At 37.0% G+C, this 144,179-nt stretch overlaps 1 protein-coding gene across 2 annotated transcripts; it reads right to left on the reverse strand.

Annotated features, from left to right (window-relative positions):
* Positions 1-15,291: 15,291 nt before the first annotated feature.
* Positions 15,292-107,951, reverse strand: GLRA3 (glycine receptor alpha 3; the record flags this gene model as incomplete). Of its 2 annotated transcripts, XM_082316424.1 has the most annotated exons (9): positions 15,292-15,561; positions 24,731-24,877; positions 26,494-26,708; positions 40,394-40,531; positions 54,708-54,790; positions 57,727-57,950; positions 79,224-79,291; positions 85,842-85,969; positions 107,833-107,951. In XM_082316424.1, 9 exons carry the CDS (start codon positions 107,949-107,951, stop codon positions 15,292-15,294), a joined length of 1,392 nt encoding a protein of 463 aa, XP_082172550.1. The 2 variants fall into 2 exon arrangements, with proteins under 2 accessions (XP_082172550.1, XP_082172551.1); XM_082316425.1 differs by lacking the exon at positions 107,833-107,951 and having other exon boundaries at positions 24,725-24,877; positions 85,842-85,920.
* Positions 107,952-144,179: the final 36,228 nt, after the last annotated feature.

The following is a 144,179-nucleotide window of genomic DNA, read 5'->3' on the forward strand; positions in this document are numbered from 1 at the left end:
ACTTTTTGCACAGCTATAGGAAAATCAATTATTCAGACAGATCTATTTCACACGGAATATTAACTCTCCACATGGTCTTCAGTTCACCAGGCAACTAGAACAGCTAGTGCCTGTGTGTGTGTGTGTGTGTGTGTGTGTGTGTGTGTGTGTGTAAAAAATGAAGGAGGTCTCAGTTCAGTCTTGTACTGAAGGCTACTCATTGTAAACGTTCTGCAGGACACAGGTCCCAGCCTGACTGAGGAGGTCAGGGAATGGATAGTAACTGTGAGAAAGAAAGATTCCTGCTTTCAACTTCCCAAAATAGCTTTGTCCTTTTGTCCTTTGAAATGAGATTGTAACTACTGATATTGTGATACTTTGGGCAATACGAGTGCTGTGCAGGTTGAGTCTGTACCTACCATCACTAGTATGAAGCTAAAATGCAAGAGTCATGAGGTCATGGAGGGACAGTAAGCAACGGGGACCAAGACTTAAAGGCACTTAATGTATTTGTTTAGTACCTACACTATGGATGTGGCCCTAAGTCTAACTAATAGCAATAAGGTTATTTTTGTGATCAGAATGGGCCCAAGTTATCCTCTCTTACTTTTCTACAATTCCAGTTATTTCATGGGAGTCATTCTGGAGAAGCAGCAAAGATAATTTGGTTCTTCCTCTTTTGTAGCTAACCGACTTTTTTCTGTAAAACACGCTGAAGATTCATATAGCAATTGTCACAGGTGCCATATGAAGAGATTCAATTCATAGGTTTTTGATCAGTCTGTAAATAATGGTAATCTTTGCATCTTAGATTGTTCTTCTCCACAAGTGAGATGTGACTTTCATTACAGGGTTTCAAGAATGGAGTTAATTACATGTTTCTGTTGACTAAACACAAGTGTTTGTTTTGATTCTGGTGCCTTCAGAACTACGTAGATGCAGCCATGGAATGTGGCTAGTTGCGGTAGGTTTCAAATCAACTGCTCAAGAATAATTACCTTCTACGCATTTATTTGTATGGACAAAAGGACTGGAAAGGCATCTATACATTGTTCTACTCTTTTCCCCTTCTGAATCAACAGCACAGCAAGAGTCTGCCTTATTTCCACACCCATCTATTGAGTGATAAATCTGCCAAACTCCTCTTTATTCCAGTCTAGATAATCTTAGGGATAGTGTGGTTAATATGCAGTTATGTGGATAATGCAGTTAAATGGCTAGAGTTCTTATACATATAAAGAAGAAACAAGCTATAGAAGAGCTGATTGAAAAGGTCATCTCCAATGTTTTGCATTTTTTTTTTCCAGAAAAGTGCAACAATAACCAAGAGTGATTCTTTAGCGGGTAAAATCTGTTTAATCACTTCTGCAAGTTTCTCACCTCTTTTTCCATGAGGTCTGGAAAGATCTGATCACAGATAGGTTCTTATCAGCACAGAAACTCCAGGGAGGCAATTTTAGAGCAGTGCTAAAGACAGCTCTGTTCCTTGGTATGTCTGTTTGGAGGAGACATCCAGATTCTGAAGGAGTCCACTTCCTTCCACAAGGGATTTAATAAAATTTATTTTAATGAAAATTACTCTCCAGTCATCCATGAAAAGGCAAGAGCTGTTGTCTGCTGGATTTAAAATGTTGATAGAGAAAATTTCAATTCACACTTTAAAGTGGGAATGGAACAAAAGCATGAACCATTGGGAATAGTCATGGAGCTTCTCTAAACCAGGATAAATAAAAAGAAATGAAGTGATCCTTTTCTAGATCTCAACTCAAATAAGTTGTCTAAAGCTAGGGTATTTAAGTGTTTCTTTCCTTGTTCTGACTTCTATGCTAACTATTTACTGTCTGGATATAAACAGCACAAACAAAAATATATAGTCTGTTTCCATAGGCTTTTATCCTGACAATTAAAAAAAAAAAATAAAAAGAAAAAAGAGATTGGAAGATAAAAGGATCAAAGAGTTGTACAATAAAAATAATTTTCTTTTTAGTGTTTCTGGATGTTGCATGATTACTATTTTACTATCTCTGAGAATATTTTCCATGTTTATTTTACTATTTAAAATATTATCGTGTAATTGAAACTATTGAAATTACACATGTATGAGTTGAATAAGTCTTAAAAAGCCTCTCCCAGCCACTGCTGAGGTCAGTAGAAATACTTCCACTTCAGGCAGATCAAGACTGGATTGCAGCAGAATGAAGAGAGGAAAGATGGCAAGCATATTTTACAGATGTTTGAGTTTGGTTCAGATGTTCAAATTCAGTTTAGATTCTGCTGCACTTTATTTTTATGAACAGAATATTTTTAAATAGCTGATTAACTTGCAGGCACACAACAATAGAACACTGGAAAGGACTCATAATTTGCTTAAGTCCCTGAGTTCAGAACATTTGTTTAAGGTCTGAAGCAAACTGAAATTTTTCAGAATGATTATGTCAAAGATGATGATTCAATTTCCTTTGGAAAAGTAATAATTAAAGTTCCAGCTGCAATGAGATATATATAACCACTGCCTTTTATAAGCAGGTAGACCGGCCTGATCCAATTTCCATAGACATTTTTCCATTGACTTCAGACCCATAGACCTGGGCTATTGGGAACTACCCAAGCAGGCTTGACAGCAAATTCTTGTTCAGACCAGATTCACAGAAACTCCAGCGACTAAAACTGTATCAAGCATATTAAGTTCAGAAAATTGCAACATCAGAATGAACTTTGTCACTTACTGATCTTAAACTATTAACTAGACAATTTGGAAAACTGATTATATCTTTTTCATGGGAGACTTCTATAGGTTAAGATGGATGGGGGTGCATAGTTTGTAACATTTCTAAGGTTTTAATATCCCACATAATATCACCTCTGAGTGGGAGAATCAGGAGGTTTTTCTTCCAGGAAGCCAGCTCAGAGTGATCAGGTAGCCGTGTTAGACACCGTGAAACTGGCAGGGTTCCAAGACATTACTGATATTCTGAGAGTAAGAATAAGACAAATAAAATGCCTGTTATCTTGTTAAAGATTTTTATCTCAAAAACCTGTGACAGGCTTCACACAGTAGTTACATGTTAGCCTTTCTTCCTCTGGTGGGTTAAATATTGGGTAAAAGGTCCGTCTACTTTGTTATGTTACTTTTCTGTACTACTTTAACAGCGGCTAGAAGCAAGCCTAGCATCATCTTCCCCTGGCAGTGCTTGTTTAAAAAAAAAAAAAAAAAAGTCTGTTTGGTGTTTTTGAAAAGTAAAATGGCAAAACCAGGGATTTTTGACATATTTTACCTATAATTCTGTAAAAACGTTATGTGAGTGGACAGTTCTGTTGGAAACTTATCCTTCTGCATTTTAGTGCGCTCACAGGCACCCAAAGTAACACATGAATGCTCTGTTGGGAATATAAAGATAAACAAACCATTTTTTAGCACTTCAGTAAGGCTGGTGTCTTACAGTACACTTCCCACAGTTTGTCTTTATTCCTGCTAAAAGCTCTGTTTGCTCTGGAACATCTGCGTAGGCACATGCAAGGTGCCAACAGAGGTAAGAATGTCTTAATGTTGTCCTCCTTTGAAGGACAACCTCTCAGAATCATTTTCCATTGGATAAGTAAGTAGGCTGTGCCTTGGAATTACCCTATAGCCATCTCATAAATATTAGAGAATGTGATATGGTTGGATGAGAGCTAGTACAGGTTCAGGAGAGATTACGAGCTTGGACAGGAAAAGAGAGTGTATAGGTTTTTCTGTGTGTTTAGAGATTGTCCAGCTGTCCCTTCGGGCATTCCAAAGGAACTGTACCCCTCAGGTGAAACAAGGGAAGGAATAAATAAATTTTGTAAATTCTTATAGGATTTAGACACAGGTTTGATACTTTGAAAATGTGTAGTGAGTAAGGTGCTTATAGAAGACTTTAGGCAACTTGGACTGCTAGTACTGAAAACTGAGCTTGAACTTTTTCCAGGATTAGGTAGTAAAGGAAGGAAAGAGGTGAGGAAGGGATCTAAGTACCTGAATATTCTTGTGACTCTTATCCCAAGTGATTCCCTGGGGTCTCAGGGAAGAGGACAGAATTTCATGTTAAGCTGGGTCCATACTTTCCCTTACAGGGGGAGCTAGAGTGGGAGCACAAGCATGACTATTATAGGTAAAAATGAAGTATTAGAAGTTTGATAATCTGAAAGACAATGTAACTGTTCTACAAGTGGAGCAGCTATGTGAAATGTTGATGATAATCAGAGGGGAGAAATAATTAGAAGGAGAGCAGGGATAACAAACCAGTTCAATACGCTTAGCTCTATGTCAGATAGCAGTGTTGGAATGTACCACCTCTTAAATGAAAGCAGCATTCTAAAGGTGTCATTAAGGAATAAAAGAATTAATGCAGAGGTGAAATCAGCTCAGGTCAGTATGCAAGGAGCTCTCGGAAAGGGGCCTTCTTATACCATCAGGACTTTACCTGGACACTGAACTCCTTCTGGCACAACCAGTAGCCCCGGTGGGACTTGAACCAATGCTATCTTGCACTGCAACTATTGAGCAAAGTCCTCCAGGAACGTCCTAGTCTCCCAGATTTGCTGTGAGACACAAAGCTATTGGGAAGAAAAGACAGAGAAAGAGAGAGAGAGGAAAGGCCTATTACCTTTTCCCTGTTCCCTCACCTGGAAGCTGCTTTGGTACTGCTTCAAAACTCTTCACAAAATTACATGGTCTCATATATTTGCAATAACAAAATTCAAGGTTTTTTTTGGTACTTAGAAACCTTAAGTGAAACTGAGGCTACTGAAAAGGGGATAGGACACTTTTGAAAGTGTTTTTAAATTTATTTTCTCAAAACTGTGTGTTGGTATAAAATTTGTTTCTGTATTACCTCTCATCACACTTATATAAAATGGAAAGGTTTCCTGTTGAACTGATATATTCTCTTCTTGGTGTGTGTGTGTTTTTTTGTTTTTTGTTTTCCTTTTTTTTTTTTTTTTTTTTTTTTAACTGAGCTGCTCTTATTGGCAATGCAGTTAAATATAAAGCAGTTAGTTGTTATGTCAAAGTAATTCAGTTGAGTCACCATTCAGGAGAGCCTGCAAAGCCTGGGGAGAAAAAAGTACAACAACAGACACAATACTCATTGATTTTTAAGTTGTATATACTGCTATGAACCTTAAATATATCATTCTTTAACTTTTGGCAGACAATTTATTAACTAGTATTAGATTAAAAATTAATAGTCTTCATTGTGGTCCCATTTAACTAGCATCTAAATCATGAAAGAGAGTATATGTTGTAGTCCCTTGAGAAATTAAGGACAAACAGTAAATGGATGTTAGTGGTACACTATTCTAGTCTTCAACTATTTTGTAGTATCTATCTATAATAATGTCCTTAGTATCATTTCAGATCAAAGTTCAGGGTGCTCTTACTGCTGTTTTAATATTTGTTCAGTCAATGCATAAAGGGGCGAAGTCTGCTAGAAAAGCGAGAAGGCGGTGACACAACAAGCTATCACAAGGCACACAGAGTTACAGATTTACATTGTTTACATTGCTGAAGTGTATGTGCTCGCCTCATCTTAGATATGAGATAATACAAAGTTATATATTCCTCGGTGAGAACTATATATGCTTCCTTCTTTGCATTTATTACAGCATAACAGCATACATGTTGTTAATAAGTGGAATAGCTGTTGGGCATAACTAATAACTGCTGTATTTGTACCTGTACCTGTGCTCTGAAGGCATCCTTAACATGAGGAATCTACTCCACAGACCTTTTAACTTTAGCAGATTTGGGAGCAGAGTGTAAACTATTGATTTCCTCTTTAATTTTTTAAAAATTGCTTTAAAAATTGGTTAGCCATTCTTTTTCTGTTGGACAAAATCATATCTGTAGCAATAAGTATTTGACAATCAACAGATACTTAAAAAAAGTAAATTTTTGGTTTCTGTTTTAAAATGGTATTTTTATTTAATAAAATATTCAGGTACAAAAACTTTTACATTTTCTTATGTGTATTTAGACATAAACTATTGGGTTTTGTTCCTAATAAATTAACATCTCAGCTGTTTTTGTTTCTAAGACAGCATCACCTCAAAACGTTTGCATCACTTTCAAAATGAAGTGTGATTCGTAGTATGAATAGTGCTTATGCTTTATAAATTTCCTTGTTAATAATGAATGTCAGTGCGTGGAGTTTCTACAGGAAGAATGCATTTTGCTAGTTTACCTCCTTGAACAAAATGCAATCATCAGTGGCATCCCTCAATTCGTATGAGAGGGAGCCATCTTGTGGTGTAATTTATACTTTCCTGAGAAATGACGGTGGTATTGCTACAATGAAACAAGAAGTGGATGGGAGGGAAACCTGTTTTGCACATAATACACTCAAGTATAATTGAAATTTGTAAGCATTTCCAATATCCTCTTACTACAAATAAGTTCAGCCAAATTATAACAATGTCCGGGCTTCTTTTGATCTAACATACCTACATGAGGTTTACTCCTACTTCATGCAATGGCAAACAAGCTGCAGTATCATATGCTTTTAAAAACAACTGTTTGAGTGCCTTCTGTACCTACTGAACATGCCTGATGAGAATAACTAAACATATCCAAAGCAACATGCTGGTTTTCAAGGCAGGTCAGCTGTGTTATTTGGCTTGTCAAGAGAGAAATTAAAACGTGACATAAGTGGTTTTCAGGCTGAGCTCATTATCTCAGAAGAGGTTTTAAATGCAGATTATTTAAATAGAGGCTAACATTACAAGGAAGGTTTTTCAATATTATGAGGGAAAGTGCAAAGTCCTGCACCTGGGGAGCAATGCATTCCCCATGCACCAGTATTTGCTGGGGGACGACCACCTGGGAAGCACATGTGCAGAAAAGGACCTGAGGTTCCTGTGGGCACCAGGGTGAGCATGAGCCAGCAATGTACCTTTGCAGCAAAGACGACTAATGGTATCCTTGGCTGCATTAAGAGTGTTGCCAGCAGGTCGAGTGAGGTGATCCTGCCCCTCTACTCACCACCGGTAGGGCCGCACCTGGAGTACTGTGTCCAGTTCTGGGGGGATCTCACCAATTTGCATAAAAAGTTGGATGGAGGTTGTAAAGAAGATGGAGTCAGGCTCTTTTCAGCGGTGACCAGTGATAGGACAAGAGGCAATGAGCACAAACCAAAACACGGGAGGTTCGCTCTGAATGTTAGGAAACACTTTTTTACTCTGAGGGTGACTGAGCAATGGCACAGGTTGCCCACAGAGGCTGTGGAGTCTCCATCATTGGAGGTACTCATCCTTGGAGATATTCAAAAGAACATGGTCCTGGGCAAGCAGCTGTACATGGCTCTGCTTGAGAAGGGGGTTTGGACAAGATGACCTCCAGAGGTCCCTTCCAACCTTAACCACTCTGTGATTTTGTGAGTCTGTGAAGTAAATGTTGAAATATCTAATTTTTGTCAATGACAAAATATTATATATAAAATATATATTTGTTTATTAAAGGGTTGGAAATACATTATTCAAATGTTTGAAAAGTGTCATTTATTTCCAGAATGAAATTTTCCTTGTAATTCTAGTTTTGTGACTTTAGTGGATTGTTGTCCACGTTTTTAAATTCACTTGCTTGTGTCTTATTCAGAAAAAAATGTTCTCAGATCCTGCTAGTGTGTAGAGGGTAGGATACTAGAAATAAAATCAATTGCATGGACCACATGGAATCAAATCTTTATTTCATTTTTAATATAGTTAGGTCACTATATATGCAAACATGAAAAAGAGGATATTTGATATCTCTTTTTCCAGAATTCTGTGTTGAATCTCTTTAAGATCTGTTACTTGTTTTTTTTCTGTGACTCTCAGGTCACATTACCTGGCTATTACTTTCTTGTTTAATTGCTCATTGCACACCTGGTACAGTATATTTGCAGTTTTCATGCTCTGTGAACTGCGCATCTCAGCATGAAAACATTTGCTACTGCAGTAGTTTCATAACATTGTTGCTTGTGAACAGATCTGAACAAGCCCAGAGGTACCAGTTACACTTTGGTCTTGGGAAGACAAGGTGGTATAGACCTGCTGGAGCAACAGCTGTCAGAAATAGCAGGGGTCTGATCATGCAGTTCTGTGGGCTCTAGGAGGGCACACTCAGGATTTTTGCTCAGACTCCACTGGTGCTCTTCTTACATTTGGCTGTTCTTTTGAGAAATTTCCATTTCATAAAGCTCCAAGCCATATGTTGCTGAACTAAATTATTAGCAGCAGATAATGAAAATACTTCATTTGCAAGTACGGTGAAGTTCTTGTATTTGTATCCCATTGACTTGAAAAGCAAGTTGAAAGGAGTGAACTGATGTTGCGTTTTGTCATATGGGGGCAGGGAGCACAAAGTATTTGCGTCGAATCTACTAAAGATTTCTAGGCAAAATGGCATTGCATTGACATGTGTCTGTTACCAAGATGACCACTCTGTATGCTTTTTATAAGCATATTAACACTGCTGTAATCAGATTAGCAGAACTCAGGCTGTTCTCAAAGGACTAATTATTTGCTAACTTCACTTCAGTTTTCTTAAAATCATTTTTCTATCAAGGACTACTTAGGAGGGCTCACAGATCTCTGAAGTTTCCATAAAGCTATTTTACTGTAAGTGAAATTCTTTGCCTTTTTGATAATAAGATCAGCAGGACTATTTTGGAGTGGCTGTACTTATTTCAATAGGCGTTTATCAAGATAACTTTCCCTGAGTTTTCAGAATGGGCTTTTTTTCAGAACTGGAGCCCATCCCCTGCCTGTCCTCTGGAGAGACCTCTTTCTGTCCAATCACTGTAAATGAAGCCTTGGAAGATCAAACTCCTAATTCGGTGCCTGCTATCCTCCATCATGCTTCCTGAAAACACCTCTTTGTATATTTCATTAATGCACTTAAAGTATTTTGAAGTTTAATCTGAATAATAAAACGATTGAAGGCACTCTATTCCTTCTCTCTCAAGTTTTCACTCCTGAAATATTTAATGGCAATGCACCTTAATGACTGCTGAGGGTTTCATCCTTTTTGCCGATGGTGTTGATAGTCCCTCCTGTGAATTTAAACCCATTGCCTAAAATACCATACAAATAATTGCATGGTTTCTGAAAAAAGTTTATTGTTTTTGAACAAAATATCTACAATAACATGAGTGACACCATAAATTTCACATATTTTAACACTTCTGTCTGCAGAGAATGTCAGTTTAAGTGCAATATGATACTGTAATACAAAAAAAAGGAATTTAATCAAATCCATGCACAACACACTTAGAGTTTTACCAAAAAGGAAGTACTTTGAGATGAAATTGCCATCAGACAGAATTCACAGGAGAATATTTTGAAAACTCACAGACAATTTATTAGTACACTATCATATTTTTTTCTTTTTTCTTGCTGTAGCCTTTAAAAAGCTGGGATCACTAACACACAAAATACTGTATATTATGTTAAACTTTTAGGTCAAAAGCTTATGGCACAATTTCTTTTTATACAGCTCACAATTACACACTCATGGAACATCAGTAGCTTCTTTAGTCCATTTGATCTGTTAACATCACTCTGCCATACATTAAAATACAAACATAAGAAATGTTTCTTGCATATTTCACAAAGATGAAAGTGAAGAAGTGCAGTAATATTCAAAAATGTCAAGAATACAGGATGAGCCAATATTTTTCTGGCATTTAACCCACTGCTTCTAGCAATCTAACCTGCTTCGACAAGCCTTCCAAAATGATAGCATTTTGGTAACTACTGTAGGTGTTGTGTGTTGCCTGAAGGCACCTTTTTCGTAACCACTCCAAAACAGAATACCCATTTCATTATTAACAAGTAGCTTACTTGGTGATTTATATTTTTCTTCTTAGTTGTCTCAAAAAGGAAAAAAGCCATGATGATCTGATATTGTTCTCATCTAAATAACCATATGATTGTACGGTAAGATGTGGCTAAAGTTATTTTACTACCTCACAGGGGTACTGTAAGAATTAATAGCTCATTCAGCAGTTTCACAGTTTAAGGCCAAAGTCTGCTCTGTTGGATTAGATTGATTTCTATGATAGCTCAAATGAGAGCAGAATTTGCACATAAAGTATATCTATCTATCTTTTGTGACCAACCGCCTCAGTTTGGGCTGGGAACTGTATAAATAAATTCATTTCCATCTAATATAAAATTATTGCTAAAAAATAATACTTTTTTTTAAGGTTAAGGAAGACTTTTCATCTTTCCCTACTGTTAAAAATATAAGGTTTTGTACAGTTTATTATATTCTATTTTTATCTACATTATCCACCTACAGTTCTGTAAGGGATTATAGTACAAAGTGGAAACAATACCTTACTCCTTAAATGTAAAGTGCATATCTAAATCACCTAAATATAAGTCTTTCTAGTGAGTAAACAGAATCGTCTCTCACACATCACAAAGGATTCTTTATAAAGCAGCCTATAAAAAGGTTTTGGAACAAACTCTAATAAAGAGAATCCAAATAAAACCAATATATGACTGAGCAGAAAAAATAACTAAATCCCATGTTCTCCCTGAATTCCACTAACCTGCTTAAATAATAGTGCTTGCTGTCAAAACTCATTGAAAGTAGAATGTGCTTTATTTTGGTGTTAAAATAGCTAAATTCTAAATAGTAAAACACTAGTATCCCTTCTTGTCTTTCTCCTTCAAACCTCCTTTAGTTTATCAGCATTATAGAGAAAAAAGCCAGCCCTCTAACCATGCAAGTCTGTTTTGTTGATATTTTAATATAGTTTTAAAAATAAAATGCATTTTGCTCTTCAGAATTTAAGCAGAAGTTTGGTACTGTGGTAGTTGAGTATATCTACTGCACCTCTAAGGGACCTTTCTTACCCTCTCTCAAGGTCTTGAAGTTTTTCACCTGACGAGGGGTGACGTGGATTAGGTCACATCTCTCTCTCCAGTGCAGGAAGAACAAACAGTCATATGAGAGGTTCCAGGCACTGCTTTGGGCTTTCTCTCTCCCTGTGGTCCCTGTTATGCTATGTACAGCCCATGCTTTTCATCCTGTACCTTCCTGCTCTGCTTCTCTTTCCATTAAGAAAGTGCATGGTATGGAAGTCAATTCTCTATCTGCACAGGTAGAAATTGCCGTCCCAAGACAATATATTACTTTGCAGCAGTTGACAAAAATTGTTTCCCCCTGTACCTACTTCTTCCACCTGAAGAAGTGGATGGAGAGGATACTGGGGGATGGGGAAAAGTAGTAAGGATGGCTCATGCTTCCTTCTTTCCCCTTTACGGTGACTGTGTCAGCTCTTTGTTAGCTGCGTTACTAGAGTATTCCTCCAGATCCTACAGTTTCTTCCTCTGTTTTCATTGTGTTGCAATGATCTTCTAGTGCCGGTATTTTATTTTTGAAGTATAGGGCTGGTCTACAGAGACCACAAAAACATGACCTGAGCAGCACAGAGTCTGCACCTATGGTGAATAATGACTTGGGGCAAAGCTGCGTTAGCCTGTCACATAGGGGTTGTGCTTACAGGAAGCCTTCTTGCGTGGCTTTGCTAAGGACCTGTACTCTGCAGAGCCCAGGTTCAGTGATAGTGAGGTGAGGTAGCTATCTACTTCAGCCTATTGAATGGGGTCTTTTTTTAGATGTAGGAGAAGCCCTGCTAGGTAACATCTGCCTCAAGCATTATTTCCTTGATGATTATTTTTCTGCCTTTCCACTGCTTCTTTCATAGGACTGTAATATAAATACTGCAGTCTGATAACTATTGCAGAGTACCTTTCAATTCTTGCATCTCCTTAATGTTATTCCTTGCTGCTTCATTATACAGTTAGAAAAGAATCACCTCCCACACTAATCTTAGCTGATGAGAGTAGCTGTTGATTCTAGCTTTGTACAGAGGGCTGGCATGCCTGCTGGCATTTTTTGACTTTTCTCCTAGACAGTGGTGAATAGCAGGCATTTGTGCCTTGCAGTTTCTTATAATCTCAGATGACATTTCTCTCTTTCTTTACCATGTGACTTTACACTAAGTCATTTAGGAATAATCTAAATGAAATTTAAATTTTAAGTTCTGCTTTCTTTTGAAAAACACATTATTTAGTGGACTGCAGAGGCTTCTGTTACCTTGGCAAATGTATATTTCCAGTAAAAAAACACAAAACCATCAGTTCAGGAGAGATCTTGGTTCCATTACATTAAAATAGAAAATCTTTATTGAGGGCAGCAGAATGACATGCCAAACATTATGTGCGTTTGAAAACATCATCATGGAACCATTTTTTGCTTTTCCCTCCTGTTTGAAATACTTCTGTTATTAATGGATTGCTAAATAAAAAATGTTCCAGCAACACTGTAGAGTTTTCATAATGATGTTTTAAACATATCTAATTGTCTTTATTTTCAATGTGCCCGGTTAGAAGACTGAGCATTATATGTAAATTTTCAGTATAGAAGTAAGGTATGCTCAATTTCCCAATGCAACAGCCTACGAAAGAGAAATATAACTACGCAGAGGAAGGGATATACTTTCTAATGGCCAGGTCTGAGACACTCTTCTCTCTCACCATAGTGCATGGCTGAAGAGATGCATCCTGAGAGTCACCACTAGGCACTAGGTCCAGTCATTAAATTTACAGATCTCATTTCTTTTAAACAGAACATATAGGTGACAATCTATTAGGGAGGTCAGAAAAGAATTATAATGCAGATTTATGCTTTTTATTTTATATATGATAAATACCGTAATTTTTCCTTAGATTAGCATACTCTTGTCAAAGAGAAATGTAGCACAAGGGTTCTTCCCCTCACTGAGGTAACACGTTTATATATTAACGAAGGATCTTGTCATTCTTGCTTAAGAATCTACATTCCTTCTGACTCCCTGTTACATTTTGCCAGTGCTGTAATGCAATCTCTCTTTTATCACTTTCAAGATTACGTGTCTGATTTCTCTATTTGAGAGCAGAGACCTTTTCTGCCTTAAAGAGTGAAAAAAGAAATTAGGGCTAAATTTTTTTAGCTCTGCATCCCTCAAATTTGTTAATGTTTTCAAAATAAGGTAGTACCACATGTGTGAGAGTAACAGACTATTGAATGACTGGGAAAGAGGCAATGTGAACCAGGTACTCAAGTGTTATAAACTAGAATAATTAGGACTTATTCTGATCTGGCCAGCATTTTTTTATGCACTTACCCTTTCAATTAAGAATTCTTTATTGAATGCAAGTCAGCTATTTTAGAAGGAAAGATGAGAGGGGAGCCTGAAAGAGAATATAATTTTTTTTATGATTGCCTCTTGATTATGGATCCAGTACTGCAAACAGTCCTTAAACAAAATACTGTTGACTGTGCTGATAGCAGAAACAAGTTAACACCCCTTTTCATACAATAGAGCTAATGATAACTTTGAGAGAGATGAATATAACCCAACTGAAATGTCAGCCATTAGTTCATGATACCCCCTCACACAAGTGAGAACCTTCATAAGTCAACAGGATTTTTTGGAACATACTCATAAAGAAATCAACAAAAACAAGACACAAGCTCAGCAAATAACAATTGCTTAAAGTTAATTGAATTCTTTTCAGATCATAAATGAAGCAAAACTATAAGAAAATAATACTGTTTTAAAATAAAGGAGGATTATACAGCTTCTTTCTGACACAGCTGAACAAAATCTGAGAGCTACTGTTTTAGAATCTCTCTAGCTAATCCTTGGAGGAAAACAACAAACCCAACCAAACCCAAGGTTGCTATGTTATAATCCTCAGTGCAGAGTTACATTGCTTCTGTTACTTCATACGCACCATGCCTTTGGCAGTGCACCAGATGTTTGCCTCCAGCTATATTTTGCTTTTATATACACATTCTGAGCAACAGCAAACCAAAAATTTAAAATATGTTCAAAATAAAAATATTTTGCAATGAGAAACAGACTCTGATACTGAACTTAAAGTATCTAGTAATTCTAAATGTCAGATTTCCATATCTTAGCATGTTTTTGTTTTTCAATAGACAAGATTGGCAAAAGTAGACACTCTTGCCTAGAAGCTATGCCATAAATGTGATCTATTATGTTACAATTCAAAGAAGAAACTCATATAACTTATTTAATCCTAAACAGGGAAAATCTCTCTAACAGTTTTAATAGCTGTTCTCCTATTTATGAATGTGAAGTACAATAAACGTAAAAGACCATCCAGAGCCTTTTTCATGTTTTAGAAGAACTGCATGTTTTTCCAAAGTTTTTTGTGAAGTGCTTCTTAACTGGTATATAAGTCATATCGATATACTTCAAAGAATGAGACAGAAAACTTGATATATTAATAAATTAAACTTCCTGTATTTATGCAACATGTAGGAGATAAATGTGGATAAACACAGCTGTACTCATCCTCCAAATGTTTCAGTGAAGCAGTTGACTATTTGTTTTTAGTTTTGGTCCAAGATCTCTTTTCACTGAATCAAAATGAAGCATTGCAAAATTTTCATGTAGTTTGACTATATCTCAAAAGCTGTATGAGTTTTATCAATTGAGAGAAAACCCCTTCAAAAATATAAAAAGGATTAAAAATAAGTTTCAATTATCAAAGTATGGGTGATTAAAAGAAAAGAAAATCCTTTTCATGAATCAATACTTTACAAATTTTAATATATTTCCCATGTGATATGCAGACTATTGGGCTGTAGATACCTTGTGCTGTCTGAGATTATTTCAACATACACCTTCCAGGGGAATAGTAATACGAAGTACATTGAATAAATTCTATAACTTAAATGTGTCAAATGTGCTCATTGCAAAACAACAGGTACCATCCTTAAGACAAGAAAAAGTCCTTAAAACTGTAATCTCAAATCAGTAATTTGTCATTATCTTGTAAAATTGAAATAAAGGTTACAAATACTAATCTATTCTGTAATACTGTGGGATTTACCTAGGGTATTCTGGATCCATTTTTTTAATTAAAAATACACCAGAATAAAAAAAAAAAAAAAAAAAAAAGGAACATCAAAGAGTACTGTACAATTATACCACTATGTAACAGTATGTATAAATACTTGGCAGTAAAGCTTCAGTAGAGAGTGATCTACAATGAAAAAGTTAATATTTAGTTTGACGCGGAAAGTTTGCAATAGCACATGTATCTTCTCTAGGTGTCATTCTTCCATTCCACTGTGACTGGGCATTGCAGGCCATGCAGGATCTTTTCCCCCCGCTCAATGCTTTTAACTCTCCCAGTCACTTCTCCGATGTGCATTTCTAACAGAAAGCCTCCTGTTGAACATGGCAGCCGGATCTGTATGTACTGCAAGCCTTAATCTTGTTATTGGTGAATGTCCTCATGCCTGATGATTTTGTAAATTACCCAATAAAAAATATTGAAAATCAGAAAGGCTAACGGGAAACAAGCTCTGGATATTGTGTCTATCTTCTTGGCCCGGTCAATGAACACCTTTCTCATCTCATCAGGGCTTTTTGGTGCAGCTGGAACAGGATTATTTGGCCCTTTTTGTGTCACTCCATCTTTTGCTTGCAGACATGGGCCCATTCCATATGCTGTAAAACTAAATTGACTTTCCCTTACATCATCATCCTGTTGAAAAAAACCAAACAAACAAACAACAAAAAAACAAAACAAAAAAACAGAAAAAAAAAAGAAAGAAAAAGGCAAGAATTTTTTTTATTCACAGAAATCTTACTAGCTGCTAAATAGCAAGTGTTTCACCATTACCTCCATGACTTCTTGAATCCAGTTTATCTTAACTGGTTGAAATTTCAGCCCTATCAGTGTCTGTCAAAAATATTGCAGCACCTTCAACAAGCACAGAATTTTCCTATTTGTTTACAGATTCTGTCATCTATTTAGAGAAAGAAGAAAGCTTAGTACACTAGTGGTAATCAGGCACACAACTTCTGATTTGGTTTGATTTTTGCCATTTACAGTGAATATCCTCAGTCTTCAACTGGGCTAACTTCACACTGGTCTTTTAGACAACAGCCATTAACTGTACATTGCTTAACAAAATGGGATCCTCGCCTCTAGGGATACTCGTCATACAAGCACTAATGATGTTCACGTTAATTATATTTGTGAGAATTCTGCCTATTTAGTCATTGTATATTTAGTTAATATCTTATCTGTATGCCTTATTTCTGTTGTTCGCTGTGAATACATCAGATAAAGACAATAGTATGTAAACTGTCTTAGTTTAGAATAAAGTGAATGAAAGCTAAAGGCCCGATTTTTCTTCTGACATTCTTCTGTCAATTCAGGGGAACTGGCAAAGATATTCTGAATTCAGGGAGCTATAAGCAAAAGTGGTTTTTAATCACATGGCAAAGTAGATGGTCTGAAGATATACGTATTTTCATAGCATGCGTTTCAAGAATGTAGCTTCTGTCTGGAGGCACATTTTGTACTTCTCTTTACCTGGTTATAGGTATTCTGAAGTAATAAAGGAGGTACAGATGCAAGCAAATAAATGATACATAGACTGTAAAGCCAGGGCCAAATTTGCTTCTGAAATATATTCCAGTGCATTCCTTCACTATGCATGCTACTCAAGGATAGTCATGTAATTTTGATGGAATTCATAATTTAATACTGATTTTAAATTCAGGATTTCCTATTTTTCATGTCTAATTTAGTCTAGTCACTTTAGGATGCTAGACTTTTATGAAGTATGAAAAAGTATTATGTAGGTGTTATTTCTTAAATAAGTATTTTGGAAAATAATTTCCATAAGTATTAAAAAAAGAATTGAGCAGCAGTCAGTTTTCCTTTTGTAAGAGAATTGTTGATATTTTGAAGCTCTTCTTAGCTTAAAATAAAAGGGTAAAAAAATTTATCTACCAAAACAAGTCAAATAATCAATGTTTCAGTTCAGTAATTCTGAAGCATTTTTGTTTTATTTAAACCTCTTACTTTATACAGATGTAATCTCTCAATGAACACAGTTTAAATCCAAACCTCCAAATTTTTCATTTTGAAAATGCCTGTGACATTTGGAAAATCTGAACATGTTTTGGAATAGAAAATTAATTCTAAATATATATAAAGTTTCAATTAAGTAGTACTTGCTAGAAGAACCAGTGTTAATTACTTTGTTTAAAAAATTCCAATGATTTTTATCATCAATATTATTTATCTACAAAAGAATGCAGATCAGTTACTAAGTTTGAAGTGAACTAGTTGGCAATCAGCACAAGCATCCAGCAGAGCTGTAGTTATCACCCAACTGCTGTAGTTATTACCTAACTGCAATGCTTTTTCATGTATGTAAACTGAATAAACTTATAGATTAATATAGTTCACTGAAACTACTATACTTCAAATCTGTATTAGAATTCTCCTATAAATAACAAAAAATAAAGAAAAATTAACATGAAAGAAAAGGGGGAGGAAAAATCACTGACCGACTTCAATATGGAAATGAATAACAGAAATACAAAATGATAGGATCATTATTTGATGACGTGATAAAACAAAGATCTAATTACTACAATAGGGTTCCTCTCCTGTCAGAAAAGAATGGGCAATAACATCTTTATATTAATTGTATTCCAGAAGAGTTATAATGTTGTATTCCAGTTAACAGAGCTTACAAATACATAGACCGTGAGAATTTACACTAAACTTGCCATTTAAACAACTTCATAGGTACAATTCAGGGTTTAAATCTTTTAATGCTTCTCCAGAAAATAATGCTTACGATTGCACAGATTCAAAAAGGTAATAAAATAATTCTTCTGAGTAGGAGATTTCAGCTGGCTTTGTTTTCAGGATGAGGCACTATATACTAGGATGTACTGTCTCTGTTCTGTGCTTACCTCAATTGAGCAGTCCCCTAGAATGGTTTTAAATGCCAGGTCTCTGCTTATTTTTTGCTTGCAGACATCCTGAATTTAGTCCGCGAGCAGGCTGCTTGGAAATGCTCTCTGTTGTTGAGGAAGTGATGTGAAGGTCCTTCTAGGAGTCTAACATTTCTGCCCAGTGTCTGTTGGATGCTATCTCCATGAGGGTAGGCAGGATGGTTGGAGCCTGCCAAGTCAGACCAAAGTGCTAGGGCTAATGGATATGCAGGAAAGGGCACCTTCCGGAGCATTGTAACATGCCAGTACCATCATACTTTTTTTTCTGGGATACTAGTTGGAATATCCAAAATGTGGTTCTGCAAGTTTTCCAGCAGGATCATAATGCAGAAAACCCCTTAATTTGGCATCAGGTTCATATCTGAGGGTGCTTGTGCACAGCAGGAAAGATGCAGTTACTGTTATTATTGATACTACTTATTATTGATACACTACTACTGAGTGCTTTATCGAAGGAAGTTTTATAAAATGCTAGTGACACCCCATTTGTTTATATCAATTGACTTGGCTACAGTCCTTCTTTTTAACAAGAAATATTTCTCATAATGCGCGTGTCCGAATCTACAGCTATTGAAGTCATGTAACAGAAGTACCCTGGATGTCCCAGTTGAGAATCTGGATAGTGAATCTTCCTGGAAAAGAGTCCTGCATTTTGGTTGGAATTTATTTCTTAAATGTAATAAGGAGGCCTTTTTTTTATTTATTTATTTTTTTGTGTGTATTTGTTTAGTGTAGCATCACTAAAGAAAAGAAAATGAATGATTTCTTGTTGATTTTTGATAAAGCTTTTAAAATCTTATTATGAATGAACTTTAATAAAGGTTCGATATGAACGTGCTTTTCACACATATGGCTTTGGAATTAACGATATTCTGCATACAGCTACATATAAATATTTTATCATCTCTATTAAAATTACTGTAATTAAAAAATGGAAATAGATTTAGATAACAATTTTTTAGTTAGAAAGAATACTTTGGAAGCCTGAAGGAAATAATTTCAATTAGTTTATTTTCATATCAGCATTGTTCTACAAAGTACTTAGCTCCAAAATATTAGAAAGCTGTCAGTTTCTGTGGCCCTGTGACTACGCTGTTTTCTGTCCGTTTAATTAATAATACATTTCTTTTGAGGAGTAGTATGCATAAAGGCTGCAAATATCTCTATAGCCTTTTGACTGTAGGTTGTCCTAACAGCTTGAAGACTTATTTGAAGCCTTGGCTTTGGTTATTTGGACACTATATTTTTTACTGTTCATTTTTGAGAAGAAAAGTATTATTGAATTGTTTTGCACTACAAACAGCTTGGTTTTAAATGGTGATCTGGTAGCAACTGATTCCTACTTGAAATCTCAGTTTCTTTGAAGTTGCAGAAAGTAAAATTTTAATACTGTGTTTTAATCCAGATTTAAACAGATCAAAATGGATTACGAAATTAACAAGACAGGTACCTTTATCAACATTTCACGTCATCACATACAGGTAGCAATGAAGGTATATGGAGTTCACATGGGAAGACATTATTTCAGACAAAAGGACAGGGCCTCTGTTAATGATTGGATATCACATTATGACAAATGGGACATCTTCTTCATAGTTTACCCTTAAATTTGTACTGTAGATTTGAGGCAAAGTCCCGTCTATAGGTCCTGTGCATCTCAAGCCATTGCTATGCTGCAATGATTCACTGATTTCATTTCCATCAAGAACTCCCTCAAAATACTTTCATCAAAACGCATGGGTTGACCAAAAAGAAAACAAAAGAAAAGAGGTGTGATTACCATTAAAGACAATCTAGTTTGCATGTCTATTTTCCTCACTAAAGATACAGTGATCTTTAGATTTTTGAAAATAGAATTAAGAGATTGACTATTCCTGAAAATTAAATATATTAATAGCTAATCTAAAATCAGAGTTTTATTCAGTATATGTACACAGTTAATGTTTTTCCCCGTACAGTGTAAATGCAACTGAGAAAAAGCACTGATCATAGGTATGTTTCAGTATCCTTGTATGACTTCTAATTCTGCTGTTTTTTTACATTAGTCTTTCAAGACTGAAAGGACTGTAATTGTAAAGGAAAAATTAATATTAATTCATTCTGAAGGAATGTTTTCATCACATTAGTAATATAATATTTGTGAAATAGTTATGCTCATTGGTCAGATTTCTTTCTCTGACAGAGACAAAGCACTATGGATCATATACTGACTACCAAATGAAGTCTCAAATTAGGAACCAAAATTCCCCTGTTCTCAGGATTTATTATGCCATTTGCGTAACCATAAAGAAATGAGACCCTTTTTGAAAAATCTCCTATGCCTATTGTGATGCCTGTTGGAAAATGACGAGCATGTTGCGTATCATGCTGCAATAACAGTTTTTGTTTATAAATGTATTTACAAAATAATCCCAGACACTTCAAAATTTTTGTTCATTCTATGCAAATTGGATTGGGCCTCTGAAAAGAAATTTGCCTTTTAGTTATTTGGAATCATTAAGTGAGGTCCATATTTACAACCATAAAAACGGTAGCCAGAGGGTGCAGTTATACCTAAGAATCGCCTTTGATACTGCTGTTTCTGTTGTCTGGGAAGGGAGGCTGCAAATGTATTATGTGGTGTAAGAAAGAGGCAATGACTGTAGGTGGAAAAAGCATAAGGAAAATGGCAAGGATAGATGAGCTTTGGATGCCAAAATGTCTTGATACAGCTCTGTACATAATTACATTTTGTATGACTGTATAATTTTCCATAAATCTCAGCAGCTCTTATTTTTTTGCTATACCTGTTTACTGCAGGGGTTTTGTCTGAGTTCAATCATATGCTTTTTAAGAGAGAGATTTCTGTTCTCCTGTGTTTTTAATCAGCATTGAGAAGGAATAACCCATAGTTTCGATTAAATTTACAAAAGACTCCAACCTGGCAAAACCTGCAAATTTGTTTGAGGATATGTTGAGGTAAAATTGAATTCAATGATTTGGACAGAGTCTGCAAAATACAGGAGGAGAGTCAGTAGGTGCAAATACAAGGTACTACATTTAGCCAGGAAAAATCAACTTCACAAACATAAGATGGAAAGTGAATGGCTCTGCAGTAGTTCTGGAAAAAGACGTGGGAGTTATGGAAGGTCACAATCTTGATATGGGTCAATACCATGCTGTTGTTAAAAAAGCAAGTGTCAAACTGGTTTGGATAAACAAGTGTATAACTTGCATGATGTAGTCCTTTGGCTGCTCTCAACTGTTACTGGCTAGGCTTCATGTCGCAAACACAGTTTGGAGGAATTATATGGATGACTTCGGAGAATTTCCAGGGAAGGAGAATGAGCAAAAAAGAGACTGTACCAACTGGGAATATTTAAAGAAAAGAAGACTGAATGGAAATGTGCAAATGGCTACATAAAGGACTAAAGTAGTCTGTTCTCTGTGCCCCTTCTAGACAAGCCATGAGAGGCCAAAAAAGGCATGAGTAAAAACTTTCTAAACCATTGGAATAGATTGCAGGGGAGGTTGTGGAATTTTTATGACTGGGATGAACTAGGTATAACTGATCCTGACTTAGGTCAGGAAAATGGATTCACTGACCTCCCAAGGGCATTCCAGCACTGAAATTCAATCGTCTGACTGTTGCTAGGGTTACTTGGTAAAAGTAAATATTTCTTTCAACGAGCATGTCTTTTTAATTACAAAGAAAATAGACTTTGGAATTTCTTCAGCTGCCCTATTGCAATTAGATAGTATTCATACATGTTCTCTTCCATCAACATATACCTGAAATGAAACATTTCCAAAACCATCTATTTTTGGACTTTTGCAACACAGCCGAATCACTAGGAATTTTGCTGTACCCTTGGAGATAAAATGCCAGTGCCAAAAAATTCTGTTTTCATCAGTTGGAATTCACGTGGTAGAAAAACCTAATCCTAGTAAAATGTCCCAAGGTGGTAAACATATAGGACGAAAAAGTCTAATAAGTTATCCTAACTGCTCTATTTCTCTAATCCATTTGGACATAAATACTGAATAGAATACCAGTTTTCACTCTGAAAAGAAAGAGGATTCAGTGTTCAAAGAAGCCCCTGAAGTTTATTTTAAATGCAGCCTTTTAACCTAACTTCTTTTCCTGTCCTTTGACTTTGTGGTCAAATGAACATTTCTTTATCCATGGTAGTTTTAAACGTCAATACAATATAATTCCTGAGAGCCAGTGGCTGTTTGACCTAATCCAAAGGGATAACAAACACATACAAAACTTTATAATCATAAGCTATAGTAACTGCCTTTGAAAAAGACAAAAGAGGAAGGAAACAGAAGTTAATTTGACTTATGATCCTAGGGCCTGCATTTCATGTTAGAAATTGTGGTGAATAAATAATAACATTTGTGGTAAGGAAGGTTAGTTATTAACTGCTTTCTTTAATCCATAAAACATCATTTATTATTTGTATACCACAGGGTTTAGGATGCGATCCAAATTTTTTTAAGAGGTAAAATCTCCATACTGTAACATTTGAAGTTCTAGAATACTTGTTGGGCAAGGAATGGTTTAATAAAACATTGAGAAAAAGAGAAGCAATGAGCTGAGCTGTCTCTAGAGCTTGAGAAGGTGTATTCTCAAAGGTTAACTCTGACCAGGAGCTCTAGCTCTACATAGAATTGGACTCAGTCAAGAAATGTTCAGTTAATCTTTTCAGAAAAATATTTATTTGTCAAAATCATAACCTTGTATGGGAGCAAAGCATTTTTTGGTAAATTTAGGCTGAGAAACCTGTCTCATGATGAAACATACAGATGCAGGGAGGAAGGGAAAGCCATATATGCATGAATATAGTTAATACCCTCACCTGGATATGTTATGAAGAAAAGCATTGAGAAATGCATGCCTTCATCTTTCAATATAAGGGGAGTACTTGATACTTTATTATAGACCCTGCACCTCTAAGTCTAATCCTCAAATTTTATGATAATCTAGTGGACAACTTACCTGAAGCTAGAAGACTAAGTGTAAAATTAGAATAAGGACTTTTAAGTGTGAATTCAAAAATACCATAATGTCAAGCACTGATCCAGCAAAACATTTAAGTCAATGAGACTATTCATGTGCATACTCTTTTGTTAAGTGGTATTCTCTTAGAAGTGCTTTGTATGTTGTGGATCCTTCCTCACATACCTCTAAACTGAAATTTGCTTGATTGTGATTGCTGAAGAAGCGCCTTTGGTGAGCTTGAAGTTTTGCTAAGAGGGGGCTGGAAAGAGATTTGATTTGATTCTGAGGAAGGAAGGTAATGTTACCTGCCAGTTTCTAATCCTGTGGTTATAACTGATCCCTATTCAGGGAAGTGAAAAGACATCACTAAAGTTGTATATGGTGAATTTGCCTGAGATGCAGAAGACACTATAATACATGGTGGAAAAAAAGAAAGGACTGAAAGTATAGTCACATAATATATCACTCACCACAGCTGTTTGTATTTGATAGATGACACATTTGTTGTGGCTCACCTGCCCCCTGTCTGGTAATCCATCTCTGCCCATCCCATTCCCCCCATTCCAAACCTTTAAGCAGCTTTCAGAGACCTGCCATATTTCAAAACCAAACACCCTGTCACAAAAGTGCTGCTTTCCTCCTGTGTGTCTCAGAAAGCGTTTTTTCTGCTACTGTCAGCAAAAAGAAAAAAGCACATTTTTCACAGGGACAGATATTGAAAGCAGGTACATGCAGTCTGAATCATCCTCTATGCTACAGTACATGAGTTCCTCTCTGCACCTGAAAATGTCTAGGACTTGACACACAGGAACGGCAAATGTACAAAAATGTCATTTTCATTTGACTGTCCAGCCTGCCTTTTAACATGGAGTCTTGCTAGCAGAGACTGCTTAGGTAGGCCTTACAGCATTACAGATTTTCAGTATCTTCTAAGTAAAAGGGAAGCAACCTGTTAAATGTCTTCTCCTTGAGATGTAAGCATTAAATTGAGGTAAGTCTTCAAGGACAAAAGATAGCTGAACTGAGTCATGTTGTTATGGGCATGCTTTCATCCACAGTGGTATTCTAGATAGTGACTGAAAGCCAGTGGAAAGGCTCTGCATCACATCAGTGGTGGGTACTCACTTAATGAGTAGGCTGGGGAAATATTTACTCTTTGAAAAATCAGAAGTAGGAGTTACATATTTTTGTAAGAAATTTTGCTTATTGTTTGATTTAACTGCGGACTTCAGAATTCAAACCTGTAGCTTTAGCTGTTTGACTTTGCACATTGGTAGTGACTTATTTTACTGGTAGTCTAGATAGCTTCAGCTATAAAATAAATATTAATAACCATTGCTGTATTAAAGTTTCTTATTGGTTGTATCAACAATTTACAGTAAATTAACATGACAGAAGGAAAAAAAATCACCTTTTCAGCCTTTTAAAGTAAAATGTTTGTTCTTCCACCAATAGTATTATTTTAATAAGTATTTTTTGTATTAAAAAATATTTACATGAAACACAGCTCTTGAGGTTTTGATCCGAATACTAGAATGAAGTTAAGAAACATTATCTGTTGAATCTCAATGTAGTACAAACTGCTGCATGAGCCAGTAACATTCATCCACTGAAGTATAATCTGACTCTTCTAACAGAGTGAAATTCATCCTTGTGCAGATGGCTCCCACGTGGTCCATGCCTCATTTAAATCCCTCTTAATCCCTCTTTCGAGAATTCAAGTTGGATTTATGCAGCACATAGTCCTTGTAGTGACCCTCTGCATATAGTGAATTTCATTCTGTGCTGCCATTTTATTTATATTGCCACTTTAAGCTGCAGTATGTTTACCAAATTAACCCTCTATCCTGGCATAAATCAATCTCAGACTCTCTTTCAAAGTTGTGAATACTGTTACTTTTACCTTGTTCTTCTTCCTCTTGCGGCGGAATCGCAGAAGTTCTTTATGCTGCCTTGACACAAAGTTTACAGCTGCATATTCCAAAAGTGCAGAAAATACAAAGAGCAGACACACAGCCATCCAGATGTCAATTGCTTTGACATATGACACCTATGGAGAGAATAGAGCAGAAGACTGAATATGTTAAAACCACAGATGTGAAGTTTAGTATTTCATGTCAGGAGGAAGTGCATTAATATCTTCACATCCCAACGCTACTTTTATCAAACAAAACTTAACATGAAAGCTAGATAACAAAAGGGACAACAATTCAATCTATCAGGGTTAAATATTATTTTTAAAAATGTAGTCTTTCACAAAATGCATTTACTGTTTATGTCATTAACAGTTCCTCACAGTGTACTGTGTATTTTATCACAAACCAAATAATGCACAAGAAGCACATGCTCTTCCTCCATTTGTCCCACTGAGATCTGTAAATGATACTAGGGAACCAGAGGATAGCTTATAGTGGGACCAGTGGGAATTCTTGTATTATAATGGATCTGATTTAAAGTTCCTGGAAGAGAAATTAGGCAGAAGAAGGGAGATAGATGGAGAACTCTGATGTGTTCATTCTCTGCTAATATAGACATGGTAAATCAAAGATATAGGTTAAAATTAGTCCTGTAATTTTAACACAGTGGAAGTACTGAAAATCAACTACAGAGTAGATGAACTCATTGCAGTCCTTTATTGCCAAACTCAGCTGCAGGACATAATCTGAACTAGGAAATTAGGGCCTGTTCCTTCTCTGTGTGCAGATTTACAAGAGCTTTATCATATGAGCCAACACAGCTAGTTTCAGGCCTCAGAAATGTGGCAAAAACATCTGTAGCTCTCTTTGGTAACCTCTTACATTCTTGCTTTTCTAAGTTTTTATAACATTCCATTTTCTTATCTGTTGATGCTACGTTCGGATGCATTTGTATCCATATACTTGAGGCACAAAGCACACTCTCCTCTGTTAAGGGTAACTATTTTACTTAGAAAAAAATTTAATCAGCCAACCTAAAAATACCATTTTAAAACTAATACAAAAGTGGACTTTGTGTATTTTTATTGTATACTTTTTATTTCTATTAACTGCAATGGCACATGAAGATGGTCAAGGAACAACCCTTAAAATGAAAAAGAAAATCTTGAAAACAATGGCAAGTCAGAAAACTTAAACAGTTAATCATAAAAATATACTTTAAGCTGTTTACATTGTGTAGTGTACCACTCTTTATACAATTGTTTGGAGCTATTTAGCTTCACATTTTTCTACATTTTAATGTAAATGTGTTTGTAACTAGTGAGTTAATTCATAATGTAGGCAGGTTTTGGGAAAGGAATATCATTGAGAACAGGTTGGAATCTATGACCTTTAGAAATTCAGTTGTATTTGCTAGCATGTCATCAGATACTGGGATCTGGAAAAGGACGAGCTAGTCAATTGCTAACAAACAGCATTTATGTAGTACGGAATAACATCACTTTCATCACTTGCTGAAGTTTATGGAATTTAGTAGATATGTGGTTGGCCAAATAGTTGAGACAGGAGAGAAACAGAATATATTTGATTGGTGGCTCCAAAAAACCCTAAATATTTCAAAGTTATTTGTCTCCTTTAGAAGATGTTTAAATGCTAATAATTAAAACACGTATTATAAGATTGAGTGAAGGTATTTATTTGCAACATAGTGTATGACTACTGTGGTACAAACAAAGGAAGTTCTGCCTACCTTTGGAAGAGATGCTCGTGAACCTGAGCTTTGTGTTGTCATGGTCAGTACAGTTGTTATGCCTAAAGCCACTCTGGCTGGAGCTGCATCCATATTGATCCAAAATGACACCCAGGAGAGAATGACGATCAAGAGACTTGGTATGTACATCTGGATGAGATAGTAACCCATCTGCCTCTCAAGGTGAAATCGGACTTCAATACATGTAAACTTTCCTTTTTATAACAAAGAAGAAATATTCAATAGAAATAAAATGTTCTTTACTGTTAATATCTAGTGCACCCTCTAAAGAATTTACACGCTGTCAAATATATTTGTTGATGAAGATGAATGGTTTGATTTCTTTTCAGTGATATTTAATATGTACAGTCCCCATTATAATAGGAGTATCTACTGGAAAGGAAGCGTACAGAAAAACTGAGAATTTAAGAATTTGACAAGCTCTGGAACACTTCTTTCCTTATAAAAACAAAGAGATGACTGAAACAGAAATCGTTATGACATAGGAAAGTTCCTCTGTGTGATCACACTTGTTATTCAACTTAGTGTTTGGAAATGCTGCTGTATGCAAAGAAAAGGCTTGCTCTCCCATTGTATAAAATCTCCTTTATCTTTTGGTTCAATTTTAAGCTTAAATTTATTTTTTTTTAATCCAATTAATTTGCAAAAAAAATAGTAAGAAAGATCAGTGTGGGTTATCAACAGGAGATTCTGCTAATTCTCTTCCTTTATCCCCATTCAAACTGTTCCAGCTCAAAAGTACAATGACCAAGATTCAAACAGAAATTGAGGACTTGAGATTAGGCACCTTTAGGAAGCTGATTAAATGATCTATTTTTTCCAAATACTGAACATCAAGCAACTTCCACTAACTTAACCAGAACAAAAAAATCTATTGTTTGCTCATACCATTTTTTCCTCTTATCTAGATTTGGTTTTTTACCCTGTAAACTGTAGATTACTTCACAGATCTTGACCTGGTCTGATTAGGTTTTCTAATTCTGCTCAATGCTCATATTAGTCACATATGAATGGTGCTGAAGGCAATGCTCTTACTACAAATAGTGTATACGTGAAACAGTTTCTCACAGCAAGAAATACACAGATTTCTTCCTTATTTGAATGAAAGCATTGCCTAATTCTAAATTTAACATGGAAAGCTATGTAGTTATTTATTTCTGAAGTGGTATGAAGTTTTTTGGTTATGTTTTCCAGTAGTTTTTGATAGATATTTTGCTAATACATTTTTATTTGCCAAAATGCCATTTTATAGCAAATTGCTGCACATTAATAGTGCTTTAATATTTATCATATTAACAAAATTTGTGTAATGGACTTATTTATGAGCTTATTCTACACTAATTTAATATATTGTGTATTATGCTGTGACAACAGTATTAGGCACACAGAAATGAGTTTCAGATAAAATCAAACTGTAATGTTTTTATCTAGGCATATTAAGTGCTTGGAAATATCTTCTGAACTTCATTATTTTCATAATAGTTCCCTTAACAGGCCATTAGTTCTTTCTATGATGTCATAGTAAATGTGATTATATGAAATTTTTATTCTGCTGAGGAACTAAAAAAAACATATTTAGAAAGATGGTCGTTATGGTGTTAAATTTTAAAATGACATGATATATCTGAAGAGTTTTATATCTGCCAGCTCAGTTATTAGTTCCATTCCTAATTGCCGGTGTTTTCTGAATCCTATTTACACTCCTGAAATCTGTGTCCCAAATCCTGGCTCAACCATCTGCTGCCCCAGCTTCAAAACTGATTTCTGCTTCAATCAAGGAATTGAGTCCTGGTTTAACAAAGTGAATGGGAATTTTAGTGTTTACTTCAGAAAAGGCCAGGATTTTCCCCTACGTTTGTCTTCCAGGATCTTCAAAAGGATATCTACACAATACATTCTTTTACTTAGCAGTTCAGCACACCCCATACAGCTAGAAGTTCTGCTCTGACTGGCCTTTGTCAGAATCATATTCTTACTTCAAGCTGGTCCTTACTCTGAAGATTTCTTTTTTTGTGACATTTGTTCTGTTAATTCAGCAGCCTTGGACAGCAGCAGTCTCTCTCTCAGTAAATCATGGTGGTAAGGAGTGACAGAAATGCATCAACCAAATCTAGGTCTCTTGCAAAGCCATTTTATGTGGCATCACATCAACAAGAATTACAGTTCAACATGCAACATTTTCTTCTTATAAGGTCCTATATTCTTCTTTCAAAACAAATTAGGAAGAAAAATTAAGGAGCATCAGAATGGGTAATATGCATAATTGGAGTGTCAATAAACATTGGCTATATTTCTTGTACATTGTTTTTTTTTTTTTTCTCCAAAGAAAGGTGGGATAAGAGATCTGAGTCTCTTTCCTGAGTACTCAAGTGGGCTTGAATTATTACAGAGATCTCAGCACAAAAATACTGTGGTCTTAAACAAGGAGCAATAAATAATATATTAGCTCTGATGTGGATTATTTTTATGGAGTTATAGTTTGACAGGTTTGTCTGAACTAAGGAGAAAGAGAAGAATAGCTGTGGACAACAGAAACCTAACAAAATTAAAGAGGTTCTGAATGAAAGGAGTGAAAATGGAATATATTGTAACCACAGAAAAGGAGAGAAAAAAAGATGGGATTATGAAGAGGCCAGAAGTAGGACTGAGTGATGTGTCAGAGAAATTACACTGAATGATTTTTTTTGCTTGGTTTTGTATATTTGTAAATGTCATTTGCCAAGGTAAAAAACAAAACAAACCAAACCCAAAAAAGTGAAGTGTGTCTCAAAGTGGAAAAATATCTCTGCTTAACTCCACAGAATGTGTGACACAGACTCCTGCCTTCGTTTTAGGCCCAGTGAGTTTATGGCCGTGCCAGTCATATGTCCACTGCTTCCCAGTCAAGACCTCTGTGTTCCTCATCTGCTCTGTTCCAGTGTAGCACTGAAAAAATAACATGTGGCAACCCCCCAGGGAGACTGGTGGCTACCCAGGTAGGCACCTCTGTTACTCCACTGCTGACTATTGGCTTTCTCACCAGTGGAAGACAGCAGAGGAGAAAGGCAGCAGCTGGAAGTCAGTCTCGGCACTGCAGTTGCAGCAGTTGCTGGTCTAAGTGTGGAAGGGTTGATGTTAGTTTTTGCCCTTCCTGGCTGAGATCAGAACCACCTGCATAAACTTGTCTAATGAAGCAGAATGTAAAAAAAGAACATTTGCACTAGCAGGTGTGAGCTTCAGCTAGGAGGTGGCCAGCAGACGATATGCTGTTGTTTCCCAGCTGAAGCCAGCATCCAGCTGTTGGCCCCCTTTCTATTCCTGTATTCCATTTCGAATTCAAAGCCAAGTTAGCTGTGGTTTAATCTATTTGACTGGATGCTTGAATGGATCAGAAGAGACATGCACATGAAGTCATCTCAGCTGGGGAAGGAGACAGGCAAGCAGCTAAAAACATTGCTCTAATGTTCATTTGCAGTACATAAAAGGTAAGCTCTCATTCATTCCGATATGCACTGTAAATGTCATGGAGAGTGGATAGGAGGAGTATATGAAACCTTTGTGGTATTGTGGTTTTGCTGAGGCTGAGTAACAAATCAAGGCATGATGCTAATTTCAGACCAGGGCTAAACATAGACTTGCGCACAGTCCATACAATGGACAGATTTTTGTAATGCAAAAGGAAGAACAACTATTGAGGTCTTCCTAAAGGATAAGATTTTTTTCCTGAAACAGAGGCTATGTTCTTTGTGTTTGTAAGTCTAGCCTAACCAGGGATTGAAGTGTGAGAAAGGGACAAAAAGTGCTGCCCTGCTGAATGCTGTACCTATGCATATGAAGTGTACTGGTACAAATGCATGTGATGGTGTGTTTTTCTCTCTTACACATGTTCTTTGGTAACAATGTCAGATCTGCCGGGCTGGCATGATTTTGATGCAATGTCCACACTGAAACCAATATTATAGTGGAAAAATATATATTCCAGTCAGTCTACATGATTTTTCTTTCCCTCAGAAAGTGTAAGTGGCTTTCCTTGGGAGTCAGTGTCTAGGTCACATTCTTTTTTTCATTGTTGCTGTTGTGGCCAACTGTGAGTAACCCAAGAAAAGCAATTTTCTATCTTAGCTTACTTTCACACTGTGCAGCCTCCTCGGACCATAGTAGGTGCTGTTTAAGCAGTGGGTTATGCAGGTGGCAGTATGCCTATGTGATTAAAAGGCACTGCCAGCACTGTGGGATGTACAAGGGAAATCAAGCATAAGTAGTACCTTTCAGGCCATAAGGGGTCCTTCTTTTCAGTTTTATCTGCCTCAAACTGCTCCAGAGGCAGTAGGTGGTAGAACTTAAATATATTTGTCCCCTTTTAGCAACCCTTAAGGTATCCCTTGGGGGAAGGTCGTCTTACTGTACCCTTACAATGTCATGGTCATGTTTGCCGTTCCCAGGAAGCCTGAGGAGCTGTTTCTGAAGCTACATAGAAAACTTTCATAATGGAGAATCACCTTAGGAAACTGACCCAAGGAAATAGTGTGCCTGAGAAATAATTAATAAAGATAAGCATAATAATAATTGTTAATTCATAATGAAATTAAAAATTACTTACATAATAAATATCAAATGAAAAAGTATAAACAAAAAAAAGGAAATAAATATGCAGAAATTCAACGGTTAATCCACGCAGAATGGAGAGATATCCGCTGAAGGTGCTACTTCTTGATACTACTTTAGATACTAGTAAGTCATAGTCTGGCTTTCCTTATAAGAAAATACGTTGATAATGCTAATATCTGATCTACTGTGAAATATTTTATGGATGTAGAGAAGACTGTGCCCTAAAGACTATATAGCTTAATGAAATTACATTAAACTATTTACTTAAAATAAGAATTTTATATTTGCTGAATAGAGAATGGTTCAAAGCTTAGCAAAATTGAACTCAAATAAGTTAAGCGAATCTGAATAAATCTTTATGGAGCCCTGCAGAGTATGAGTCTTAGATCTGGGAAGTGGATATTTTATATTCTGATTCCAACACATCTGTCAATATGGATGTAGACTGCACAATTCTGTTTTTACCAGCGACTGATGACCAAAAAACAGCCAGCCCAAGGGCCAGAATATTGCTAGCTATGGAGATTTGCTAACAGAGTCCTGGGGCAATTGAACTGTGATGATGGTCCTGTCTAGCACTGCATTTTCCCCCTTGAAAAACAGCTAGAGACATAGGTTTAACGTGAGATTAAGTAGTGAGAGACAGCAGGAAAGGAGGACAGGAGAGTGAGACTTCTTCAGTGGCTAGGATATGCTCAGCCTAAATGGCTGACTTAAATTAAGATCCCTTAATACACTATAGAGCTTCTCTCATTTGTCTGTCTTCTGGAAATCCCTTTCTTAAGCAGCTCAATTCCTCTACTCGCCATAAAGATCCTAAGCATTCAAGATCAATCTGAGCTTGAAAATTGTGTTAGACAGAATATTTATTTCAAGGTGCTATTCTGAACCATTTGTTTATCATTTTTAGACTGGTAAAAATCACAGTTCCTCATTTTATGTGGAAAAGATAACATATTGCAAAAGCCAGCTGACACACTTTTCTCTATAGAGAGAAAAGTAGACAGTCCTCTCTTTTAAAAGCAAAAGTTAAAGACTCTTCTTCTAAGACAAAACAACAGGTGGACTTAAGGAGCAGGGAGACAGGAGAAAGGAACAGAAAATGCAGTACAGATTACTGTGGTGAATATAGCCACACCAATTGCCTAATTAATGTCTGCTATCTCATAAGTGTCACTGAAGAGATGAATTAAAGTTGATAGACAAAAAGCTAGTTTTATTGAGATATCTAGATAAACTTGGGTTTTATCTAGATTAGTTGGATAAAATCATAGTTACCCAATGCTAGTGTGAGATTCTGGATATACGATTTTGGTACTATAGTCTTTGCACATAAGTTGCTCTGCAGAGTGGTTTTATAGACAGGGAACCTGAAAGCACTTTATGTGGATAAAGTAGAATATCTAAATAATGTTTATTCTTTAAAAAAATAAAATCTTGGGGGGAAAAAACACAACAGCCTGCAAGATCTAGCTGGGACTCTACTTCTAGCTTCAAAGGAGGAACAGTAAAAATTAAATTATATTTCTAATGTACTGTGATGGTAGTCCTAGAGGGAGGATCAGAAAAAATGGTAGCTGAGTAACTGCAATTCTCAAGATGCTGTTTGATTGAATAATTAGAGTTTGTATGGCTTGAGGCATTGTGGCTACTGCACTTTATGACTTTCACTGTTTTCTAATGGTTCTAATTCTAATCCAATACCTTGGATTCCTAGGTTTTCACTAAATAGTTGCCGCTGTAATGCCTTGAATATTCTTGTCTACTCTCTGTACCTTTGCATGGAGGAAAAAGGGACGAATATTTACTCAAAACAAATGTCTATTGCAGGACAACACACACTGACAATAATTTGTGGGAAGCTTTTAGATTGCTGTTCAGCTGCAACCTAATATGATCTAACTGCAGGCCATCATAGTCTTTCCTTTTGCTGTATTTTTGCAGCCCTTTCTTAAGGCTGGTTCTGGCACTCATCTCCTCCTGAGCTGGGACACTTCAGTGCGCTAGGTAGCAGAAAGCTAGTCCTTTATGTATGTGTGTTTTAGAGCCCCAGACAGATGAAGTTTTGATCAGTATTGTCCTGAAACCAAATCATTCATCATGTAATTAATCAAGGCTTTTGTTAAGTGCCCTGCATATGTGAGCCTTAACGTTTTAGGTTATCTAGTACATAGGATGGAATCACCCTGGCAAAGGTTGCTATTGTCCTTAGTGAGAGTGAGCGTATTGGCTCCAAGTGTCCTCAGACAAACTGGATCAATGAAAAAAACCCACAAAACCCCCAAATCCCAAATAGAAAGCTTTTTATTTTTAAAGTTATTAACATTGAAAGAAATTTTCTGAGGACAATTTTATGTTCAAGCTGAAATGACTGTTTGGCTGAAAACAAGACATGGTCTCACAGTGAAATGAAACTGTATTGCCGTAAGAGGGATGATACAGACCACCAGCACTTTCCTTCTGCCTTTTGTTATGTGCTTTCTTTTTGCTCTGCATCTGCTAAAATAATACCGCAATTAACCTCTCTTGGCAACAAAGCACAGTGTGTTATGTATCACGCTGCAATCATAATGGCAGATGATTTTCACAGAAAGCGTGAAGAAGGAGAATGAAGTATACAAACTGACTTTTCTATGAGGCTGTGCTGCTCCTTCTACTTTCCTGTTTGAGTCATTATCGGAATCGCCACTAGGCAAGCAGTCTAGCTGAGTTTGCCTTGTTCAGTAAAAAGACTTCCTTTTTATTCCTCTCAGAATGTTACACTGTCATTTGAGAGGCATTCTGCTTTGCTTATTACTGAAATACAGTTATATACTTTCTGTCCTTTTGCCTTCCCAGGCAAATTAAGAAATTATAAAATTTCTTAAATAAACAAGACACTCCATAAATTATGCGTGTGTGCAAAGCTGGTTATTTCAAGAGACTGTGTCTATAAAATTGATTGCATATAAGTAAAGTTAGCTGAAATTATTTTCATACCTCTCTGAAAAGGAGACAGGGTAATAAAAACCACTCAGTAAGTGCAGTCTCCAAACACTTTTTGCAATTTGCACTGAAATATAAATTGCAATTTGAGTATATTTTGCAGATAAAAACTGCTTATAAAAGTACTTGCCTTTTCCTCACTGTAAAACATTAGACTGTATATGTGATCATGCAGCCTGACTAGAAATGATGATTTTGGACTGTCTGGCAGGTGGAACTAGACTAGTTCTCAGATATATGGCTGGTGTCTGTGTATCTAAAGCCAAGATTCACAAAATGACTGTAGGAATGTACTACCATTCAGTTTTTCATTCAAGTCACAGTCTGCAGATATCGGTGGCATATTGGGGGATATCAGTGCTGGTGCAGTCACCTGCCATTGACTACATAAGTTCATGGTCAGGAAGGAAGTGATTTTGGAAACAAATGGGGCAGGTGGTAAACTTAAGATTTGTGTAAGACTGGTAATGACTGCAGTAAAAGAAAGTTGAAAATAAATGTGGAAAAGATCAACTGATTTTTTTTCAGCTTGATGAATTTGCACTTGCAATTCACATCTCTCTCAGAATGGAGGATCAAGCTGCCATTCAGAGGGACCTCCGTAGTCTGGAGGAACAGACCCACTGCAACATCATGACAGTCAATAAAGACAAATGCAGAGTTCTGCAATGAGGATGGGGCAACCCCATGCTCCGGTACAGGCTGGGGAGGGACTGGGTAGCTAGCAGTTCTGCAGGAAAGGCCTGGGAGCCTGGCAGATATCGAGTTGAACAGAAGTCACCAGAACAGATAGGAGTTGACCATCACAGAGGTCTTGTGATGTCATGTGCTGCACTGTGTTAGTAGGGTCAGAGAGGGGAGAAGTAGAAACTAAGGAGAATCTGATAACAACATAAATAGCAAGGACATCTAGATGTAATGTCTCTACCTCCAGGACAGCTGATGAATTTTTATTTAATGAATCTTTAAGGTAAAATGTTTAAATTTTGATACGTGCAAGGGGTGACAGTTGAGGTCTCTTCTCCTGCAGAGAAAAATGCCCTGTTGGAGTCCAGGCAGTGCTGTTTGCTGTGTCTGGGGATGGTTACATCCTCAGCCTGTCATAGACTCTGTTTTTCAAAGTGCTTATAATTTTTCCTTTTTCAGTGAAGGAATGAGCAGCTTCAGAGATTTCATGCCCATAGAATACCTCCTGGATAGAAAGTACAAACTTCCTTTTCTGAGAAGTGGTCTATGAAAAAACCCTGAGGGTTTAAAAAGCTATGGCTTAAAAATCGCTGCTGTAGTCTCAAAAAGAGTGGTTTAGGTGTTTGTCAAAACAAGTAGGAGTTTGAGTTCTTGTCAGCAGAGTAAGGCATCAAAGCTATGTCTCCTTTAATCACTATCATATTGGCAGCAAAATGGCCCAGTATAATGCATTAAGTCAGTTGAAGGTAGGACCTGGAAGAGGCCCAATCTACAGGTTGTTAAGCAACTTGTTTGACCTTAAGGGGGAACCAAAGGGATCATGAGAAAAGATTGTGTTTGGGATGTATGTGTTAGGAGGTCGAATGGGGAATGTGGAGTTAAGGAAGTGAGTTGTTCATCGAGATTGCAGATTTAAGGATACAGAGTTATCAGAAATGGTCACAGACAGAACCCATCAGTTCTGGTGGTGAGTGTAGCAACCGTAGCACCACTGTTTCCAGGACCACTACATCCAATACTTTGAGCCAAAACCCATCAACAGACATAAGACAGTTCTGAGCAGCATCATTCAAGTGCAGGTGTAGTGTGTTATCCATAGTGCAGGTGTAAAGCCAAGATTCAGAGTATTTCTGTTTGTGCCTGTTAGCCAATGCTATTATGTATAAATTCATGTTATCATGTATTGGGCTTTTTGCAGCTCTGATTGAAATTACCTGTGAATGAAATTAAAATTGAGTGTTGTATAAAAGCCCAGGGGAGCAATGCATGTGACATAGGAAGTGAATGAGGACAAGGTAAAGCAAGACCATCCTTGTAATGTGAATTTTTCACATGTTGTGATTTTTCTGGTTGTTATGGTTCTCCTTTGCTTTCCAAATTTGTCACTGTGGATATGCCAGTGGACACAAAAACACGAAAATGATCAGAAATGTTGTTGCATCACTTCAGAACACAAGACTTGATGAGCCATTATGCTGTACTGTTGCTGAAACTGTCATGTCCCTAGATTTAGAAGCAGCTTGTTTTTCAAGCTGTGGTTACAGTGATCCATTTTCAATTGGGCATGAAACACTGATGGGTGTATGCACTGATGAGTTTCCAAGTACTGTCCTGAAGCTTCATGTTAATTTGTTTCACAGGGAGATTTTTTTTTTTTTTCTGTTTTATGGAATGTCTCAGAAAAGCTTTCTGTCAACTAAACTAAAATTGAAAACTTTTCTTTGGCCACTTATTGCATACCAACTGCAGTTTCTTAGAACTCTTTTAAGAATCCTTTTAATCTAATCTGTCATAAGCCTGAGAAATAGACTTTATTTCTAGTTCTGAAAAATGATTTTCTTTGTTTCTTGTGGAATATCCTAAAGGGGTATCTGTCTACAGTATCCTATTGCAGGAGCCTTAAGATAGCACATCACTGGTCACATATTCCAATGATGAGTGTGGTCCCTCAGGGGTCTGTATTGGGACCAGTATTATTTAACATCTTTGTCAGGGACATGGACAGTGGGATTGAGTGCACCCTCAGCAAGTTTGTGGATGACACCACACTGAGTGGTGTGGTTGATACTCCAGAGGGAAGGGATGCCAATTCAGAGGGACCTTGACAGGCTGGAAAGGTGGGCCCATGCAAACTTCATGAAGTTCAACAAGGCCAAGTGTAAGATCCTGCACTGGGGTCAGGGCAATGCCAAACATGGATACAGGCTGGGCAATGAGTGGATTGAGAGCAGCCCTGAGGAGAAGGACTTGGAGGTATTGGTGGATGAAAAACTGAATATGAGTCAGCAGTGTGTGCTAGCAGCCCAGAAAGCCAGTTGCATCCTGGGCTGCATCAAAAGTAGCGTGGCCAGCAGGTCGAGGAGGTGATTCTGCCCCTCTACTCTGCTCTTGTGAGACCCCATCTGGAGGACTGCATTCAGCCCTGGGGCCTGCAGCATAAGACATGGACCTGCTCAAGCGGGTCCAGAGGAGGGCCGTGGGGATGATCGGGGGCTGGAGCACATCTCCTATGAAGACAGGCTGAGACAATTGGGGTTGTTTAGCTTAGAGAAGAGAAGGCTCTGGGGAGACCTTCCAGTACCTGAAGGGGGCCTACAAGAAAGCTGGAGAGGGACTTTTTACAAGGACATGTAGTGATAGGAGAAGGGGTAATGGCTTTAAACTGAAAGAGGGTAGATTTAGATTAGGTATAAGGAAGAAATCCTTTAGTGTGAGGGTGGTGAGGCACTGGAACAGGTTGCCCAGAGAAGCTGTGGATGCCCCATCCCTGGAAGTGTTCAAGGCCAGGCTGGATGGGGCTTTGAGCAACGTGGTCTAGTGGAAGGTGTCCCTGCCCATGGCAGGGGGGTTGGAACTAGATGAACTTTAAGGTCCCTTCCAATTAAACCATTCTATGATTTTATGATTCTCTTATATGACATAATGGAGGAAAAGAAACTCTTAGTTGTTGTTGTCTTTTAATATAATGTTTAGGGGCTTTTAGCCTACTCATGGTAGTTAATAATAGTAGTTGTAACAAAGAAATGAAAGGCACTCCTGCCCTCCTATAAAGTAAACCAAACTCCTCTAATTTGATTAAATTAACTTCATACTGAAGACTTGAATAAAAAAATAAATACTCTAAAGAAAATAGTGTTATCTAGAAGAGGAGAATGCTGTAATAAATGTAGTCCTGCATGAGTAAGACTATTTTATCTTTCTAGTTTGCTTTCCCAAATTTCTTCCAGATTTGTACCTGTAATTTTGGTGCTGTAACTCAGAGCAGGCCACTCTGCTGCTTCCTCTGGTGAGGACATAACCTTCTGTCTGCAGCCAGTGCCACTCAGCATTGCATTTTTTTCCCCCTGCCAGTCATAGGCAGGTCCCACAGCTGCAATTGTCGTCTTGTTTACTGAGGTCTTTTAAAGTCTCGATCCTGAAGTGTATGGTGGTTGCCTGCATCCAGGCTTCCAAGTTTTCTGTATTAGTAAATGGCTTGACTTTTTATGGACAAATTAAATGGTCCAATTATTTTTTTAAGTAGAGGCACGAACTTCAGCCATCTTTTCAGGGTTGTGGGCTGCACTCACGTTTTAGAGACCTGTTTGGCCACAGAAATGCAGTGTGGCAAAGCAACACAGAAATATAACAGACTGATGATTGGCCACACTGTCCTCTAGAGTTGACAGTAAATCCCTTCTCCCACCTAAATGTGACAGCAGTTCACCGGGATAAGTGCACTTGTCTTGCAGGCACATTTTGAGAGTCATCAGACCTCACATGCAGTTAATAACATCTGTTGCTCCTGCTTCTTAGCTCAGTTTAGGGCCACAGTGAAAAAGACAGTTGTTGACCCCATGCAACCTAGTGTGTTATGCCTAGGCCTAGCACGTTTTCCTATTTCTTCTTGGAAGAGAATTAATACCAACTTAAATAGGCTTGAAACACAGGTTATGAAGAAAAAGGTAGTGGCTCAAAAATATTGAAAAAACAGTTTCAGTCAAAATCAAAAGGTTTAAACTATGATGATTGTAATGGAAGGTCTCAGACAAATGAGTAAGAGTTCAATTCAGCTTTGGATGATGTGTTTGGAGATATGTTTGGAAATCACTGGAAATTCTGACTTTTTAAAACAAGTTTCTGTTTAATATCAGGTGAAGTACCACAGTAATGTTTTAATTCCTCAGTTAGAGATTTTTGATGCATCATATTGTCCAAATGAACTTTGGAAAAATGAGGAGAATATTTTCTACCATTAATTCTCATTTGTTAATATCGCTATACAAGCTATAGAAGTACAATTACAGGCACATGTTAAAATGGCACAAAAGCAGAGGAGTCCTAAAAAGGAAGAAGAGGTTGCATATGTATCTCAAAGGAGACAGAGAAAAATAATGAAAATAAAATTTTCTTCTTTGTCATAAGGATTATGGTAAAAAGCAAAAAGGAATAATATCAATTTAATTATTATCATTAACAAAGGGATATCTGAGTGAAAAAATTACCCTACTATGGGATATGCATCTCCATTTTTGGAAGGTTTTTAAGGATTAGCCAGATATTAGTATTTGTACAGTAAAAGTGCATGTTATGTATTTCCAATTTATTTTAGGGAACACTTCAAAATGTTTCTATCAATATCTCCCCACTCTAAATGGAAATTATTAGAGAACCTTTCCCTCTCTTAGGGCACCACGGCAGCTGTGATAAAACTCAGTGTTGAAAAGCACCCTTCCTTAATTTTGATTGCAACAGGAATTCATTCATAAGGAATGCCACCTATTGAATTTTCTCCCCCCTGCCATTTCAGTACAATTCAAATAAATAATTCTAAACTTAAATTTCAAGATATGTTTAATCTAGAATCATATTGGAGAGCAGAAATTAAGAGATATGGATTAGAATGGAAGAGTTCTAGCTTTTTTTTCCCCTGAGAAGATGGAAGCTATGAATTCTTAGCCTTTGCTACATGTTTTTTGAGGATTATTGTGATTGAGATTATCCAGTTATTGAGATAATTTTTTACAATTAAAAATAAAATAACAATATTATTAATGTTACACACCACCACCCTACCACCCCCCTTTTCAAATAATCCCAGAGGTGATGAGCTAAACATCACATTTCTACAAAGGCTTCAGCTCAGAAAGGCCATGTCTAGTTTGGACACCTGGCCATTGCACGCTAAGGATGCTTTCAGCTTGTTTGCATTGCCCCCTTGCTGTATGAACTAGGGCAGGGATAGCTGGCTTGGCAGCCCTGTGTCCCTTTTTCCTGACTGAGCCGGGCCATGGTTAGTGCACAGCATAGGGACCTCTGGATTTCGGCAGTGCTTCATATCCAACAGTGTAGATGTGGTCATGGCACCTGCTGTAAAAATAAAACTCCTGACTGAATTGCTTCTGAATTATTTCAACTATGTATTTTTTTAAGCTTGCTGAAATAGAATTTTGATCAGCCTTCATGTAGTTTTGTTTCATTGTGTCAGTTATTTAAGGCTGCATTATCCTGCACAATGCATCTGTAGGTTTTAATCTTTTTGTGAGTTCAGTAACAATATTAAAGAAAAACCCCAAACTGTCCAAAATAACAATAAATATTAAATGTCTTTCCCGTTTTAATTACTAATATGCCTTCCTACCTGTGTTGTAATGCTTGGTGCAGTAACATAAATCCTTTTCTTCTTTCAACAGAAACTGTGGCAGAGTGAGACCTTCTGCTACTTGAACTGCTCCCTTTTCTTGCCATTCAAAAATGAGATCATTCATTGTGTATCCAACTAAAAAAAAAAAAAAAAAAGGCACAAATAAACTCTAAGTCAGCTGCAGAATTTGAAAAACAGGGACAAACCAAATAGTAATGACTTAAGTAAATGTCATAAAAAGGAGAAAATAGAAGGGGTCGTCTTGTACCTGTTAACCAAAACGCATTATCTGCCATTCTAAACCATACTGAACTAGAAAAAAAAAAAAAAAAAAAGCCAGTCTTATGCATACTTTGTGAAATCTTAATGTAGTCTATTAATGGAATTAACAAAAGCATCAAAATCAGCTAAACATCCAGGGTGCTTGGAAAAATCTTACCCTTCCCAGCTCATGAAGGATAAAATAGGCCCTTCACCCTCAGATCTTTCTCCTTTTACTTGAGGTAAAATGGTGGATTCTCAAAGCTATGTTTATGGATTTATGTCAATTTGAATTGTTAGGTACAAGTTCTTCAAACAGAACAATGAATGAAAATTTCTGCAGGAGTGAGGTATTAATTGAATTGAAAAAATACTTTTCTCTGAAACTGGTACAAAACAAGGGAAAGCAATTGACCGTAATCTCATATTAGCTGACTGTGACATATTATGATATTAAAAGGCATTCAGTTTTAATATTTACATTCCTGCCCTTATCTGTACCTCATGCATGTATATATAAGATTAAATAAAACAGCAAAAGCCATAGCAAAAGTACTAATCAAGTGCCAGACTTTGTAAAGCACAAGTATTTTTTCCTTCTATTTCCCTCCTCAGCTGAATATTTGCATGGGATACCGTTGGGGAAAATAGCTCTACTTCCTCTGAATATGCGATATATTAACTTTCCAGTATATTCCTGGATATATATTCTAGGTTTTTTTCTGAATAAATTTTACCTGGTTATGACAACTAAAAAAAAAAAAAAGGGCTTCCTATTCTCATTCAGGTTTCATTAAGACTTTCTCAGAATCTAATGGATTTGGACTAAGTGAGATTTTAAGATTGAAATCTAAAATTAGATATCTTCTATTGTTGTAATAGCTTGAATGACAAGGGTACCCTTGAGCCACATATAGCAGCTTGAACCAGAAGGAAAGGGAGTAATTTTTACATCTAAATGATATAGTTTTCATTCATCTATTTTGCTTCTTTGCAATATTTCCTTTCTGCTTTAGTCCAATGCTAATGACCTGTTGAGAATAACCTACTGATAACTGGAAATATCTTTTAACCGTTCAGTAGCAAATTATTGTTCAAAGTATATTGTTCAGAACTCTAAGAGTAACTACCTGCCCACAAATACTGAAATTTTGAGTTCCAGTGAAGAAAATAACCGCTTTGGCATGTGGGCATAAATCTTTCCACTGTTATATTCAGTGACTTCATTACTCTTTGAATACACCTATAAATGCTATTCAGTCATAATGCCCTGATATGTTCACCTCAAATATGAGACACACGTCATTCTTTCTGATCTGTCTATGTTGACTGCACCTATAAGCTAACAATGGGTGTTTATAAATTTAAAACTGTTTTCAATACCTCTCCTTGCTTCTAGATTCTTTATGTTTCTTTTTGGGGAGTACCTTTATACAAGGTATTCACAGGCACTCAGGCTGACTGTTGGTTTACTTTGACATTTTGTTGGGGCTGGATAAATATGCTAAAATGGGACCATATCCTTCTAAATAAGTATTTAATTAAGATCAGGAATTACTCAAGTCATTACAAGCATATATTAACTGTGCAAAGAAACAACTATTTTTCTGTCTTCTTGAATGCACGACTTTCTATAAACACAGTCTTAAAATTCACTATTATGTGCCATAAACTATGGAAAATCAAAAGTACAGCTCTTATCAAACTTTGTGTGAATTCAGACAACAAGCAGTTGTGTGTAAAGCAGATTATAATTTGAAGCATGTAGATTATGGCCAGAAGTCATATCCCCTGCGTAAAACTCATTGAACTGACAAGAAACAACTGCTGTGTCAAAATATGTTTGACAATCAATCATCAGATTCATCTCTAATGTGTGCTTTTAATTTTGATTATCTATCCTGCCCACTAATTCTTCTACAGTGCAATCTATTAAAAATAATACCAGTGTATGCAAAATGCTGATGAAATAATTAATCATGTTTTCATTTTAAATACCCAAATATAGCTTTAGCACTCAATACTGTAACTTCAGTTTTGTAAGTCAAGAGCATATTTATGAAGTAAATGTGTCTTGAAATATAGAGCAGCTTAATGGATATGTGAGTTTTTGTTATACCGAAGAAATTTAAAATATTATATATCATATTTCCACTAGGAATGTTAAGTTAAATCAACTTAGTTTCTATTAAATTTATGGCCCTTTATTAAATGTGAAATACATGGCCCAATCAAATGTGCCCATTGAATGTGCCAATGGGCACAATCAAATGTGCCCATTGAATTAGGGAAATCTAAAATCTTGTAATAGTCCTATAACTGGGGAAGCAAGGAAACATAAATTATTTAAGCATATTGAACTATTTGATAACACAAACTTGTCTCTAAATTTTCTTCAGTGTTAACAAGGACAGGTATTCTTGATTTTCTAACTGAAAATATTTTGTTAGTTCGTACAGTTCCAAATAAACTGACAATCTCTTTCTTTTTTCCAACTATTGCATCATTCTTTCTTCTTGGCCAGGAGAAAAGGAAGAAAGACTACAGTGGAAAGTATCTAGTCACTTACAGAAATAAAGCAGAATCAGAGAATATGCAAGAACAATCTGCAGCTCATGTCCTAGGCCCATCCTAGGATACTCTTTGAACAAAAGGGCTAAACCCCACATTGTTCTGTATTAGAAATTTGTCAGGAGGAACAGCAATACTAAGACAGCTAACTGAGCTTCCTTAATATCTCAAAAAAAGGAAAATATTTTTGGTTTTTAATTAATTTTATGAAGACCTGCTGAATAGCACCATGCTTAACACTCAGAATGCTCGTGGTATTGTATGCACTGTGCATAAGGGGGAAAAGGCATTTCTATAGAAATGGCCCTTTAAAACAGTCCGTGGTTACCATACTGTAGTATATATGCTATTAGAATTTAGGTCTATGGTATTATATATGCAATGAGCCTAAAAATTTGTCCTCCAGCACCCTAATTTTGGGACCTCCGCTGATTAATGTAATTAGCGTCCCTTATTGAAGTGGCTGGGCTCCCAGCAGCATGAGGAGACATCATGGCAGATTTTGAAATTACCTTAAGGTTCAGTCTCAGCAACAAAGTAGAGATTTTTGATCCTGATATGGATAAGGCACCAAATTGCTTAGTGCCATCAGCGGGGGCAGGGGGGTTAAGTGCACAGCAAGTAGCAGAAGTGTAGGGAGGTTTGGTAATGAAAATCTTGATGCCTCAAGGGCAGAGTGTTATTTTTTACATTTAGGATCCTAGAATTGCCAATCATGAAAGTTTACAGTATTAGAATTACGTGGATAACTTTAAAATCCTGATGGCACTGCCCGAGGTCAGTGGGACTGTATACATCATTCATGCATATGTATTTGCAGTACTGAGGCCTACATTCGCAAAATGGAAATCTGATTAGATGCTGCAACAAAGCAGGTCTCTACTAAAATGCATTTACCTTACTCGCTTAGATGAAAAAAGTACACTTGGCTATCCACTGCTGAAAGGAGTTTTACAGGAATAAAAATGAAAACAAGTAAATTATTTCATTATCTGTATAAGATTAGCAACTGATTAGCTGAGAAAAAGCAGATGAGAGAAGCGAGTAATGGCACTCTTTTTGTTCTAGGTTTATACAGCACCAGTCAGTCTAACTGATCAAGCTCATAATTAAAGCTGAGTGTTCTTGAGACACAACTGCAATTAAAAATAATTGATCTGAATGCAGTAGTACCCAGACAGTAAAATTCAATAAGACAGATATCTTTGTGCGGTCTCTCAAATTTTGCTTTGATATTCTTGATTAATGACACCAGTAGCAGAAAGGGCTAATTTGTTGGGGAAATATATGCAGAAACGGTTCAAACAGAATATCTTAGGAATGGATTATTCTTCCAATGACCAATAAATATACTACAGGTTCAATCCAGTGCATTAATTTTTCATGAAGTAATCAGAAGGCATGATAATTAAAATAAGGCAAAACATCTTTAAATTCAAGAAATACTAAACCTGAAGTCCACCTCAGCTTCTGGTTCCTACTTGTCTGCTTGTGTTACTTGATTAATAAATGTGCATTATTTTTGAAGCAATTTAAAGAAAATCATTCAGTAACGTAACTTTGAGTAAAAGTCTAAATGCTTGTTGCTGATATTGGTCAGCCATCAAAGATTAGAGATACACTGTGTATATTTTCCAAATGGCCTGTGTGATAAAATATCTGAGAAGCTGTATTCCATTACATGGTTATCACTGTGCAAATGGAGCAGTAAAGAACGGTTATACAATCGGATCACCTTCTTAGCAAACTGTGGGCCTGAAATGTGAAGACTTTATTCTGAACAGATGTGCGGTTACCAGTACAAACTTGCACTATATGCATTATATTGTTAAATACGTTCTGCATCTTGTAAGAACTGCACTGAAATATGTAGTAGTTATAAAGAACAAGAGGTTTCTCTTTAGGGATTCTAAGGGATAAGGAAGATAATGGTGTCTTTATTGTGCTGTTCTGTCCATAAATACTGAATCCACAGAAACTAGCTGGCAGGAGAGCTGGCACAATCTAGGAACCTGAATTTGAGGAAATAGAGGAACCAACTCACAGCAATGTCACAGAATGAGGAATCATGTCCCTTGCAGTTTTTCAAGTTCAGAGTCATACCTACAGAAGCCCTATCTCCCCAATGATACCTGTTTCTAGATTCTCCTCCTTACGTTTGCTATGCCACAGAAGGCTGTGCCAAACGTTAATGCGGTGATGTGTTTTGCAGTTTATTTATATTTTTTTTGTTTGCAAAAATAGCAAAGACAATACTTAATCACGTTTCCTATGCCTCTAATGTTTCTATCAGGAGGGCACTGTATTTTATTTAGGGAAATAATTTCAGTGGCCTTCTACTCAACTCTAAGAGTATAGAAAGAGATGACCCAAAGCCAAATCAGAAGAGTGCTTTTATCAACTACACAGAAATTTAAATATTTATTAACTCTGTTTATAGATGTATGGAGCTTATTCTGTAGTAGGCATAAGTGCGTAACTCTTGAATTCTGACTTCTTCCTGGGATAAGCCTTGAGTGTAAGATGTTTTCTCTCTGTGCCCTGCTTTCATTGTTTTCTGCTTTCCGTAGGAAATGAGGTGTGCGTGTCTGAAGGGAGTCCCAGTCTATGTGTCTGGAAGGAAAAACTGTGAATCTATTTCTGAGAACACCTGTCTTTCAAGAGTAAACTTTTACTACATAATGGTTATTCCTATTCTTTGTAAATTCTTGCTGTTCAGTATTAATATATTATCTCTGCTTTGTGAGCAGAACATAAATATCCCGTACTTATTTGCATTTGCTGCAGCCCAACATGATATTCAGTCTCTTACTAAAAAGGAATTTTTCTTTTTTTGACTGTGAGGTGGTTTTGGTGACTATTATAGATTGCTGCCAGATATTTTTATTACCGGTGATTGGGAAATACAGTGTTATGGAGGTCCTAGTGTTATGGAAGTCCTAGTGGCTACATTTAGTGTTGAAAAAAGGACGGTCAGTCACTGACCTGGTTAGTGTATGAGGGTGCAGCTCACTTTTTCACTGATAGTGGAAAAAGTGACCCATTTATGCTACAGAAATAGCTGAAAGCAATGGATGCTGTCATCCAGTGTAGTGCTCTGCAGGACCAGGCCAACCTAAACTAAATCAGGTGGATTAGTATGGACTTCTGTCACTGAAATGCAGTGTGCTAGGGTTTGGGTTTGCAGGGTGTAAATGCATGAAGGTTGAGAAAGGAAGTAGAGATGTCAAATTTTGTGTGTTATGGGACACGAACCACACTACTGTGGCTGAAGTAGAGTGCAGTTTCCAATGTATTTGTTATTGTCTGGCTACTGTCCAGGTGTTTGCTCTTAATTCCATAAAGGTATTACTAGTCACACAAAATCTAAGCTGTGTCATCACAGAACTGGAAAGAAAGGACAGAAAAACCACATTGTTATGTAGAACAGCAGTGTTCAGAAGTTACAGGGCTGGTTAGGTTACATTAATACTGTCTATATAAACCCAAAGTCTGAGGTCTTGCGCATGTGTAATGCAAAAGCAGATGATAAATTGCGGGTAATTATGACAAGGCTATCATCACAGGAGGAGAAGGTTGCCAGAGGGAGTATTTCTTGGTAAAACTCAAGAACCATGTGTATGCATTGCACTGTAGTCTCTCAGCAAACAGCTTTCTTTAAAGAGACAACTCATTTTTAGGAGCTTAAAGTCATTCCAGGTAATTAGCTAGTGAAGCATGTACTAGCAGACTGAGACCTCTGCCTGAGATGAATATGAAGTACTGGCAAACTAAGTAGAATTTAGAATTAACTGGCAGAGTAGAGGGCCTGAAACAATTGAGAAAGTTGGATTTGGCCTGCAGAAGTTTTTCTTTAGAAAATAGTCTGTCACAGAGCTGGTGATAACTGTGAAAAAATGAAAGTAAAACTGTGTGGTCACACTCATGGAGGGAGGAGGTGGAAAAGATAAGGCACTGGATGAGGAGTGGTTGTCAGGACTTGTTCCTGGAATAGTTGATGCAGGGTTTTGAATATCTGAACATCAAATAAAATGAAACTATAGTGATAGTCTATTCAATTGATCTAATCTATACAAAACTCTTTGGCAGAAGGTGGACAAGACAGACACATTAACTCCAGCCTTTGGACAGCATTGAAAATTGTCTAGCTAGATTGAAAACTTTCAGCATGTTCAATTATAGGTTTCAGGAGAGATTGCAGGGAAAAAGAATGTGATCTTGCTGAAGTATTTCTAAGAAGCAAGGGCAACTATAGTGTCTGGAAAAGAGAAAGCCAAACTTTTCCCTTGGTCTTGGTCATCTTTCCCAGAAAATCTTATCTTTTCAAAAATGGTGTTGACAAGTTGTTATTAACATCCATATAAGAGGGCCCTGAAAGAAAAAAGTAGATCGTAACTTTTTTTTTAACACTATTATTAATCTTAATAATGAATATAACTTTTTCATTCATCCAATTTTTAAAGTATAGGAACAAAGCCTGCCTTAAACAAATAGGATTCCATTCAACCCACCTCAGTCCACATAACTCTATAGAACTTATTAGAACCAAGCTATATATATATCAGTTATATACATGCATGCTAAGAGTATGAAGACTTTATTTTAGCTAATTCAATATCAGCTGTAGGCATTAAAAGCCCATAATCTCATAGGCAAGATAGCGTACATCCAGCAAGTTTGCCTTGAAGAATTATTCAAGTGTCTTGAAAGTATTAACATCTCTTCTCCAGGCTGTCCAAGGACTACACTATCACAGAAAAACAAGGTTTGTTATTCAGGGCAAGCAATTTCCCTGTACCTTCAGAGACTCCACACCTTTGAATGTTGCAATTGTCTTGGCAATTCCAAGATACCTCCTTTTTTACTTCTGCTGACACAGTCTTATTTGCTAAGTTCTTTCCTTTTAACCACCCTACCATTCCAAGCCATGAAGAATAAAATTTTTGAGCAAACTTGTGACCCAGCTAAATACTAATATATCTTGTAAATTTTCTACTCATTCTGTTTTATTCCAGGAAGGCCATCCTTCCCTTGTGTCATTTTACAATACCTACAGGCATATTAAAACCTAACTGTTTTCCTCTTGTTCAATAAACAAACACATGAATGGCATGAAACAACTGAGCTAAAAATCTAGCATTTTTGTACAAAAGAGGTTGGTTCCACTACAGAACTTATTTTATAGTTCTTTTAATCACAGTAATTTTTCTAAATTCTGTTCTCATTTCTTTACTGTTTAATAAGGTATGGGTCCAAGATTAACATTGGATTTATTCAGTAAACCAAGCAGTTCTTTAGGTAACCAGCTGAGGCAAGGACTACAGTCATGTTGACTAGAGTTATTTCACTACTCTTCTGTTAGGCATCCCAACAGTGTGCCTTGAGGATAGGCTGCCTGCACATTACTGTTCCTAAGAACATGGCAGAGGTTTGAATTGTGCCCTAAATTCCAAGCAACATAGCAGGGGGAAGATCTGACAGAACTAACGAATCTGGTTTTGGCTTGAGGTTAGAATAAATTCTTCTAATATACATTGCACACTAAAAATATTAGCTGCAGAAATCAGCTGTGATGCATTTCGAGGCTAAATTTATGCTGGAGCTCCAAGAAAGCAGGATTTTATTCTAGGTACTTCTGAGCCGCTTTGCAAAGGGTCTGCCTCTTGCACTGCCCTCTAAGTTGTTCTGATGGAATCTCTCCCTTGGGAGTTACAGGTTTATCCTTCTTAGCCTGAATTTCAGAGAATAGCAACATTTCAGGCCCAGCCCTCTATCACATCTCTCAAACCTAATATTCCTTGTTGACACCTATAGATTTTAAGCTGTCACTTTTATATTAGTTTCTGTGGATTCAGCAGCAGTTGTACAAGTTACTACTGCCCTTTCATCCTGCATTGGTTGGGAGCTGAAGACTTGTCATGGTTTAACCCCAGCCAGCAACTAATATCAAATATCTAGCTCTTTGTAGCTGTGTGTCAGGTCTCACTTCAGGTACGCACATTGGGCTGAGTCACCCACCTGCAGAGCAGAAACCACAGGATGAGTTGTTGACAAATTTTGTGCTACTGAAATGGAAAGGAGAGAAGAGGTAAGGTTTCCACACATTCAGGCGCAGGCGGGCATTGACCTAGTGTGTCCATAATTACTGTCGCTCAGGTAGACACCTGAGGTTCCCTGGCAGATAAGAAATATACCCCAGTTCTATTATCTTTCTTATGGTGTCTTTGTGCTGTTGTGGGAAAGGAACAACGTGCACATCATTTTCTGAAATGCAGTAGTCTATACTGCTGTAGCCTGCTTGCAGATCTTTCCATTTGCACAACCTCCAGTTTAGAGACTGGGAGGAAAGAAATTGTACTATTCAGGTAACAGCATCATGTAGTATGGAGTGAATTTTCTCTAAAAATCCAAAAGAGAGGAGGATGATTGCTTAGAAAGACTAAAAAGCCTCCATAAATCAAAAGGGGAAAAAAAGGCCATTGTTTAATTTATTAAGAGACAATAAGCATCAAATTAAATTATGTGGTGAGCAGGTGCTTTCTCCCTTACATATGTTGCTTTTCATAATATATTTCTTCGTTTGTAACTGAGTTAGTCTTTTCACTATTTGAAAATTCAGGAATATTAAATGTCACAAAGTTATAATTGTAATATATGAATAAAGGAATGCTGTGAGATAAAAGTAAAACTTAAAAAAGAGAGAGACAACAGACTCTATCACATGAAAGAAAAACATTTCTTTCCTGGGAGACAGGCCACAGAAATAAATATGTATCTAGCTGACATTTCTTTGTATCTTATTCAAGCAGAATAAAACTAAAATTATCTCACATGCCTATAGGCTGCCCTGGTGTAAAGCATAGAAATGTAGAAGGGATTATTTCATATGTGCATTTTCATTTGCTTCCTTTCTAAGATACAAAAGCAGCTCATTCTAGTTGCTGAGAAATCATTTGGTAAAATAAATCCTTTAAAAATAGAAGGCATTTCCACTTCAATATTTTTCTGACACTTCATGATATAAGTGAAGTACTTTAACCAGGGGCAAATCCAGCTGCTTAGACTGACCTTGGAAAAAGCATTACATGAGATGGCTAAAAATAAAAATATCATTTGGGAAGAAAAGCTATACATGAATTTTCCTCTTAGAGCTTTCTATGCTGGAGCAACAATATCAATATTGAAGGAAAGTATCTAGTACTAAACAAAATTATAATTTTATAGCAGAGCTACAACCTACGATCTGTCCTTTATAAGTAACTGTTAGCTTTTCTTTGCAACCTAGTGGCAAGATGATTAAGAAAAAGATGAGTGACTTGCCAGAAACAGTCTAATTTGCTTAGTGACACAGGCAGGGGCAAGGCTTGCAAGATCGGATACAGTTTAAAGAAACTGTGAGATAAACAGGCCTTGTAAATTTGTAATGGTACAATGTCCTACCCAACTTGGCACTCTGGAAAAAAACAGCAATGAGGATCACGTTAAAAAGAAACATCTGGAAGCATGGCTGCTGCTGTTTTCCTCCTGCAACCACTTTGGTTTTTATAACACAGCTTGATGATCAGATCATTTACTCAGGGCATGAGAGGACTGTGTTCTCAGTTTTGAAACCCCACGTCTTCCACTTCCCTGGACAGTGCACTAACCACCAGGGTTAGTGCTTCGATCCCCCTGTTTAAGTTGTCTCACTGTGCACCAAAAGTAAGCCAGCCAGCCACAGGAGAGTATGGCACTGTGGCCTAAAAATTAGAGATTCTTGGATGGATTCCGGCACTCAGAGTTATGTCAGTTCTTACCTCAGGAGATTTGATATGAAGCCTGGGAAAATGCTAAATGCACCCATCCTCCGTTTTTCTTCTATAATTTTAAAAAGAAATGCATGCCCATTCTTAGCCAAAGACTCTGGAATTTGAATGTTTCTGGACACCTTTTTCTAAGTTTTGGAAATTGGTCAGAGTTCAGACTCATATAAAACATTTATTTTTTACTAGTTACTCTCTTATCCAGCATGCAGATATTTTTTGTAACTCCTCCAAGGTGTCTATTTTCCTTCCTGCATTTCCTGTATAGAGAAACTGGTTTTGGGCAGGTGTATTCCTGCTCTTGAAAGTCTAGGAGCTTGGAAGTTATGTCACTGTGCCACTCTTTGGCACTCTCTCGGTTTCAGGGAACTGCTGTCTTGTTCTTGCAAACCTGACTGGTTATTCTGCTATCAGACACGAAGTATAGCCAGAGCTCCACAGGCTGCAAGACTTTCTGTCTCAGGCCAGCTACTTTGCCCATAGTCTCTATTTTTCAATATTTGGAGTTACAGGTAAAATACAATTAGGCAAGGCAATATGGGGAAAGCTTTATAATTTGTAACTTCCTTATGAAATCAAATTTGATCTTTCTCCGTAACTAGAAGATTCTGAAGCACTCATTTGTATTTTGTTCAGCTGTTCTTTTGTGAACATTGCCTCTCTATACTTTGTGAATGTGCAGTAAGGAATTTAATCCCACTGAACCGAATGATTAACAACAAGATTTAAAAACAAGACAAGTGAAAAACGCTCTGCTGGAAAATACAGTAGAACATCTACAGTGCTGTTCAACTAATAAGTATTGGTTCCCTGTGGTGCAGTTTGTGGGAACTGTGAGCTTCTGCAAGGTTTCTATAAAGCAAAACACGCCTGTTTGTTCAAGAATGCTCAGTTGTTGTATGACCTGGTCTCACAAGGGCTGAAAGAGAGGAAAAATACAGCTGAGTTTTATGAAGTTGTTAAAGCAACAATTTCATAACTTTTTAAACACAGTTTTTTTTTTTTTTAAATTATACCTTTTGCTTGTTCAGTCAAACACTATGATACTTTCTGTTTGAAGCATAATTGTACGTAGTAAATATACCTGCCATCTGTATGTACTGATACAACAGCCTCATATTAACCTTTTATTTAGTCACATTAATTATAACAGTGACGTAGGTTATTAGCGGGATTATCTGCTTGCGTTGACTGTGGAGTTTTGCGTAAATGCTGAATATATAATATTGCCCTAAATTCCTTGACGTTTGCAGCAAATAACTATCTCTCAATTTTAGTAAAGAAAATTTCTGCTGTCAGATTCAGCTATTGCCCTCATATTGAAAGCCTGCTTGATAATATTACCATCTGTCCATTGTAATGAAAGATAGATCTGGCTTTCATACTCACCCTGCAATTTTTTTGTAAAAGCATACTATTATGCATACAACAAACACTTCTGACATACTGACTGATAGATAATTACCTCCCCCTTCTCTTAGATGCTACTTTGTTCCAGTAAAAGAAGAAAAAAAACAAGAAATCAAATTATGTATGTTGTGTTTCTGATCTATAATATATTTCAAATAATCCATATGTTCATTCTATATGCAGAAAATTATTTTCTGAAATATTTTACTTATGGATCCTAAAACTGTAAATCTAGATCTGACATTAAGATGCATATTTATTTATTTATCTGTTTTTCCCTTGTCATCAATTTTCACAAACTTCAGATTGCTAGAATCTTTCAAAGAATGCTTTATTTTATTTTTGTTTTTCACATCATTAGGAGGATTTTTCTGCTAGGAATCTCTTCCAAAGTCCTCTCATTTTAAGGGTAAAAGGCAATTCCCAAATACTTCATATAACAAGGAATATGAGAATTTAATGCATATCTGTGCCTTCCTCCTCACATATCCTGTGTTAGCTCAGATTGTAACATCAGACAGAACTTTTAGTTTTGTCTTTTTGTCTATGGGTGTGTGTGCTTTGAAATGGCACAGCTGCTGTATGCTTTCCATCCTCTTTACGTTCTAAGTGAGATAGCAAAGGAGATGATAAGTACAATATATGATGTGTTAACAAATGCTAATTTTATTTCACATAAAAAATATAGAATCGTAGAATCGTTAAGGTTGGAAAAGACCCTTAAGATCATCGAGTCCAACCATTAACCTATCACTGCCAAGTCCACCACTAAACCATGTCCCCAAGCACCACATCTACCCGTGTTTTAAATACCTCCAGGCAGGGAGACTCAACCACTTCCCTGGGCAGCCTGGTCCAATGCCTGACTACCCTTTCGGTGAAGAAGTTTTTCCTAATATCCAACCTAAACCTCCCCTGGTGCAGCTTGAGGCTGTTTCCTCTCATCCTATCACTTGGTACTAGGGAGAAGAGACTGACCCCCACCTCACTACTACCTCCTTTCAGGTAGTTGTGGAGAGCAATAAGGTCTCCCCTCAGCCTCCTCTTCTCCAGGCTAAACAACACCAGGTCCTTCAGCTGCTCCTCATAAGACTTGTGCTCTAGACCCTTCACCAACTTCATTCCCCTTCTTTGACACACTCCAGCACCTCAATGTCCTTCTTGTAGTGAGGGGCCCAAAACTGAACACAGTACTCGAGGTGCGGCCTCATCAGTCCCGAGTACAGGGGCACCATCACCTCCCTGGTCCTGTTGGCCACACTATTCCTGATACAAGCCAGGATGCCATTGGCCCTTTTGGCCACCTGAGCACACTGCTGGCTCATGTTCAGGCGGCTGTCAACCAACACCCCCAGGTCCTTTTCTTCCAGGCAGCTCTCCAGCCACTCCTCCCCAAGACTGCAGCATTGCATGGGGTTGTTGTGACCGAAGTGTAGGACCCGGCTGTTAACTGAAAGATAATTCTGCAAAGCCTCACATTTTATCCCTAGCTAGATGATACCTTGTATGGACTTCTTCCTCCTCATAATGCAAGGGCTCTACAGCCCTTCCAAAGATTTTCTGGGGGGTGTTCCACTGATCCAAGGTGCTGCCCCTGTTGAGGGGGTGAGGGCTGTGTAAGTGACATACCCTATGTAGGTACATGGGCATATACTTATATACTATATACGCTGTGCAATCTTCTACAGTTCTCCCTTTGTAGTAAACCCTTTCCCTAATCCCTTCTAGGATGATTAGGTAAAAGCTACAGATACGTAGCTATAACATGTAGGACTGCTGAAGAGCTAGGGTAGGAATCCGAAGAGCAGGTACTCAGTATATATCATCTTGTTTCCAGCTTTTAAGGACACTGAGTTGTTATCGATTTCAGGATATTCACATAAATCACATAAATCACTTCCTTAAGTTATTCTCATGTTTCCTTTATGCTTTCCCATATTACTGTCCCCCTGTATGTGTGAACACAGGGAAGACTTAAGGGTGAATCCCCATATGCATAAATTTTGCATAAAGGTAAACTGGCACTGGGTACTTAAGTTTAGTAGTAACTTTACATTTACACAAAACTGTTGATTTTCAGTACAAGTAAGGATGAAAGAATCTCTTCCTTTGAAAATCATGTATGTTTGACAGATTCTTTTGGTAAAATAGAGGATTCTTTTTCAAAAATTTGTTCTTGTACCACTACACGGGGTCTTTCTACCTCCTACGTAGCCGTTGTAATCCCTACAAAAGTATTTACAGGATAATACATTACTCAAACTTACAGCTTTCCAGCTGCATTATACATGTTTGCACATCCATTGGAAAATTTTTGAGATCCATCGGACAGGACAGTATTAAAGTCAATCTGAAAGAACACAAAAAAAATATTGAAAAATATAGCACAAAAATGCCATAAAACTGCACAGGAAGAATGCATGAAAACACTGGAAGTCATTAGAAATAGAAGAAAATATATTTTTTCATTAGAAAGCTCTTAAAAGGGATGTATATTAGCTGAACCCATTTCACTCGCTCAGCCTAGTATGACAATGTGGAAAAAAATTATTACAGACTTTCAGAAAAACAGATTTTTCAGTAGGGTTGCCTAACTTTGTGGGAAGTCTAGAGGAATGCAACAACAGCATGCTTTTTTGTGCTACAGCAGAATTATTGTACTGTTACAGTATTTCAAATCCCTGACATAAAATTTACCCAGATTTGCAAGAATTTCATAACAGATGTCAGCTGCAAATCATGGTGGCAAAGTAATTTACGTGTTATTGTCCTAAAATAAGGTGCTTAAATTGTCAACACAAAGGTTTAAGATAACATTTTATGATATTGATGGTAGACTGAAATATGCCTGTAATTTTGAACTGCAGCTGTGTTTCACATTAGTCCTGATACTTCCTGTGAAATACTTTACAACCTACAGGCAAAAGAAGTATTTTTACATTTTATATCAGCACAATAAATTATCTTTAGAGTGATACTTCTCAGAGGAGTGAGAAAGAAGAATATAAGAGGTAAAGGCACATGTTTTTCCTCATTGGCCATGTTTAAGTATCCATTCACCATTCAGGGTCATGACTGCACCTTTCTTTTGCTAGAAAATATCTTGCATGAAAATATTCATTTATCAGTTCAGTTGATAGAATTTCTCGAAAAACACAAGGGGTTTGAGTTCAATTCCTTACACGTGAGGCTTTTGCAGAATGGTAGTGCTCTAATCCCTCTCTTAAACCCGTTCTCCTGTTTTTGGCATTGGGGCTAAAGGGAAGTGGGCAGTAGGCAGCAAGCATGGCTGTATATTTCTTTTACCCTACTTTTTCCCTCTCCAAAGCTTCTTGATTCTTTGTTACTATAACTTCTGTTTAGCCTGCCAGTGTCAGAGCTGCAGGGGGAGACTCCACAGAGGGAACTCAGACCCTGGCCCTATTCCCAAGCTATTAAAAATGGTTCCAAATGCAAAATCTGACTAGTAGGCTAGTAACATGGCAAGTCATTTCAGAGAAGAGACACCTGGACTTTATTTTGTGCTTCAGTAAATATTTTAGTATTTTATATTAAGTATTCATTGAATCAGGAACTGGAACCTTCTCATTATTTTCTTGTCTGAATTGTTCCAATGCAATTAGGGGAGGAGGAGACATTAGGGAATGAAAGGAAAAATCAAATTTAGAAATCTTTTTTTTTTTTCTTTTAATATCAGCACGTTAGCAATTAGCATGTCTCCCCTCATCAACTGACTCAAATTCACACAATAACTCAACTAGATGTCAATTGTATAATTTTAAGTCTGTTTCAGAAATTGTAATAGTTCTTAATTAAATCATGGCAACATAAACTTTCTGGCTCCATAAGAAACACAGGAGCTATCGGGCATCTGCTTTCATCACAGTCAATGTTTGCTTTTATAATTTAACATTATAATATTTCTCATGTTTGGTTTTTTTCCCCATTGCATGTGACCATGAACTTGGTCTGAATTCTGCTGAAGTTGCAATCAAAACTTGCTTCAGTTGAGTGGTGGTGTCTATACTCTGTGTTGTACGTATCTGGAGGGAGTAGGGCAAGGAGGAGATGTTATTTAATTAGAGTGGAACAACTGCCAGTGCCTGTCAGAGTGACTCAGATAGATAGTCTGGAGAGAATTGATTTAGCTTTACTTTCTACTTGGGTCCGGAGAAGGAATCCTTTTTACTTGCTTTCCATCCGTTTCTAGGGACAGAATACATGTTGTGACACTGAAGAATGATTATGTTCCCAGACTGGCAGACTAACCTCCTTTTGGATATGAAATGCTTGTAGGAATTTTAACCCAAACCTTTCTCCCTGTGTAAGCTTGACAAGACACTGCCCACTTGCACTGGAAGGAGGGAGGAAGGAGACTTCCTTGCCTGATACATCCACGCAAGTCACAAACATTTTCTTTTTCTCTTATTATACAAACTGTTTTACAGATTCCTGATGTTTCTTCAAAAAGCCCAATTACCTGTTAATGCAGTATCATAAAAGCATGCAAAGCAAAACACTAAGTGGACAAGGAGTATATTTATTTTGAAAAGTATAACATTTTGCACAAGTAGATCACTATTAATACCAAATCTATATCATGTCTAATGGGGCATTAGTATAATTATATCCAATGTGTCTCTCATTAGATCAGGTTTTTGAAGATAGTGGTAAAATGCCTACTAATGTCTATATTAATAAAAGGAAAGTGAGGAGAAGAGAAAAGAAGTAGAATAGCTAGATTTTGTCAATACTTATATGTGATTGCTGCTTACAGCTTCTTAAACCTTTCAAAAGTTTACTTTCCACTTTTCTCTCCATCTCCAGCAGTAAGTGAACTACTCCTTAAATCTCATGCTTCCTGAAACAGTACATGTTTCCATGTTGAAGTGCAACTGCAATATCCAGAAAGGAGAAAAAGAAATAACATTGGATTGTGATGACATTGGAGGCTACAGTGTGTGAAACTCGTACATAGGCCAGCTCAGATTGTAATACCCCAGGATTATTTGTTCTGTGCAAGTGTCCTAGCTCTTCTAGGCTCAGTAACTGTACTTTAAAATGAGATACTTTTCTTATTGTTTTTACTATGCATATTTCTAATGAGAGATAATTTTCTATTTTAGTATTAACAATGAACAGTAATGATGATAAAGCTCTGTATTCAAAACTCACATTTACTTTAGTGATAGCTCTGCATGTCTAGCAACTGAAGATATCCACTAGCAATTCTTAGGTACACTTTTCAGCTTCTATCTGAAAACAATCAGTTGATTAGAGACTCACCTGATGGAATAAAGTACATTTCCATTTTTGAAAATTCGCAACAACTTATTATCTGTTGTAACTTCATGAAAGTTGGCACCTTTTTCATTAGCAAAGAACAAATCAGGTTTCCAAATTGAATCCAGCATGGATGGATCTAAGTCTAAAGAGTCATCTGGATATTCACTGTATGCGAGACGTGGATCATTCCAATTCTGACGGAGAAAGATGTTCACTCGGTAATCCTGAATGAAAGAGAAAACAAGCAAAGCTTTACCAAGCATAGGGTTTTAGCTTTTATTTAATTTCTTAGCCATGTAATCCCCTGTCCATCTGTGGATAACAAAAGAATTACTTAGCTTAATGCCAGCATGATACCTATTTATATTAGCAGGGACACAATGGATAAAAACAAATATGCATTTCAGGGCAATTGAAAAAAATCCCAAGCTAAGGAAATCCAACCTCTGTGTACAGTTCATATAACTCCATATAACTCTACCCCTACAGTAGCTTTGTCTTGAAATCAAAATGAGAGAAGCATAAAAAGAGTTTTATGGAGTTACCTTTTTCTGCTCAATTCCTGGTGGGGAGGCATTCCCACTTCCCTCTCTTAGGCAGTGGGAATCTGTCCCACTGGAAGGAAACCTCAATTAATTTCTTTTCTCTCTCTCTAATTCTTACATATTTTAGACACACCACTTAGACTTACTATGCCTCAGTTCCCTAACGAAAATTGTGTGAGTAGTACCTTGCCGTAGACCTGTATGAGAAAGACACATATATTCCTTCTCTATTCAAATATGGTGAAGATCATATAACTCCTTATGATAAATTAGCTTAGGTACAAGTGGAGTCACCTTAATTCCTACAGATAGTCCTGTATTAATGAAAGGTGTTTTTATAGGAAAGATGAGTGGAGTGCTTCAAACTTCTGGAAGTCATTTTGGAGTTGTATATACTCTCTGTCAGAGACAATGTTGTATTTATGGCAGCACACTTTCTTAGAACTTTACCGCTCTGAAAGATGAGAATATTTGTTTTTTTAAAAAAGTGCATATTAGCATCTCATTAAATTATATCAAGAACTGAGAGAATTGAGACACTGAGCATAAGGACATATGGACTATACTTTTATTGGTCATGGATGATTTTCCTCATTATTTGCACTACTGCATTAACGAAAGAAGATAAAAATAAAATAGAAACAAAGACATGTTAGGTGTAGAGGGGAAACGGGAGCTGGTTGTCAGACCTTACGTGACACTTCTAAATGTAATAGAAGTAAATAACATCACTTGTTTATTGTTAAAAAAGACAATGAAAACTAATTTTAAAAAGAAAACTTTTTGAGTCAGAATGGGAAATGAAGTGTTCAAGGCTGAGCAGTAGAATTTGGCCAGTAACTATGGGTAGTAGTTATTAGTGGTTAGAATAACTAGTTAAAACCCCACTGGTATAGAAATAGTGGGTACTGTTGAAATTCCAATGTCGTATCAATATTTGGTCTAATGAAACTTGGAACATGTAGCCATACAGTTGTGAGAATCATGCCAACAGACATAATAATGGACGACAGGAACCTCAATATGCAACATATACTCATGAGAAGTAGTTTTTTATATCTTCAGCATCCTGCTGTTTTCGTCAATTTAATTACTCAGCATGAATAAGGGTAGCCAAATATGCTAAAAACATGCTCACCAAGCATTTATTTATTGATAATCAGAAAATACTGCATATCATACAGAGAAAGTCCCAGCAGAGGATTTTATATTCATATAACCTTATAAATTTTCAAGACAAAACCAGTAAGTGGAAAACTACACTTGGAGAATGAAATTAATTCAGATTATTGTTTTCAGCAGACATGAAAAAGTCTCTCTGACCAAATGGAACGATATAACATTAAATGCCAGGTGGAAAAAGCATAGGATTTGTTAATCAATTGCTTTTTAAAAAAAATTGTTCATTAATTTGTTAACCCCCCTTTCAGAAAAGGACTGAAAGAAATTTCCCTTCTTTTTCATCATGGCTAGTGACAGCCTCAAGAGCCATAAAAAGTTCTTAAGAGAAGCTGTTGGTATTTTTCATAATTAGCACCATGGTGTGACGAAACCCGAGCCAGGGATTTGTACTTTACAGATGTAGAAACAAGCCTTCTCTTTTTTTTTTTCTAAAGTAAGCCAAAACCCTTAGACAAGCTTGTGCCTCAGTGTTCATAGAACTGAGCTTTTGGTGTCTTCCATGCAGTAAGAGGACATAATACCCCCTGAGATACCCTTATTTTTTTGCATGATATCCCAGATATGACGTAGTACCAGTTCTCCAAACTCGTGTATAAAATCAAAAGGCCCGGAAGAAGCAGGATGTGGGAGTAGTGACGGCTCTTTCTGCCTGTCCCAACATGTGGATTTGTTGCACTGAAGGGAACATTAGCTCTAAACCTGGGGCACTGGGTGTGAGCACTGCAGCTCTCAGGACTTCATCTGCACTTCAGCCAAACCCAAGCTTTAGCTTTTAATTTGTGTAACCTGAAGTATGTCTATTTATTTTACTTTTCTCTGTAGAATATGATGAGTTTATGAATGGGCTTACTTATAAAGTAAGGGACTTCTCATATGTATAAGACAGAACAGGTGAAAAATGCCTAGCAGAAAGTTGAAATGAAAACAGAAAATGGAGAAAGACAAATGGAGGAATCTGTTCTTGGTTATATTAATCTATTCTGTATGTCAGTTTGCCTAAAGTGTATTTGTTTAAATTGTTTCCAGCTTTTAAGATGAAAAAAATCCTAGTTAAATTTTTCATTGAAGCAACTGCAGCTATTTTTCATTGTTCTCTTCCCTGGAAAGTCTGATTTAAATTGGCTCTCATTATTCACTAAAAAATCTCATAATCTATCAAAAGGAAAAAGATACATTTGACTGCTATTGTATGAAGGACAAGTATTAATCATCTCAGTTTATAATTACACATTGTGAGCATAAGGCTATAACTGCTTTAAACAAGTAGGGCTGTTGGATGCAAACACAGACACCAGAATTAAACTACTAGAATTGATTTGTTTTCTTACATGAGGATTACTATTCTCATGTGCTACTTGTCTGGAGGGGTGACTCCTAACTCAAATAACTCTGTGCTGGGCAGGTTCCTTGAGGGGAGAGAGAAATCATCAGTTAAGTTGTGGTGACTTCCACAGCCACTTGTGTAACCTCAAGGCTGCCATCGTCTGAACAGCTGCTGTGCCCTGGTTCTACAGAATGAGACTGATTTATGGGTCTTCCCTTGCTCCACTGTCTTTTGAAACACTTAGCCACAGGGTGAACTTTCTTAGAGGGTCAGTATACTGTTCATCTGCTTCATAGGGCTCAATAAAATAAAAATTGGGAGATCAGGTAATTGCTTTTTGCTGTCCATGCTGAGGCCAAGGCCATTACGGACTCCAGTACTAGCATTTTGATAAGCAATGTTGAGCACACAGTGAAATGCAAAATACTCACAGAATATGTTGATTTCTTCTTCATTATACTGATACAGATAGAGCTATATTCCTATAGCATACCGAATATAGCTAGAATGCCTTATGGAAACTTTTGCACAAATCCTCAAGATATTAATTGCCTGACTCTCCCTGGTTCTTTTAATGCATTTTTTAATAGGCACTGTATTCCTTTAATGCATTTTTTAATAAGCACTGTATGTGGAAGCCTTCTAGATATGAGAGAGAGATATATCATAGAATCATAGAATGTCCTGAGTTGGAAGGGACCCACAAGGATCATCGAGTCCAACTCCTGTCCCTGCACAGGACAACCCCAACGTTCACACCATATGTCTGAGGGCATTGCCCAAATGCTTCTTGAATATTGTCAGGCTTGGCACCATGACTACCTCCCAGGGGAGCCTGTTCCAGTGCTCCACCACCCTCTGGGTGAAGAACCTTTTCCTAATATCCAACCTAAACCTCCTGTGGCATATGTCCCTGCTGTTCCCTCGGGTTGTATCGTTGGTCGCCAGGGAGAAGAGATCAGCGCCTGCCCCTCCCCTTCCCCTTGTGAGGAAGCTGTAGACCATGCTGAGGTCTCCCCTCAGTCTCCTCCAGGCTGAACAGACCAAGTGACTTCAGCCGCTCCTCGTACGGCTTCCCCTCTAAAGCCTTCACCATCTTCATCGCTCTCCTCTGGACACTCTCTAGTAGCTTTGTATCCTTTTTGTACTGTGGCACCCAAAACTGCACACAGTACTCAAGATTATATAGATATATACATACACTCGAGATAATATATATATATATAAAAGCAAATATCCAAATAGCCCTTCATTTGAACATTGCCTATCACCTGCTCTCATAATTTTTGAATTTGCACTAAATCATCAAATTTTCATGCATAAATGAATAATCTTCCAGACCTCTACTTATTGCAGTTCCAAATACTATTATAATTTTGACTAATATACCCATCTAAGTGAAATCTAGATTTGTCTTCTGTGTAATATAGTCAAATGATTCTTGCTTTATTTGTTCTAGCTCACTGTAAGATTTTAACAAGAAAATCTTACGGACTTTCCAAGAATACTGCTAAGACTAAATTTGAAGGCACTGTGAGAAATATTGTTCTTGTGAAGAATTTTGTTTTATACTGATAACTATGGCAATTTTTTGTTCATGTCCATTAAAGATCTGTATTGAAAAATACTTGAGTTTCTGGTGAAGTTGTAAAAAATAGCATAGAAAGCAGATGCATTTACTAAAGTATAAAAGACAAAGATTTGTTCATTAAGTTTCCACCAAATTATAGGAAAAATACAAAGACTTGTTTGAATATATTTTTACTAATTTTATTAACTGTATGTATTGCAAGTGCTTGAAAATCAACAAAGAGCAAGGCCCCATATTTGTAGATTATACACATGCACAGACTAATAGCCCCCCAATGGTTAGATTTCTCCCTTTCCAGGTTTCTATGGCTGTTGCTAACAGCTGCATTGGACATAATGCTGGAAAAGCATTTTGCAGACAATGGCACAGACTGGAATTTACTTTGTTGTAATGAAAGCTGAATATGATCCTCTGTACCTGAGAAGTTCTCACAGATGTATTGGGCAGACCTGCTCATGTGAAGGCTGAAGTGAGGTATGAAAATTAGCAGGGTGACTTGGAGTAAAAGGCAGGCAGAACTAGAGGGAGCTAGTAGTGGCATAGGGGAACAGGGAATAATTTAAATTATTTCAGTAGATGTTACAAGGGAGAGGAATACCTATCAGGAAGAATAAGACCCAAGGGAATCCTGGCCTAAAAAAGTAACTAATGTCTTGAAAAGCCACTTCAAAATAAGTTTAATTTTGTAACTATAGTGGGCTATTTGTTTTATTGAATTTGTTTATCACCTCATAGGGAATGAGAGTATTTGGTCATACAGTTATGTGTATGTTATCATTCCTCTCCCTCTATCCATCCCCGCTGACCCCCCTCCCCCCCAAAAAAAAGTCATCAGGTGCTGAGTTATGAGGTGTTCAGGCACTAGTGGAATAGTAGTAGTAGTTTCAGCATAGCATCCTTGGCACACCAGCCTAACAAGGAATGCTGTAGAGCGTATGTCACTTCATTTTCTGTTTTGTTTTTTGGGTAAATGAAAAACATCTTTGGCCTTTATTCTACAAAATATTACAATTGCCTTACACATTTTATCTTCAAAATACTTTTACTTCTTAACCTTGATGTAATTTGTTGAACAGGTTGCTTGCAACAGGTTAATTAAAAGCCCTTAGCAATTTTACCTTTTATTAATTTAATTTTTATGTAATACTGTGGAAAATAAGAGTTAGACTTAAGACTAACTCTACAACTGGAAGATAAAATGGAAAACTAAGCAGAAAATGGTTATTTTCTGAACCAGATGAGTTCTGCACAATCCAGTATAGTACTAAACTTGTTAGTGCTATGGATCAGCAGTAAAAACATAATACTAACATTTTTATTTTGCGGTTTCTACAATGAGTTTTCCCCTTGCAACATATGCTTTCCTGGTTTATCATAGCTAGAATTTTTTTTTTTTTTTATTTAGAAAATTTCACAAAAAGTGAAGGATGATTTTAGGTTTTGTTATACTGATACAAAGGTAGTAAAATGTGGGGACTTGATGGATACAGATGGTTTGTCATAGTTGTCTTCTCTCGCAAGTTGGCTTTCTTGTTCTCATTGCTGTACATGAAAAGCTACTATGTTACAGAACACATTAATAGTTTTAATTTTTGCTAGTGAGATTTTCTAAAGTTGCTATCTCAGTCTCTGAAAAACATGCAACTTGACATGCTTTTTATTGCTGCCTTGATTAGTATAATTAGACAGGATGCCCTGTGGCATATTAGTACTTCATAGTAATAACATCTTTCCATTTTAAATTCGTTCACTGCCCCTAAGCACTATGCCTGCACTTTAGGTAACCTAATTACTTTGGGTAAATTTATAGAGTTTCCTTAGTTTTCCTTTGCATATCTGAAAATTTCGGACTGGACCCAAAGCTATTCAGGTAATTATTTCAATATGCCTTTGATGAAAATTCCCTAGTAGAGAAACTCAAATATTTAAACTTAAGTAAGATTCTCAAATTGGTAAGTCATTTTTCATGCAGGTTACCAATGTCATTGCAAAATCAAAGTAGGAGAAGACCCTTGAAATTCACACTGACATTTGAGAAATGTAAATATAGTTTGTGCGATCTGAAGGATTCCCCTGTATTTCCTCATGCTTAATAGGTGGAATTCCGTGATTACGGAGATTATTTATGGTGAGGCCTCATCTGTAGTCATGCATGTTCAGAAAAACAATATGTAGAAGATGCAGAAAAGGATGATATAGGACTGGACAGGATAGCCAGTTCTGAGAGAACAGACAGGAAAATTTTGATTTCTTTAAACTGGTAATACAAAGGACTTGTATTATGACTTGATTGCCATCCGTAAATATACTGAAGAGTAAATACTCGAGGGAGAAAACATTTTAAATCTAAGGACAAGAACATCCTTAATTATCAATAAATTTCGGTTGGACTGAAATGGCTCATCCTTCTGCTTATCATGCTAATAAACATCAGTGATCTTTTCACTGGCATGATTTATTATTGCAAATAAGGGGACACTTCTTTATTTTTTTTTATATTTTTGCATTATTACAGGTCTGAACTGCAGCAAGGATAGTGCATGTATCTATGCTGTATGGCAGTTCAATTAATGAGTGAAAAAAAATTGCAACAGACTCCATGCTCCACCATTAACAGTAACTCATTAATTTGTCAGAGATTTACCATAGCAGCTAAAAGAAATTAACTGTGATTTAAATTGATCACTGAGTACTTAACTTTAATTGACACGTCAAATCTGTGTCAGAGTAACAAGATTTGACTAATGCCAAACATTCCTAAGAACATGCTTTTCTGTACTGAATAGCTGTAGGGCATTCATTACAAGAAGCAATGTAGATATGCTGTTGATTATGATAAAGAGTTTTTCTGACTCACAGAATCCTTTCTGATGATCTGTCCCTGGATGATTCCATATGTGGAAGCTCTCTTTCCAGAACTGATTTTGGCAGTGGGTAAAATTAAGGGTGACCTTATTGCTCTCACTCTGGAATTGCAGAACCCATAGAGATGCTGGGAGCAACTGCAGTACTGCACCACTCCCTCAGTAAGAAGCAATTTTGTGAATTTTCCGTAACCACAGGATTCCTCCATCAGAAAGGAATATCTTCATCGATGGGCCTTAGGAGAAAGCCTTCCTCTTGCAATTTTTCTTTCTAATCCCATGACTCTTGCAATTTTGTTGTATAAGGGCAAGTACACAGTTCCATACATGAAGACATGGAAAACTTTCCTGTCTAATCCTGCCTCAAGTTAGTTGGCTAAGCACTTCAATGGTGATTAGGATCTCTAGATTTGAGCCCTTGCAGGCTGAGAATGAGCAGTAAGGCCTGTTCGGTTCCTGGATAAAAGCTCTAATCCTAGACTAGTTTGAAAATGGTGGGTGCTCTTACCCCCTCCATTAAGTAGGACAGGCCAGATGGTTTAGGGATTTGGGTGACGGCTAACTTGCCTCTGATCTCAGGAAGCTTTAGGAAATTATTTGAGCTATACAGAAAAGATTGTTGATGGATTTTGGATGAAGAGCTCTCTCTTTCTTGGTCCATGCATGTATAAAAGCAGATTTTAAGGTGTTCATTAACATTTTTAATCTTTCTGGGTTTTTTGTTTGGTTGGGTGGTTTGGTTTTTTGTTTGTTTTTCTTATGCTTCTGAATGACTAAGTATCCAGGTGGGTGTCCTGTGAATAGTTTTGTTAAAGTTTTATTTAAATTTTGCCTAATTAATTTGCAGAGTCTGACTCGAATAACTGCGCAGCAATACTCATATTGAAGTCAATAGAACTAGAACTTGGCAAAGAACTAGTTAAAACTAGGACTTCAAAATTGCTACCTGTAATATCAGATGTCTCAGATTCCCTTACAAAATAAAAAATCAGAGTTCAGCAAATAAGTGTATACACTACTTGTGCACCAAGTGCTCCTCCTGGGTGTCTCACCTGCTTTCATAACCTTGAAGTGATATGGCCTCTGTTAATGTTCTACCTGGGACAGACAAATGTCACTTGCTTTCTTTTATTCTGGGTTGAGTAATATCTCACTCACCATCACTGCTAACGGTTTGGAGGATGAGAACTGTCCTGTCACTACTCCAGTTCAGTCTTTCCCTTACTGAAAGTATGGAGTGACTTACAGGATGCTTATTAGCAGAGAGCTTCATTGCAAAATGGACAGGTTTAGTTAATTTTAGTAGAGTTTTTTTTTCCTGGTTTATTATCAGTAGCAATGACTACTTTAGTTTCTGTGCTCACAAATAATTATCATATCAAAAGTCAAAGCTAGTTAATATCTAGGATATTTACTCTTAAAAAATTAATTAAACACAGTACTGAAATACTGTGTAATAACATTTGTCACAGCTCTTACTGCATGTCCTAGAATATTTATTAATTGCAGATTGAATATATTACTTCCATTCTTAATGGAAGTTGTGTGCTCTGAACTCCTAATGCATCACAGTAAAATCACACTTTGCAACTTGTTCAATATAATTGCTTTTTTAAGCTTTAGCTCAGGGGTTCTTAAAATGTTTGCACTTTCAGGCAGTAGTATAAGGGATTCGATGAAAATGGACATGACAATTACATGAACAAACATCATGCACTAAGCCTTTGTCTTTGCTGATCTTTGCCGATCTTTGCCATGTTCTCAGTTGACAAAAGATTCTGTTTTATTTTTTTTTTCCTGCAGATAAATGATGTGTCCCTGAAGATGCTTTTGCTCTAACAGCAGAAGGTATTTCTTGCTATGTGAAAAGTTGAGTTTTTCTGAGATTATTCATTTGTTCAGATGAATTTTTGGTGCTATATATTTAGTGTTGTTATTAATACATTTTATATCTTAGCACTTAGTATATGACTAGTTTCAATGAGTGACTGAATGGGCTAATAGTAGAAGTCTTTATTGAAAACACGTATTTGAAATCATCCCATTTCATCTCCTCAGGGAAATATAACCTAATTAGATCAAACAGGAATTTAGGAATTCCATACTAACTTTCCCTGCAGCCTTTCTTCTGTTGGTAGGTAAATATGACATTGTCTAGAATAGGGTAAATAGGGTAAAATAAAAGGTAAAGCTGAACTAGTCCGGAAGCAGGGCCTGCTAACTCCAGAAGCTTAAACACCTGATAAAATGGGCTGTGGGAAGGGATGTAACTCTAACTTTAAACGAACTTGATTAGATATGAGTTGTCTTTAAATCTATTGGTAGTCATGAAGCGCACCAAGTAGTCTGTCAGGAAAATCATGTTGTTTTAGAGGTTCTACGCTGATGCTATGGCAACACATAAAAGTTAACATGGATTTGAACTGTACCAGTACTGAGGAGAAAGAGAACAATTTGTTTGTCTACACAAAGATATCTAGTGGCATTTGAAAAGCCCTAAGATATTCTGCCTTTTGGCTGCTGGTTCAAAAATATGCATGTCTCCTGCAATCCTATGATGTGTCTACTAGCCTAGATAACCCAGGGACTCTTAGGGATTATTAAGGCCACCTCTAAAAACACTAAATGCACTTAGGCAACTAAATAAAAATTGAACAGGCATAAACTCTATTCAGGACCCATTTTCTAACCTGCTCCTTTCATGAAGAAATTAACTTTGTGAACCAGTGCGTGTGGGTCTAGACGAGTAGCAAGGGAGAAAGAAGACATATCAAGTTCATGGGCTTCCACTAGGTCCATGATGAAGGGGGTGGAAGTAGAGGTTACTCATTGAAAAGCCAATCCTAACCTTATTTTGGTAGATCTCAGATACTGTGGTTTGTAATACTACCGTCATACCAGAACAGTAGTCACAGGCACAAATCTGAAACATTTTCCCTACATTTTGCTAAGCTGGGAAACAGTCTTGTTACACTGGTCTAGTATAAATATTTAAAGTCTAGTATAAATATTTAAAAATTGCAATAAAATTATCCAAAATTAATAAAAGACAACCAATGTAAAATATAAACAAATACTTTTAAAAGTGTTGTGTTATATATATGTATTATAAATTATATATAATATACGTTATATCAAGGCATGCAAATTATGTATTTTATATATTCAGTTTTCTGAAACTGTAGAGTAGCCAGTTTCATAACGTTCACAAAAATAAGGAAAAATATGTTGCAAAACAGGGAACTAATAAAGACTGACTAGAAACATAAAATTTTCAGTATTCTGTCCCTTCAGTCCTACTAGGAGTCAAGTAGCTAAACCCTCATTCAATTTAAATCTATAAAAGAAGACAGAGCAACTAAAAAGATTGTGAGAGATCCCACATATTGTAGCACACAATGTTTGTAGATGGAAAGCAGACTAGAAATCTTTAACTAATCCTGTTATGCCAATAAATTACCTTTCATATGTTCCTATACATTTACATTTTGGAAATCTATTAACTGAAAAAGAAATCTACTGACTGAAAGATCAGGCAATGCAAAGACTGCTTGTTTTTTCAAGCAAGTGAATAAATTCGGATTCTCCAGAAATGGTTTTGAAGATTATTGTTTTCATAATTAAAAACAGGTAAAGAAGAAATAGTGAATACATACTTTTTCTCAGTTGCGTGTATTCAAGGTATTTGTTTTTAATTCACCTTCAATATCTTCATGATTGTGTTAAAGTGTTTGATCAATATCTGTTCATACTGGCACACAGTCTCCAACAAGAAATGCCTTGATGAGGTAGCTGGCTGTTTTTTTCTGGGAGAGAAGGATATGGGATTAAATTTGCTCCTAGGGCTTGTAATGTTTTGTAGAGGCTTGCAAGTTGGCACCTTTCTGAACTGTGGAGAAGGCTGCAGCTAGAGGGAGCTGATTTTTGTTGTCTTCCCTGTGTCGAAAGCCCTGGGTGAAGCTATTGAGAAAGTAAAAGCCTCTGCAAGCTGGAGCACTAGAGGCAGAGGAGCAGAAAAGCCTGTGAGCTGGGATTACCTGCAATTTGGAGAGAGGGAGGAAGGCAACAATCTGTAGATCACTGTCTAGAGACACCTGTCTGGTGAATCTGGATGGCAGGGTAGCGCTTCCTGGGTAAGATCGTTAATGAGCTGAAGGGACAAAGGAAAGTGCTTTGGGATTGAGAGAACATACAGAACCCAGTTTCTGTGCTATAGGAGATGACTAGGCCTGCTGAAGTCTACGTGATAAGTGAGACAGATTTTGAAGTCATAAGGGTTATTTTGTGCTGTTGAAGAAACCAAACTGTCTGAGAGATGCTGAGTTTTACTATTGTGTAAATTGGCATGAGAATCTAGAAGGATTTACGGTGAAAAAAAAATGATCTGGCACGATCATTGTAATGACAGTAATGACACAGGGAGGGGCAAGTCAATAAAAAATGCATATCAACACACACTTTGCTGTGATCGTTTTGGCTTTTAAAGAACATTACAGCCTGAATCACAATCTCATAACACCTCTTGTTCTACCAGCTGTTAATGACCATATTTGATAGCATGCTGTGTATTCTCTTTGGAGAAAGAAAAAGGGTCTGAAGAAAAGATTCTTACAAACTCTTTCAATAAATTGTATAATTTAACTGTTTAATTTTAAAGTATTATAAAATGGTTTCAACTTTTTTGGATATGATTTAGGATATGTCTTTGCAGTGTGGGTACGATCTATAAAAGATCTGAGTGCACAGCTCTTTCATGCTGAGTGATTACTTTGGCTATTGTAATTAAAAATGCACACCCAGAGTGCATGAAGTACCAAGTATTCAGAATAGAATGAAGACATGAGAGCAGAACTGAATTTTTAAATGATGCCAAAATAACTCAAATTTATTGAAGGAAAGAACTTCAAAGTTAATGTTTTATGTAAAGTGTTTGTAGTGGAGAGCTTTTCCAGCACATATTTACTACACTTGAGAACAGAAATTAGGAACAAAGGTGACAATCTGAAAATCCTTTATTTTCTTAAATAAAGGTTCATTTAACCTAATAATAAATAAACGTTCATTTAACAGTTATTCTAAAGTTGACTGTAGCTTTTGTTTCTGTAAATGAAGTGTTAGTAAATTGCAGGTTCGTGCAAAAATGAGGGAGAAAGGCTATATTCTTACAGTGATAGATGGGGATTCATGGACTTAACTCCTGTTAGCGTTAATGGGAGTTAAGGACAAAATCACCATATATCATGATGAGATTTATTTCCATTGCTTAAATACACATCATGAGGCAGCTACACTAAAGATATTTGAAAAATTATTTCTTTTGGCCTAGTATTTTGATTTTTTTTTACAATGTCTTTACATTGGTATGTGTCCTTTTAAATTAAAGAAATATGAGTGTTACATAATCATAACTTCAATGTAATTAATCTTGTATGATTGCAACAAAATATGAAACTTTATAAACAGCATACCTCATACAATGTGAACAGAGCTATGTAGTGATGCCACAATCACCTCATACAATGTGAACAGAGCTATGTAGTGATGCCACAATCTTATTTTCACAGATCCTCAGATTTTCTACAATAGTGACTGAATAGATCTCAGCTTGCAAATTAGTTATATCTTCACAGCTTTTTCTGGGTAATGCTGTAATTGCTATAGCAGGATATAGACTTTTAGCAACAGGTAACCTGGTAGCTGCTATTCAAACAGATTGAAAAGACTAATATAAAAATGTAAAAGTAAGTAAGAAAATACTGGAGGGGATGGGAGTAATGCCATGGGCTTTCATAGTGCAGTGCTGTATAAGTCATAGCTTTTCCTTTAAGTGAAAAAGAGCAGTCAGAGAAAGAAGAATCAATGGAAGCAAGCATAAGTAAGAGGTAATAAGAGGTGTGAACTTTCCTCCAGCTTTTTTAGATCAAGATCAGATGGGTGTAGGTAAACTCAGGATGTAAAAATTTGGCTAAAGGCTAAGTCTCCCTTGGAATGAGGAGATAAAGATTCTGGAAGAATCTTTCATAAGGAGTGGCATGTAAAGAAACCATTTGGGTTTTAGACAGCATTAGAACAGGTGATGGATTATAAAACAAAATTGTCTGCTGTAGAAAGTGATGTAGGAGGTCCCTTCCAGTCTTCTGTTCCTAATAATTGAAATATGTGGCTATGAGGAAATGGAAAATTTGGTATCTTTAAATTGAGCTGTTCAGCTTTCCATATTGTACAAAGTGTTTTGTAAAGTCTTTAAGAATGTTTGTTAAAACAGACCAGAGAGAATGAGAAAATTATTTCCTATAGTATGTCTGGAAGAGCTGATCGTAACACCTATCCTAGTAAATATTTATCTATTTTAGATAAAACAGAACAATTACTCCTAGGCTTAGAGTACTAAGGCAACTGTAGGCCTGGATTCAGTCGTTTCTTCAAATGAGGCAAAAAATATTCAAAGCTAGGTTTCCCTTATTGTAAGTAAGAATTTAAGAAAACATTGCCCAGCATATAAGTGTAAAACTACCACTGATGCCTGTTCCCTAGACCTATGAAACAATCTCTGACTGACATGTTCTAAAATGTTTACAGAATTGGGACCTGAAGTTGGTATAGATTGTTGTGTACCTGATTTGACATTTCTTCCGGGACTATGAAGTCAAAGCAGATGATACAGTATGCGTCTGGTGGTAGCTGAAGAGAGATTTTGTAGGTGCCCAGCTTGAACGAGTAGATACAGCCACTCAGCTTTCAGCACTAGGCCTGAGGTAGTGGAGTATTTCCCATGTTTTGTGTGACAGTCGGAACTGTAAACTACTAGTTGTTATTCATGAAGAATCTTGGAGATTTTATTCAACATTTAACTTTTTGTTGTTGCTGTTGTTCATTAATGAATTTGTTTGTTTGAATTTGTTTGAATATTTGTTTGTGGATTTATCTATTGGCAAAGAGTACTAAAGTGTTTAAGCATCATGTCTTAGTCTTTTGTTAAACTGAATGACAAAAACCTGCTAAAATTTAGGAAGCGAAGACTATTAGTGTTTGCTTTTTAAAAATCTGTATGCAGTTGTCTTCAATTAATTTAATTTGTAGGTATGGAACTGCATCTTCAGGCACCACAAAAATAGGATCAGAAAACAGCAGTCTGATTTGAAATGAGAAAACCTGTTGTCAATCTCCACTGCAGCTTTTCTACATGAGCGTAGAGTACCTGTCTTCTGCATGTGCCACAGTCTAGAAACACTGTTCTTGCATCTTGGGAAACCTGAGAGATTACCTCTTGTCTGTTGGCAAAAAGTAATAAAAGTTATGTCTGGAAACCTTGACAGCACCACACAGGTCTGAAATGAGTCATAAGTTACCCTTATAGATGTGTATTAAGATCCAGATGATCTGTTTATATCAGTAGGGAATGTCAAATGAAACCAGCAGTCTTTATTTCTGACTTAGATAATTTTTCTCCATGTTGCATAAAGATCCCATTGAATTTCAGCTCCAAGTTCCAGAAAACATGACAGAACGTGGCTGTGACTCAGCCATCAAACCTTACTGGGATAAATATAAAACCTATTCCAATTCATCTTCTTCCAAAAAATCTTGAAATAAATTATGGGTCACAACTGCAAAAATGAATGCAGTTTACAAATCAGAACAACTGAAATGGGAATTTTGGTATTTCATTGTGGAAACCCTCTGGTATATTATGGTTCTAGATTCTGCTTTAAAGACATCTGTTTATGCAAATGTACCACACCTTTATTCTGTTTGTGCCCATTACATGGCTGCTATCAGTGAAAACTGTCAGTTTGAACTTCTGCTTTACTGTTATATTACTCTTACTTTACCGGTGTTATATTTTCAGACCTATGACTTGTTCATACACAGAATATAGTCCTTTTCGGTTCTAGCATCACTTTTAAATTTCCATTAATACTGCAAATGCATACTAACAACTGAGTTGGGTCCTCTATGAGAGTACTTTCATCTAAAGCTATTGAAAATGCCCAAAACTTTTCAAGCAGCTTTTCATCATTACACTATCGCTTATTCTAGACTGTAACTTCATAGTCAATCTAGAGATATTGACTGCATGAAATAATTTCCTTTCATAAAGGAAGTTTCAATTCTTCATAAATCATTGAAACGATATCTAGAAATGGCAGGTTTTGAAAACTGAAAACAAGACCTTGTTTTTTTCCAGTATCTTTTCAGACAAATGCACTCTGTTATTAGGTAAGATTGCACTTTATCTCTAGAGCTTTCAGCAGAATTTGGCCTCAGGATGCTATCTAAAACAAACCTGAGACTTGGTCTGGAATTGTTTTGTTGTGGTTTTACAGTGACAAAGAAGAAAGATTAACCTAATATTTAAAAAGACAAGATTATTTGTTCATTTTTTACTGACATCTCTATTCATAGTTTATATTTCTGCTTTTCAGTATATCCCTGTTGAATATATTGGCTTTCAAACATATGAAATATGTGGAAACTATCCCTGTAACTGAGTGTCTTTATCCAATAACATAATCACACTCTGTTAACCAAGAAATGAACACTACTGCTCCCTAATAACTCACTGGAGAGTTGCTTCTGAAAACAGTTTAAAAATCACTGGCTTGAGGAGCCAGGGAAAGAAGCCTGCCACCAGCTTCTGCAAAGGCCATCAACTCCAGCAAAGGCAAAGCTTCTGGCAATTTTCAAAAATCAGTTTAATCAACCATTTTTGCAAGTCCAAACCTAAACCAAACATGATAGGCAAAACTATTTTCTTCAGTGCAAAGCCCATTTGCCGCCCAAATTCCTGGAATTTAATTCTGGAATGATCCAATCCAAACACTGTCTATTATTTTTTTCTGAATCATTTATAACTCATCAAAGGAATCAAAAAGGAAGAACTGACATTTTGTTTACTTTTTCAGAGTCATAAAAGGAGCCCAAACGGCTAGAGTTACTTCCTGAGAAAAAACTTCAGTACAGTTGCCAGGAAAGAATACAGGAATATTCTCATAACACAGAAAGAGAAGGTTAGGAAAAGGTATAGAACAGTACAATCATCCTCATAAACTTCCCAGAGGCCAGGAGATAAATGCAGTGAGATCATTTCTCCTCATTTCCGACTTGTTGTGGGAGGCTGATTTTCAGTGTTAGTAAGGAACAAGATTTCCCCAGATTAGGAAATTCAGCTATTGGTACCTGATAACCATTATGTGCAGGATCATCTGTACTAGCCTCTTCTATGCGTAGCGTCACCCAACCTATCCATCTGCTGCACCATCTATTATGGTTTATCAGCAGATCAGACACTTGACCCTCGTATTTTTATGCACAGCTCCATTGGTCTCATTCTTAAATGGCACCTGAAAACACCGCTTCTCCTCAACACCCATTAGCGATACGCACCCTTGATCAGCTGTTGCAAGCAGCTGGTGCCATTAATCTGGTCATATAACAGACTGGACAGCTGCAGACCCGCTAGAAATTGAAAAACCTCTGTCTACTCCTGACTCTGTGACCCAGGCTCAAGGTGGCAGAGGCAAGTTTATGATAAACTAAAGGACGTTAAATAATCTGCCTTTCAAACTCAAACAAGAACAATCTGTGCTTTGATAGAAGGGATTTAATTGTCAAATAGGGAAAAAAATTGAATGTTTTTTTGTAATTTTGAAACTGTAAAGTGGGCTTTATTGCATGTTCACTCATCTGAGAAAAATTGTGCAATGTAGATATTTCTGCCCATCATTTCAGTATTAACACATTGGTATATCCATTACACAGATTTTTTCAGCATGTTTTCACCAAAGACAGGCATATATTTCCTTGTATTTGAGACAATCAACTAAATGATTCATTTAGGAAAAATATTTGGTGAAACTCTTCAGCATCAAGCTTTGCAATGTATACAAGTGAACACTGCTTTCAAGTAATCTGTTTAAAGACAACCTAGAATAGGTAGAATAGAACATAAACAGAAATGGTCAGTTGAAGAAAGATGAAGCTAATGAAATTAAAGACCTGTGACTCATGAAAGGAGAGTAATTATGATGGCTTACAAATGGGCTGATGTAGGTTAAAAGCACATTTTATTTGTAAATGTAAGATAATCTCATTAGTGCTGGGAGCACAGAAAGATCTATCACCTGCTTCCTAACAACATTCAGGATAACACAGTTCTTTTCAGACTGAGTCAAGAAATACCCATCAGCAAGAATGTGGCAGGAACAAATAACAGACATATGCTCTTTAGTGCGTTAATTGTCTGCACTGTTGTCATTTGCCATTAGGTCTCTCAGTGAGTGTCCCTTTCAATGCACTTTTAGCATGTGTTATGCTAAGCATATTAATACTTAGTCAGTAAATATTGCTGTAAATCTGAATTAAGATCAAAGTGTTGTTCCTGACCTTTAAAACTCAGAAAACCTTGAGGAAATTGGTCAGTCATATTTTCTAGAATAAGAGACTTTTTGGTATGACCTATTATCTGCCCCATAGCCTAATTATTCTGTAGTCTTTGCTTCATATATTCAGTATTTTGTCACTGAACATTTGAAGCTGAAAATGTTGGCTTTGATGTTCTTCTCACCTTGTAAGACTGACTAATCTCTTCTTTTTTTTTTTTTTTTTTTGTTGGTAACTGCCAACAATGTATATGACAGTGCTCTTAACAACCAGGAGATCTCTTAGCATTAGGAGATACAGTGCAAATACAAGCTGAGCACAGCTTGAGCTACAAAGAGAAACTCTGTAAGGAACTTTTGAAGATGTTGTGGTAAAACCTGAAATTTAAGTTCCAGTGCACCAATAAGAAAACGATTTGGTTTCCTGTAGGATATGGTTGCCATATTGCCAATATACATTTAACTTTACATAACCCAAGCAACCTGATTGATTTCTGAGATTTTTTAAGGTTAAGTGTGCTTAGGTACGTCACTATTTATCTTAAATAAAAAACTTCAGATGTTAATTTATGTTAATTATGTTATGTTAATTTCATATCACGAAATAGTAATTTTTTTCTGGGCTTCCACCTTTTTTAATCTCCTGCTATTCTTTAAGATTTCTAAATCCTTATGTGAAAAAAAGAGTAGTAGCAACATGTTAAAAACGAAAGATTTGACCTAGGTTTTCCTTTATGTGTGCAAAGCAGTAAGGTTTTACTTGGCTAGAGGACGAGGACGAGATCCTCCCTTTGTGAATATCATCCAGACGCATACAGATCTGGTACTACCATTCGGCTCAATAACATAGAAAGATTGGCAAGGCTGGACCCTAAGTGGTGCTGCTGATGAAAGTTTGTTTAAGGGGGCTTTTAATTATGTGATTTACTTTTTTTCTGCCTCCTCAGAGCAGGGTTTTTTTTTTAACCCATTGTTTTTCCGTAACTTACTGTGTTATACATAACCGAGGCAGCAGAGGGAGCTCAAAGATTTTGGTCATCGGTGAGAGAACTAGAGAACCAGAGAGACAGGGAGAAAAAGAGAGACTGACAGTGCCAAGAACAATTACAACAGTGAAGGACGTGGGTTGATGTACTCGGACTTCTTTAAAGATAATAGATTATATGCATATCCCATTATTCAGCTGGTAGTTTTTAATACCAGCGAGACTTCAAGGTACCACATAGTGGCCAGGTTTTATTTTGCACTCGTTGCGTACTTAAGCTCTTTTGTTTTCAGTTTTGAAAAAAGTATTTATCAAGAATATAAAAGTCCTTTTTGGGTCTAATAAATTGTTCTAATAAGTATTTCTATGTGTAGAGATTCAGAATAAATATTAAGACATAGGTACCTGAATTTTAAGAACAACAGTAAATAAAATTGGTAAAATAGGGACAATTGGTAAAATACTGAACTGCAGTGAATTGACTTTTGTTCAAAAATGCAGAAATTCAGTTTGTAAAATAATGCAAGATTTTTTAGTTGTAATTTTAAGATAGAAAGATTTTCATTGTTGAAAAAGAAGATGTTCATCTTCAATGTTGGGGAGAAGTAAAGCTAATAAAATACACAAATGAAAGTCCTATCTGCACAAAAGCATTTGTTCTTCTGCAAAGGAAGATTTGAGTCTCTGAGAGGTTAACAGCTGCTGACCATAAGCAAAAGTCTGTTTTGAACTGTATCAGTGAATACATTATAAACAGAATACCAGCATCATGAAGGCAGCATTTGTCCTAAGGTCAAGGTTGTGCTTAATTGTCCAGTTTTTGAATGCATATAATTGATAGAATGAAAAACCCTGTGGTTCTGACCAGGTTTGGTATTTTCTATAACATACTACCTGGAACTGTTTGTTACAGATCAGGTTGCAGTCTGTCTCGACTGTTTTAATTGGTTTTCAAGGCAATACAGAACAGAATGCAATTTCATTGTAAGTAACATACTAACTCACTAAGTTGTACTGAAAGGAAATGTTTATAATTGTCATTTTTTTGAGAGAAAATACACTTGAGATGTGAACTCAGGTATCCTCTTCCCAAATTCAGGACAACTTTTTTGAGTGGTAGCAACTTCAGTTTTCTAAATATAATTTTTATAGTGATCTAATTGCTGGATCTTTGCGCTTTACTGACTCTATGGTCCATCTCCTGCTTTGCACCAGATTCACCTATACGGCCATTAAAAAGTAGCTGTGGAGCACTATTCTAGTCATGTGGGCATTGCTTAATCCTCTGATCGAACCTGAATAAATCTCCTTGGATGCCATGTCAATCTGTTTGGGATTTGCAATCTGGCAAGGCACCCAAATACAAATTAAAGTAATTTTGTACCTGGAAAAAATCATCTCCCTCTCTCAGTAACATCTACCACTGTGTTCCAAGGCAGGTAAAGATCAGGCAGCTGTGAATATCACTTTGGAGATAGTGGGCATAAATATTTGACTTTATGAATTTATGCTATTGATCTCCTAACTACAGGTCCTCGGCTACATTCAAAGGTCTCATTTTTACTCTTACTGGTATTTCAGAAGGATGCCTTTTGCTTAGTGTTATTCCTTTATCTTTTTTTTTTGTTGTTGTTGAGTGTACCAATTATTTTTAGCCTGTGTTCTGTCATTCCAAGTACATATCCTGACCCCTGAAATTGTTGGGATTTCAGAGTATTTACTATATTTGGATCTTACAAACTTCCACAATTCTTCCTTCATCTCTCTATATTTTAACCCTCCCTGTCCCCAAATTACTATGTAACTGTTTTCAAAGGTGCTTATTTGCCTTTCTTCAAAATATGTGAGGCACTTGTATGGAGAAAGAATGCTTATGTCTCCTCTCTCACCTAATTCTAATGAGTAAATCTGTGCTCCAAGTTATCAGCATATATGCTTCCCCTGTTAAATAAGATTATCCAAGTTATTTTTGTCAGTTCATAGTTCAATATCTACTTTTACTCTTTAGACTTTGACCTCTTTTTCCCCTTATTTCCTTAAAATCTCCAGTCTTTTTGTACTCTATCTTCTGCCTTTCTTTAATAGACAAATTATAAGTGTATGTACAAAAAGTGTGCAATCCACTCTTAGAATTCGTAATGAAATTTTAAATACCAGATCACTGTTTTAGTTATTCTATTATCCCTGTGCAATAGCTCTATGGAAGACGGACTTTTTAAATAAAGTATAAATCCCCATATGCACTGTATATAATGAAATTATAAAATATTATTAACAAAGCAACTTAATGAATTGACATTCTTGAGGTTAGAAAGGTGGAACTCTATAGAAACAAATAACTATCATCTAATTAAAAACAATGAGTTCATAAAACTGTCAAATAAAACTTATGGAGAAATAAAAAAAAATCCTTGGCTTTATTTTACTTGTGTGTTTGATGGTATAACGATGGATTTTCTGTTAGAAAAAATCAATTGCTGAATTAAATGTTTTCACTTTCCATTCTCAGAAGTGGGTATCCTTCTTCATTTAGCTCCAGGTGAAGAGAAACCTTAGCTAGCTTTTGAGCTCATTGAACATATTTGACTTGAACTTCAAACATTGTTTGAGGTAAAATATCTTACCATGGTTGTCTCTGCAATGGATCCAAAGCTGTTTATAAATATGTTGCATGTGACATTAACTGGAGGGCCTGCGAAAGAAAAGAGAAACACCAGTCCCTGTTCCAGAATCATTGCTTATTGAGTGACTGTAAAATATAAACCGTTATGAAACAACATTTATTGAATTAGGAGGAAATAATGCTACATTCACAACTCATTTAATGCAAAATTAAACTGAGTTGTTTCTAATAATTTTCCTTTTGATTTTTCTCAAAGGTACACTACTTGACTGGCCAGTTCTAGCAATAAAGAAAAGAGAGAAAGTTCATTATAAACTTGCACAGATGATTCTACGCAAAAAAAAAATCAACATCCCATTTGAAATATATAGTAAAAAGTATTTTATGTGCATTTCAGTGAGTAATGTATGACACTTTTCACAACAATTAGGGGAAAAAGTGACCTTTTTCACTCAAGGCAGCTTCTATCTTTAATGTTATCTGTCATCACCAGTAACAGAAATACATTATTGCTGCTCTTATCTCTACTGCTTACAGGAACAAATGTGGATAAGAAAGAATGACTTAGATTCTATTCTCATTTCTCTTAAATCCACAAAATGGTTAAGAATCCATTTAAACTGAATTTTCTGTTACCATGGGTCTTCAGTCAACTGTCGTTCTGTCTTATCTTGCATTTGTGAAGCATCAGTAGCAGCAGAGCAGTCATGATAACTGAACAATGAATTGTCTCTTCATGGAAAAGGTTTTAAATTATTTCTCTGAAAGTCTCTGTAAAAATGGCGTTGTGGAAGAGCATGTTAATTTCTCCATTATTTCTTATCAATTTCAGCCTGTGTACAGTGGAAACAAGGTTTTTCCATCACAAGTTTTTTCTGTCACCCTCCCACACCTTGATATTCTTGTATCAATAATCCAGTTCAGCATCGGAGAACCTGATTTCTTTTTGCAGGTGTAAGCAGTCACTAATAATGAAAAATCTATATCTGGAATTTGAGGACTAGTCTTACAAACCCTTATGTAATATTTCTTTTTTAGGGTCACTGAAGTAAGAAGCTGCTCTGCCACTGCTGGTGGTTTGCAACTAGCAAAATCTAATGTGACCAATGACCTTGATAATAAATACTTGAAGAATCAGAATGTCCATTAAAAATTCTGCCAACAGGACACAACTTGGAACATTCACCTTCCTTTCCTCAAGGCAATAGTTGTTTTGAAGTACTGTATGGCAATTGCAACAAAACATCACTACGTGTACTTCAGTCATTGTAATACACAAGACTACACCTATGGAGAAGAATTCTCAGTTAAGGAGGTATCACTCTGCAGTCACTTTGTCACTATTTTCACTTTGATACTTGGTTAATTATTTAGAGCTTTTGAGCATATCCAGTACTCCTTAGAATCCAGTAAAAGCTTGACATTGACAACTCCTGAAAAGGATCAAGGGGAAAAAAAAAAAAAAAAAAAAGCAGGGGAGATGAACAAAGGCAGAGTCACTAAAAACTGTCAGGGAGAAAATTGTACTTCCTGCCTATGTTAGATAATTTGTTTGCAAGGCAGCTTTCCTTTCAAACACTTTCATGTTGTAGTACTTATCATTTCAAATTTGGTATGATACATTCTTGTTTAAAATAGTACTATGTTTGAAAGTGTAAGTTTGCTGTATCAACAAACATAGTTGCTTTTATAAAGAAAAAACCCTAAATCACTACAACACTAATGCTTAATTTCAAAAGCAGCATTACAAAAATACAGTTAACAGCTAGTTAAAAAGAACATAAAAGGAGTAGCTAAAAGCATCTTTCAGATTGTTTAGAGATTACTTAAAGATACTGTGCTGAGAGTAAAAATGAACTTCCCAAAATACGGTCAAAAAGAAGCATAAATGAAGATGTTAAAACTGGAAGTCATATTCAAACACAAGAACTCGGGCAAGTTAAACATAAATTAAAGATGGGGGAAAAAAATAGAGCTGAAACTCACTAGAGACAGAAAAACTAACAACGATAACTATCTGCAAGGCATTAAAAATAGAATCCTGCCAAGATCTGGAAGGTGAAGTCAAGAGAAGATGATTAAGATATAAAAGTATCCCTGAAAGTGAAGAAGGTCAGAGCAGAAAAACTAAACGAAGTCTTTATAGCAGCATTTGTCTCCAATTGCTAGCTGTGTCAAATACTGAAGCCATTCTGATGGAGGATTTCTATGAAGACTGTAGTAGACATTTCAGACTAAGTGAACAGGAACAAACTGACAGGCTGAGGTGATACCAAGCCAGCCAAAATAAAAATCTTTGCAAAACTGGGGAAATATAAATCACTGTGAGTCAGTTATCACCTGTGCCATTTTTTTATCAGTGGAAATGTGTACCATGTCCAGCAAGTATAACTTGAATTAAAAAAGAAAAACAGACTCCAGGTATGATGGTGAATGATGTTGACAATGAACTTTATCCCTGTAAACCTTACCTCTGTACCAGCCAAACTGGTAGAAGTGACGAAAACCATTATGATTAAGAGATATAAATTAACATTATTTTTACTGAAATAACACCTCTCAGATCTACTGAAGCTCTCTGAAAGAGACGAAGAGCAGGTAGACAAAGGCAATCTAATTAAATAAATATTAATTTTAACTGTAATATATAATTAAATTAATTAAAATAGTTTATTTGGAGTTTCAAAAACTTTTCAACATGATATTCTGGCAAAGGCTTTTTAAGGATATTAGTCTTGATGAAGTGAGCGACAGCCCTCTTATAGGCTTTTTGCTTTAAAGTTATTTAACGTTAGGAATAAATAGCCTTTATTCAAAGTGCGAGGTGATTGCTCGTGAGTTCCCCCATGGATCTACACTGAATCTTTGTAATTCAACATTAATGACCTAGAAAAGAATATATAGCAATATGATTTTGCTTCTGATATAAGATTATTTAGGGTGCTTGTATATAAAGCTGACTGCAAGGAGGTGCAGAAAAATCACAAAATACTGAGCTGTCAAGCAATAAAATGTTTGATGAAATTCAGTGTCAGTCAAATGCCAAATAATCCTTACTATGCATTCCTACTGATGGGCTCCAAATTAATTGTTTCTATGTAGGAAAGAGAGACTAGATTAATTATGGATGGTTCTCTGGAAGTACGCTCTGTAATCAATAAAGACAGGAGAATGCAAAGAAATACATAAAAAAAAAGGACTGCCATACATGTAGATCATGAACTTCTGTCTTGAATGCTTCAAAATTTCTCCTGTGTCCACCTCAAAAGGATATATTAAAGAGAAAAGAGATGTCAGGAAGGCAGACAAGGATCACAAATTCTATGAAATGCTGCCACACAAAAACAGCTTAAGTAGAACAGAACTCTTCACATTGGAAAAGGGATATGGTAGGGAGTGATATATAAGTATACAAATCCGTAAAGATCAAAAGGAAGTAACCCTTTTCCTCCATTTCTCAATAAGTCATCAAGCAATAATATCAGTAAAATAGTCACCAAATTCAAAGCAAACAAAACCTGATACTTTTCACTACTCCAAACCATGAAGATTTTATTGCCATGAAATACTGGAAAGGCCAAAAGTATAAACAGCTTCCAGAAGTGATCAGAACATATTTATCTAAATTAATTTTTCTGTTAAGTCATGGCTTAAGAAGTTCCTAAACTAATGATTGCTGAATACTGTTTGGTAATACCAGGGCAAGGAACACTTTACACTTTCCTATGTAAATCCCAAAATTTCCACCTTAATAGGTTGTTGTCAAAGGGTACAGCCTGGACTGCATACATTTAAAAATATAACACCTCTTCTGTATCAGGTTAATTCTGAGCATCTTGAGGCCATGACAATTTTTAGATATGGATTACATAATTGTGGCCAAATTTGAGAGAGAGTGAAGTATTTTCCATATTTGCAGGAACAGATATAGTCTGGGATGTGGAACAGCTAAGTAAGAGAAGCATCTTGCTGTAGGTTTGATGCACTGGAAACAAAAATATTTTGCAACGGGAACAAAGATTTTACAAGAGTTCTTAATTTTCTGTTTTATTCCATATTTAAACAAATACCAACAGCCATCTTTATTATTTCTGTTGAACAAGAACAAATATGCAGAATTCCTTATCCAAAAGCAGAGCACTCAGGCAAAATAGATAATTATGTGTTATTGACCAAGATTAATTATGACTAAAAGATGGTAGCTAAAAATCTTGTCTACATAGGAATTTTATGGGAAGAACAAATGATTTAAAATGATTGTCTGAGTTCTTTTATTAGTACTCATTCTGTTTCTTTAAAGCTGTTGCCAGATTAAAAACTCAAAAAGGCATTAAGCCCCAGCACTTGTTCTAGGACTAATAAAACTAACCAGAAAGTGGCAAAGTCACTTATGGAGATACTTATTCTTAGTGATAGATCTGAATCATTCTGGACAGTTTTGTTCAAACTGCATAGCTGTCTAGAAGATTTAGAATGTGCACTTTTTGAAAAAGAACAATGTCAAATTAGGTTTTGTCTCTTTAAATTCCAATAGTTACAAAACAAGGCTCTAAGTCTTTTGAATTATACTTTCAAGAAGTACTGTATTGAATTCACTAATCTCTAAACCATCTGCCTGTTCTTCACTATAGCCCCATCAGAAGATTATGATTGCATGGTGTCCATGACAAGCTCCAAAATCAAATCCCCAAATCAACTGCTAAGCTGTAAGCTCCTCATTTTTAAACGCTTGCAGGACTTCAGGAGACTCAAAGAAGAAAGAAGAAAAACTGTTGTGCTTTGACTTTGCCTGAGGTCTTCTTTTGCCCAGAACAGCTTTACCTTAGGTTGAACCTGCAGTTTGCATGCTAAAGAGTATACTGTGGCAACAAGTCAAGATAACTTTAATAAGGAGCAAAAATAATTTAAGAGCTACCATTCATATAAGAAAGTAATTTTAGAAATACAGTGTTTTGCATTACTTTGCAAATATTGTTTGATACATTAACCCTCTAGGAAGCCAGGCACTGGAACATTCCTCAGAGTAGTTCTGTCAAGGAAAGTCCAAGGGACTTATTCTGTATGTCATCAGGGATATTGAGCATTGTGGTCAATCTTTTAGAAATGTGTTTGAATTTCCAATGCATGCTTATCATTTTCTGAGAAATATCAGCACCACTAACTTATTAAAAGCAAAGGCTTTCCAGCTGTAGTAAATCCTGGGTAATAAGTTTATACATACAGCACCAGCTGTTTATGGCTTATTGCTGAGGAAGTAATTTGACAAACTACTTATTTGGTCCTTATGAATCAGTCTGGGAAAATTCTGGCAAGACCAGCAAATAGCAATGGCTTTAGAGTTATAACCACTTAAGCTTCTGGGACTTGGAGATGTCAAAAAATTATAAAATTTAGTGCTGAATAAGAATTAAGATGGAATGGCAGTGACAGATGACTTAGAAGAGGAAGGCCTGTCTGGTTGAAGGAAAAGTTTTGTAGTAAACATGGAGTAAAACACACCTTATAGTGAAATGTTAGAGCTAAGAGAATCTCTTGGACCCAAGAAGATAGGCATGGAGGAGGCTAAGACAAAGTAAGGTAAAGTAAGAATAATATAATTTTTAATCACAATAGATTTATTCTTTTAAAAAAATATTCTGGAGAATTTAAGGACTGATAACTTGATTTAAAGATTCAGAAATAAAGTTAAATATAATTCCACTATATCATTGGAACTCTTTACATTCTAAAAAAAGAAGAGTCAAATTTACCTAAACTTCCCAGATTGCAAAAGTTAGAAGGGGTGCCATTTGTCTGTGTAATAGTTCGTATATTTGTATAATAATATAGTTTGTATAACCCTTCATTAAATACTCTACTGTAGCATGCCTGAGTCTGGATAATATGGTTTGTGCTAAGACCCTCGGAAGATGTAATTATTGCATTTGCAAATTTTGGGCTTCTAATATTCTGTGAATCTCCTTTGTCTTGTTTGAATCCCCTTTGTGATAAGTGCATAAAAGGCACACACCAAGAGACAATTCCAGGTATTGAGAACCTGCAGTTCCAGTGGAGAACTGAGAACAGGGAAGGAACAAGAGGAAAGATGGTCCCTTTTGCCATTTCAAAGCAGAACTGGGGCACAGGAGTGAGGAATCTAATGTCACAGGAGAATTTGGTGATAGATTCGGTAACTAAGATAAGCTCTCTTGAGTTTGATTCCGACGATCATGCCATTAACACACTCTTCCTTTTAGGTAGGATATGGCAGGTATGAGGGTTTGGCTTGTCTTTCACAGAACTTCCTTTCTGGAGTTCTTCAGGCTATGGTAGTCCAAGGTCAGAATTTGAATCCATTAACAAGCATTTCAGAGAAGAAAAAAAAACCAAAACAACCCCTATTAGACTATTCAAATCTAGTCATAAGCTAAATTTTCAAAAGGTCTGCATTTGGGCAGCTGCGAAAGTGACAGGAATAGAGCATATTGCTACTGAAATGAACTGTCATTCAAAGAAAGGCAAAAGAAGGCACTTTTTTTTCAGTGAGTGTACTTCGCTTTCATATTTGTTTCAGAAACTGCATTTGTGTGAGAAGAAATACTGAAATACTGAAAACCTGAAAGTTTAGTTTTGAAATTACCTTTGAAATTTGGTCTGATCCTTGCATCGTAGCCTGACATCCTACCCATTAGCTTATCCAGGAAATCAGATGGCGACATTGGCATGCTACGGGATCTTGCACTGTCTGTTTCCTTTGTGGCTACCAAGCTAACAGCAAGGAAAAACAAACAAACAAAAAACAGAACAGAATATTTTGTTAGAGATTCTGTTAGGGAAACTTTAATTTTACACAGTCAATCACTTCATTCATTCTTGTATGAACAGGAAAATAGAAAAGCTAAGATTGCCTTTCAAGCTAGTTTATGCTTCAAAAATATCTGTAGCAAAGAAATGGAAACAGTAAGTTCTTTTTATATCTGTCATTTTATACACAAATTTTATCTTCCTGAGCTGCATCATTATAGGTTGCTGTTACCTCTTCCTCAGGACTTCTGGAGATTAATAACACTGCCAGTCAACACAAATCAATCCATGATCACAGTTGAATAATGTCATCTACACAAATAGCTGTGCATGTGGAATGTCATAATTTGGAATCTACTCTGTTTAACTGGGTGTGGTGTAATAGAAGCCTAGATCAGAAAAAAAAAAAAAAAAGTAGTAAGGATCTTTCATAGAATAGTACTACTAACACCAATTTTTGTTCAGCCAATGTTTTATGTTGGCATTTAAACATAATACAACATATCGAACAGTCTCTTGCCAAATGGTATTCTTTAACATTGTCTTAGAGGTTCATTTTTGGTTAAAATAAAAGTGACTGCTGCAGTAGAAAAAACCCCACAACTTACTGAAGGAACTATCTTAGGGCAAAATTTTCATCTCAGGGCCACATGGCAAATGTCATCTCCTATAGCCTCCTCTCCATACGTATGCAGAACTCCCACTGACATTCTAAAGTGTGCTCTGCACATGCCAAGAGAGAAAAGTATCAGCACTGCGATCAGCCATGTGGACCCAAAGAAAAGGTCTTTATTGTTGTGGAACTCTTACTCAAATGCTGGCCAACATATCGAAAAAACAACACAGTCAGTAAATATATATATAAATAAAATTGTGGGTAACATTGAGATACACAGTGTAACTAAAACCATTTGTGGCTTACAGAGTCTTAAAAAAGATAAAGAGCTTTTCCTGTTTGTGCTGACTTCTAGTCAAAAATCTGTTGCAGAAGGCTGTGAATCACTTTTACTTACCCACTTCATTGTCTGTTATTAAAGCCATTTCACTCTTTTAGAAGTGGTTAAGTATGCCTTTGTTTAGAAGTAGACACAGGGAATAATGTAAAACAGGAATTTTCTATGTCATAAAAAACCTATGCTGAACTTTGCTTGTTAACAATGGATGGAGTTCCAAAATGGAAAAATTCCACACAGGTATGCGTGTATGCAGATGCCATGTTAAATGCAGTCTGGGAATGTAGTTTTTTTCCTCCCAAGACTGTGTACTCAGGACATGAAAAGTTACAGTTTTATGGCAACTTCCATTTGGAAGGTCTACTAAAAACTCTGTTTTCAAGTTTGAAATTTGGATTTAATATCTTGAATCAAAAATTATTTCATATTATGTCTTGAGTGTTACAAATTTGGACACGCAGAGAATATGAACATAGAAACCTCTAGAATGCTGTGCTTTACTCGTATTTTAATTTAAACCAGCAATTAAGTCTTTTAATTGCAATATTAACTGAAATCAAATAGTTAAAAATTAACCCTTCAGCTTATTTTCTTATCTAATGTTTATTCTATTCTATGTGTAGTTTGATTTGCATACTTCTAGATTGTTCATAAATTTCTAAATTGTTGGCTGTTTCTAAATTGTTCTGAATACTTTGGTATCTCTTTCAGTATTATCTTTCAGTAAAAATGTTTCTTTAATCTCCTCCAGTAGCTAACCTAGTTCTTTATTTCTTCCTGTAGCTGGAGAATGTATTTCCCTTTCTGAGAATGTAAGTACTTAACATAATCTTTTTCTGGTTCAATTTGAAATTATCCTATTGGCTTCTCACATAATTTTCGTTATCAATCATTCTGAATGTATCTGATTAATCACATTATTGCAACTCATAGTCATTTATATTTCTGAAAATATCATACATGGTTATAAAGCAAATAAAATATGAGTGTCCAATTACACTTTGTTGGATTTTATCTATTTGCAAGGCAAGTGATTCAAGATACTGTGTATATACATATATATATATATATATAACACTTAGATTTCTTTCTTATAATCTTGTATAAGAAAGTTACATTTCTATTCTACAGGGTATACAGAATTCCTACACTACACAATACATATAGCCTATATTTTTATTCTGGATATAAATAAATTCTCCAGAATAGAAATATAGAAAGGTCAATTGTTAGCTTCAATATCGATCACTTTCTCTGAATGGAAAATTTGTTTGTTTGTCCTTTTATCACTTCTCTGAACTTTTTCTAAATCTTTCTTTGTTGTACTTGTAGTTATTGCTCTTAAAGACTGCCATGGAATAGAGTACTTTGAAATTAAGGTAACTAATGGTGAATACGAAAAATAGTAATTGCTGTGACTATGAATTTTCTCAAAGTGGCATTTACCTTTTTGTATGATATCATCATTAATATTTGGTTTCATTAGTCAGTTAAAAGTCTCAGAATATCTTGAATAATTTTATTGCCTGCTTCTGAAAACAATATATTCAGCATAATTAGTATATTATGTATAAGCAAGTTTTATTTTAGAACTCAGCTGTAATTTGTTACTAAATATTTCTTCAAGGAATGTTTTCCCTTTTTCTCAGCTTGGTGTGTTACTGAGTAAAAGCTGGTTGAGCACTGCAGAATTCTGCCCTTTCAAATTACCTTTAGTCAAAAACATGTATTTCAAGAATATTGTTGGACAAATAATATTTTAATCTATTTGAGCTGACTTATGGAATACTCTTCTAGTTAAAAAGGACCAGGACTTGGTAATATAGTAAAACCTCAGTAAAGCAGTGGATTTTAGGAAGGCCTACCTGGCAAAGTATGTGTTTTCTGTTTACAAATTAACATAAAAATTCTGCATGGTAAGGAGTCTTCAGTTTTATTGTACATTGCCTCTGAAAAATAAGCCTCTGGCTAAGTGATTAGAGAAAGTTACACTCCTTTCATGAAGTATGAATTTAGCTCGTTTAAGTGTTAATGGACATAGCTTCCTCCTCAATTGGCAACTATTTCATAATTCCAGGGATGGCTTTGCGCAGCTCTAGAGGGAATTTACTCTGACCTGTTGCATTCTTTTAAAGAATTTGTGCATGCGTTTTTTTACAGGCAGAATTATAAGAATTTAATATCAGCAAAACTTTAACCTGTGGTGCGTTCAAAAGGAAGCTACAATACACTTGTGATTAGGATAAAGTCATTATCCAACTTTAAATTACTGAGAAGGAAAGCTGTACATTTTTGTTCACAGGTAGAGGCAGAGAAGGCTTCCCATTGCTGAAGTCTTTTATTGGAGAGAGATTATAACCTCCCAGTCTTCTGGTCTATTCATATTTTACCAGGAAAAGTTACCAACAAGAATGCTAACCCTCGTAGTGATGCTGTGTTGTTCCTGTGAGCTATTGGTAAATATTACTAACAGTTATAAGGATTTAAACCATTTTCCAATTTCAGACTTAAAGCAGTACTTTATTTCACTTTCTTGAATGTGTCCTGAACATCTATACAATGCAAATTAAGCCTTGCCAAACAATTAAAAAGATATTGTTAACTAAAGCAGTGGACAAAATTCAAGAAAATGTTGTCAAACGATGTATTCAAAAAATCATTTGTGACTGGCTGAATTTACACCATCAAAAGTTAGGGCAAGAATTTTTATTCCAAATAAGCTGTTATAGAAAATGAGGCATGAACGGAAAATTAGAATCACCAGGACTACAATTACTCCTGTCTTTGGGCTATTTTGTCTATTAAATCAGTGTTCACCTAAAATCGGAGGAGAGATGAGGTTTGCATCATGCCTTGAAGACTGTCAGGTTGGAATTTCATGGACTGAGATAGGAAAGCATCCTGAATCACAGCTCTGTGACAGTGCATGACCTACCAAAAGTCATATTTGAGTCAGAAACTGTTAGGTCAAGCTGAAGACATTTACAGTGGAATATAAATGTTAGAGAGTAAGAAGCAGCCCTGCACAGCCAAGATGCAGCTTTTCTAGATCAGCACCCACATCCTAAATTCTAGACAAAAAGCTACTGTAGAGAGTTGTAGTAACAATGGTGTTCAGCACTGCCATCTATAATCTGGAAAGAAAATACAAAATCATTGATGGTTTAAAACTAAGTATTGAAAAAAAAAAAAAAATTACAGAGGTATAAGTATTGATGATGGCAAGAAAATAACCCATTTCTTAACTTCAGTCCATTTAAGTAGAACGGTTGAAAACAGACAGAGGAATGATATTAGGAGATATATGAATTGGGAATGTGGGCAGAGTTTGAGAAAGCAGTTGAGTCTGAAGAAGGACTCAGAATTCACGTTAAACAACTCAGCACTGCTGTTGTAAAGTTCTCACTGCACTAATGTGTTACCCAGTGGTGTGGAAAGATTGAAAGAGTGAGTAGAAGCATGAAGGTCACTTATTATTTTATATGATATTAATGAGACTAGTTCTGGGACATTGCATCAAATTCCATGTCCAAGTTTTAAAAGGACATTAAAGCATTAGGAAAGGTACTGAACAAAGCCACTAAACCATGATGTGAGAGTTAGGGAAATTTTCTTACAATATGAGACTTTAAGAGCTCAATCTGCTTAGTTTTTCAAAAAGAACATTGAAAAATAACATGATTGAAGTATATAAATACCTCAAAGGGGCAGAAAATGCTGGACATTTATCTAAAGAAGAAAGGCAGAAGAAAAATCAATGAGAGACAGACAAATTCAAATGGGGATTTAGGCACACAGTTTAATAATAAAGGTAATTTAACAGAAGATCAAACTGTACCAGCCAAGACAGTACAGCTTTCTGGAAGAAGCAATTTAGCAAAATATAAGACACTGTGTTACATATATGGCTAGCTTGGTGAAAAGGAATGACCTATGATATATAGAAAAGCAGGCTAAATTCAGAGTAGATATTACAAATCTCATTCAAAAATCTTCAGATTGCCAAAAGACACTTTATGGACTTAAAGAGCTTAAGGAAGGGAAGCAATGGGCGTAGTCCAAAGTGGAAAATGGTGTCTTCTCAGGGTCATTCTATGCTGGGGCTGGGTTGCAGGCTTGCAGTTGCCTCTACTGTAACCTGTAATCTGGGTTGCAGGTTACATGTGGTAATGTTGGCCCATTTTGCTCAATTCCTTTCACAGCTGGGTATTTGACTTACCCAGCAATTGGATAGGCATCAGCTCCTTGCACAGTATGGAATTAAGCTCCAGAATGGAAACTGCACTTGAGCTGTCCATAAACTACAGGCAGCTTAAAAAATCAGAGATTGACCACTACTAGGAAAAAATGAGCTGGTGTTCTATCTATGACATGCACCTGCAAAGAAAGAACTTTAAGCTAAATGATTACATTGTTGTGAGAGCAAATGGATATGAAGATGCCAGGGATAAATTTAGATCATAAATTAAAAGACTTTCAACCACTGAAACGCTTCAGTTCATGAATATTTTAGCACTTTGAGTAGAGATAGAAAAGCTCTGTATGGTTCAAAATGGACCTGGGTATTAGGATGCTGTGACATGTATGACTGTGATGTGATCAAGCATTGGAAGAGGCTACCCAGGGAAGTGGTTGAGTCTCCATCCCTGGAGGTATTTAAAGAATGGATAGATGTGGTGCTCAAGGACATGGTATAGATGGACTTGGCAGTGTTAGGTTAACGGTTGGACTCGATGATCTTAAGGGTCTTTTTCAACCATGACGATGCTATGATTCTATGATTTTATGATTGCAGGTGATGGGACTCAGTTCTTTTCTAACCGCTCTGCTGAGGATATGTTTGCATTAATATTGATTTTTTATGTGTTTAAAATAATTGCTATTATAGAACTCTGAAAAAAATATATATCTAACATAGCTATGCAGCCTGTGCTGGTTTTGGCTGGAACAGAGTTAGTTTTCTTCATAGTCACTAGTATGGGGCTATGTTTTGGATTTGTGCTGAAAACAGTGTTGATAATTCAGGGATGTTTTAGCTATTGCTGAGCAGGGCTTACACAAAGTCAAGGCCTTTTCTACTCCTCACCCCACCAGTGTGTAGGCTGGGGGTGCACGAGAAGATGGTAGGGGACACAGCTAGGACAGCTGAACCCAACTGACCGAAGGGATATGCCATGCCATATGATGACATGCTCAGCATATAAAGCTGGAGGAAGAAGAAGGAGGACGTTTGGAGTGATGGGGTTTGTCTTCCTAAGCTACCATTACGTGTGCTGGAGCCCTGCTTTCCTGGATTTGGGCTGAACACCTGCCTGCTGATGGCAAGTAGTGAATGAACTCCTTATTTGACTTTGCTTGCACATGCGGCTTTTGTTTTACTAACTGTCTTTATCTCAACCCATGAGTTTTCACACTTTTACCCTTTTGATTCTCTCCCCCATCCCACCGTTGGGGGGGAGTGAGCGAGCGACTGTGTGGTACTTGGTTGCTGGCTGGGGTTAAACCATGACACAGCCAGAGCACCAACATCTACAGAATTTAAATGGGAGATCTCATCTAGTAGCTGGCAATTTAGCTAGCAAGAGAAAGCATCGGTCATGAATCTGTGCTCCTGAAATGTCTATTTAAAGTAGGCATGTTTGTGAGAGAAAACTCTCTTCCCTTACTCCAAAAGAAAATGATTGAGAAAAACTCTTCAAAGTGAATTTCACAGTCTCCACAAATGTTTCCTTCTCTTAAAGCTACAAAAATCAGATTGCTTTCAGAAGTTTTTTTGAAGAAACACTGTATTCTTACTCATAAGCTGTCTCTTTTCTATGTGCCTCAAACTTCTGCACATTCTTACCAAAGCAGAAATAAAGGAAAGGAACTCTACAAATGAAAGTGCTTTATATATGCTATATTTTAAAAGGTATATTTTCAAAAGTAATTTCAATCATACTGCCTTTGAGACTTTTGTATCATTTGTGTGCTACAGAAAGTACTGTTTTTCACTGATTTCTCTTCTCTCTTTTAAACTTTCATCTTCAAGGTGGGTTCTTAAAAATCACTTTGTGTGTTGTTTCAGCCTTGAAAGTATATCTACTTATTTGAAAATATTGAAGAAAAGAAGCAATGGGCTACTGTCAACTTCTGTATAAGAAAGGTTGTAGCCCTCCAGAAGGGCTTAATAAGAATAGTATAGACAAGAGGTGAAAGAAGAAATTACCTCTTACACCATTTGCCTACTCTTCCCAGTTTGTTGCTGCTACAGATGGATAACAGCGATAAAGAAAGAGTATGATGTGCTGTAATGATACCTTCCACTGGAAACGTCCCAGACAGAAGTTTCCCAGTCCAAGTTAGAGCAGTCCCCTAATTTATCCAAGTTATTCTGAGAGTAGTCTCCAGAATCTCACTAACTTACTTTTGAATACAATTGATACAAATTATCTTTGAAATAGATGGTATGTTCATTTTCTTCCTTCCATAGTTAAACTATCTATGTATTTTATCTTGAAAAGCTTATGTTAATACTAAGTCACTGTCATATTTGGCTTTCTGATGTTTCTCATCTGATCATAAATTATTTCTTTCATCACAAACACAGTCCATCTTAGCCATGCAGAGAGGCAGAAGTTTTGTATTTCATCTTACAATGTATACTACAGAGCTGTTATATGATGCTTTGCATGCATGATGATGGTCCAATAGCTCTGTCATTTCATCACTTAGCTTATTCTCTCAGACAGCAATTGTGGCCAAACTCCTGGAGCAATTGGATCTTGTGTTTGTGGTCTGCTCTCTCCAGCTGATGTTTGAATGTTTTTAATGTACTTTGTATTAAAAAGCTTTGCAGAGAAGCTCAAGGAAATTAATTACACACTCACAAGAAAAGCAAAACCAGCAGCCAGCCAACATGGACTCATTTGCATCTCACAAACAGCAATACACAAAAGCATTTCAGTAAGTTACTCTGAACTGGTACTTATTCACTGGTTCACCAATAGCGGTTAGGTGAATTAAACTCATGACTACTTCCTTTGATTCTGTAACTGTAAGTAATGGTGATAGAATACATCAATTTTAAAACAAAAATTATTCAGTGTAACCACGTAATTAATAAGGTCTGCTAAAATGAAATGATCCTCAAATTGGCAGTGTCTGATCATCTGACATTGCCTTGATAATTGCATTTTGAAAATTGTGGCAGTAAGATTTTGTGGTATGAAGACAGTCTTTAAACCCTCTTCTGTGCAATATAGATCTCTTCATAAAATGTATTTGGTAGGATTAATGAGAAAAGTGAACATTACGTTTGAAGAGGTCAAAACCATAGGATTTTTTTTTTCTAAAGGGAGTGTCTTTAATTATCTCATCTATTAATTAAAGTAGGTAAAGGACTAACAATATCAGAGTTTATAGTATATAGAATTTGCATACATTATTTCAAGAGTGAACATAAACCTGACAAAAATACCTTTTTGACAGAAGAATTTTCCAGAATGTGACAGCTTAAAATAAAAACCAACAAATGTTAACAAGAATGACCACTGAAGGCCTCAAGCCCATCCAAATTAAAGTGTTTTCCTTGTTTGTAAAAAAGTAATAAATCCTGCTCTTTCAGAAAGATAAAACCTGCTTTCAATTTTAGACAAAAAAATAATTCAATGTAAAGCATAAACAATACTAATTTGTTTAATTTTTGTGGATAAAACTAAGGTTTTTCCAAATTTTTGCACAATTTGTCATTAAAATGCATCTGTTCAATCAAGTACCATGAGACATGTATACTCATACTCATTTAGGTTGGAGAGGACCTTTAAGATTATCAAGTCCAGCTGTAAACCTAACACTGCCAAGTCCACCACTAAACCATGCCCCTAAGCATCACATCTACACATCTTTTAAACATCTCCAGGGATGGATACTCAACCACTTCCCTGGGCAGCCTGGTCCACTGCCTGGCTACTCTTTCAGTGAAGAAATTTTTCCTAATATCCAACCTAAACTTCCCCTGGTGCAACTTGAGGCCGTTTCCTCTCATCCTATCACTTGGTACTAGGGAGAAGAGACCGACCCCCACCTCACTACAACCTCCTTTCAGGTAGTTGTAGAAAGCAATAAGGTCTCTCCTCAGCCTCCTCTTCTCCAGACTAAACAACCCCAGCTCCCTCAGCCGCTCCTCATAAGTCTTGTGCTCTGGACCCTTCACCAACTTCGTTGCCCTTCTTTGGACACACTCCAGAACCTCAATGTCCTTCTTGTAATAAGGTCCCCAAAATTGAACATAGTGTTCCAGGTGCGGCCTCACCAGTGCCGAGTACAGGGGGACGATTGCTTCCCTAGTCCTGCTGGCCACACTATTCCTGATACAAGCCAGGATGCTTGGCCTTCTTGGCCACCTGAGCACACTGCTGGCTCATATTCAGCCGGCTGTTAACCAACACCCCCAGGTCCTTTTCCATCAGGAAGCTCTCCAGCCACTCTTCCCCAAGCCTGCAGCATTGCATGGGGTTGTTATGGCCCAAGTGCAGGACCCGGCACTGAGCCTTGTTGAGCCTCATACAGTTGGCCCCAGCCCAATGATCCAGCCTGTCCAGGTCCCTCTGTGCCTTCCTACCCTCCAGCACATCGACACTCCCACCCAACTTGGTGTCATCTGCAAAATTACTGACAGTGCACTCGATCCCCTCATCCAGATCATGGATAAAGATATTAAACAGAACTGCCCCCAATACTGAGCTCTGGGGAGCACCACTCATGACTGGTCGCCAACTGGATTTAACTCCATTCACCACAACTCTTTGGGCCTGGCCATCCAGACAGTTTTTTACCGAGTGAAGTGTACGGACATTCAAGCCATGAGTAGCCAGTTTCTCCAGGACAATGCTGTGGGAAATGGTGTCAAAGGCTTTACTAAAGTCCAGGTAGACGTCATGCACAGCCTTTCCCTCATCCACTAAGTGGGTCATCTTGTCATAGAAAGAATCAGGTTAGATGAGTCAAATATTGTGGAATGGGAGCTCAGAAGGGGGGGGATAAGTGTGTTTAAAGCAAATGTTTTTAAAAATTGCCATAAAATTTTAAAGCAATCTCTTCACTCTACTGGAAATTAAAATCCTTCACAGAAAACAGAAGACAAATAGAATTCTCTTATTGGAGGCCATTAATCACCAATATTGATTCACAAAAAGCCATGGCCATTCTGGAAAGCCAGGAGCTGTGTCTGAGGGGCACAGCTGCATAGATGCTGTCCTGAATGTGACATACAGAATCGGCTGTCACTGCTGTCCATTCTAGCTCACACAGAAAAGAGTTTCTTCTGAGGAGCAAAACAAGACTCAAAATTTGGCTCCTTCTCTGAATTATCTTTTGGAAGACTCAATCTCTTTACATTATCTACATTGTGAGCCCAGGATGACTGAACTAGTTTAGATGCCTGAATTAGGTAATATTACCTTCTTTTACAGTTCAAGGTTAATGCAAGGAGATCATTTCCTTCCAACTCCTTTCTATTCCAGCAGGAAAATAATTCTACTTGAATGTTATTGGTGAATAAATTAATTTCACTCTGGGGGACCAAAAAAAAACCGAAAAAGAAAAGTGAGTTTCCAATGGTGAAAGAGTACTGGAAGAGGGTGACATGTACTAAACCCAAAGATAGCAAATGAAGGAGATGATAGAATTAAGTTTGCAATGTCTCAAAAAAACCTGAGATTCCAAATGCTTTTCCTATTATTTCTGTTAAAACTGACAATAATGCATTGCTTGCTAATTAAAGATGAAATTTCTTTTATTTGTTGTAGGTCATGAAGTTGTCAGTTCCAAATGCAATGAAAATGCAGATTTTCATATCCTGCAATGTTTTAGATAATAATAATTTCATCAGATCAGAGAGAAGAACAGAACTCTTAACTCATATTTGCCAGAGAAAAGACTGTCAATTCAACTAACAGGAGCAGAAGCATTGTATCATCAAGACTTTAAAAAGGTATTTTCTAAGAAAAATCCTCAGGAGAATTTTAAATATTTTCTGTGACAAGTTAGATTTTCTACTCTTTTTTCACAGTTTTAGATTTTTCTGGCTGCCCTTTTATCCTCTTATTTTGAATAAGTTCAAACGGTCAGATTAATTTTTTGATATAATGCTGCAGAGATAAGTAGAGTTACATCAGGACACATTTTCAGACAAAGTAACAATTTTTATGTGCAAAAAACAAATTTGCATTTTAAGATCACTAATGATCCATTTGTTATTATTTTAGTGGTTAGAAATGAAAACTACATGAAAAATATATCGGATTGCATTCAATGCAACTATTAAAAATGTCTTTTCTTTCAGATTTGGAAAAATTTCATTTTTCTGTTCAGTGACTGAAGTAACATTGCATTTTAGTGCTTTTTGTAGGTTAGGCAATGGTTACAAGCATTTTGTTATGATGTTCCTAATACCTTTATGGTGTCATATTTTTTCTCCTTTTATAAATACAGTTGAGAATTCCTCCAGCCCTATAGTCTTCCTCCAATTCTGTTTATCATGGAAGTAAAATAGTATAATGTTTATAGCTTATTTACTTTATGTACTATCATTTCAAAAAGCTTTGGATTGCTGTGGAGTTTTTTGGCTTTTCTTAACAGAGAGAAAAAGTAGAGAATAATGGGGTTTTAAGTCTTCTGATTAAGTCACTCTGACCTGATCACCATTCTACAGGTCAAAGGGCTTTATATTCTAGATGAGGCTAAATTTGTATATGCTTGGTTTTGTTTGTGACTTGGTACATATATATAAGCACAATGCTTTACTACCCCCTCTTTGGAAAAAAATATTATCCCTTAGGGTAAAGGAAGAAAACTAATTTGTCAGTGTTCTTCATAATCCTATGGGCATGGCTTTCTAGCTTAATTAAGGTATGGATTCAATAAACTACAGGTTGTCCCTCTAGTTTTTCTTTCTTGTTTAAGACAAGTTTATTGTTGCCAATTTCAGCCATGCAGCATGTGAATTTTCTTAAGATATTTTACGAATTATGACTATAATCTGAGTATTTGTTCATAGTTTTCCCAGAAGCACCTGCTTCCTTAGTAGTCTTTTATACCTGTTGTATACCTATTTTTATAAATTTTCAAAACTCAGGTCTTAGTTTCTTGCTGTTTCTTAATTTATTCAACCTACAGGTTTTTTTTTTGAAAAAGCTGACTCAAACAAGGAGCAGAGAATGTTTCAAGTATTCAAATTCTGACAAATCTCTCACTCTTCCAAAGACCTACTGCATGGGTTCAGTTTTTGACAACTTTAACTTTGAATTAAAGACAGTCAGATCTTCCCAAAATTCAATTAACTGTTTTGGGTGGTTTTTTTGGACAGATAATTCTTGGCTAAAATGAATGGAATATCTTTTAAAATAGAAACTGTAAATCACTAATTTATAGTAGTCTGAACTTGCCTTACTATCTCACTATAAAGACTAATTTGCGTATTAACTGAATAATGAAGAAAAGTTATTGGAGTAATGGATAGATTGCAAAATGACCAAGTAAAATAATTTCAGACTATTATCTTTTATAACACCAGATATCCTTCTCTGAAAGCATGTCAGAGCTGAAAAATTACATTTATTTTTGTGACTAATGAATGATTCCTCTAACCAATTGAACTTGTGCAGGAACTGACTAGTGTCTTTCACCACCCTAATGAATAGTAATTCAACTGCTGTCAATGAGGCAACACTAGACTGAAAGAAGAATTAATTAAAATAAGACTTCTGCCTGGCTAGAAACTGCAAAGTATGGTTTCCCAAGGCAAACTCTTCCAAAATCTAGGAGCAACCTGTGAATACTGAAAACAGAATTCTACAGATTATAGCTGCTTACTTGATCCTGTATTTTGAATGTATTCCAAAATGTCCTTTAAATTGTAGAGCTGCACATTACTGTGTTTTCTAGTTCTAATTCACTGCCTAGATGTTTTAGTGTTGTTGTGGCATTGCCCTATCAGCTTACTTTGCATCCACTAGGTTGCTGTACTCTCACTAAATATAAACAGGAACAGTGTCCACTGAAGTGTGCATCTGTAGAAAAAAGATATTTATTGTAATCATAATTAATGACCATTTAGAATGGCATAAGTCTTCTGTTCCTCCTTTGTCTTGTTTTGCTTTAAAAATCCACTTTTATGAGTTGAAAACCATAACTAAAACTGAAATCCGGGATTCTTTGCTATGTCTCTTCTCAAACAATTCTTTTACTATTCATAAAAATCTTCACAGAAAATCTTATAATAGAATAAAATGGTTGGGGTTTATCAAGAGTAGATAAGAATTTGATTTTGAATTAAACCCCCAGGCTTTGTTAAGACTAAAGCACAATTCAATTAAATGCAATTCCGTTTGCCTTAGGGAAGTTCTGCTTGTATCAGTACCACAGTGTTGCCCTGTATCTTCAGTGAGCATGTCAGATGGCTGTTTAGAAGATGAGACTTTTCCTCCAAAATAAGTTTGATAAGGTGTAAGTTCAGTTAGAGAAAAGCTGAATCGAGCCTGAAGAGTCACTCACCTTAAAATAAAGTATTTCAACAAGCAGGGCTTCATCCCAGACAAGTCAAAACTTATCAGTAAATAGAACTCAGTGCTGTATAAAGTTCTCTCCCAAAACACTTCTCATGAAATTGTTTATTTTGATTAGCCAGCTAATTATAGTGTAGATACTGTGTTATTACTATTGATCAAGAATTTTCAATTAAGACAAAATATTTGTAGTTGGAAAAATACTGATTTCTTGAAACAGAGTTTTACAGAAACATATCTGTTTCAATGTTGTTTTAATGAAATGCTGGCAGGCTTGGGTGGAATATTGTCCAGTGTCCTTTGTATTCTGTCAGCCACAGTCAGTCTTCTAATGTCGATAGGAACTGAAGGTGGGGTCTCAGGTTCTAATTTTCAAAAACGTCTCTGAACATCTTCCCCACAGAATTGACAGAGATTTTTTCCTGCTTTCTGCAACTTAAACTTCCTTTTATGCATTGAAAAAGCAATGAAATCTTTTCAGAGCTTTGGAATTTTCTGTGAGACAGGAATGGTGATGTTCAACCAGCTGTGTTAATTTACATGAGATACATGGATTAAGTAATTTTTTCTTTTTTATTAATTCTATCCAGAATCAACACTGTAATAATTCAGTGTAAGACTTTCTTTAAGGAACAACAGGGTTGAGCTTCAGGGTGATGACGAGAGTGGCAGGATTCATGCCATATAATGACAGAACCCAGTATTCCTAATGCATGCACTGAAGCATATTCCTTACTGAATAAGTCAGAGAAAATAATGTGAAGGTTGAAAAACAGTGCTGCTAGCCTTTCATGTTTCCACCAAAATTATCCTGGTCCACTACACACACACGCATTCTCTTTCTCACACAGAAAGTGGCGTTTAAACTTCCCCTCAGATACATGCTTTGTCTTTGCTATACTAGTCTTGCTTATGCCATGTATCCAGCACCCCCTTAATTATCACCTGAGTCTTATAAGCTTCATATAAACAAATGAAAATATGCTGGATGAAGGAAGGATCATGACCGAATGTATTCTGGTCTTTATTATGTGCAAGACACTTCATCTCCTGAAGGTGTCATCACTGTTAAAAAGGATGAAAAAGGCCATTCTGTTAACCATTTCTTAGGGAATCTGAACAAGTGCATCTGGGCTCACATTTTGATACAGATGAAAATTTGAGTACTCTTACACCCAAAGATCTGTGTACAGGATCAACGAAAAGCATTAAAGACATAGATATGTTCTTAGAGTTCATTTGCACAGTGTTAGAATTTTGGGATAAGTTTTGGACGTAAAATTTTAACGCATATATGGAGAAACTGCTTGCAAATAGCATTTTTAATTCCAGTTCTCTATTGTATTACACTTTTTGTAGTCATGGATTACTGTTTCACGTGGGTGCATTTTATATTCACTTTGTGTAGTAAAAAGTTGCAAAATCATGTTCAAAACAATTAAGTATCCAGTCTTCAGTGTGCAAGAACTGAAGGAAAAGAGAAGATAGTTTATTTTACTTTAGCTCTTGCAAATTAAGAGTTGAAGGAAACTCTGATAAATCTTGCAAACTGATAAATCTGCTTCCTTGTTTCTGGAAAAAAAAAAAAAAAAGTTTGCATAAAGCATTCTTTCTGATAGAATAAAAAAACCCACTATGGATTTAAAAAAAAGTCTTCTATGGGATGTAGTCCAGATGTGATGCTGAAATCTGCCCACTTTGATTTTAGTTCTAATACTGCTGAGACAGAGGTAACGAATCTGACTGATAGCATCTGGGAAAACACCACTGAGATGCACATCCTTTCATGGAGGCGTTATATAGGTGCTTAGGCACAGAATTAGCATTTACCTTAGAATACTGTAGTTAGTCATAATTTAGCCATCTGAAGTCAGTGCTTTAGTCATGACCGATTTCAAAATTTTTATTTTTCCCTTCAAAAAATGAAAAGTTTTATCCTACTTTTGCTAGCAAGTTACCATTTTGCGACATTTATTTTATTTATCTAGTAGGGCACCCTTAGCCAGCAGATATGTTGCTCACAAAACTGGAAGTTTAGTTGGTCCCTGCAGATGAATATGTCTTAGCTTACATATGCCCAGAGCATGGACGCTCCTGTGCATTACTGAATCTAACAGATGACAGTGCAGTTTTGAAAACTTTATGAAATTAAAAGCCTTAGCGGGACAAAATCTAAGGACCATTTTAATAATCAAGTCCCACTGTATCCCAGAACATTATAAAAAAAAAATTATAAAAAACATTATAAACATTATAAAAAATCCCTAAGCTCTGCAGTTACCCACTAAGATGCAGAGTAATAATAATTTTAAAAAAACCCCAACCTTCTGAAGAATCATGCTGTATTTACTAGGCATTTCTGCTGAGTGGTTAATTGTGAAATTAAAGTTAATTACAGTTAATTGTTGGTAAAAATTATACAAATTTGTAAACAGCCAATTTTATAGAAAGTCATCTTGGAATTATATATTCTGGTACCTGTAGATCCTCAGAGATGCTATTTAGGATTACATTAGTCTCATATTTTACCTTTCAGAATTCTGAAAGGGAGAAAAAATTATTTTATAAGAAACTGGACATAAGTTCTAGACATAGTGGAATCTTATGCAAAATGTACATATTATGTGAAGCCTTAGGCAATGGTGAGATGGGTAGCATATTCCAATTTTTTTTTTTAATATCAAATCTATTTTTACATATATTTCAGATCAGAGATGGAATGCAACAACAGGCAAAATCTTAAGACAGTAGGTTATGTAGCTATAACTGCAGCTTGAATTTTAATTGGGAAAAGGAGAAAACTAGTTTGCATTTTTAAATGTCATAGGTGTACTGATTTTGCTTATGATACCCTTCCTAAATTAGTTTTCTCTAATTGTCATGATAGGAAAAAGCAAGCCAGCAGATTATCCTGAGACTGTTTCAGTGAAAGAATAAAGTGAGTAGAAAGCAAACACAGGAGTACTAAATTATCTCAAACTGAGGCTGAGTTAATTGCTATTAACCTGTATGTGATTCTTACTAATGATTCTATGATTCTATGATTCTATTCTTCCAGTAAACATGAAGATCAGTAGGAAAAGCAATAAAAAGGAGAAGATGCAACATCACACAGAGGGACTCTTCATTGTTCTTTAGTTGAGAAAAGCTGATTTGCAGGAATCATTCCCTATAGGTATTATTACATAATACTGAGTAAGGTCATTTGAAGTTTGTATTCTAAATCTGTTAAAACAAGAAGCTCTAATCTTATAAAAAATTTCATTTTCTCTAATTGTCATGATTCCTAGGATATCTGGACAAGACTAATCTGATAGAGGAGCTATTACATTTTTCATCATACAGAAGTACAGCACTTATCTCACAATATTACTTGTTTTCAGTTGTTGTTAGCATCTGTTGGCTAGGAATGAATTAGGAGAGGTTGAAAAGTAAGAAAATGCCACTAGAAGAGTAAGAATTGAAAGATTCATGTTTTTAACTGAAATTTCTTTGTTATTTATTTTTCTTCCAGTTTATAACATTATAAACAAAATTCTACACATAATTCTTTCTCAAAATTGTAAACATGGTAGTCACAAAAACAATTGTTTTTTATAGAAATAAAGAATGGATAATAAAAGTTCTGATCAAATTCGTACTCATGACAAAACTCATATTTGGTTCAAAGGGATTTCAATGTTTTCACTGGTGTAGTTGAAATATGAGAGAATTTAAATTACATATTCTTGGTCACAAAAAACCCCACTTCCTTTTCATCTGAGTTTTGGAAGGTCCAACGCCTGCCTATGGATACATCCTGCAAGGGAACGCTGATGCTCTTTGCCTGACATTTTATAAGGACCCTGAGCACATTTCCTTCATCCCAAGGGTTTGGCTACTCGGGCTCGCTCCCAGCTCTGATAATGCAGCAGCCCAGCTTTGAAGCAGAGCTGTTTGATAAAAAGCTGTAGAAGCCTCAGCAGGGGTTCACCCGTCTTCTCTCAGGAGCTGTTTTTTTTTTTTCTTTTTTCTTTCCCCCTCCCTCAGGAGTGCTGGGATGTTCTTGGTCTCTGTGCGAGCTACTGTCCAAGTACAGCTTCACCCAGCCTTGTACCTTCCTAATTCTGATCCTGAGCCTGATCTGCTGACCTGACTTTTTGGCTTGACCTTGGACCTGCCTCATGACTCCCACCTTTGCCTTGCAATCTGAACTGTTGTTTGGACTGGATCTGCTCTGCTCCTGCACAGGTTCTGTGGGACTGCAGACTTTGTTGGTAGGACCCTGCTCCTGCCTGCTTTGCTGTGAGTCTGAACTCCCAGCTCACCTTCCCTTCCCTTGCTGCTCCCTGAGACATATCAAGTCTTTTTCATTAGGACCTGGAATCTGTCAACTGATTTATCCCACAGAAACTATCTTTTCAAATTGAGTCTGGGCTGCCAAGGAAAGGTACTGTGCCTCAGTGCTCTCATCTTGAATTACTATATTTTCTTTCACACACTATTTTATTCACATCCTGATTTTAGCAGACACTTTTATTTCTTGAGTAGTACTGTAGGTATAATTCTTAACATATTAATAAGCTACTGAAGTCTCATCAGAACATCTGAAAAGCTTTGTTTTCAAAGATGTTTGTTGATATGTCAGATTTAATATTTTTTAGCTGTTGTTTTTTTTCTCTTTCATTATTTGGAGGAACAAATGCTGGCTTAAAGGATATTGACTTCTGCTTCTTAAAGCTATTCATCTGAAATCAATTTGCAATGCAATGCAAGAATAATTTCAAAATCAGTTAACTGTGAGCTCATACATGCCCCAGAGATAGGTTGCATGGAGGCTTTTTCCACAAGAATCTGGTCTCCCAGTGCAATTATCTGGCTCTGTGATACTGTTTCCTTCAATATAAGGCCAGTGGGGCAGCGAACAGAACAAGGAAGAGGCAACAACATAATCATAGCATGATTCTTGGTCTATGCTAATACAGATCCCTAAAGAAATATCATATAGGGAGAATCTATTTTGCATTTCCACAGTGCCATCTACCCTTTCATCCTGTGCTTTCTCCATACACAGGTCTACATATAAAATACCTATGCTATACTCTTTAAGGAGAAAGCAGAGTCCCTGGCAAGTCACTGACAGTGTAGTTCTAATAGAGCTGTGCTGGTGCCCTTGCAAGTTCAAGAGCTGTCATAAAACTGTCTGACTCACAAATACAATCTTCGTGTTGACTCTACAAATATGATCTTGCTTTCAGCATGACCTCTTGGAATCCAGGTAAATCCAGAGGAATTTTTGGTAACACTATTACTTTAATGAAAACATAGGAATACTCAGTCTTAGATATTATTATAACCTCAAACCATATCTTAGAGTGTTTATTTTCCTTCTTTGGTAGTGAATTACAGTTATTTTTAGGCTCCATTAAATTATTTTCCTCAGCTCTTACCCTCATTTTTACATCTCTACGCTCTTCTTAATATCACACTGGGGCTTGGCCTGGCAGTCATTAATAAATGATAATTTTTTATTTTGGGTCTGATTATAGCCTTTCTCCCAGTCCTCAAATATATCACTGAAAACATAATAGAGTGCTATGTGCTTAAACCTTTGTTTTTCATGTCTAAAATCTATTAATATATTACCAATAAGTATGTTATTCATCTAAGACATAGTAATACAAACATGCACAATATTATGAGAGACTATTAACAAAGCTTTATTCTGTCTACAATGTCTTTCAGAAATCAAATTAATAATTAGATCCTACTACGACCAATATACATCTTGTTTCAGTCATTTCAATTTGAAAAGCCTTTAAATGTGGGAAGAAAAATTGTTATTTAGAAAAAAAAAATAATCAAGTGCGGTTTCCTCTTGTGAAGCATGCCAATCCAGAGACTTTGCTTATTAAAGTAGCAAGACTGTAACTTTATACTGAAAAAAATCCTTTTTGTTTTCATTTGACCTGCACTGAAAATAAAACTAAATGTCTACCTTCACAGGCATGTAATTTAAACAATCACTTTAAACAGCCTCAGGGCTGTCGGACAAGAATTGAAGGTTCTCCCTGTTAGGTTCCTTCAGTCTTCTCACGCAGCCTCAAGTGCTTGTTAATGAAGAGCAGAAAGTTTTAATGTTGCACGATGTAAGAGAAGATACATTGTTTTTTCCATAACGTTTGAACAAGTGAAACACTTTAGGTTTGGTTGTTCCTAGAAATTCATAGCACATCCATCTTCTCACTGAGGGTGTTATATAGGTGCTAAGGCTGGAGTCTGTGTGTCTTACAGAGAGTGGAAGCAGCATCCTACTGTTCCCTTTGCTGTAATGTAAATCATTTCACAAGGCTTAAGTTGGAAAAGAGCTAGAATTAATGGCTCCAGGAAGCTTGGGAATTTTACAGGTTTTAATATTTTAATTTTTTTTGTTTTTAACACTTTTTACATTTTAAAGCCTGGAGAGGACTCCTGTGTGTCTCGAAGTGACTCAGGTTTCTCAGGTGTTATTGCTAAACCTAGAGCCACCAGCAGTCTCTATATTGAGACATATATCAAAGATATACGTAGATTCCGAGCAGCTCTCTGAAGTCTTTCTCAGACTACATAGTCCTTGTGCACAGTAACCATGCTCATTGTGATAATATGACAAGAGCAGAAGGCTATTGCAATACAACAGTTATTTGGACACTGAACAGAATAATTTGAATTTATGCAAAATAAGATGCCTGTATAAATTTTGAAACAATTAAATGTTAGTCCAGAATTATGTGATGCAAAATACATGTATGCTTTCCAAACCTGACTTTTTCACTTTTTTTTCCCTTGGAATATAATATGTGTTTTTATGTCATTAAAATAGAGGGTGAATCATTCAACAGTAGGATGTCATTTAAATAAAATGCAGAGGAAAAGTAAGTTCTAGAAGTACATTGAAATAGAATAATAATAGCACAGTACTGCTTGTATTGCCTACACTACACAGGGGTTTGGTCATCTACTCTGAACATTAAATACTCCAGTGCAACTGGAAAATTTAAACTGTAATATACATGCATTTACTCTTTCCTCCCAGTGTCAATTAATCCCATACCATGTGACCCAGTTTCTTTAAATCTCTTTCTTTTGGCACAATTACAATAAAAATCAGATTATAAATTATTTACATTACATATATTGACACAAAACAGGTCATTAAGCTAACTTCAAAAAGGAAAGATTTGCTATGAACCTGTGAGCACCTGTGAAGTGTGCCATCATTGTGGGGCACTACACGCTACAGTTTTAACTTTGTGGTTGTAGATCCCTTACATGTATAATCCCCCAACTCTGTCTGGAGAACCACTTTTCAAGTTTAAGTTTCCTTTTTCATCTTTGTCAAGTAACAATGTGATTCTTAACATAGTCTGGCATTGTCATGTTACATGCCATAGGCTGTTTATTGTGATACAGAGCTAGAATGCTTGTTGATAACAAGCATAGTTAACTCTGCATCAGCAGTGAATACGTGATGACATTGAAGCCTGCTTCTTTATATGTCTGATTTTTCTTTTTAAGTTTTCCCCTCACCTTTAAACAGAGGATTCAAGTTTATTTTAGCCTGTTATCACCACACGGCTAGAGCTATGTGTTAAAAGAATGCTTGCATTGATATCATAACATTACTTTAGCTGGAAAAAGTGCGCTGGGCAGAAAGTAGAAAAAGCCGTATGAACCTCAGTCTTCTACTCAGGTCATAATTTATGGATGCGTTGCTATCTTTCGTAATACAAATCCTCGACTGCCAGTGGTACAGCAAACGCTTTCCCTCCTGAGGGAAATTCTGTAGACCATATCCTCTGTTGACTCAGCTCTCATTTTTTCTGTTTCTGCATAAGACTTCTCTGACCTAACACAATCCCTGATTTTCCTTTTACTGGAAAGAACCGGTAGTAATAAACAGGTCTATATATTCCCAACTCAGATTATCTTCTGTAACTTTTACATATAGACACTTTGCACCTGAAGAATTTTCAAGATCATTAATGTTACATTTCCTGCTAAAAACAGTGATAAAATTCACAGACCAAACAGGGAATCCCTAACTGTGAACAGGTGAAGGGAATGCACAGCCTTCAGCTTGCAAACTGCAAAATCAGACTGGAGGCAATGCAACGTTACAAAGTCGCTCGCGAAGCACGGACCCCACGCATTTCGTTTCCGTGCCCACAGTCTGGCTGCCGAAGGTCGCCGGGCGTCAGCCGGCAGCGAAGGCAGCGGCCGCGGCCAGTCTTCGCGCCAGCCCGCGGCACTCCAGCCGCCCGAGCAAACCGGCGGGGGCACCTTTGCTTCCCCAAAGAAAACAACTCACCTGAGCAGTACCGCGGCTTCCCACAGATAAAATCCCGAGACAGCCGCGCGGAGGTACCTAATCCGGGCCATGCTGCTCGGAGGCGCGGCGGGGCCCCGGAGCGGTCGCGTCCCAGGCATCGGCGGGGCTCCGCGGCGCGGCTCGGCGCGGCTCGGCTCGGCGCGGCGGGCGAGGGCGGCGGCGCGGCCCCCCGCGGGCGGGCGGGCGGGCGGCGCCCCAGCACCCTGGAGAGCTCCGGCGGCTCCGCGCCCGCCGCCCGCCTGGCGCCCGGCGGCGCCCCGCGCCCTCCCGCTGGGCCCCGCCGCCCCGGCCCCGCCGCCCCGCACCGCCGCCGAGCGGGAGCCTAATCCCAGCCGCGGCGGCGGCGCCGAGCGGCGGCGGCGGCGGGAGCCCACCTCCCCGCCCGCCTGCCCCCGGCTCCTGCCAGCAGCCGGCACCCCGCCGCCGGCCGCATGCGGGGCGCGGGGGGTGCCGCGGCCCCGGCGGCGGCGGGGCGGGCGGGGAGGCAGGGCGGGGGCCGGCCCCGGCCGCCTCCCCCCCCCCCCCCCCCCCCCCCCCCCGAGCGCGCTGCCGCCGCGGAGGCCGGCGGGGCGGGACCGGGGACGGCGGCGGCGGCGAGGGGGCACCCTGGAGGGGCTGCCCCTGGGGGGGAGGTGGCCCCGCCGGCGCCCCGGGGAGGGCTTCGCTGGGGGTCGCGGTTGATGTTCGTGCTCAGAATAGCCCCTGCCCGAGCGCCTTCCCTCCTGCGGGAAGAGGGGTGCTGGGGCTGATGCCTGCACAGGACAGCTATCGTTCAAGAGCTGGGGTGAATTCACTGAACCTCGGGTCTCGGAAAGGACTGGGGAAAGAGGGGTGGGAGTTTTTCTGCTTTGCCTGTAGGGCTGGTGGTACGCTTTTTCTTTGGAAATGGGGGGGGGGGGGTGGGGGGGAAGAACCCACCTCTGTATTTTAATCTCTTCTTCTTTGAAAGTACAATGCTGATGGACACAGGAAATATATGTGCGGTTCTATTCCACTTTTTAGAAAAAAGAGGTGATCTAGTGCCGTAAGGAGGACTCACAGGGAAATCCAAAGAGTTTGAAAGTTTGGCTGGGCAGGGGAGTGGAAGGGATTGTGGGAAGGAACAAGGAAAAGAACGTTGTAAGAGGGAAATAGGAAAGTTATTCGTGAGAAGGGGGAGGAACAGAGAATGAGTTTACAAGTATGGGTGACAGTAGGACAGTGAGATGATTACAGTTATTGTTAGAGAAACCAAACAACATTTCATGCAAGCCAGGAGCTGCTTGCATTAGAAAAGGGTAAGGATTTATGAGTTGATATTGAGAAATACTGTTTGAGAAATTCTTGTGGGAATCTGTATGGTTTGTGCATGAAGTAAAATGAGAGATATGTGAGGAAGGGCTATATCTGGAGAGGGACAGAAGAGGAAAATATGTCTGATATCGTAGGGTAGGGATACTCTCTCTGAGCCTAAAAGGCCTTTGAACACCTACATCATGTCTGGGAGAGCCAATGGAAGGAGAAACCTGGGAGCGGTTCAGGGACAGATCTCTGCATATGTGAAATGTATCTGGCTGGGCATAGCCCCCTCTCAGTGTTTGCCTCAATATAATCTTCTGGCTTGTTTTTTTCTATAGTCACTAATTCATGTGAGACGGCAGCCCCACTACTTGTGGAGCTCCACGAGTTGCACAGCCCACATGATTATCTCAGGCCAGAGTCTTATTTAAACCATTAAAAAGCTATAGAATGTTCAAGTTCTGAAGAAGGAAGCAGATGTGGAAAAAGGCAAAGGTTCAGGAAGATTAGGCACATGAAGCAGAGTGAAAGAAACTGAAAATTGAGGGAAGTTTAATAAACTCATTACAGAAAAAGGAAGACAGAGAGACAGAGAGTGAAATATAGAACAACTTTTTACACAGAATAGAAAAAAAGAGTTTAAAAGATCATTGGGTAGAGGAGATGCAGGAAAGAAATAAGAACGGGGATTTTATGCATTTCTCATATCCAAGGATAGGGTGTGTGTTAGAAATAGGGTATTTCATTAGAAGTCTTTAGATGCAATCACATGTTCCACCTCCAGGTATATTGTCTTTTCTGTTTCATAAATATCCCATCTATAGCTTTCACTTCAGTTATTAACTCCTGTTTTCCATTTTCACCATATTCTTATTCTTTTTCTAGCTCTTCTTCGAGGTTATTCCAGCAGATATCACTAGATAATAATGCCTACCACACATTTTAGATCCAGTTTGGATTTCTTCCTTGATACCTATCAAGAGTATGGCTGAAGAATGTACTAGAATATCACTAACTTATCTCCTCTGTTCCCTGAACTTTTTTTTATTAGTAGTGGTTACATAAATTCAGGGACTCTCTGTATTCTAAGTTTCTAGGTCCACTTTACAAAAAATTTATCCTTTTGTTCTTGTTCTCCTCATTGCCCTGGGTGGCAACAATGATCATGAAAAGAACTTGTTTAAACCCTTAACTAAAAACATAATAGCAAACAAACTAAAGAATCCCTCTATTTGCTCAAGGACAGTCTGTCAATGCAGGTGCTCTACAGAATGAGCATAGAGTACTTACTTTGTATATTCAGAACTGTTGATTCTTGTCTTTCCCCTTAAAATAAGTATTATGTGAGGCTGCTTCTCCAGGAGCTGGGTTTTTTTGTGTGTTATGTACTTCAACAGTGAATTGGTCTAACATTTCGTTTATTTGCACTGAGGCAAGTGCATTTTTCTTATGATGTTATTAGCTAAAGCTACCAGCACGAACTCTCCAGTTCTCCAATATGAACAGTTCTATTAATTATAAATATAGGCTATAATTTAGATATACAGAGTTCAAACTTCTCAAAATCCCTGTGGGAAAAACATACACTTGCTTCTGCTTTAAGTAGCAACTTTGCTGTTGCATCATTTTTTTCTGCTAAATATGAATGTTGTTTTCAAGCTTTTGAAAATTTTCATATGCCTAGTGTTGAATATTAAAATACTCTCTTCTGAGTGGATTCAAACAACTCGCCTTGATTTATGAAACGTTCCAGTTCAACAAAGCACTCAAGCACATACTCTTGACTTCAATGAGATTTGAATCATAGAAGCATACTTAGTTTTTAATCACAAGCTTTGCTAAAATATTCCTTACTCATTTAAAGTGTTTTAATTCACTATTGTTTTAATTACCATCGTTTTATTCTTTCCATATCACTACTGGTAGACTTACCTGCTATTATACAAAGCTGAACACATGGCTATGTCCAATCTTTAGATGATCTTTGTGGTGTATCTTGATACTTCTGGTAAATACAGTAAACTGAAAGGTGAGATTTGTATGAACATCCATTTTAAAAATGAAAACCATAAAGTGTCACCATAGTATAAATCTGTCTCAAATATTAATGTTGTTCATTTATATTTGCCTCATCTGCCTGGATAACAACATCATAAAATACTGCTCATCATTCAAAACATGATAGCTGGTATGTGTATACCACATGTGTACAAAGCTGAGCTGTATAATTTACTTTCTGTAGTATTGGACGTTAATTGAAGCGTATTCTTTACAAATGGAAAACACCAGTATGTTGAAATGAAAAGTTTTAACCAAAATATGTTAATGTCAGTCTCTAATCCTCCTCATAACCAGCAGGCTGTATAGCTACTCTTTCTTTGGTCCAACCAGGATTTAGTATATTTGAAAGGAATCACTTCTATTTATGAGCTTGAGAGATGTTCACCTGGGAGTCAAAAATGCTGTAAGATTACTGGAAAGAGATGATCCTAATGTGGATCATAACAGTAGATTACCTTTTTTTTTTTTTTGTCCAAAAAATGGGGATAGTTGAAAAACCTTGTGTATTTGCACTCAGCAAGAGATAAGCATAGGTCAATTTTATAGAGTATCGCACTTTATAAACACACAGTTTATACAACTGAATGCAAGATCATGCAGCTACTCAACAGTATTCGTACAGAGAAGCCAATGTGCAGATATGGACTGAAGGGTACTTTTTGGTGTGACAGAGTCCTTGTGGAATATTAAGACAAACTAATCATAGTGGTAGTCATGAGAAGTTGTTATCATTTTAGTGTGCCCAATCCTGGAACACATCATGGTTCAATATGTTTAAATAATCATGCTGTAAGAAGGCTGCTGACAAATTTGAAAGGTTTCTGAAAAGAGCTACAAGAACATTACAGTTTGGAGTACTTTTCTAACATAATATTAAAGCAGTTTAGCTTGTAAAAACCAGAAAGATTTAGGGGTGTCTTTAGACACTTCCATGATGGACAAAAGATTGTGAAGTGAAGGTAATTTTTTAAATAAGTAGAGGTAGTAAATTGGCAAGACTAGAACATTATAAATGATGAATTCAGAATAGAAAAAAAAAACAAACCCTACTTTGAAGCAATTAAAAGATTGAAACAACTAAAGAGGGAGCAGAACTGGTCACCATTTAAAGTCTCTAAATCTAGGTCAGCTGTATGTTCTGGGTTTGATCCAGAAGCCGCTGGGTAAAATTTGATGAACCTTGAGATTCAGAAGTTCAGATCAACGATGGCTCCAGTGTTAAAACATGTGAATCTGTAAACCCACAATGTTTTGTCATGATATATTCAGCTACAAAGTTAAAGTTATTTACTTTCTTAGAAAAGCAATAAATTGAACTTCCAAACATTAGATTGGCTTCCAAGCTGACAGTTGAAAACCACATATATCATAACAATAAGGAATAAAGCTCTCACATATGTAGTTTTTACCACACTTGTATTGCCAGCATTTTAAGAGGGTGTTGTGATGAGATATGACACAACTGTAGTTTTAGATCCTGATTTTACTGAGACGTGTTTGATTATGTTAGTTAATCTGGCTTTCTCAGTACACAGGATTCCCCAGGATGTAATTCATTCAAGTGTGAAACCCCAGAGGCTTTGACCTATTACTAAACACAAAACTACAAATAGAATAGTTTTTTTTTTTTTTTTCAATAAACACAATCCTAAAATAGAAAGGCCAACTTTAAAATATGTGAGTAAAGTCACTAAAAAGAAAAATGTGGTGGTTCAGTATACCTCAGTAAGCAACAAAAGCCTTAGCATCCTGTTTCAGTCTCTGGAAATAAAGTGGGGAGTCTGTATAAGAGCATTTGCCAGTTTTCTTCGTAAGAAGTATAGGTCCTCACCATAAGACTGTAACATAACATTCTTCAAAATGTGTTACCTCAAAAACAAGTCTTGGAGTAACTAAAATAAATAGACTTTTTAGTCTGGTTTGCTCAACTGTTGGCTGCTACATTTAATTTCTGGATGCACACAAGGAAATTGTTTCTACTTCGTGTTTAATTAAATTATCAGTCTTTTAACAAACTTAGATATGACCAACAGATTGCATGCGTTTTTCTTCAGATAATTTTTCTTCTCAAGCACCTTCTATACTAAGCCTTGATTCTCTTAATTCAGATGGAGTTCCCTCGTTCCAGTGGCAACTGATGTTCTTCTATCCATCATGTTCTTTAGATCTGTGCTAAACTATATGAGAAGGTAATCTCTGGGGAGGTGGGTTATAGTAGTAGCAGAAATTAAAATGCAGATAGATGGTCTATATTTTACTCTCAGTGCCAGAGCTCATCCAATGTTAATAAGAGTGGTATATTTCAGAGTAATAACGCAACACGTGTACATATCAAGTGTATATACAGCAGAATTTGGAAAATATATTGATACAGGGAGAACAGATTGGAAACCTCAATGAAAAACCCCACAGTCTTGTAAATAACAAGTATATACATGAAAATACCACCCTGAAATTGTCTAATATCTAAATATAACATTATTATTAAATATTAGTCATTATGTTTACAAAATGTGTGCATATGTATTCACTTTATATGAAGACAACTAAGCAAGGATACAAATACAGCGTAAATTTGTACTCCATAAGCAATCATCACTGAAAAGAAGTGCTGAGGTGTAGCTGATATGTTTATATTCACTATAGCAGCTTGACTGCCTTGGAGCAAAATCTGGTCTTTATGTGCTTATAAACAGAATTTCTGTTAGATAATGAGAGTCAATGGGAAGTTAGTGTTTTCTCTGTGTTTTACAAAAAAGAACAGAAAAAACAGTGGTCTAAAAAAGGAGCAAAAATGCCTGTGAAGCATTGTGCACAGAGCCCAATCGAAAGCAGTAAGATTTTCAAACTAATTTCATACTTTGTTATTAGCTCAATTTGTTAATCAAGGTTTCAATCCGTTAAACTCTGTTTAGCTCAAAGCAAGTGAGCTGTTCTGCTGGAGTCAGCAGCCCTGTGAACGTTTTGCTGGCTCAAGCCTCAGGGGAGACAGTTCCTGCTAGTTAGTGAGCACTCCTCTTTTTTTATTTAATTACTCCTTGTAGTCGTAGGAGAACAACGCTTAAATATCCAGAGCGACCTGCCGTTTTCCCAGTATGAAACTTTATTTCTTCCATTTTTTTGAGTGGTTTTTTTTTCTTTTTTATTTTTTGGCCCACGGGATAGTTTTGCATACAAAAAATTAACTTTGAGAAGAAAATTGTGCCTGTATAAATCAATTCCCATAGATTTTGTTGCTACAAATATGGTTGCTTGCATGTGTAAACATAGTATGGGTGGAGATGATTTTAATAATAGAGCTGAAAATGTGTGGGTCTTGTAATAAGTGGAATTATTATGAGGACACCTCAGTGTTTTATATTTTAGGATGTATTGGTGTTTGTGCTTAGAGGCATGGGTTTAGATATGACGTTTCTGAAATCTGCTGGTGTTAGGCTACCCTTGTTTCTAGTGGAGTACTTTACATTAAAATTAAAAAAAACCCCTTTCAAATAAGTACTTCTCAGTGCCCACAAACAGATGCAGCAAAGTCATAGTGGCAGCAGGTGTATGTGAAATGGAAGGAATCAAACCTGGGAGCCCAGATTTTCTCATCCTGCCATATTTTACACCAGTTTGTTCATTCATCTCGGAGAGTATACAGATTTTGCAGCATGTTCTGAAAGCTAACAAACACAGGTATGCATTTAGGGAGAGAGCGAATCCTAAAGTCGTAGACCAAAGTGGAAAATCTCCCACTAACTGTTCTCTCTCTTGCTATGGTCTGTGCTAGCTCCCATGTTTGTACTGACTGTGCATGCTACATCTAGTAGAAGGACAGAGAAAGGACAGAAACCTAACAAGATTATAAGCTATATAAACTGTCAATGACTCTTTGAATTCCTGTATGACTTCAATAACTTGCAGGGGATCTTTTATAACGATCCAGGAAGTGATTCCAAAATGTAAGACCTGGAGTAGCTTAGTTTGGTAGATGGTTGTTACTTTATAAACACTGTTACTCAAAACTGGTTTTCAGAGTTGTGACTGGAACCCAAACTATTTTTGTCCACTTTTTCCTGAGTAGCTCTTCTTAAACACATTTTGACATGTATTGACCTATTTCAGCTAATTAATTTGCTGGAAAGTGTGAGGTTTTTTTGCTATAATTACATAAAATTGCTTATATATATATTACTTTTTATATGGAATGAGTGGTTGACAACATATTTTGACTTGTTTGTAAGGGCTTGGACAACTGGATCATTTACACTGAGGTGTGATTATCCATCTCTCTGACCTTCCCTCTTCACCAGTCTGCTCAAGAATCCTGCACTTGGAAGCTCTTTCAAGACACGTAGCAAATGAACATTATCCCTGAAACTAAACAACAGATCAAAGTCAGATCATCCCTTATTGTTCTCAACAGCAACTGACCTATTAGACATTTCCATTTGGGCAGAATATAAGTTATAATAATTTAGAAAAATGGACGTTATATGTAAAGTGATACTTTATCAGCAGAAAGTATTGCTATAATACACGCTAATGTGCATTCCTTTTACAGCAAGCGACTTAATACCTTAGGATTTTTGAAAATGTGTTCATGTGAGCAATCCTGCTGAGATAAATTGTGAACTATATCTTCATTAAAAGCTCTGACATGTTTTCACAGAGAAACTTGGGAGTACCAGTAAGAACTTCCTCAAGGGAATGTGAATGCATCACCCTCAGACTTGTTGTGGAACGCGTTTAGAGAAAAGAGCCTGAAAGAACAACAAGTCAAACTTGGGCTTAGGGCCTAGTTTCAGCTTGTATGTTCCTCAGCCCTTGTAAGCCCAGCCCTTAATCTCATAATTCATTAAATCTCTATAAACCATAAAATACCTCATAGCTCACAAGATTTTGAGTATGTTCATGTTCTAAATCAGTGACAAATACTTTCAGTTTAGTGATCCTTGTTAACTTCTTCCTTTTCTTTTTGCTGAATTCAACTGGACTTTAAAATTCTAGGTTTTATCAAAAGGCAATAGTTGTTCTTGACCTGAATCCATAGTTGTCAGGGAGAAGGATTTAAAGCATCAGTCAATTGTGCATGATACTTCAAAATTACATATATAATAGCAAGCAACTTCACATAAATCATTTTCATCATTGGCATCAGGTCTTGAAGGCAAAGGATTGCAACAGTATTAGCAAAAGAATGACAATTTTCCATTACAAAGTAAATGTTCTACATTTGGCAACTTTCCTTTTAGCGTTGATTTCAGTATAGACTTGTAGTGGCATAGTTTACTGGTGGAATTTATTATCTTTAGTTATTATTATTATATTAATTTTACTCTTAATTACTAAATGTGATCAATGCATTAAAAACTGGAAACTAACACAGTGTTCAAATGTCAATGATTAATCATGGTTATGGTTATTTTGTCTTATTTTCACTTTATGTTTATCCTAGCTTCCACTTAACTATTTTCACACAGAGTGCTTTCAGTAGACTTGACTATGAATGGGAAATCACTGTCTGGGGCAGAGAGGAGGACTGCCCTGTGAAGTCTGCTGTCAAAATGGTCTGAGCAGCAATATACTGAAAGAAGCGTTTGATATTACTTGTGATTCTACCTGACTCCGTGTAGTAATCTATAAAAATACTTGAGCCAGCTTGAAATAATTTGGCAATGCCAATAACCATGCTGTTGTGGTGCTCTGCCTTGGCCTAATTAGTCATGTTGGTGAGGTGGTGGGAAGGGAATAGGATATACACCTGCTTGCATAGCATTAATTCCTCTACTTAATGAGATCCTTTGTTTCTTCAGTGCAGTGGTATTTCTGCATGTACTGTGAAGCTGAACATAGGTCTGGAAGTTGATTTCTGAGGCATTAGGTTTAATCCATAGCTATTTTGGGTAATTGCACCATGTAAAGTCATCCACAGTTTGACAAATCTAAGTTACATTGTAAAAATATCTAACCCTTTTTCTGCAGCTGCTCCTAGAGGGATAGTATCTCACTGCTTTGATGATTAGAAACTTTATTGTAATTTCAAACCCTGATTTATTCCTGGTAAGTTTAAATTCACATACAGTTTTCTGTTTGATTGGTTGGGTTTTGTGTTTGTTTGTGGGGTTTTGGACAGTATTGTTCTTTTCCTTCCTTTGTGTTTACCTCAGGAAATGCATTTACCAAATGAAGCAAGCTCTCGCAGTCTCCTGAGTAGCTTTTCTCACCTTTTTTTCCAGTTTGAATTTCTTTTTCTCAAAACTAAGCTATGAGAATAAAATGCAATATTCTGCCTAAGGTCAGCTCAGGACTTTATAGAATGGTCCTAGTGCTTTCCTAAAAAAATAACTTTTCCAATATTCTGGACATATGCAGTATTCATTTGGAACCAAATAAAAGAATATAAACAAAAAATATCCCTGTTCATAGGTTTTGGACCATCTTGTTAGATTTTATTTTAGGCGTCTTTCTTATCTTGGTCCTTCATTTATGTTCTTCAGAGCTCATGAAATCCACTGGATTCAGTGGCTTTTAAGCTAAAACAATTTATCGATAATTTCATCATATTCTGAAATGTACTGTAGTGATCAGTGACTGATGATGCCTTATCTGCATATAAAACTCTAGGGCTAGATTTCTTGGTGTAGTGTAGCTATTCTATTCAGTTTGATGCCAGTTTTAGTGTCCATATAACTCTATATAAGAGTTTCCAGGTGGTAGAGCAAAGCAGCCAATTCTCTCTTGTCTGCCCCTGCTCTACCTACAGTCATGGACAAACATGCCTAATGTGCAGAACTAGGAGACACTCTTTCGTTGCTTTAGTCATTAGGTTTTTTTTCTGGCCTACTGAAAACATCAACTGAAGCATGAGTAGATACATAGATGCTGCTACAGTTTGATAAGGTTGACAGCAGACTGAAAACAGGGTCAGCATGCAAGAAAGATGGAGTCTGTTTCTTTCAATGCATACTCCACACTGCAGCAAGGGCAGTTCAGCTGTGCAACAGCCTTCAAACCTTAGTGTTGCTATTACTTAAAGATTCATTAACTGACCTTAATTTATTTGATGTATTTCAAATGACATGGAATTCCGAGTAGGTAAGGAGTAAAATTTCAAGCCTTTCAATGAATGCCCTGAAAGGTGTGATCTTGTACACTCATGTCAGGGTCCTATGTGCACTAATGGGCATTAATGACCCTGACACAGCCTCATCTAGGGCCTTCAGCCACACTCGGCAGCAGGAGGGACATAAAATTGCTATCACTTTTTCTGTTATTTCCACCTTTTACTTAGTAAACTCATTAACCAGCTTTAAGTGTGGGTGCCTTTCTTGCCTTTTGAGATTGCAAAAGAACCAGCATCTCCTTGATGCAGAACAACCCTGCACGTGGGACCAGGAGCCCCATTTAAGCTCAAGACTGAGCCTTCAGTCCCAGCCTGAGCTATGTTGTAGGTGTGCCAGTTTCCAGTTGTGTCTCTTGCTGCTCCTGGCTGGACCTGTGTTGTAGCCTTTCCTTCAGTCCCCTCTTTGGCCCATCTCTTACTGTCCCTTGGTGGATCTCCCTCCTCGACCTGGTTCGCCCTTTGCCATGTCTGGTGCTGTTGATGGACCCTGTTACCAGCACATGACTGTGCCCATCCTGTTTGGGTGCTGTGGGACTGTCCCCCATCAGAGAGGGCATGGCTTGCACTGGGTGTGCCCTTGGCCCCTGGCTCGCCTTCCCGCCAGGGTCAGCCAGCTCTCGCAGCTCCCTGACATCTTCCTGTACATGTTGCTGGAAATCTGTAAGTTTCTAAGCAAGTGAAAGGTCTGCATGAAAGCGCATTGAAAAGTGGGTATGAAAAGCTTCTGTTCTCACATGGTAGTGCTTTACACCTACTTTGATCCTACAAAAGGCCAGGCTGTGAAGACTCAGCAACGCTGTATACAGCTCATTGTACACATATCCATGCTTTGATGATTTAAAAAAATATGCTATTGATGGCAACTCTCAGAGAATATATTCTCCATTGGTTTATTCCTCTCATGTCAGCTTCAATGATATAGATTTGTGTCTAGGTTTCAAACTAGAAGTATTAAACAACTTGATAAGCCTGACCGAATTTAATTCTTTTTTTCAATACTAATACATATTTATTAATGCAGAAATGTGTAGTACAAAGATATGTGAGTTTCTGTACATTATTCTTCTATTTTGAACGCTGATATGATGTTCATACAGGCACCATACACCAGCACAATCGATTGATGATGGATACTACTTTTTTAAACTTTAATAAAAATCATGTCAAAGTATAAACATAATCCAAGATGTTTATACAAAACAATTATACAAACCATTCTATGATTATATGAAATACTTTTGATAATAAAATGTTGCAAAACCCCCCACTGATGGGGGGGAGGGAAAGTGGCTCCAGCTGATTATTTCTTCCCAACCACAGCCCCCACTACTTTGCTCTAATTCACACTCCTGAGGGAGGCTAGTGCAACTACAGGCAGAATCAGACATTCAGCAGGTGAATTGAATTAAGTCCTTTACAAGGTAACTAAAAAAACCTGGACCCAGCTGCTGCTCCTTCCTTTATATTAGGAAGAACAGATCAGATATGCTCTTCTGATGCCCTAACCTGCTGAAGAGTTATAGCTACCCACGAAGGTAAGAGATAGTTTTATGGTGGGTTTTTTTTTAAGATTATTTTTGTTATGTTTTTTTATGAAATGCTTCCTGTTGCTGGGCTGCTATTGGTTCCTTGGGAATATGATCCTTTGGAGTTGCCTTAGGATGAGGTAGCATGCTTCGTATGTTTTGGTTTTGTCCTGTGAGTATTTTTTGAACACAGGGACCCACTATGTGTCATAATGATTTTTAAGGTAGGAAAGCCTAATATGGTTGATGGCTTGCTATTTCTTTATAATGTGCTTCTCTGAGACATTCTAGGGATGCCTTGAAATCTTGAAAAATCCTATTCTGGTTTTGGATGATAGGGGACTGGTTCAGCTCTTTTATTGTTTCAGCTGTGTATTTCTTGAGTATAAAGAGTTTGGAGAAAGTTTCTGCTTTCCTGTTGTCTTTTCCTTCTGTTCCAGTTTTCAGTGTAGAGCTTATTGTGTAGAGGCAAAGAGGCAGTACTAAGGCGAGAGGAGGCTGTGCTGACAAGATTTATCTGACTATTAGTATGAAAAAGGCACAGGCGATTATCAGACTTTCCACACTGCTATTACTTCCCTGCTTGCTTGTGTCATTGTATTAATTCTCAAATCAATCTATCTCCTAACTTAAGCTTTTACTATCTTATTCCTTTTTTTCATGTTTGCAGTATCCATAATTCACATCTCTGAAAGGGATCATGTTTTAATCCTCTGATTCCGCCCCCCCCCCCCCCCCCCCCCCCCCGAAACAAACTGATAGCCTTTTGGTTTTTCTCTTATCTAATGATCTCTGCCTAAGCATTTCCAGCTAGCGCTGTTCATCAATGAAATACAGATGTGGTGAGAGGAAGTATGTATCGAAAAAGGCTTGTAACATGACTGTTAGTTGGTGTTAGTATAGTATTTCTTAAGTCAGCATTGGTTTTGCACCTATATTTTGAAATTATTTTTAGGAGTTGTTTGGCATTGCCTTTCTTTCTGGTTTTACCATAAATGGAGACTGTTTAGATGAATCCACTTCCAACCTGAGTGCAAATAATAGGGAAGTGGAAGTAAGCATATGTTCAAGGAGCACTGCTTACTGAATTGATGTGAACAAAGAGGAAAGTGGTACCAGACTGCAATAACTTTCCTATAACCAGATATAACAGTAGCTTGATAGTGGGAGAAGATTGTTTCAATAATTGACTACTGGGTATTTTTAGAAGCTGTTGCTACTCTCTTTTCACTTACTGTCCAGCTTCTATTTGTGTGTGGCAAATTGCTTTATATGGGGACGAGTCTAGGAAAGCTTTGAGAGATGTAGTTCTATATAATTTCTCCTGCTTTGTTGATTCACTTAACACAGCTATTTGGCAGTTCTTTTAATGAGTTTTTTCTATCTTCATCCTTCTGGGAAGGAGGAAGGGGTAAGTTTGTCATGCAGTTATATCTTTAAAGAAATATCATTTGAAAACATCAGGCAAGTCTTGAGAGCTTAAACTTCCAGTAATGTTAAAGTGTGTAAGGGACTCTGTGCAAAGAGTTCTTTAATATTAGAAAATGGGAACAAATGGGATTCACCTGCTTCTCTGGGTGACTTGTTTCACTTGTGTTACACAACAAGTCTGGCCACCTTCTGAGGCTTGCTCTTCTAGGACTGGCACATGCAGCCTCGGGGGGGAGTTCTTCAGCATGTGTGCTTTAACTAGAAATGCATATAGGGCATAGTTTTGAGAATATTAAACACTAGATTGCACTAGATAGTGTGGCCAGCAGGACTAGGGAAGTGATCGTCCCCCTGTACTCGGCACTGGTGAGGCCGCACCTCAAATACTGTGTTCAGTTTTGGGCCCCTCGCTACAAGAAGGACACTGAGGTGCTAGAACGTGTCCAAAGGGCAACAAAGCTGGTCAAGGGTCTAGAAAACAAGTCCTATGAGGAGCAGCTGGAGGAGCTGGGGTTGTTCAGCCTGCAGAAAAGGAGGCTGAGGGGAGTCCTTATCACTCTGTACAACTACCTGAAAGGAGCTTGTAGTGAGGTGGGGGTCGGTCTCTTCTTCCCAAGTAACAAGTGATAGGACAAGAGGAAATGGCCTCAAGTTGTACCAGGGGAAGTTTAGGTTGGATATTAGAAAAAACTTCTTCACCGAAAGGGCAGTCAGGCACTGGAACAGGCTGCCCAGGGAAGATGGGTAGATGTGGTGCTTAGGGGCACGGTTTAGTGGTGGACTTGGCAGTGATAGGTTAATGGTTGGACTTGGTGATCTTAAAGGTCCTTTCCAACCTAAATGATTCTATAAAACATTCTGTTAATGTTTTAAATTGTTTGAGCATGTTTTTTTAAAACACTTTATACAAAATGTCATTTTGAAGCTCAATTCAGTGCCCAAGTGATTGTTCACATGCACTTATTGAATTTAAAGTCCTCATATCTACTGATAAGACACTGCATAGCTGGATATAATTCCAAGTCAATAGCTGTCTTCATAGAGCTGTGAGGATTATTGTTCTGACCTGATCCGCGATTCTGATATACACGCAATGCTGTCTCCAGGTATCCATATTCAATAAATAATCTTTGGCTCAGTCAGATATACACCTCATTGTAATCTTTTAAGATGAAGGGCAGAGGAAAACTCCTGTACTTGCGCATTTAGCACATTACCGTTGTGTCTTGGAATGAACAGCTACATGTTTCTGAAGCTGGATTTTTTTTTAAGATGGAATATATTAGTGTCACAGTGAAGAAGTGATTTTCAATAATGGCTCTCTCAGATATTGACTACAAAGTAGCTCTTGTTAAATGTGTCTTGTTTCATTCTTTAAGTATGACTTCATAAGTAATCTTTGTGGTAGGAGTTTTATGGGTTACAGATTAGGTCATTAACAAACAATGTAATTAAATGACTTTTTTTTTTTTTGCCTTGAAAAGCACAGATTTAAAGGTTAACTGCTGCTTTCATAACTTGTACATGCTTGAATAGAAAGTGTTAGAGAAACTGTTTTTCCCCTCCAAATGCACTGTAACCAAAGACTTTTGCCTCAAAGGTACTCATCTCATTTCCGCACTATTATTCATTCTTATATGAAAGAGAGAATATTGTTTGTCTATTATAGTAATATTGTTTTAAAAGTCCCTGTTCAGCAGTCAGTATTTCCTATGTGTATGTGCTGATCATGCATGTGATGCATCTCACCTTTAAAGCATCTAGAAATAACTAAATCTGAATTAACTCTTAAGATTATTTAAGTGAATAAATAATTTGCTTTCATTTTCGCTTATCTTCACTACCTCTTTTCTGAATCCAGTAGAGCAATTATTTTGTTCTTGGATGATCCAATTACAGAAAGTATGAACTCCATGCTCCTAGACAGTTCAACAGCAGGAGGTTAGAGTGACAACCAGACACTTAACAGTAGGAGGCTGGAGTGACTGCCCTGCTCTGGATTGTAATCAAAGTGTAGGCAGAGGAGAGATGTGACAGACAACTTCTACTACTTAGCTGTAGATATTGTTTTGTTTCTTTCCTGTTTTATTAACAGCTACATGGCCTGAATCTGATATGTGTATTTGTGATTTGCATGCACATGTATAAATACACATATAGCATATGCTTAAATACAACATAGCATTAAGTTCTGTCTGAAGTACAGTTTTTAAAAAATGAAAAGCTCATCTTGAATTAATGAATGAGCATATTTATAACTTGGTTTCAAGTATTTATATTGTCTCTGTTACATGATATTGTTGAGTGGAGACAATTTTAGAATTTGCAAGTCCCTTTTTTGACATAATCGCAACATTAATTCGAAGACTTCAGAAGTAGAAAATGACAGCGAACCATAAACATGTGTTCTCTTTTAGTAAAGTATATATTTCACATATTAAAGTTAACATTCTTGGCTGCATCTTCAGTGCAACATAACATGAATTTTACTTCAGCTACAGCTATAAAGCTGATATGGAACTTAAGACTTTATTTCTGTTATTAATAAAGTAAGCATATGAACTAACCTAGATAAAGAATTTTGGAAAACAGCAGACACTACATGGAAAATTTACAGAAGTGCATTCCTTCACTTATAGTAAACTCATTAAATAGTATAAAAATCACAGTGGAATAAGATTTTTATTTCCAGGTTTTACTTAAACGTTTTCCTAAGGTGAAGAACTGCAGTGCCTTCATGAAGGTTTTATGTTAATAGATAAAACTAAGTTGGGGACTTATTAATGTAACCACTTTGAGAGGATAGTTGCTGAGAAATGGAGGAGGACCCTTACTCCCAGACTCCCACTCGCTTAGGTCATGTACGTGTTTCTGTGCTCAGAATAGATCTGCTTTGCTATCGAGTAGATGCTTGCAAAGCAGAGGCATGTGAGAGACCCTGTGGTACCACCCTGTGGAAGCGTGCCCTGCTCTATCAGCAGCCTGGTGTATGGTCATTTGAAGTGGTATTTCAGAGGATGTTTTTGTGTGGCACGGTTACAACAGTGAGACTCCATACTGTAACTTTAATACTTCAGCTAATGAATAGGAAGCTAACAATTTCTTAAAGTTTCTAATTTTTGAAGTTTGTGGACTACAACATCCTTGAGGATGCTCCGGGACATGAAGATAAGGGGGTGGGTGGAAATCTGTAGCTTTACGTGCTCATGTTGGGGTTCTTGTAACATCAAAATGCCTAGTTACTTCAGAGTGAAAAATCCTCTTTCTGCATCTACAAATCAGAACATGTGAAGGGGAGTTCTATGCCTGATGGCAGGATGGTGAGTTCCCATATATCTCATGGTTTTAGCTTTATTGGAGTTTGGAAATGATAAATGCAAGCTTTGACTGAGATGCCTGAGGAATGGGAAATCACGATCTATGTGTATGCCTTATGTACACTTTTGAGTGACCTTCACAGATGTATTCTGAACGCATGGAAATCTCTCTTGTGATTACCAGCCACCTCTTTGCAGATAAGGGGGAAAAATAGTTACTGTTTCTATTTAGGAAGTATGTTGGGGAAGGAAATGTATTTTACTGCAAATGGAGTTTACTGTGAGGTTTTACTGCCCCCTGCAAACCCAAAAAAAACCATTAAAAAAAACAAACCCCAAAACCCTCAGACAAATCAGTTTGGCATCTTTTGCTGATATATTTTGCATGCCCACACACCTCAAAGAATTTTGGAACAGAGGGAGATGGTACTTAAGAAGTCACAACTGCTGACTCTGACGAAGCTGTATTTAGTTGTTCCCCATCTGGGATGTTCAAATCTTCTGAAGGAAAAAGTGCATTTTATTGTTTGACTTCTTCCTCTCTGTGAGAATACCATCTATATTTCCCCAGGGTAATTCTCAGGGAGGACTTCTAATGCTTGACCATGTCTCTTAATCAGATTTCTTTCCTTTTTTGTTTTAAATAATCTTTGTGCTCTTTGCGTGTCAAGCTAGAGTAATTTCTTCCTTTTGCAGACTAGAGAAGATTTAATGTGCATCTTATGTGTCCAGCTTGATCTCGGACAAAAATTTAGTGTGTGTATTTAAACACCTCATTGGTGATGGTATTTATCTAAGATAGTTAAGTCTGTGTATGGCTCACTGCTGTGGTCTGCAGTAGTTCAAGTGTGTTGGCTGGTTTATGGTTCACCTGTGTGATGGGAGTCTGGAATAACTCATAGCTTCAGGTGACAGAGATGCACTGCTGGGAGTGATAACCCATGGGAGCAGTAGGAAATGGGAAGAGGAAAATAGAGATGAGATTCTGCAGCTCTTCTGCAGTTTATCACTCCATATGTTGACCAAATTGTATCTTGCCTTTTCAGAAGAGACGAGGGATGGAAGATTTCTTCTCTCTCATCCTGACTGTATTGGCTGGGAGGCAGGAAATAAAAGAAATCTATAGTTTATATACTGCAGCAAAAATAGGAGACTGCCAAAAAATAGTGGTAGAACAGCTACTATACGTGTTCCTTTTGGGGCAGAGGGGTGTCACATAGTTTTGCTGACTTGAGCAGCTTGCTTCGTTGGACAATGTCTTGTTTCTGTTTATATACTAACTGCAATCTCGTCTTGAGTATCAAGTTTCTTTGTTCTGAATGATGTTCCTGGTACATTTTTGCACCTTATTTTTTTTCTGAGGAGAGGCAGAACATGAAGGAAGTCTTTCATTCACAGATACAGACATAAAGGTTCAGATTCAATTGAAATAATCAAAATCATGGGGGAATTGGGGTGTACTGTTAGTACGTCTTTTAAAACTGCAGTTTCAGTTTGAACCCTGCACAATTCTAGACATACTGGAAGAATTAATGAGATCAATTTATCATTGCTGCTTCAATTACATGTAGGTGGTATTTCCATTCTTCATTCTCAGTAAAGGTGCCTCTTGCTGAAAATGTCATCAAAATACATTTTTTTTTAAGAAATGGTCTTGTATGCCAGCCCAAGAGATGAGAGAGACAGATGAGAAATATGCCTGTAGCTCTACTGGGTCTAAGATCTTGGAGCAGATGAGACCCTGGTAGATTGAGTTCGAATCCATTTGTAATTGGTGATAGGGAACTGTGGTCTATATGCAGAAATTATGCTGAAGGTGATTCATACTTTCAATCTGGAGATGTAAATGTGCAGAGCTCAAATAGTCTCTGGCTGGTGAAGAATCCTATAGTGGATTTTTGTGACCTGTTCCTTGGAATAAAAGAAGCTGGATGAAAAACTGTGATACAAATGTCAATAGCTTTGCATTACAAATATAGCGTGTCAGTTCACCAATTAGGATGTCTAGCAATATGAGGCCTATTACCAAGGGAGCAGGAATGCAGTAATGGCAAAAAGCAAATTATGCTGCTGTGTGTTTCCTGGGCCTCAGTAGGGTTAGGATACAGACTGAAACTGATGCTGTCAACAGTTCTGTTCTTGTCTCTGTGGCACTGCTTCATACCACTTTTAGGGAAATAGAATGAAATATGGAAGTCAGCAAAGGAGTTGGTTTTTATTTTTTGGAAGAACCTAAGTGTCTCCAAATCCTTTGGAGACAGTAATGCTTGCTAATCTGGAGAACATGTATAGCTATTTTCAAAATCTGTTATATAGTATTGCTGTTTTATTTGCTTTCCAAAAATTTAAAATGGGAGTAAAAATTCTTTTCTTTATCTGCTTCTTGGCATAGCTGAATGACTGAATATAGATGTGAGATCTCTCCAGCTTGTTGAATACAATCACAATGGTGGATGTAAAGAAGAAATCCCATCTGTGAGACGTTAGTAATATATAGGACTTTCAAGTAGACCTGACCTGCTGGAAATATTACTCATTTTTCATGGATGTCAAGATACTTCTGCTAGAGGAAGGTCCAAAATATTTTTTCTGTATAGAAACCTCTTGGTAAAAATATCTCCTTCAACAAAAGCTTTTAAGAATGGCTGAACCATTGAAGCTTTTAAGACCTCCTTGTCAGCAGATAAGGCAAGAAAACATATTTGGGAAAAAGGTGACTGCTACCTCTGCGTAGTTTGAACAGAATTCAGCAGCAATAGTAACAGAAAAATTTTGACGTAGTTCAGGAGCTTTGTTTGCGCAAATAAAAAAAAAAGAAAAACTATGTACTGCATTCATAAAGAAGTGGTAATACAAATTAAGTATAAAACAAATCCAAACTAATTCATGTGGGTTCTTGAAAGCATCTCAATTCTTTACTTCCTCAGGTATTAGTAAATTATTTACTTGTTTTACAATCTGTTTCAGTATCTCAAAGATTAGCAGTGACTAGAGTAAACTCTGATGTTAAAGTGTGTGAATATAGCAAATATGTTTAAAAATAAGATACATTTTCTGTGTTCCAAATATCTGAGTAGTGTCCATCAAGAATCCAGGCTTCAACTATGATAATTATTTTTTTTCAATACTAAAAGATCAGGCAAAGTATTTTTGTTATAATGTTGTAGTGGGTGCAAAGAGAGGAGGAAGGCTTTAGAAATGTATTTAGACTTATCCTGACAGTTATGCTTTTACTGTTATGTTTTATTTAAATGATTGTATTTAAAATTGCTGAAAGGTGAGATCAAGCGGTGTGCTTTGAAAAAACCTTCAATTCAACATAACCAGCATGACCCTTGTTTCACAGTGCTCTTTAAGGGTAATACATTTTGGCTTATTACTTCAGAAAAATGTTTTCTAATTATCATGCATGCCTAGATGCCTGTGGGGAGCCTGCTTTGAATAAGTAAAGGCCATTAGGTGAAACAAATGTAAAATGGAAAAAGTGCTGGGTTACTAGAATTAATAACAAAGCTACTTGGTGGCTGTTGGCAATAGTTAGCCATAATATCCTTTATGGAAAGGATCATAGAATGGGTTGGGTTGGAAGGGATCTTAAAGATCATCTAGTTCCAACCCTCCTGCCATGGGCAGGGACACCTTCCACTAGACCATGTTGCTCAAAGCCCCATCCAGCCTGGCCTTGAACACTTCCAGGGATGGGGGGGGCATCCACAACTTCTCTGGGCAACCTGTTCCAGTGCCTCACCACCCTCACAGTAAAGGATTTCTTCCTTATACCTAATCTGAATGTACCCTCTTTCAGTTTAAAGCCATTACCCCTTCTCCTATCACTACATGTCCTTGTAAAAAGTCCCTCTCCAGCTTTCTTGTAGGCCCCCTTCAGGTACTGGAAGGCTGCTATACGGTCTCCCTGAAGCCTTCTCTTCTCCAGGCTGAACAGCCCCAAGTCTTTCAGCCTGTCGTCATGGGAGGGGTGCTCCAGCCCTCTGATCATCTTGCGGCCCTCCTCTGGACTCACTCTAACAAGTCCATGTTCTTCTTATGTTGGGGGCCCCAGAGCTGGAGGCAGGACTCCAGGTGGGGTCTCTACAAGAGTGGATTAGAGGGGCAGAATCCCCTCCCTCGACCTGCTGGTCATGCTTCTTTTGATGCAGCCAAGATGCACATGTAAATGAATTTCTGAAGTTAAATACAGTGCAGATGTCTTGCAAAGTTGGTGGGGGGGAAATAAACTTCCCTTGGAAACCCTGAAACCTTTGGAACCTAGTATTACAGTGAACCTGACTTTTCCAGCCACAAGAAAGGCAAATATTGGATCTTTGAAGCATTTCCTCTGAAAATAAATTACTAGCAAGGAGCTTGTCTCAACAGAAGTGAGAGTGCAGTAAGGAAGATGGCTCAGTGTCCCCCAGTTTTCTTTTTTCAGCATAGCATTAAAAAAATCTTTTTAAGGTACACCTATTGTATGTAAAGGTGTCACTGTGTGAATGTAATTTAAAAAAACAAAACAAAATAAAAAAACAACTGAAAAAAACCCAAAACAACCAACCCCAAAGCTATTATTTATTGATAGAAGACATATGGGAGGAATTTTGGAATGCTGTGTATATCATAGTATAAAATATGAGGATACTGGAGCAACCTCCCTGGGGATGTGGTAGAGTACCCATTGCTGAAGACTTTCAAAATGGGATTGGACAGGTGCTAGATAATATCACCCAGGATCCCTTTCCCGTGAAAGATTGAACCAGATGGTCTCTGAAGGTCCCTTCCAACCTGGGCTGTTCTATGATTCCTGTGAAATAGGTAGCCTTTACAAGATTTTTGTTGTACTGGGGCTCATGCTGATCATTTTCAGATCTTGATGCTTCTCGTCAATGACTTCTGAAGGCTTTGTGTTTACTGCTGTGCAGCTGAGGCTAGAGGAGGTTTTTCCTTAAGAGAAAAGTTTTGAAATATGATACTTTTTTTAATGGCAGCTTGTCAAAGTCCACCCTAATTTATGAGAGGTAACAATTGAAATACCTTACACAAGATCACTCGCTTTCCAGACAGTGAAACAAACTACCTGTTGTGTGTTGACTCTATTTGTTTATGGAAAATCTTGTACTAATTCCCTTAGCTGACTAGCTCTAAGACAGGGCCATTCTGCCAAGGCAATGTTGATGAGACCTCCTTGCCAGTTCATAAAAGTAACTAAGTAAAGATTTTTGGGTCTCAAAATGAGGTGAATCCAGATAAAGCCTGAGAGTGACCTTCCAAAGCAGCCTGTGAAATGACAAAATACTTAACAATGAGGGGCTCTGTAGGACTCGTAGTTTAGCCTTCAGTGCCAGGTGATTTTTCAGATATTTTTGCATCTCTTACTTTATGAAAAATAACTTATGCCATGTTGCTCTTGCACCAAACTACCGAGGCCACTAAATGGGCATGAAGCAAGCATCCCTGCATTTGCCAAAGTGAACTGATCAGGAAAATGCTTTTTCTGGAATTTTTCTCACCAAAAGTATTACTTTCTCCAGTGGAAAACAGAAGCTGAAGAAACGATCATTCTTTTCAACTTTCTGTTCTGATGAATGTCTATATAGATTTTTTTTTTGTTAAACATGAAGACAGCCTGTTAAGGAAACTTAAAAGTATTTTTATGTATTTCTAATTAAAACTTGAAAAGAAAGAGACATGAATCAACTTTGCATAAATGTATACTGGTTCCTTACTTAGCTCTACCTAGCATCCAGTAGATGATACGAAAAGTCTAATGAAAAGGTTAAAGAGCAACTGAGCTGCTGAATGTGCTTTATTTAGTTAATTTAGGAAAACTGATGGACTGAGTTCTCCTTTTCTTTGATATTACCCTCTCCCAAATAAGACTTATCACTGTATCAAAAAATCTACCAGATTGTATCCTTGCCCAAAGAGGAAACAGTGCTGCAATTTTTAATGGCTTATGAGATCTGTGAAGATAACTTCCAATACAATTACATTGAAGGCAGAGGGAGGAAAATGCAACGGAACCCCTAAATGCTTTCACTGTAATTTTTTTTTTTTTTTGCCCCACAGGATGGTGTAAGTGTTTTTTTTAATAAAATATTTCACCAAGGCTTTGGAGAGACTTCTTCAAAGCCTGTAAAAATTTGTGTACTGACTCCCCATGCACTTAGGAGCTTGTGCATGTTGGAGATTGTAAGCATTTATCTGTTGTTATTGCTAATTTTAAGAGTTCTGACATACAGTGTCACACTTGAGGTCACTGACACAGTGTTGCCTAACTGCCAATTTCCAAGTGGTGCGTTACAGGCAAAGCTGTTAATGTGCTATGAATTTGTAAAATCCCTTTAAAAGGATAGAGTGTTATCTGAAGAGATTTCTCCAATGTGTTCAGCAGGATGCCTGGTCAAGGGTGTTGACTAAACAGCACGTATGCTGTCTGAATAGAAACAGAAGCTTTGTTAGCAGTACGTGTGGATGAAGTCACAGCTTCCCACCAGCAGGCAAATGGTTTCAGACTTGCAAAATGACCCAGACTGACAGATCTTCACCTGCTGCAGCTGTTATTGCAGTTTCCAGTTCTAAGACTGTAACAGAAATTAAGTAAATTCTCAGCTGGAAACCAAACTAATTCCCAGGGCTGTGAAGTAAAAATAATTCGGAGGAATTCAGCATTATTGGAAGCAGATCTACTTGTAACAGTTTAATGACACTGCAGTGAAGTACTGGGCTGGTTTGTAACAATGTCCTTTGATTTCCTGTGTTTATGCTTCTCGTAAGAAGAAATATCTGCACTTGTTAACATAAAACACAAAGGCAAGCTTTTATTGGGCTTAACATGAAAAATGGAAGCTGGCTGACCGCTGCTTCAAGAATTACTAGTCACATGTTGGTCACAGGTACAGCTGCATTGGGTCTTGGAGCAGATTGAATGGGTCCTCTACAAGACAAAACCTGAGTAACTGTACCTGGAAAGGGATGGAGGGGTCAGAACCAAAACAAGTCTATCTGGGTAGTGTGAAAAAAGCAATGAAGAAGAAGAATAGAAATATAACTGCATATACACATGTATATGTATGCTTTCAGTAGTAGTATAGTAATTGCTTTAAGGAGCAACTATTACATCAAAGGTACATATAACTGAGGGGTGCGTTTTGGGTTTTTTGAGAGCAGAAGGTTTTTTGTTTTTTTTTCAGGAAAACAAATCAAAATACTTTCAATAAGACCTTTTTTCTAACATTGGTTTCAATGATTTCACATGACAGACTTCTTTGTTCGTGTTTTGAGTTATGTTCTTTAAAGACTTAGGATCACGGGTCATTATGTAGAGATAAATATGTATATAAAAAATCATGGAAAAACGGTATGCATCAGGCTAGCAATACTAATAAACTGATTCCCAGGGGTTTATTTCAATAGGGAAAATAATCCAAAGTCTAGATACTGGAGCATTATTTGATTGTATTTAAAACTTATCATTGAATCTTAATCCCAGAAAGGACTTCTGGCAGTTGTCAGGTCCACTCCCCCCTGCTCAAGCAGAGTCATGTACAGTAGGTTGCCTAGGACCATATTCAGATGGCTTTTGAATATCTCCAAGGATGGAGGCTCCACCACTTCTCTGGGCAAACAATGTAGCAAACAAATGCCTATTAGGTATTCCTTGGCAGAACAGATGCTGGAAGACATACAATTGTGGAGGTGACTTCTGTGAGTTGCATAGAAAAGCATTTTATTAAAGGTCCTAGCTGCCCAGTAACAACTTCTGACTTGTACGAATTCAAAGAGGATTTTTTTGTGAATTCCTATGCTGTTTCCTTAACCTGGCTCTGCTCTACAATATATTGTAGAATTGCCTGGAATAACACCCCCTTTACAGGATATCTGAGCAATGAAACAAAAGAGGGGAAGCTGTGTCTCTCAAGACGTGAACTGCCTCAATTTACCTTTTAATACACAAAAGACTGAGTTCAACTTGTAAGACATTCACTAATTTTTTTTAAAATCACTATTTGATGTCTTCATGTACTAAATCTTAATGTAATCCACTTATACACGATCAAATAACTGCTGAAAATATAAAGTTCTCAAGTCCTACTCCTTCCCCTCCTCCAGCAGGTACTGAAAAATACATGGTGAAAACAGATACATCTAAGAAATAAAAAAAAGTTAAACATCAAACAGTACTAAGGACTGAAATATTTACTTAGAAGTCTGTCCAAAAAAGAGAACTGCCTCCAAGAGATAATTCAAATATATATTCACTTGTTCACTTCAAAAAAATTATACATTCTTTAAATTCATTAAGGTTTCTGTTGCAATGAGCAGCTTTCCAAACAAACTTCTTTAGCAAAAAGTTACTTGGTAACCTTTAAACTTGATTCCATGCACTTAAACTTTTCTTTTTGCAGTCTTTTTTTTTTTTTTTTAGGGTATCCCACTGGAAAACTGACTTTGGATATAGAGTATCAAAGATGCACATAAATATTTCCTTTATGGTTTTTATAGTTTGACTTTTTTTAAAGTTGTACTTCATATTTTGTTATATTCACATTTTAATCTTTCTTTTACATTCAGGAAAGTAACAGACTTGTATACAGTGGTAAGAATCTTAAACTTGTGATATGGAGATATTCTGCATAATAGTAAGCTGTAATGGCTATTGTAGTTGCAAACAACGTTCTTTCAATCTTCTTTTGTAACCTTCTCTCTTAATTGAGTGAACAATACAGGATTTTCCCAGGTGGCAATCCAATGCCAATATTGTCTCTCCAGTACTTGGCCAGACCTTGAAGATCTGAGCATAGCAACTTTAATTTTAGAGCAGAAATCTTGAGTTCATGACCATATCTACATGTTATAAAAATGTATGACTCTGGGGTGTAAGGTCAAATCCTCAACTGTGAATGCTTGACATGCTGTGGAAGTGGACAGACTGCTGACTAGGTGTGATAACGATATTGTTGAATTCAAGTCCTGAGGACGTGTGCCTATAATTCCTCCACAGGCAGCAATGTTTTGAAGGTAGTACTGTCACAGCAGGGCATGTAGTAAAACAAACTGTGGGATAGCATATGTGTCTGTTTGTGCTATAGATACTCTTCTGGCTGAGCTGTATCACTCCACAGGACAGCAGGGGGCTGGAGTGATTACAATTACTTACAAATAATCCTAGACTTCTGTGTTAGGCTTTACAGGCTTTTAAGTGTATGTATGTGTCATAAAGGCATGCACATCTAAGGTGAAACTTCAGTTTTAATTGTCCATGATTATCAGATATACATTGGAATATCCATTAGGAGTTTTTCCTCTATCAGTCCTCGTTAGTTTTTCTCTGCTTTTCCAGTACAAATGTTAATAAAACTGACATGCATTACAAGGCATCCCTGGGAATGTTGTCTATCTCTGAACATTCATATGAGATTTTTTTTTTGCTGAAATGCATATTAGTGGGTGTTGAACTTACCACAGAGAGGTCACAAGAAAACACATTTAAGCATGAATATTTATTATAGAAGCTATCCAGAATTGATAGCTTTATGGTACTCTAAATTAAGACAGTAAATGAAGCCTAAGTTCAGAAATATGATTATAGATAAAGTATTGACACTTTGGGTTCTGAGAGATTTGTCGCTTTTGGTTTCTAAGGTGTACATGTGGTGAGGCTGTTGGGGAGGGGGTGCATGTGTAGGATTTACTAGTCACGACTCCCCAGCCTGCTTGGAAGTGCATTTGTGATACAAATGGCTTTGTCCACTCTTGTAGTTCCATTACTATAGCATTGCTATTGAAGACAAACTTTAAACAAAAACTGGGGCAAATATTGTGAGTGCCTTCAGACCTAGGAGGTCTGAAATACAGCCACAGTCATTCTTGAACTTACTCTGTTGGTGTTCATTAAGTATCTCTATATTATCACATTATACTGATCTGTGAACAATTCAATTAAGAAGTGAAGAATGTAAATTTTCTGTCTTCAAATATTTGCTAATATGATCCAATAATAGTAAGCCAAATATTAAAAAACAACATGGCAGAATATCTGTGAAAGTTCCTGTCTGAGGAATGTTTGAGGTAGAAGAATAACTTGACACCTCTTTCCATTAAAGTCATGTGACAAAGTTTACTCTGTCAGGCTCTGCAGGTTCTGGGCATAATTCACTCCATGGACCCAGTCAACCAAATGAGCCAGGCACTGAATATACAGTGTAGGAGCATGTTAACTACCTTGTGTGTACCCACACATTTAGCTCTGAGGCAGAATGCTTCCTGGAGCTGATACATCCACAGAGTTGTAGAAAACCTGAATACATTTGATCCATTTTGTTGCAAAAGCAAGTGAAGCCTTAAACCAGTGTCAATTATCCCATTGTTTCTTTAGGTTTTGGACTGTGATTGGTTATATTACTACCTAAATATGACCAGCTGCGAGGAGCAGGGAGTTGGACTCCATGCTCCTTATGGGTCCCTTCCAACTTGAGATATTCTATGATTCTATGAACTGTGGGTGTAACTCTTCGTGATTAGGTATTGAGAAGTCTCAAATTTGGGGGATTTATAGTTCTAGACTTGAATCTGGTCTACTTCTGAACTGTAATATTAAAATTTTCATGTTATTTTTTTCTTAACAAGAGAGGGGCTTTGGTAAATGGAAATTGAGAGAGGATTCAATAGTTTTTCCTGTGTTTGCAAGATCTTAAGAAAATGTTAAATACTTGAATATTCCTATACTGCTTTCTTTTATGCTTTGTTCTTGCCTATTTTTCTTTAGTCTCTTTAGCATGTTGGTATTTTCCTTACAACCTTCTGTCTACCCTACAGCACTTCTAGTAGCAGATCTGTTTTCATAAATCACTTTGAGAGAAGCCAACACTCATAAAGAAAATATATGTTGATTTCTGCACTGTCTTGACATCTAATGGAAAGTTAAAATAAAGGACACAATAAAATCCCACTGCAATTCATACTGTGCTTGTTTTCTGTTCTGTGGATGCGCAGTTTTTCTTTTAGCCTAGAATATCATTCTGATTTAATGGGTTTTTTGCTTGTGAAATAAGATGGTAATGAAATGAAACACAACTAGGTTCCAGTCCTGAAATCCATTCTCACTTTTTCATAAAGGCAAAGCTTTCACTGACGTCAATGACAGTTTTGCCTGAGTCAGAATTGCAGGATTGGGCTGATAGTGTCTGACTTAATGAATTTCAAAGAGATTTCATTTCATGACCAGACAGATCATTTTGGAGCGTCTTTCACAGCCAGTGGAAACGCTTCTTGTGATCATATTTTTGTTTTCTTTTTGTTTTCATGCTTCTTTAAAGCTTTTTTTTATCCCTGGGCGATGATACTCTAACAAATGAACAGTGTGTTTTAATTGAAAGAACAGTAATGAGATTACTGTAAGAGCATTTTAAAAATCTTACTGAAAGATGTGTGGATTTTCTTGTTTGGGTTTTTTTGTAGTAAGACTGGAAAAGGTTTTGCTGCAACATTCTTTCTTTGTAGAAGTTTGCATTGCTGCTTGGTAATTATGAGGCAAGGCTTATTTAATTAAAAAAGGAAAAAAAAAAAAAAAACCCTCACATTTGAATCTTCTTAAGATTAGTTCACAGTCACAGAGATCAGACAAGAAGGCACAGAAGAAAGAAGAGGGAGTTCCAGAACCCATAGCAAACATGGAAAGAAGTGTGGAAGAGTGGGGTTTTTTGGGTTTTTTCTTCCCCATTTCTTTTGGCAGCAGAACTTGCTCCCTGTTCAGCCCAATATGCACTACCCTGCAACTACTGCCATTTTTGGAAGTAGTAAAAGCAACCTGTCCTAACCTGAAATCGGGCTTTAGCCTGTGGGATTTGATAAAGGGAAAATACTTATTTTTAGTAGACCTGCTACACAGAACTTGTTTGTATGGTTTCGTTTGTTGCGTTTTTGTTTTGTTGTTTGTTTCTTTTTAAACCCATAGAGGATCTTTGTATATGAAGCTCTTTACCATGCTTTGCAAGTGACATTAACCTAAGGTTGCCTTTTGCTGTAGTGAGGCAACTCAATGTAGTTTTTCAGCCACAGGCTGTTTCATAGATTATATTACCTACTAGTATGCAATCTATAGCTTGTCATGATATTTAGACTTGAATTGTAATGACCAGCACTCCCTCTTGGCCACACATGGAACTGTGAGAACAACACAATGGACATTTATCAAAAATACAAATAAGATCATATGACTACGTTTATATGTGCATATGAAGGGAAAGGTGCAAAAACCCTTTTCCCTTGCAGAAACATTAAACACAGAAGGCTAGTATTAATTGAAGTAATACTCCAGACTTCTGATTCACTGCTTTTTCAATATGCCAGCAGAATTTGTGTTGGTTTAGCAGGAGAAAATAGTCCAGGAAACTCATTTTGTCAGGGACTACTTATTTTTCCTGGTTTAATTTGGGTATAATATACTACATCAGAGCTTTTAAGTATATCTGTGAGTCCTAATACTAGTTACAAGACTATGGCTCAAGTGCCAAAAGTCTGCTTTGTACAATGAAAAGACTTGGAGGGGAGGTGCTGGGAATGAACTTTAGAAATTTTTCATACTGATGCAAAAAAATCATTCTGTGATGGGCCAAATAGCTTTGTTAGTCAGAAAAATAACATGATTTAAGAACATCTGCATGTTTTTTAGAGTTGCAGTGGTTCAACAGAATCAGTGCTCAGTGTGATGGAGCTTAACTACTGTGCAAACTCTGCTGCTTGTTTGAAAACTGAACCTACTCTATGGTGGCACCAGTGAAATATCTCGCATCAATAGCGGTTTGGCTTTGCAACAGTTATTGCTAGCTAGCCGAAATCTTTTGTATGGCTGCTTTCAAGCTATTTCAGTCTTTGGAGGACCATGAAGTACACAGTGACAAATAACTTACCCAGTTCAAGTATATTAAGAACTTACTGAGTTGTTAAGACTTTACGCACCTGTTGTTTTGGATTACATTTTCAGTACTCTATAAGGGATCTCTAGAAAGTCCTTTTATACTGACTATGGTCCTCAGTGTTCCTTTTATTCTGATTATTCTAGGTTAGAGTAATTAATGAATTGCATGTTAATTTGCATACACATAGGTGGTCGTTAATAGGCTTATTTGTCAATGTTGTGGGCATCTCTACTGCCAGATACATGCAATTCAGACAACCTATCCAGAACTGAGCTAATAGGCATACTTGGACGTTTGCTTTTGGTAAAAAAAAAAAAATTATTCCAACTGAGGATTTTAATATCTGCCTTGGATAGGGCCATTAGAATCATAGAACATTTTGGGTTGGAAGGGACCATTAAAGTTTATCCAATCCAACCCTCATGCAATGAGCAGGGACATCTTCAACTAGATCAGGTTGCTCAGAGTCCTGTCCAGCCTGTCCTTGCATGTTCCAAGGACGGGGCATCTACCACCTCTCTGGGCAACCTATTCCACTATTTCACCACCCTCATCATAAAAAAAATTTTCTTATATCTAGTCTGAATCTACCCTCTTTTAGTTTAAAACCATTATACCTTGTACTATCACAACAAGCCCTACTAAAATGTTTTTCCCTATCTTTGTTATAAGCTTCCTTCAGGTACTGGAAGGCTGCAATAAGGTCTCCCCAGAGCCTTCTCTTCTCCAGGCTGAACAATCTCAACTCTCTGTACTCATAGCAGAGGTGTTCCATCCCTCTGATCATCTTTGTGGCCCTCTTCTGGACATGCTCCAACAGGTCCATGTCTTTCCTGTGCTGAGGACCCCAGAGCTGGATGCAGTACTCCAGGTGGGGTCTCATGAGAGCAGAGTAGAGGGGCAGAATCCCCTCCCTTGACTTGCTGGCCATGCCGCTTTTGATGCGGCTTAGGATACAGTTGGCCTTCCGGGCTGCGGGCACACATTGATGGCCCATGTCCAGCTTTTCATCCACTAGTACCCAAAAATCCTTTTCTGCAGGGCTGGTTTCAATCCCTTCATCCCCCAGCCTGTATTGATACCAGGGGTTGCCCCAACCCAGGTGCAGGACCCTGCACTTGTCCTTATTGAACTTAATGAAGTTCACAGAGGCCCACTTCTCAAGTTTGTCCAGGTCCCTCTGGATGGTATCCTGTCCCTCAGGTGTTTCAACTGCACCTCTCAGCTTGGTGTCATCTGCAAACTTGCTGAGGGTGCACTCAATCCCACTGTCTGTCATTGATAAAGATATTAAACAGTACTGGTCCCAATACCAGGACCCTTGAGGGACAACATTTGTCACTGATCTCCATCTGGACATTGAGCAGTTGACCACTACTCTCTGGATGTGACCATCCAACCAATTCCTCATCCACTGAACTGTCCACCCATCAAATCCATATCCTTCCAATTTAGAGAGAAGGGTGTTGTGGGGGACTGTGTCAAAGGCCTTACAGAAGTCTAGTTAGATGACATCCGTAGCTCTTCCCTTGCCCACAGATGTGGTCACTCCATCATAGAAGGCCACTAGGTTGGTCAGGCAGGACTTGCCCTTGGTGAAGCCATGCTGGCTGTCTGATATCACCTCCCTGTCCTCCATGTGCCTTCACATAGGTTCTAGGAGGATATCTTCCCAGGCACAGAGGTGAGGCTGACAGGTTGACACATAAAAGTAGGCAGTGTTAGTTTTGGATCAAAACCTGGTTTATATGCTCTAGAAGCAGGTATAGACAGAGATGAGGTTTAGATGATCTTACAATCCTATAAACTTATTGCTGTTCTGGGATAGTAATATGTCATGTTGGTATCTCACAGATTTAGAGCAGCGAGTGCACCTGCAAGTGATATGACATAGAACACTCTTGGACTTGGTTTGAAACACTGATATTTAGGATGTTCCAAACTGTTCTTTCTACAAATACATAATTTGTAACAGCCTGGATGTTTAAGTGCCTTTTCTGGATTCGTGAAGAGCTAAGTGGCTGTGTAATAGTTCTTGAATACCTTTCTACAGTTTGTTCTTATACTGTTGGAAATCCTTGTGTCAAACAAATTTGATAGGAATAATAGAGATGTGTACAATGACAAGGGAAGAGACTTTTTCTTCCCATCTAAGCTGGTAGAGGAAAGGAAATTTCATTTTCACTGTCTTTGTATGGCTGTGTTGTCTTGCTAGAATATAAATTCTTTAAAGGCAGCTTTGAAATGGGAGATAGTTGTGTGTACTGTTTTTTTTAATTTACTCCCCCTTCCAGGCTTTCATATAGATTCTACTCCATTTGCACGCTTATATAAATACTATAACAGGTATATAAACTTACTACATTGAGTACTTCTGTATGTTATCTTCTTTCCTAGGATAATCCTGGTTAGATGTAGTTCTGCAAGACAGTGCTTTACCAAGACAAGTTTCCAAAACCTAATCCAGACATTACAAAATAACAGTATCAGTATTGCTGAATGCAATAGAAATATTTGCACTTGCAGAGTAATGAGAATACACACTCTGGGAAACAGTTATTTTTGTCAACCAAGGGAGGACTAGTTATTGTGATCAAGTAGTTGGGATGCTGGTGGGATTGGTGCTTACACAGGAGGGAGCATGCATGTGTGCATGCGCTCAGACACTTTTTAAAGAAAAAAAAAAACCACAACTGAATATTTGACATCAATATCTTAGTTTAGATGAGATGTTTGTTTATACCACTAACTTGATATGGAATTCTGTCAGCCCTACACAATTAAATGCTTGTTGCCAAGATACTAGTGATTTTCTTCCACTCAGAATAAAACTTCTTTTTTTTATTTTTAAAAAATAATTTTTAATACTTGTTTCTTTTTAAGCACATTAATTTTAAATAGATATTTTACTTGTGATTTATTGGCTTTGTGAGGTGATAATTTTTGTGTTGTCCACATGGCATAGAGATCTAGAGAAGGATGGTATTACAGCAGTGTCAGTGAGAATGACCCAAAGAGAGCCTAAGCACAAAGTATTGTGGAAGCAGGCAGGAACCAAACAATAAAATGTTCTTGCATATAGAAAAGTTTATGGCACATCTAAGCTTTCATGGTGTTTTAATGGAATGAAGGGAACTGTGAAAAGAGTTGGAGAGAATCATATCTATTTTGTTATCTGGATATTAGATCTATTACTTTGAATTAAACATAATATAGTTCTAAACAAATTAATAAGCAAGTTCAGAAATGCTTATTCCCAAAAGAAAAAGTTGCTTTGCCAGTGGATATGTATAGGCAACTTTATTCATGCTGAAGCTGTTCATGCTGTTGTATGAGCACTGCAGCAACAAGACTAAATCTTATGGCTACCATATTCAACCAACACAAGTAAGGCTGAGAACTGTTTTCTTACCAACTCCAATCTGACCTGTTTGACCAGCTCTTTTTTCTCCCTTTTTTTTTTTTTCTTCCCCCCTAAGTCAATGGTATTTATTGCAATGGTAAGTCTTGTATTTCACCAGGAAAATAAAATCCAAAAATACAGTTAAACACCTATTACAGTAAACACTTTTTTCTTCTGTTAAACAGTAGTAGAGCAGACAAAATGTTTATTAATAAGTGTTGATCCCAACAGAGCCTTCTGGTATATTCTTTAAGAACTGCAAATACTATAAAAACAACTGGCAGATTTTTTTTTTTCCCACTGTTACATGGTTTCAGGGTACCAGTAACTCCTTGTGATAACAACTTTCTGGCTAGAATACATGTTCCCTATTGTTGATTACTGGCCCTTGGACTATTTGTGGAATAAACAAGTACTTATAAATAAACAAACTGCTTACCTTACAGTAAAGGGAGGAGCTATGAATGTATTTGTATTTACTTTTTTCCAGATTTGTCAAAATAATCTGAAGTGGCTAGCAACAGCCCAGTGAACTTCACTGTGGTATGGGTTATTAAATGCAGCTTGTATGTCAGTCTGACAATGTCATATTCTCTCTGTGTTGGCTCTGACCCAATTTGCTACAAGGCTAGGTCAAATCTCTTACTAGGGGAGAAAAGGAAGTTTTATAGCTTGCTCCAGGGGAGAATAAAAATGGAAATGTTTGCCACCAGGTCTGTCTTCAGCTAATTGCTCTAGATCTATATTTATCAAAAGCGAAGTGATTTCCATTCTAAGTGGTATACAAGTAGTATCCCTTACTAGTAATCAAAATCCAGAATGGTTTTTCAGGACTGCTACAAACTTCATGTAACACATTGCAATCCTTCTGTGCTATATAGTCCAACAGAATAAACGAAGATGACTATCTATCTTCATAAAATGTCGCATAGCTAACTCTTGGCCACATGCAGAATCTACTAAATCACTCATGTTTTGCACAAGAAAAACAGATTTTTTTTTTTTTTTTTTTAAACTCTGTGATTCTGTGATACTTTGAGAAACCTCATGTAACCTCTAAACTATACTTTGTGGAGAGTTCTTCCTGAGCTTGATCTTGCTCCTGACAAAGTTTCAGTATGATACAATTTTAAGACAAAGATGTATTGCATCAAGTTATTTCTGTTTTTTTAGCCCTGAATCAACATCATGCAGGCAATCTTACAGCACTGTAAAGCTCTGTGCTGAGTAGCAGTATTCTGCAAGTACTTAGGTTAGAATCATAGAATCGTTAAGGTTGGAAAAGACCCTTAAGATCACAGAGTCCAACCATTAACCTATCACTGCCAAGTCCACCACTAAACCATGTCCTCAAGCACCATGTCTACCCATCTTTTAAATACCTCCAGGGATGGAGACTCAACCGCTTCCCTGGGCAGCCTGGTCCAGTGCTTGACAACCTTTTCGGTGAAGAAGTTTTTCCTAATATCCAACCTAAACATCCCCTGGTGTGCAGCTTGAGGCCATTTCCTCTCATCCTATCGCTTGTTACTAGGGAGAAGAGACCAACCCCCACCTGGCTACAACCTCCTTTCAGGTAGTTGCGGAGAGCAATAAGGTCTCCCCTCAGCCTCCTCTTCTCCAGGCTAAACAACCCCAGCTCCCTCAGCTGCTCCTCATAAGACTTGTGCTCCAGACCCTTCACCAGCTTTGTTGCCCTTCTTTGGACATGCTCCAGCACCTCAATGTCTTGAACTTACTTTTCTGAAAGATGTTTTTATGCAGAATTTGTGAAGGAAGTGTTTTACACGTGAGGAAGAATTAAACCTTATGGCCAACAGTTTGGCTTAGATTTGCTTTTACTGCATTTCAAATATAATGTAATACATTTTTGAATAAACATTGGATTAGGTGAATTTTTAGTTGGCCAGATTTTGATCCTGTGTCCTGGATGTTGCAATGGAGTGCACAAATATACAAGATATAGAAAACAATTGATTGCTTTCAGTTTTAACCCACTAACCAAAAGGTACACTCAACAAGAAATATGAGCATGGGTCAGATGTGTTTATTGTTGCAATGAGTCATGGCTTAATCACGTCTTATTAGCTGATGTTAAATCAGTTGACTTTTAGTCCGAAATTTTAAAACTTCATTATGAAAAATAATGTCACATCTATAGTAAATTGAAGTTTAAATACATTTTTATGTTCACAAAATCAGTCTGTCTTCTGAGTGTTTGGTGACTTGGTGACCATTTGAGAATCTATCATTTGGAAGTGTGAGCTTTTTAAGGCAGATCACTCATGAGTGGTTTTAATATTAGACATGAAAAAAAATTTCTGTATAGAGACTTTATGAGCAGGGAGGCAATAGTCTCCAGACTAATATTTCTACCAATGGTATTATCTGGCAATTATGTCTCATTAAAATAGCTCAAATTAAAGCTAGAAACAAAGAAAACTTTTTTCCCCCTAAGTAGTTGAAGAAAAATAACTGAAGCTGCTTCCTAGTGCTGATTACAACTGTAAGAATTTGTGATAAAGTTGATGGATGAATATTTGGCTTTCTAGACACCACTGGGAATTGAAGGCTGGCATGCCTGGAACAGCAATAAATCAGATACTTTGACTTACATGACTGCCTCACAGGAGTCTCACTTAAGGAAGGGGAGGGATGACATCTCTTCTTCCCCCATGCAACATTCTGATGGAGCTGGTGAGAAAGGGACAAGATGGAGCAGAGAAGATGGAGTTTCTGGAAGGGTTTTGCTAGAATATTTTCAGGGTGTGGGTATCCTGTTATAAAAATTCATAGGACCAGATGTATGGAGTTGAGTTCAAAGTTGATATTCTGCATGTGTTCTTAGTATATACCTGAAAATCTTCCTCTGTTTTTCAGATAATCTCACCTAGTTCTGTAAAAACTGATAAATCATTAGTCAGTTTGGGTTTGTTATTAAAAGTCACAAACTGAAGTTTACATAGCACAGATATATCCAAACTGTGTATAGTTTATAATGAGATAAAAAATCTTAAATTTTTTCAAGCATAGATAAATTCAACACAATCACTTCAGAGCTTTGATGTGCAATATCATATAAAAGATAGCAGCCTTTTACAACATGGTTGCAGAATCTATCTTGTTTTATTGCCACTTGTACTACAATAACTCAGAATGATTCAGGTTTATTCACTGTTCTCCTGAGTGATATCTGATATGTATTTGAAATGAATGTGATAGTCTGTGTTTTTTGTGAAGCCGTGTTTGTGACAATGTTGAAACTGCTTTTATAAGTCTTCTGCTGGC

Source organism: Platalea leucorodia, assembly GCF_965183815.1.
Source record: "Platalea leucorodia genome assembly, chromosome: 6".
Lineage (NCBI taxonomy): Eukaryota > Metazoa > Chordata > Aves > Pelecaniformes > Threskiornithidae > Platalea > Platalea leucorodia.